At 40.3% G+C, this 116746-nt stretch overlaps 9 protein-coding genes across 18 annotated transcripts; 5 read left to right on the top strand and 4 right to left on the bottom strand.

Annotated features, from left to right (window-relative positions):
- Window positions 1-1103: 1103 nt before the first annotated feature.
- nt5dc2 (5'-nucleotidase domain containing 2) lies at window positions 1104-10632 on the bottom strand. Its single transcript, XM_085443603.1, has 14 exons — window positions 10168-10632; window positions 8046-8230; window positions 7878-7952; window positions 7719-7774; window positions 7542-7635; window positions 4898-5026; window positions 4417-4477; window positions 4221-4323; window positions 4008-4109; window positions 3806-3887; window positions 3572-3658; window positions 2498-2638; window positions 2055-2119; window positions 1104-1705 (listed from the first exon to the last, which is right to left on the bottom strand). The coding sequence occupies exons 1-14, from the start codon at window positions 10541-10543 to the stop codon at window positions 1444-1446; spliced, it is 1818 nt and encodes a 605-aa protein (XP_085299729.1). The 5' UTR covers window positions 10544-10632; the 3' UTR covers window positions 1104-1443.
- Window positions 10633-14659: 4027 nt separating this feature from the next.
- On the bottom strand, window positions 14660-37580 carry LOC146684596 (protein bicaudal D homolog 2). Of its 3 annotated transcripts, XM_085444314.1 has the most exons (11): window positions 37378-37578; window positions 36158-36568; window positions 34031-34366; window positions 31519-31731; window positions 31189-31341; window positions 27996-28508; window positions 26190-27056; window positions 25408-25587; window positions 21707-21858; window positions 19101-19440; window positions 14660-17166 (listed from the first exon to the last, which is right to left on the bottom strand). In XM_085444314.1, exons 3-11 carry the CDS (start codon window positions 34280-34282, stop codon window positions 17161-17163), a joined length of 2676 nt encoding a protein of 891 aa, XP_085300440.1. In that variant the 5' UTR covers window positions 34283-34366; window positions 36158-36568; window positions 37378-37578; the 3' UTR covers window positions 14660-17160. The 3 variants fall into 3 exon arrangements, with proteins under 3 accessions (XP_085300440.1, XP_085300439.1, XP_085300441.1); XM_085444313.1 differs by lacking the exon at window positions 36158-36568; XM_085444315.1 differs by lacking the exons at window positions 19101-19440; window positions 36158-36568 and having other exon boundaries at window positions 37378-37580.
- A 226-nt stretch (window positions 37581-37806) lies between these two features.
- On the top strand, window positions 37807-42323 carry apex2 (APEX nuclease (apurinic/apyrimidinic endonuclease) 2). Its single transcript, XM_085444316.1, has 6 exons — window positions 37807-38006; window positions 38124-38207; window positions 38419-38599; window positions 38801-38944; window positions 39413-39482; window positions 41107-42323. Exons 1-6 carry the CDS (start codon window positions 37892-37894, stop codon window positions 42196-42198), a joined length of 1686 nt encoding a protein of 561 aa, XP_085300442.1. The 5' UTR covers window positions 37807-37891; the 3' UTR covers window positions 42199-42323.
- A 1031-nt stretch (window positions 42324-43354) lies between these two features.
- Window positions 43355-56521, top strand: LOC146684594 (sodium-coupled neutral amino acid transporter 3-like). 2 transcript variants are annotated; one of them, XM_085444318.1, is made up of 16 exons: window positions 43355-43704; window positions 47498-47564; window positions 47725-47809; window positions 47909-48024; window positions 49046-49119; window positions 49208-49300; window positions 49416-49497; window positions 49607-49689; window positions 49911-49969; window positions 50057-50191; window positions 50398-50477; window positions 50567-50667; window positions 50817-50941; window positions 53137-53281; window positions 54601-54704; window positions 54822-56521. In XM_085444318.1, exons 2-16 carry the CDS (start codon window positions 47524-47526, stop codon window positions 54924-54926), a joined length of 1428 nt encoding a protein of 475 aa, XP_085300444.1. In that variant the 5' UTR covers window positions 43355-43704; window positions 47498-47523; the 3' UTR covers window positions 54927-56521. The 2 variants fall into 2 exon arrangements, with proteins under 2 accessions (XP_085300444.1, XP_085300443.1); XM_085444317.1 differs by lacking the exon at window positions 43355-43704 and adding an exon at window positions 45375-45772.
- Window positions 56522-56709: 188 nt separating this feature from the next.
- Window positions 56710-61448, top strand: LOC146684593 (actin nucleation-promoting factor WAS-like). Of its 2 annotated transcripts, none has more exons than XM_085442785.1 (11): window positions 56710-56940; window positions 57682-57822; window positions 57914-58000; window positions 58138-58234; window positions 58589-58618; window positions 58708-58743; window positions 58852-59050; window positions 59167-59345; window positions 59471-60066; window positions 60203-60314; window positions 61159-61448. In XM_085442785.1, exons 1-11 carry the CDS (start codon window positions 56839-56841, stop codon window positions 61215-61217), a joined length of 1638 nt encoding a protein of 545 aa, XP_085298911.1. In that variant the 5' UTR covers window positions 56710-56838; the 3' UTR covers window positions 61218-61448. The 2 variants fall into 2 exon arrangements, with proteins under 2 accessions (XP_085298911.1, XP_085298912.1); XM_085442786.1 differs by having other exon boundaries at window positions 56881-56933.
- Window positions 61449-71559, bottom strand: LOC146684592 (semaphorin-3F-like). Of its 3 annotated transcripts, none has more exons than XM_085442783.1 (19): window positions 71416-71559; window positions 69736-69834; window positions 69492-69628; window positions 66452-66612; window positions 66267-66329; window positions 66046-66165; window positions 65770-65863; window positions 65543-65662; window positions 65279-65424; window positions 65073-65187; window positions 64911-64980; window positions 64601-64745; window positions 64252-64474; window positions 64059-64147; window positions 63917-63958; window positions 63649-63806; window positions 63487-63554; window positions 63267-63394; window positions 61449-62870 (listed from the first exon to the last, which is right to left on the bottom strand). In XM_085442783.1, the coding sequence occupies exons 3-19, from the start codon at window positions 69589-69591 to the stop codon at window positions 62493-62495; spliced, it is 2220 nt and encodes a 739-aa protein (XP_085298909.1). In that variant the 5' UTR covers window positions 69592-69628; window positions 69736-69834; window positions 71416-71559; the 3' UTR covers window positions 61449-62492. The 3 variants fall into 3 exon arrangements, with proteins under 3 accessions (XP_085298909.1, XP_085298910.1, XP_085298908.1); XM_085442784.1 differs by having other exon boundaries at window positions 69736-69852; window positions 71416-71545; XM_085442782.1 differs by having other exon boundaries at window positions 69736-69829; window positions 71416-71479.
- Window positions 71560-79380: 7821 nt separating this feature from the next.
- On the bottom strand, window positions 79381-90561 carry tspy (testis specific protein Y-linked). 2 transcript variants are annotated; one of them, XM_085443559.1, is made up of 8 exons: window positions 88650-90561; window positions 88467-88544; window positions 88273-88384; window positions 85559-85713; window positions 82817-82893; window positions 82476-82654; window positions 82232-82279; window positions 79381-80960 (listed from the first exon to the last, which is right to left on the bottom strand). In XM_085443559.1, the coding sequence occupies exons 1-8, from the start codon at window positions 89616-89618 to the stop codon at window positions 80914-80916; spliced, it is 1665 nt and encodes a 554-aa protein (XP_085299685.1). In that variant the 5' UTR covers window positions 89619-90561; the 3' UTR covers window positions 79381-80913. The 2 variants fall into 2 exon arrangements, with proteins under 2 accessions (XP_085299685.1, XP_085299686.1); XM_085443560.1 differs by lacking the exon at window positions 82232-82279.
- A 1363-nt stretch (window positions 90562-91924) lies between these two features.
- On the top strand, window positions 91925-100992 carry LOC146684590 (uncharacterized). Of its 3 annotated transcripts, XM_085443734.1 has the most exons (5): window positions 91925-93098; window positions 95128-95168; window positions 96121-96209; window positions 99428-99521; window positions 99648-100992. In XM_085443734.1, exons 1-5 carry the CDS (start codon window positions 92233-92235, stop codon window positions 100373-100375), a joined length of 1818 nt encoding a protein of 605 aa, XP_085299860.1. In that variant the 5' UTR covers window positions 91925-92232; the 3' UTR covers window positions 100376-100992. The 3 variants fall into 3 exon arrangements, with proteins under 3 accessions (XP_085299860.1, XP_085299859.1, XP_085299857.1); XM_085443733.1 differs by having other exon boundaries at window positions 91926-93098; window positions 99431-100992; XM_085443731.1 differs by having other exon boundaries at window positions 91927-93098; window positions 99428-100992.
- A 6905-nt stretch (window positions 100993-107897) lies between these two features.
- Window positions 107898-110999, top strand: LOC146684589 (putative G protein-coupled receptor 173). The gene has a single exon (XM_085444153.1). It carries the CDS (start codon window positions 107964-107966, stop codon window positions 109161-109163), a length of 1200 nt encoding a protein of 399 aa, XP_085300279.1. The 5' UTR covers window positions 107898-107963; the 3' UTR covers window positions 109164-110999.
- Window positions 111000-116746: the final 5747 nt, after the last annotated feature.

The following is a 116746-nucleotide window of genomic DNA, read 5'->3' as shown; positions in this document are numbered from 1 at the left end:
TCAGCAGCTGCACTCAGGTAGGCTGTGTAATTCAAATGACACTCAGGGCCCAAAAAATGTGCAAAAAAATAAAAATAATAATCCCCCACACCACTAGCACCAGCTTGAACTTTTACAAGGGAGGATTGAGCCAAGTTTCATGTTTGTGTTTTTTTTTTATACCAAATTCTGATCCTAGCATCTAAATATTCTATTTCTTCTATTGTCCAATTTTGGTGAGCAGCTATAGCCTATTTTCTTCAAGGCTGGATACTTTAAGTGTTCAGAAATGCTTCTCTGCATACTTTGAGTGGAGTAAGTTGTTATCTGAGTTACTGTTACCTTTCGTTCGACGCAGTTTAGGATTTCTTCTCTGACGTCTGACATCAAAAAGCCTTCCTCTGTCAGAGACCTGCCGCTCACTGGATATTTTCCTCTATCGTTCTCTGCAAACCCTGGACATGGTTGTGTGGGAAATTCCTAGTAACAGTTTCTAAAATAATCAAACTTTTCTTTTCTGGCACCAACAATCATTCAACAGTCACTTAAATCGTTTTTCTTCCTTCTTCTGATGCTTGGTTTGAACTTCAGCGAGTCATCTCTTTTTAATAGCTATGCATTATTATTACAATATACAAATTGCACAAAAAGTTCAAAATCAGTAGTTCATTTTCCATGTCTACCTATTAAAAAAAGTAAATTCATGCAGTTGCAATAGAGTGGAATTTATGCGAGCATGATACATCAAAGGCGCAATGACGAGCTTAATAGAGAAAGAACTGTTACTTTCATATAGAGCCAACCACCACCGGGCAACCCAACCTTAATAAAACAGTAAAGAGTGCTGAACCTGCATCGGACACAGCAGGAGCATTTGTTGGATTATAGGAAAGTATCTGACAAAGTGAATGCAACAAGGAGCTTTTAAGTCCACACATGGTAAATGTGCTGTCAAAAGTGTTTTGTATGACAAAAGAGTGAAGAACAAGTCACATGACAGAGTGCTTTGTGTAGAGATAAATACAGGAGTGCTTTGAACTTCTGATTTGCCCCTTTGTGTCCGAAACAAAGCTCGAAACCCACTGGTAGAGAATACAAAGAGCTTAATAAAATAACACCATCAATAAAACTTGTAGTTCTTTATTTGTTTAAATTGTGCGGCGTAGCATTGTATTGAAAGACTTCCACAGTTAGCTACAGGAAGAAACCACAGTGTCTGTTGATCTTTTAACGCAAGGTATTTAAATGCTCTCTGGACATGAGCTACATACACGGCACCCTCCAGGGGATTTACGGGGAAAGTGCTCACTATTTTGAACAAAAGAACTGTGCCCTTCGGAGTGAGCTGTGCAGCCTCTCCTTAGATTAAAAGGAAACCCTGCTAGGTAAGACATCCTCAGGCTAAGTGTTTGCCAGGCTTTAAAAAACATAAAATCTTATCAGTCACTTATGAGATTCTGGCTCTCATCGGATGTGAGACATCTCCTCTAGGAAAGGGGTTTTCATGCAGCCTGTGCACAGCTGGTCCATCCACAGAGGAGCTTCATGCTGCAGAGGGGTGCGGCGGGGGTAGAAAGTGTACGAGAGGTCATAATTCAAAAGACAGCTCAGTGACGTCATGTAGAGGTCTGAGAAGCGACACAGGCGTCTGGAGAAGTAGGTGGGGTTGTGACACGTTCTGAAGATGCTGCCAAACTGAGGGTTGAACAGGTTCTTCGTCATCACCCTAGCATGTAAAAAAAGTGTGATAAAAGTTATGACATTGTACATGTATGAATATGTCAAAGTTGTGAAATAACAAGAAGTGGTAGAAGCAAGGAGAAGTGAAAACTCCTCAAAAAAGTAACTCTAGCTCAAGCGCTGTCATATCAAATGTTATTATCATATCTGTTCACATTTAAGGTAGGTAGAACTAATATACTTGGATGCTTTAACTGAGATATATAGTACAGCAAAAACTGAAATTTTCCATTTGAGCCAGTGTTTGTACTGTGCAGACTTGTTAAACAACATCACTGGGAACACTGGGAGGTGCTTTTAAAGATTAAGACCGTGATTAAGATGATAAGACTCACCTGAGTTCCTCTCTTTCCTTCTGCCATTCCAGAAAAACTTGTTTAGACACGGGATCTCTGTGTGTCTAGGACATTAAAGAACAATATGAATAAATTTAGCTCTTCAAAAACATAAATATGGAGAAGAAACAATAAATTTTGTCCCTTAGATAAGTTGAGTCTGAGTTCAACAGTAGGGACAAACAACAACTAAAGTTCAAAAGTTGTCTTAACTGCAGTTTTTTTGTCTCGTTTAAGCTCATACAAAGAATCCAATAACACGTTAACAGGATTGTAAGCACGTGGACTCTCACGCTGGAATCTGAACAGTTTGGGTTTTTTTCTTTTAACATTGTGTTCTGTCAACATGTTATCATGTGTTATCATTTCAGGTATGTGAGTGTTTGCCATGCGTGAGTGCAAGCAGAATATAATGTCCCAACAGCTCAAGGATTAACTCTCACCTGCAGGCGCTCCATCAAGCCAGTTAAAGCCTGCATCCAGGTGAGGTTCATTCCATACCGGTCTGTGCTCACCACTTTGGTTTCCTGCTCCAGTTCAGGTACGATGGCTGCTGTGCGCCAGCCATGTCTCAACATGAGGTCCTGCAACAAAAGACAAAAGCGTATTGAGAAAATATGCAGCAATTTATTCTTTTTTTTTCTTCCCCTTAGAAAAACATTTGATATTTAGCGGGATGCTCAACAACTGTGAGCCAACACCAACATAATTAAAGGACTTTATAACTGAAACAACAACAGCGTTTTAAAGTGTCCTGAGCATGGCAGCGCCACCCACCCACTGGTAAAACCTGCTGTTTGTGAGAGGCTGCCTATCAAAAAGACAACTGGCCAAAAGAAAGAAGCTAAAATTGCTCATTTTAAATGGAAAAGGGAACAAGAGCCCCAGATATTATAAATATTATAAATATTATAAATAAGCATTGTTGTAAACTATGAACAGGCAGAATAAATGTGTGGAGCTGGAAATGAGCACAATAACTCTCTTTTAATCACTTTGACTGTCTTCTGTTTGGAAGATCCAACAAATGTTGCCATGTTTTACTCTCTTATTTATTAGGTACATGATTACAGACATTTTCGCTGTTAATATGTTTATACAGTGTGCCTTTACTTTGCACAGTAACACAAAACAGTCCTCAATTTCTGACGAAAAATTGTGGCGCTCATACTGCCATCTAGTGTTTCAGATTTTCACTGCACAGTCTGCTCTGACCCCACCCAAATGCTCTCAGGACTTTCAGAGTCGTGCAATACGTGGAGACAGATGGCATCTGGCACCGTGCGCATCTCTGCACATACTCTGTACTTGTGTATCTTTCAAATGATGTGAACCATCAAAGCTAAAAAAAAAAAAAAAAAAAAAAAATCTCACTTTGCTAAATCGCACACCAAGGACGTCAAATGAAGCCACACAGGAAAATTCCTGCTGATCCCTATACCACAAAAGGTTAGTCACCATGCAGAACACTGACTCGGCAATTCATCATGATGAGATCACCGTGCTCGGATACTCACAGCCAAGTCGCTATAAAGATGATCTCCAAAGTACAGAACTTTTGATCCTCGCCACCCTGTCAGTCTGAGGAAGTCAAATAGGTTTCCCTGAAACAATAAAATCAACCACATACACTCATTAGACACTCAGAACACAACAAGTAAAAACATGCAGACTTTTCAATGTGTAAAAACCACAGCAGTTAAATAAATCAAATGCCACAAAGGCCAATGAACATTTTTTTCATTACAGACCTGTTTGTAAATCTGTCCTTTGTCCAAACTCTTGATTTTTTCCCACCGAAGGTCACCGTTACCATCCAAGCGCCTGAAAGGTCTGTAAGAGCAACAGTTTTGGAGATTGTTAAACAGGAGCACTGAAATGACTGCGCCTCATCTCATGAGAAGGATGCCGGCGCACATTCGCCACACTGAAAGACTACAAGGAGTTACTCACTTGATACAGTCGGTGAAGAAGTGAGGTTTGTCTGCCTGCACGATGACCACATCAAAAAAGTCTCTCCAGTTTTTCCCCACCATGTGCGTCATTCCTCTATCGCTGCACACAGACAAGAAGCATAAATGTAACAGAGCTCCGAGGTGTTTATCTTTGCATTAGGACAGAGTGCACTACTGCAGACGTGGACTCCATCAAGTCGCTCACACTTACACAAAGCTGAAGGGACTGTTGGTTATGAGGAAAAGTTTCTTTCCGTTGCTGGCCAATCGATGCAAAACAGCATCCGTCTCGTCCCCTCTGAGAATGAATTTATCTGTAAAGCGAAGAAAAACAAAAATTAATTGAACTGCTGGTGTTTTTGTAGCAGGGCGCAGACAAAACCGAAAGACGTGAAAGGAAGTCTTACCGAGATCTTCCATAATCCATTTGTACATGTATCCTTTGAGGTGAACCATGCCGACTGCTTCCTGTGGATTAAACGCCAATGAATGTTTTTCACAATATGTTCAGAACATTTCTTTGATCCCTACTATGAGATAAGTTTGAATTACAGTCACTTGGGAAGAAAGACCCCAATTATTTGGAAATGATTAATGACCTGTCAGTTTGCTTATTTTCAGAGGAGAAATTATGATGAAGTAGTGGGCGTGCTGTATAATTGAAAACCTTCCACCCCAGAACCAAGAGGAAAAGCTGTTATTGTTCTTCGCTCTACCAGAGAGAGTCCATTGCAAACGTTTCCGGAGCTCAGCAAATTCCTGAGCGTGCAGCCGATGAAGCACGCAACACAGATATAGTCAAAAATCCAATCTCCCTATGCTCCCTTGGTATGAGCTACAGAGTGAGGCCAGACTTTGAAACGGACATTAAAACATATCATAACTCACAGAGACGTCTTTGAAGAGGTGAACGGGATCATACTCGATGTCGTTTGTGATGAAGAAGTCATTTGCTACAGCCAAGAGAGTCATCTCAGGAATGGAGAAGATATCCATGAACTGCTTCACCTTTGGTCCCTGTGGGGGGGAAAAAAAAAAAAAAATGCAAGTTAATGTTTGATTCTCACAAGATGACATTTTAACTTTATTTTGTTTAAAACAAAGCTAACAAACATTTCATGTGCCTTTTACTGTGTTTTGAACAACTTAAAAACTAAATTAAGAGCAGTTTTCAATACGAGCACTACCCAATGATGCTAAATTTATCGTCCTGTGTTTGTGTCCATTTGCGCAAGAGTTTGGCAATGCAGCAGAGTCACACAGCTAGCAGCAAGAAACCCACCAGCAATGACAATGCAGAGAGAATACTGATTGTTGAGAGGCTGGCTTACACAGGAAAGGGAAGAACAGCAGAGTCTCTCAAAAAGAGGAAGACACACACACACAAAAAAAGTATGCATAAGAAGAACACAATGTCTGTACAGGACAATTTGCACTGTTTAATGCTCTGTTTCACTTCATTGCAGAGTTCTTCCTCATTATGACGTCTGTCCTAAGCTATTGTACGATTAACATAACAAATGAGTACAGCCCATGTTACTGGTTGTCCCACATTTTTGACACTGTCCCTAAGCGACAAACATCTACTCATTTCAGTCAATCTATAAATCTCATAAACGCACATTTCATTCACAGGAGAACGCAGAAAACATAGCCAAAAATTGCCATTAAAAGAAAGCAAAAGATTTAGTTCATTTTGAATTTGATGACACCAAACGTCTCAAAAATGTCAAGACAGGGCTGTGTTTACTTCTGCGTAACATCTGGGAACTGACAAGACCAGTTGCTGGATTTTTGCTGTTTCATTCTTGTCTGATATAGATATAAATATAAATATCTGATATAAAGTCCTGGGTCTGTGGTGTTTTATTTTTCTTATGATGGTAAGTCAAATGTTTTCAGATGGTAAAAAGTCTGGACTGCAGGTAGGCCAGTTCAGCTCCCAGAGTCTTCTACTACAAAGCCATGCTGGTAAATTGATGCAGTATACATCTTGCTGAATAATGCAAGAATTCAAAATTTTGATTCATCTGACCCCAGAACAGTTTGGCCCGGAAAGGACAGCAATGATTCTGGATCATGTTCACATATGGCTTCTTTTCTTTGCATGACAAAGCTTTAACCTGCATTTGTGGATGGTACAGTGAACTTTGTTAACCGACAATGATTTCTGGAAGTGTTCACGAGTCCATGCACTGATTTCCAATTATAGAATCATGCCTGTTTTTAATGCAGTGCCGCCTGAGGCTGAACATCATGGGCATCCAATATTGATTTTTAGCCTCGTCCCTCATGCACAAAGACGTATCCATATTCTTTGAATCTTTGGTTGTCATGCACTGTAGATGAAATTGTTACCGACCTGTTGAAAGTTAACCTAATTAACTGCAAAACACTCCTCTAGCTGTTCCTCCTCTAGTTTTTCAGCTTTTTGAGATGTGGTGCTGCTATTAAATTCAAAAGGAGACAATTTTTATTTCTTAAAATGGTACATTTTATCAGTTTAAACACTGGATATCATTCTATATTGAAACAAATATGGGTTTAAAAGTCCTGTGTAGGACCAACTAACTTAGTAACAAGCTGGTACCTTAAGAGAGTCCAGCTGCACCAAATGAGATTAGAGACCTACTTTGGACAGGATTGTTACAGATGGAAAGAGGCACCGTTCCTGCTGCAGGAGACCACTTAAAAGGTTCAATCGGGCGAAAATGATTCGAGTCTGATTCAAAACATTCAGAGCCCAAATTGCTCCTAATGGGCAAACATGTCAGTTTAAAGCTTGGTGACTCCCAGACCCAGCAGAGCTTTCTAATTTCCCTGACTTAACGAGTACAGAACTAAAAAAACAAAAAGTGCTGACACAGAGTTCTCATAATCAGCTCTTTTGGGACTGGAACATTGCCTTCCAACCGATTCATGACAACAAAGGAAGAAATGAGATTACAAAATTCACCATTTGGTTCTTATGTAATGCTAAAGCCGTACAAAACCCCAACATTTGGTAAATCTGTGTACAGCAACAGATTAAATCCCAAATTCCTTGTTTGAGGAGGTCCAAATAAAACTGTAATATTTTGCTGATCCGGCAGTACTTAGGCTTTCACGTCTGTGCCGAAACAAACCCATGTTCCACAGAGAGTAAATGTACAAAAACAAATCTGGAGGCAAAGTGCAAGAACTGTGGTAAATGTAAAACAGTTCTCCACTAAACTCTGATTTAAAGTTATTGGACTACTGAACTAATGTGATTAATAGGGAGTGTCTAGTTGGAGTGTTTTAACTTTAAAATCAATATATCTTCCTTAATCTCCTGAAACCCAAGCTGTTGTTTTGAGTGCTTTTTAAATTCTCCTAGCTATTTCGGATTAGTTTGACATGATAAGGATCAAAAATAAGCATCAACTTTGAACAGAAAGTCACCAAAAAAAAAAAAAAAAACATGTCCTGATTTGGCTTCATTTTACATTTTTTTAGGTTTCTTCTGCAAATTAAAATTTAAAAAAAAAAAAGAAGAAGAAGAAATTTTTACCTTTCCATAGAAGCCACTGTCCTGCTGCAGGGGGACATGATAGGTCCCACCAAAGAGCTGAAGGACCTCCTCATCTGGCACTGGGCTCAGACCCCTGGGAACATCAAACACAAATGAATGTACTGGGGTCTAATAACACTATCCCGCAATTCACTTAAACCATCTTTCATTTCTTACCGGTACACTGTCCCCGGCTCAATGTAATGGAAGGCGTCTATCTTCATTAAAAGACCCTACAGAGGAGCAAAAATAACTGAGTTTCACTTCATGAGCTGCACAGAGAAAATGCACAATTGTGCTCCTGCAATGGTTAAAGTGTAGTTTAAAAGATTTTACCTTCTGGATGTCATAGTGAAGGCCCCGAACAGCAAAGTTAGAAAGGTAGTCGTACTTGCGAATGCCCTCGGGGTACTGTCAAACAGGACAACCAGCAGGTTAAATAAGCCTGTGTTTAAAAATCAGTTTCAAAGCAAACACGTTTGACACAACTGATGCAAAGCACACCTTGAAGTGTTCAATTAGGAATTCTCTGGCTTTGTTGTAGATCATTGCGTTGAGCACATTGGAATACTGCGCCAGAGTGTAGTCATAATCGAAGCCATAGATGTCCACTTCAGCCAAGTCGACCTCGTTGTTCGCGTAAATGGTGGAGGAGTTGAGGAGGTTGCACGCACCCGGCGGGATCAGGTCTGGTGCAGGAAAGACAAACGGGGAAAGACTCATTTAAATTTGAGAATCACAGATCAAATTAACCAAACAACAATGAATAAGCAAGATTTAAGAGCGCGATATGACGGCTCATTACAGCTGACTCATGTTTTAATTTAAAGGGAATGTGTAAACGACCCTTTCTGTAATGAAACTTGATGATTGTGCGCTTCTGCAGAGGAGAAAGAAGTAACTGCTGTTTTCGGTCCAGTTTAGCTGGCAAGCTCACGAGGTTGTGCAACGTGCATTTCTAAGACTAGCCCTTTACTTGACTGAGCTCAGGCCGTCCCAAAAGCACATTTTGTACAATTATACCTTCTGCCAACTTAACCTGGAAAACATAACGGGCAGCACAGCATTCACTGCGCCTTTGAAAATATTCCCATATTATCTGCACACTATCTCGAGTACGGTCACACAGCGCACAGATTAAACACACAGTTTACATTTTGTTGCAGAGACGGACTCCAGCGCAGCCAGCGCTGGAGTCCGTCTCTGCAGGAGCAGGAGCCAGCAGCAGGAGCACAGGACTGAGTCACACATGACCTAAAAGTGGGGCATGGCCCCTCTGTAGTGACAGAGTTCAATGAGGGCTGCTGCTGGGAGCAGACAAAATACCTTTCTTTCTATGCCGAGTCACATTTCAAAAGACTGCATCTGACAAATTGCATTTCCAATTGAGAATGCGTGACCAGCTTTAATTAAAACCCACCATGTGGAGAACAAAAAATGTGGTTTAAACAGAGTATGTTAGAAAAAACTTATATATACACACACATGTATATAAAAAGGCTCCTGGTCTTAAACACTTTTGAGTGTTTTCATTTTACACTACTTCATGTTTCTACTCCAGAACACTTCAGAGGGAGATGCTGTGTTTTGTTATTACACTACAATTATTTGGCAGCTATACTTACTTTGTAAATCAAGATAACATTTGCAGTTAAATCGTGACGCATATTTATAGAATAAACACTCGAGAAATATAGAAAAGTACTTTAAATAAACCAAACTGTGCCCACACGCAGCATTACATTGCTGTTTACATCGCTATAACAAGGCTGCATAAGAGTTCCTTTACTTTTAATACTTTATTTTGCTCATGTACTCTCCCTTCAAATGCACAGCTTCCAGGTTTGCTGCAGACTGACAGTTATTCTGATTATTATTATTATGTTCTGCACATGCAAAGCAGGGCTGGCCCACGTGAACTAAATAAACAAAAACCAAAAAGCAATAATATGGAGCTAACGTGCATGTCAGTGCATTTGATAACATCACAACAACTTGTACCGACCCTAAATCCCCAAGTTCGTTTTCTCTGTTTCTTTCTTTTTTTTCCATAAAGTATTTTTCCATGCCTCATTTGCAGGGACCTGTTTAAACGCCCACTTGTGCCTCCTGCATGCCAAAACCGCTAATATAAATAGGACATAGATCATTTACAGAATGCATCCGATGACATACAATCAAGCTAAGAATTGTGGTTAACCGGCCCTAACCCTAAATAATGGTGAGTGCACATTTGGCTGGATAGCGGGATGCTTAGCGCAAACACATGTTTCAGAAGGACACACAAACGCACAGTGTACGTGCAGCGTTCACCAACAGCCGCTTGAGTTGTTTTCAAGAACAAATCTTGCCAAACAGAGGAACTGACGCGTGAGCACAAATGCATCTTAAACAGGTTGCTGTGCAAAACTTTCTCCTGCATGCGTGTTACACATGGCATTAATGTGCCATCTGTGGCTAAATTGGAAAGAGGATGAACGAAATCCCTAAAAGAACAAAATGTCTTCGGCGTCAACAGAGAACCATAGCGGCTGCCACGGTGACGTGCGGGATAACCGCGATATGGGGGGCCCAAGTTAGGACAAATAAAAGGAGGGGTGGTGGGCTGGGGGGGGCCTCTGCTTACCGTGAACCAGCCGTTTCATGTCATTGTAGCGAGTCCACAGGTACGAGATCTGATCCATTGGAGCTGCGGTGGACGTGAAAGAGCGTCTCCTCACACCACAGACACCAGGAGCACCCAGCGGCTCCTTGGCTCGCTTCTTGTCCCCAGCCGTGCATCTGTGAAGTGGATCGCTGGGTGACGGAGCGTTGCCAGTTGGTCTGTCCGAATCTGAGCCGCAACTTTCCTCTTTTGTCCCGTCGCGGCCCTGCTTTTTTCCTCCAGAGATCCTGCATGTGGTACAAAGTCTGTTCACTCTGGGGGATCTGGCCAGAGGAGGGGTCTTGTTTCCTCTTGCCCATAATGTACGTGTTAATGTGCCCACTGTTTTAAAAGACATTTTTACGACGCGTTATAATTACCATTCCTAAAAACCTCTGCCAGCTTGCCACTGGAAGCTGAAGCTAGCAAACAGATAAACATATACCCTCGTTTTCACTGTGGCCACGCCCCGGGGCGAGAGGCCCTCCATTTAAAGGGGAGGTACTCCGATTCCTGCAGCCAATCAGAAGCGCGGAACTCTCTGTATCTGTGATCAAATTCACATGAGAAAACATGTCGTCAGCGTGACTTATGTGTGTTTTCTTTAAATTGCAGTCGCATCTTGTTCTTTCGTTTGTGCTTTGCATATATGAGGTAAATGGGTGTTCTGCCACATCCGCCCTGAGAGCTGGGTATTGTTTTTGGACAGTGTGCATTTTAAACTAAACGAGGTTTTGTTGTCTTGGCGGAAATTTTTACAAAAAAACAACTAAGTAAAAACCCTGCAGGACAACGTTTTTCCGCACAAGCGTGCAGCTCTATGAGTATTTGGTGTATTTTAGTTTCGTGGTGTGCGGGGATATGCGTCAATTGCATGTGCAAATGCCTCATTTATGCTCTTCGAGGGAAGAAAATGTGAGAAACTTTAGTAAAACAAACACAAAAAAATTGCAATACATAGTGTTGGATAAATGCGGCATTTATATGTTTTCTTGAAGTTTCCCCCGGACAGTCAACTGCAAAAACAAAATGCATATTTGATTTTTAAAATGCAAACTTTCTCTTCAAAACCAGAGCATTATAACTAATTTTTTCCAAAGTCTTACATTTTAAAGAAACTTCCAACTGAAGCAATAGGATAAACATGGATACGTGTGAATATTTCCTTCTGTTCTGTTCTAGAGTTCACAGAGACTTTTAGTGGAGCACAAAAAAGGGAAAAAAAAAGAGGGGGAGGCCCCTCTTGTGCTTGGACTATGATGAGTCACTCTTGGACAAGTATACAGAGGCCTGCTGTAGCTTCTGTAAAGAGTGCTGTAGACCAAAAGGCACAAACGTGAGTTAAACAGTGATGCAGAGCTGATGCAGATGGTTCAGAGCTAAGCCGGAAAAGAAAAAAGAAAAAAGGTTGGTGAGGAGCCTTAAGGAAAATTACAGGTTTAGCGAGATAGCGAGAGAGGTTTAGTGAATGTAGATGACAGCTTCTGTCATCAACTTCAAACATAAAGACCTCAAGTACACTGACAACTTGCCAAATGACCTTAATGTGTTCTGTTATTAGTTTGAAAAACCAAAAAGGCAGTCTTGGCACCACCCTCTGTGACACCCACCATTCTCTCAAGCCCGGCTGCCGTTAATCTGCGCAACTCAGAGGCCCTTCCTCCCCTATCACAATAAAGACTTTCTTCATTCTTATGAGTGACAAGAGCCAGTTCAAAAGGTTAGAACCCCTGTAAATACCATAAAGAGACAAGCAGTCTCTGCCTCCAGCTTATGTTGACCTGAACACTACGGTGTAGAGTCATGTGCAATACCTCACCAGCGCAAGGCCTCTACTATCAACCCCAATCCCCAAAAAACAAAGATCACAAGACTACACCCTGACATCTGGATCAGGGTGTAACTGGAGACCTGCATATCCTTGGCTGTGTTGAGAAGGTGATAGGCTGCAATCTGCCACCGCTGCTTGACCTGTGAGCGCCCAGGACCCCGAGGCAAACAGGAAGGATTGCTGTTTTCCACTCCCACCTTAACATACACTTTCTAAAGACTTCTGCATTCCATCCAGATAAAAACGGCACACTGTTCACACATAAGCTGATTTACTGTGCTCATTACTTTTTACTTTAATGCAAAATGGTAACTGAACACCACAAAAACCAGAACGCAACCCAAAAAACAGTTCATGTGTAGTTTAAAGACACTGTTGTTCCAAAACCAGAGGAATTTCAAAAAAGGGCCACAAAAATGAAGAGAAGCAAAAGCCATTTTGACAACAAGAGAAATCTTGGGAAGCACTTGGATTAAGCAAGTGCAGAAAGTGACAGGATTAAATTTGCGTTCTCTCATTCCTCTATTACATAACCTCTGTGTGTGAGCTTAAGTACTGACATCCTGGACCCTGTTTATCATTTAATCTCTATATTTATTTGTCTTATTTCTCTCTCAGAACACATGCGCTGCCTGCTTTCCTGTATAGATTTTCTATATAAACAGCCTCTTTATTTGTCCTAACTTCTCACACAGAGTTCTGGAAACTTGTTCTGTGGGTGGGCCTTGAATACACACTCCAGCTGAAAATACTGGAAAGTCTGCTGCCAAATATGCATCTCCATCCTTGAGGAAATCATCTGTAAGAGCTTAGGAAACTTAATTGTCTGTTGTTTCTAATTAGTTCTGATGAGTTCTAGATTTAAATCTGACTTACGTAACTACAGGACTACAGGTTATTCGAGTCCAAGATACATATAGTTAACTAAAACTAACTTGAGGAGAAGAAACAACATTGTATACTTACAAAACTAATCAAAATATAATGGAAGCATAAATGGAAAATGTGTTTAGGTTTTGTCTTTTTCAGTTTGGTCAAATTTGTCAATATGACAAATATATTTGTGCTGTAATTTCTCTTCAGAACCTCTTAAATCTTACCCTATATATTATGATCCCCCCCCCACACTTACTTATCTACTTTACAGTCTAAGGGGCGCTGGAGCCTATCGTAGATCTCACAGGGTGAGAGGAAGGGTAGGCACAGAGTGAACAAATCACCAGTCTGTCGCAGGGCTAACACAGAAAGGCAATCATTTACACCTACTGAAGAATCACCAATTAATCTAACATGCATGTCCTCATGTCTGTGGAGAAATCCTGAGTACCTGAAGGGATGGGCTCTCTCCAGGTGCAGGTACACGGAGAACACGCAAACTCCACACATGAAGGTACCTCATATATGCAAAGCTTGCCGATGGATTGAAACTCACGGCTTTCTCTCTGTGAGGAAACCGTGCAAACCACTAGATAATCAAACCTATAGAAAAATAGCTACAATAGCTGTGGGTGAGATATATTAAGTTAAATGTGTACATTTTAATTCTTTGCTTTAGTTTTAATATAATTTATGTACTATTGTGTTTTTTTAATTGCTCTTTTCTTGAAGATGGCTTTCACTCTAATATCTTGCTATTTTTATTAGTTTGTGTTTTCATGAAGTTGGTGTGTTTGTACTGTGGAGTTTCTGAACAAGCTGCAGAAAAAATCTGCACAAAAGAATCATGTCCAGACCAATCCCACCACCCCCTCCTTTCTAGTCAAACTAGCCAGAAGAGCTTTGTGACTCTATGACCAAACTTTATTGCGCAGCATGCTGCATTATTCAGCTGTCTAGGCTTAGATTTTCAAATGAGAACTTACTGGGAATACCACCTACAAAACCACAAAAATTAACCACAAACCAGTATCCTGCTGTATTTACAATGTAATAAACTGACAGGATATACGTGCATGCAGGCATGTGAAAAAGAACACTTTTACAAGACTATGGAAAGTCCTGTGAAAAGCTATGTGGGGCATGCTCCTGTTTCCATAGGAATTGAAAGACTTGAATTAAAAGAAAGAATTGAAAACAGCTGCAAGGCACTGTTAATGAGATACACACAATTAATCACCAACAAGTGTGACCATCTCTATAAAAGCAGAAGTTATGGCAGTTTGCAGGACTGAGCATTACACAGATCATCAGACTGTGCACTGCAAAACTGCAAAAAAAACCCAAGAGCGACAGCTTTGACCCTACAGAGTGTTAGCAATGACTTACTGCATGACAGCTTAATTAGGGAAAGACTGAACAGGTATGACTTGTTTGGAAGGACTGCCAAAAGAATGCATCTTCTCTCTAATTAGAACAAAGCAGTATGGGTTAGGTTTGTAAAGTTACATCTGAAAAAAACAAGACTTTTGGAGCAATCTACTGTAGATGGACACCAAAATGGAGACATCTGGCCACAATGCCCAGCATCACATATCAGCACAAACATCTCATACCATGACATGGTAGTGTCAATTCACAATTCAACTACAAACTATTGAATTGTGGGGTGTACTTCGTTTTTCACAGGACTGCACAGACTCCTTTTCCCCATAAGTGCAGTATAAGAAAAATACCAAAGTCACTCACTCAAAACCACGAGCACTATACGGTGTTGGCTTGTTTTTATTCTTCATGACAAAAGTGGATAGAAGGTCAATGAAAGGTCAACTTTGCATACACAAAAAGTTGAGGACCTCAAATGTGTTATGTGGAGTGTGTGCTTGTCAACAATTTACACAGAATGCAGACCACATAAATACAGTTAAAATATTATACAAGAGTGGCAATTAAATTATACACACATCTGCACAGAGTGACTTAAATCAATGTACAACCTTCAGTGTGAAAATGACATTATGTTAAAGTATTTTCACTTTTTAGCCAGAGTGTGTGGACATAACTTCAATAAATAAATGGAGGAGCTAACCCGGCAGTCTACAATCTTTGATACATTAGGTCCAAATGTATTCAGAATATTAAAAGAAAGTTCAGTAGTTGTAACAGTTGTCTAAAATATCAATCAGCTAATTTTGATTCATTTAAGTTATTACTTAATCCTTAATGAGGTAACATGATTAATAAATACAAGGCATGCCAGCTAAAAAGTGAAAATATTTTACCAAAATGAGATATCACTTTTTTCAGTACTAACACTGCTCAGTGAGTTTATTTAAAATAATTAAAACATTAAAAAAAAAATACAACTACAGTGTTGAACTTTAGCCTCTATTTAGAAAATGTGACTTTCTGAAACAGCAGACAAGACCAAAATCAAGGCACAAAAAACCAAAACAAAACACCAGCTAACCAAAAATAAAACCTCATCAGCAGGATGCGGCTTCTTCTAGTAAAGAGGAAAGTTGAGTTTTAGTAAGTGTCAACATTTTCTAGTATTAATTTCTCCGTTTTCAAACAGCTTTTCCCAAATGCAATTGAAAGGACCACGATTGGTCGTGTTAAGTCAGTTTAATACATTGTAAGTTGCCTTCAGTGAAAAAAAAAGGTGAGGTTACAGTGCCAATGTCAACCTGTGCAATGCTGTCTTCAAGTCAAAGTCCATATATCATACTGCTCTTTAAGCAGTCCCTTTAGAGGTATCAAGTGACACATGTACATTTACATGCTATTCTTCATTGCAAACCTTTAGCAAAGCAGTGTCATGTCTGAGTTCCCACACACTTTAAATGAAGCAGCTTTTTCAGATTTATTTATTCTTGATTCTAAGCCATAATGTGCAAATAGATGCAAACTTCAATGTAATGCTTTTTAAATGATCAGGTATCAGTATTTATTTCTACTTTCTATAAGCAGCAACCCCAGCAATACCTGGTATTAGCATTTCAAACTGAAAACAACACATGCTGTAGAGAAGCAGCCTGCTTGCTGTGGATGATACTAGGTTATTACTATTCATTTATTTTGGTGGCACAAAAAGCATGATGACATTATGCTATGAAATACAAAACACGAATATTGTTGATTAGCTGTTCAAAGGAGCAAAGAGAAAGCAGATATCGAATGGAAAATGTTGTCACAGTAATGAAGAGAAATGACAATGGAGGATTTTACTAAAAGGTTTAGGGGAAACCAGGCCACTTTGTTCTAATGATGTAAGACAGTGACTTCCAAAATCTTCTTATATTAAGAGATGCAAATATCTGTTGTAAAATAGCTGCAGCCAGCCATTGGTAACGGAAAATGAGGCTAGGTTTCAAAGCCCAAAGCCTTAAACAGTAGATTGTATACAGGCACTGTCCTGACTTGGTCTGCATAGTTTGCGAAGATGCACATTACAGATTTCCCAAATCATGCATCTCACCACTCAGTGTCTGAACTGAGGTGATGAATGTATGGCTGATATTTTCCATATGAAATGTCATGTTTACTGACCTCTCTTTAAAGGGTGTGCCTGAAATCTAAGAACCAGAAATGGCGTAATAGAAAGAGCATGTAACTGCACCACCAGTAAAAGGAAGAATCTCAAGACAACAATAAGCTCTACTTTTAAGGTAAGACTATTGGTAAGGCTGCAGTGTTCTATAAAAAACTACCTGGGAGAGCTACCACAGATCATCTAATGGTTTACCAACACTAAAGACGCCAGATGGGCCTGATACATCAAGCCAGACTAAAGGCAAGAATGTAAGACATAGAGCCTTCAGAGAACAGATCATAGCCTTGAATCAAAGTCTGAGGACAGTAAATATTGTACAAGGAGAGTCTCTGAAATAAATACTGCCAATGGTTCAGTACAACACAAAGCCTTGAACAGGACCAGATGGAAGTTGGAACCACTTTGGACAACACAGGTAATGACTTCACAAAGAAATGAGCAGCACATTTGTCTCTTCATCCTTCTTCGGGCTGCATGCAGGCTTCTCCACTCCAAGCAGAGAAGACCAAAAGGGTGGGATGAGAGTTTTTTTTTTTTTTTTTTAATACTTTTTTTTCCTGTCCATGGTTCTGTTAGGTAGAGTGGGGAATGTAGCATCATATCTGGGATGGACAGGATGTCTCAGGTCAGGGAAGGAGGAGGGAGCCAAGGAGTCAACATGAAGACAGGTCCTTATGGAGAAGAAGGGTTTTGGAGTAATGGGAGGAGTGTTTCAGCGCTACAAAGACAAGGTGAGACAGAGACAAAAAGGAAAAAAATATTTAGTCTGACTTAAGAACTTTAAAAAGTTTAGTGGAAAATGGTAAGGGTAAATTATAAGGATAAACAGATCAATACAACATAGAGCACAAAAGGTTAGCAATTTAGGGGTGATCAGTTAAAATAAGCAAAAATCTTAACCAAACTAAACACTAACCCTAAACTAAAGCTGTGCAAAAACAAGATTGTTCAAGATAAAAGCAAGCACTGAGAAGGTATTTGATCAAAGTTGTTTGTTTGGTCTGTTATGCAAACAGCATAACAATTCACATGTTAGGAAATATGAAGATGAAGTCTTGGCACTGTAAGTACGCTTTCAATTTTGGAAAAGCCTTTTTAAAAACTGCTAACGTTGAAGCATGTGTTCTTTCAGTGCCCTCTAGTTCATTACTAGCACTGTCAGTGCGCCCCAGGGTGGCTGTGGCTACAATGTAGCTTGCCATCACCAGTGTGTGAATGTGTGTGTGAATGGGTGGATGACTGGATATGTAAAGCGCTTTGGGGTCCTTAGGGACTAGTAAAGCGCTATATAAATACAGGCCATTTACCATTTCATTGATATCAATGATAGTTTATTAGTCTCTTATTTAAAACTTGTTATAGAGAAACACTATATGGACAAAAGAACTGGGCTCTGCACACACTGGACTTACAGGAGCTGCTCAGTAATGGAAACCATTGGCATGATGATCCCAGTACACAGTTATTTTGCTGAGGTTAATGCCAGAAGAGGTTTGGAGCTCGTCAGTTACTGAGTCAACAGAGCATTGGTGACTTTTGTATGCTGTGCTGCTCAGCACTCAGTGACACCACATTTACGTGGTCAACCACTTTGTGACTGAGTTGCTTTGGTTCCTAAAAACTTCCACTTTGCAAAAATACCACTTACAGCTAATTGTGGAATATTTAGGAGAAAGGAAATTCCATGAACTCACTTGTTCCAACAGTAGCAACTCATCACAGTTTCTCAAATGTTTGAAAAGGCAGACTGCATGGTTGGGCTGGAATTTACACTCCTGTGGCAATGGGACTGAAAACACCTGAATTCAGTGTGGGTCCAATACTTTTGTCAATATAGTGTGTAAACCAGTTCGATAGCTTAGATCTGCTGGCTAATTTACGTTTATTTTTTTATTGTCTCCTTGATGATTTAGAGTGTGAGCTCCGAGCCCTAGAAGATGTAGCTTTATTACCAGAGCTCTTACTGGCATTAGTGTACAACTCCTCTGTGTTTCTACTTGTAGATGTAAATGATCTTTGTCTAGACTCTCTACAGATTCCGGTCATCCTGGTTCTACTTGCTGAATTGTTAACAGAGTGTGATGTGACTGCCTGGGCCCTTGACGGACTTGAATTGAACTGTGCAGAGTCTGACAGATACGTGTTATGGCATGCTGCTGCTGCTTGTACAGAATTAGACCTGCGACCTGACTGCTTTCTCCTCACAGAAACATCTGATTTAGGGTTTAGAGCATGATTTTGTTGGCTTTCACCCCATGCTTCACTGGTGTTAGCATACACACACACCGTTTTAGAAGAGGTTAGTTTATCTATAGAAGAAGAAAACAAAGAAGACTTCAGTCTGGCAGAAGAGGCAGGTACAACGCGAGTTGTGATGAAAGTGTCCTGACGTAAAGGGACAGAAGCTCTCCGGACTGATGCTCCCTTTTTTGATTCACTTACAGGATACATTTTAGAGCTTAAATCACTGTTCACAGAACTGGTGGAGCCTTTATAGGTCAGGGAAAAACCACGATTCAACTCTGTGTTACAAACATCACTGACACTATGACTTCTAATAAAAGTGGCATCTCTTTGGAGACCCTTGCTTCCGCGTGAGCGGCTGCTGGTTTGGCTGGAGTTGTCAGGATAAAGAGAAAGAGGGGTTCTTACAGGGCTTGTGTGGAGGCTTCTAGTTAGAGATCGCAGGTGGTGAGTAGCAGGAACGGGGCTAGACCGTGGACTGCTCCTCAATGGAGGCCGGGCGGGACTGCTTCTGGGGCTCCGAGGGGCACGGCCTGACTTGGTAGCAAGCTCTTTGGCCCGAGAGCGACGGGGGCTGCTGTTTAAGCTGTGTGGAGACATAGGGGCCTCCAGGTCCTCCAAACGTTGAGTAAGAGCCAGCTTCTGCTGGATGGCCATACGCAGAAGAGAATTCAGTGTCTTCTTCTCATCCTCAGCAGCAGCTAGCTGCCTCTGCATCTCATCCAGCTGGGTCACATACTGATCACACCTGAGAGATGCAACATGCAGCAAGAAATAAAGACAGAGGCATAGAAATACATGCTTCACACTAGGGCTGCTTGATTATGGCAAAAATGATAATCACGATTATTTTCACTGAAATTGAGATCACGATTATTTGACGATATTTATTTAACCCTTTAAGACCTACTATAGAACCAAGTCCACCAGAGCTTATATTATTTTTTTTACATGCTGTAGTGCCATTTGTGGGAGCACTTCAAGTTGCTATACATCAATACAACTGTTATAGCCCATATTTTAATAATATGTATGCATTAAGTCCATAGTAATTACATAAATTGCAAAAAAGTGCAATAAACTACAAAAAAAATTGAAAATTGCTTTTGTTTTGTTTACATATATTTCTACTTGGAGAAATTTAAGAGGTTTATCCCTCAAAACTTTAAATACAATAAAGTTGCAAAAAATAGTTTCCCACCACAGGAAATTTATTTTGAGTGTCTTCATAGTTTTATTTTGGAGATACAGCAATTTTTATATACTGCAGGAAAAACAAAAAACAATCCTATGATGCAAATTTGCAAAGAAAACAGCAGGTGCATCATTTCACTGTGGGAAGTGTTACGAACAGCTGATAGGAACGGCGAAGCGTGTTTCTGGAATATTATGTTTTTGTTCCTGCAAGCGCTTTTTATGCAATTTTTGCAAAGCTATATGTGGAACGAAACCGTGACCGAGGACAAGCTGATGGCATCAGATGTAAGTACAACTCCTCCGGTTTCATATGCAAAACAAATTATTGCGCTAGCTTACATGGTTCAGGTTCTACAGGGATTTAAAAATAGTTACGCAAAACGGAGCGTGCTGCTCTGACCGGCTTTAAAGGGTTAACAATGACTTTTAAAAAATAATATAAAATAGTGTGCAACACCACTGAAGTTTTTTTTTTTTAAACTCTCTTTTCAACCAACGGCAGTCACTCTCCAAATAACTTCTGCTTAGCTTTCCGAGCTTCCCTCGGGTCCTCTTAATCAGTGGTCTCCAACCTTTTTTGCGCCACGGACGGTTTATGCCCGACAATATTTTCACGGACCGGCCTTTAAGGTGTCGCGGATAAATGAGGGAGGGGCTAATAATCGGCTCAGTCATTTTTAATGATCGTTGAAAGCCCAGATCGTAATCGTGATTAAAATTCGATTAATTGAGCAGCCCTACTTCACACGACTTATAGTGTGTTAAATGCAAACATCAAACACCAGCAGGGATTGCAACTGAAGATTATTGTTATTATTGGTTAATTTTACAGGCTAACAAATCATTAAAAATATCACAAGCTATCACAAGTTACAAAAGCAAAACTTTTTTCCCACGGATTATTTTTTGTAGTTAAAATAAATAAATTAACATTGATATCAAACTGAGATAAATAATGTTGGAAAAGCTTCAATTCATTCATTCACTGGCAACCGGGAACGATGCTAACTGGAAAATGTAAGTAAAAATATGTTTAAAATGAGTACGGTAATACACCCTTATTTTCATATATTGTAGAGATGCACTCATACTAGCTATCCACATGATGGCTCCACTGAACCTGATTCTAAGCAAATATCTTTTTATAAAGCTGTAATCTCTATCCTATTGGAACAGACAGTAGCAGCCCTTCATTACTGGCTCTTCTTCAATCCTTCTTAGGGATAACAACTGTCTGGAAAGGGCCTAGACGGTCTAATACATGGCCAAGAACCTTCTCAGGGCACTTTGGCAACACATAACACAATCACCAAAAACAGAAAAATAATCATTAGTGCACTCATACAAATCCCAAATAAAAACACCGCAAAGAAGAGGTTAGTGAGTCAAGTGTTATGATCTGTATGTTTAACTCTTAACATCTTCCCCTTGATAGCATGGTGGTGTTTATAGTCAAACCCATGTCCTACAAACGTTAAAAGTCTTTCTTAAAGGTGACCTTGCTTGATCACCCATCAGCACAGGGCAAAGCATGTGGTTTGTAATCTTCACGTGAACTAGTGGATTGCCCATAGGTGTAATAAGCATGGTAAGCTCATTACACGAGTGAAAGCAAAAGCTGTACCTTAGCAAGAGCACAACTAATAAGCCTTAAAACTACTAGTACAGAGCCAAATACAATCCAGTTTTAAGACATTTTAAAGCAGTTTTTTAAATGTTTGTTTCTTCTAACTTTATTAAATATATGATTGTGTTATATTTGTCCTCCCTGAGTCAGTAATATGTTTTGCTTCAAATCACATGAAATGAAAGCTTACCGGCTGGCGAACATGACTCGAAGAGAAGAGAAGGTGGCAGCGTCCTCCTTCAGGGCTTTGAGCTCATTTCGGAGCTTCATCATGGTCTCTGACACCATACTCTTCTCCGTCTCATACTTTGTTTTCAAATTGGATAAGGCCAACTCTGCAGTCTGCAATAACAAAAATATTATTTAGTATCAAAATGGGGTTTTAAAAACACATTATGATCTGTTGCTGGTATGAAAACACATTATTTAAAATTATGCACTTCTTTCAAAACTAGGAATACTCTGGAGACACTTGCATGCGATAATAAATGCCGGCCAAGAATTTAGGGTCAAATTCCTTAGATTTGAGTAGCTTCAGTGACAGCTCAACTGTTCCTGTCCTATGTGACTACAAAATTTCCTGTTAAACAGCAATCTCGGTCAGAGTTTTAAAGATCAATGAAAAGAAAAATCACTATTATGAAGAAGGCACAAAATCAACAATATGACTCTATAGTTTAAACACGCTGTATCTTAAGCAAATAGTTTGTTCTAAATCACGTTTGCCCCACTAATGGGATTGCTTTTTACTTATCTGTTCTCCAAATACAAATATCAGTGTAACAATCTCATGTGTAAATGGTTTGATTACATCAGAGGCACCAGTGGACAGCTAACGTCAACAGACTTGAGAAGGAAAACTATTGTCAGTGACCACTGGCCCATCAAACAGATTACCTTAAGTGTGCGTATGTGTATACAGGACTGACTGTTCAGGTAATGACAGAAACAGGTCATGCAATGCTGAACATAGCACATCAGAGGAGAGGTTGAACTCTCTTTCCCTCTTCCCTTTGTGCTATGTCACATCAGAGGAGAGGCTGATGTACTCAAGGTGCACAATCATGTGGGTCCAGGGGACTGTCTAGACAAGACATTGATGAGACAGGTCACCCATACTGCTTATGTGAGATTATGGATGGATAATACTCCTGCAAAGTGAGTTATATAACAAGCACGTATGGCGTCTCCAGTTGGACTGGTCAGTGCTTTCAGCAACATGCTCTCTCACTTGACCTAATTCTCAGTGAGCAGACAATTTCCTGAAGTACTTTTATATGGGGAAATGCACAACATCAATATAGTTACAGGATTATTTTATTATTGTTGGCTGTATCTGTGAATAGCAATTGTTTTCCCAACTTTTTTACTTACTCAACCTAACGGGAAGTGCTATGTCAAACATTTTTTAATGTTATGTTTGCTTTAAATTTACTTGGAGTTGGCACCAAAGTAACAGACAAAAGTAAAAGCAATAGTTACTGCGGCTGTGTGTTATTATAAACGAGGATAAAAATAGTGCGCATGAACTTTGCAAAAAGCAGCTTGCACATCAAAGCTCAGCAATCAACTCAATACTGAAATCTTTTCACAGCAAACTTTTACTTTAAGTGTCATGTTTACTGTCATGTTTACTGTCATGTTTACTGTCACCAGCAACTTTGAAGTTGCTGGTGACAGTAAACACAAAACCAGCAGCTTTGTCATAATAAGAAAATGGTGTGTTAGAATGAATTTATTTTGCATAATCAATGATAGCAGCAATGCTTGTCTGGCTGCTTACTGATACTTAAGTGATGGTGTGTCTGGTACGGTTATTGGGATTTACTGCCAGTCTCCGGTACCAATCCCTGCTTATTATAATAAGGCTAAGCAGAATGCACTCAGTGGACTGTGGCCAGTTTTAGTTAATCTAAGGATTTGTTGAAAAGCAGATAAAATTTCACTCAAGATTTTCATTGGTTGACTAGAGGCCTATTAAGGGCTCCAACATACTTCTATGGTGATCCTACACATAACGTATAATTGCATTCCAGAATTTCCAGTTGAAGTCAGAAATCTGAATTCCTGAGTTCCCAGTCACAATTTTTCAAAGTCTGAGCATCCCCACCAAGCTTGACTGAACAATCCAAGATGACAGCAATAAATGTAAAGTTAAAAGGTAAAATTGTATAACTTGCAATTTGTTCTGTCACTGCTGTGTATTCATGACTTGCTAATGAAGCCATATGCATAGCTCTGACACAGCACAGCGCAAAGAAAAAAAAAAAAGTTAGTGATGCATGAATGACTCGATCTTGCTAAGAAGCAAAACAAATTCAGCAAAGCAATGAGAAACACCGAGTATTACTGGAACACACTTGACTAGGGAGTTACGTCATCCCCAGCTTTGACGTCTGACTTCTGAGATAAACAGAACACAGCATTAGGACAGCTGTGCAGACCAAGCCCTACATGTCGTAACTCTTTACTGTCACCAGGGGGCAGTGTCAGAAACAACTAAGTGAATTTATAAAATATAAAGAGTTGAAGCAAAACAAAGTGTTAAAAAAACAAACAAAAACAAAAAAATGTGTCCACTGCAGTCACTGTCTCTGATTCTTGAGCTGAATTTGTTGATCACAAATTTTTTGTCCTCTCACACTTCTCTTGCTTGTGGCGAAAGCAACTCTCAGACACATAACTAGTTGTACCATAAATTACCCCTAACAAGAGATGACAACTCTTTTATCTTATAACTTATATCTAACACAGACTAATGGTTAAATATTAGCAAGGTTAATTTTCAGACAATCTGTGTAAACCAAGGTAGCTATTCTCAAAATTATGTTCATATAACAAAACAAAAACAATGAAGCCTGCCTTCTATGAGTGAAAGTGGGAAAGTATAGGAAAGCTTGATTTTAATATCAAGCAGCAAAACTACAAACACTGACCTTAGACACAAAAGAATTAAAGATCAAATGACATTAGTTGGCCTCAATTCTAAACAAGGCACATTCCAAGAGACCTTTAAGCCCTTTTTCCTTTAGTACTTATTTGGATCGGCTCAACTTGGCTTGATTTGTTTTCATTACAATCGAGTACCACCTAATATGTGTGGGGTCATTATACCAACATAGCCAATGTCCTGTGATGCCACTGACTAACAAATTGGTGGCATGCAGTCTGTTGACGTCACATTTTAGAAATGACTCTGATCTCTTGGAACCCCAGCCAAGTAGATAGTAAAAAAAAGTCCCTGGAAACACTTACTATGACCTAATGGAAAACCCTAAAAACTGCATCAAGCCGTGACAATCAACCCGAATAGGTACTAACTGATAGGGGCCATTACTTATTCATAAATGGGACATACGACTTGTTTCGGACAGTGAATGAGCTACGGTGTATATCAAGGTGCTTTACAGGTGAGGTTAGTATAACTGTCAGTGGTGACAATCCTGCTAAATGAGTTTTTCTTCTGTTAAACAAATAAATTATTTAAATTATTTCTTTTAACATGTATCAACAACCTGACATACACAGGGAGGATGAGATGAAGGCGAAAAAACAGAAAGAAAATGCTTATACAAATGGCATTTGTGTAGATTTAAAGACAAATAGTTTTTCAATATTTGGCATGGTGTTTGTAAAAACAGGTTTGTCAGAGTAACAGTGGTAAGTGTGGAAGTTATGTCAATGCTGTACATGAGAATAAACATGACTGGTGACATAACACCATCTACATATATATGAATGGGGCAGTAATTGTAAAGACTGTAGCAAAGGGCTGGTGCCAAACAGCCGATACACTCACAACTTCAGCTCCTTCTGAAGTAACACTATACTTCCCTTCACTGAAGATAAAGACAAACATTACAACACAGATACTTGCTTACTGTGACCTACCTGTTTGTTAGCCTTGAGAACAGTCCTGAGGGTAGCAATCTGTTCTCTCTTGGTACTCAGAAGAGACTTGAGTTTTAACACTTCCTCCAAGAGGTTTTCATTGTCCCGCTCTGCCTCTCCACTGCTGCTTAGCCCTGAGTAGGGCACTGCACCCCTCTGACGACAAAGGTCCACTGCCACCTGAGAGAACAGAGACAGATATTTATAAGGGTTAGCACAGTTAGTCTGGCAAATAACATTTCTTATATAACGGGAACAACATTTTGATTTAAAAAAAAAAAAAAAAAAAAAAAAAAAAAAAATCTTTATCACGAAATGATCACATTTCTTAACAATAACACTGAAGTGGCAGGAATAAATCTTCAAACATGTAAAAGAGGATTTATTTTTTGTTTGAGAATATGCACTTCTCTAGTTAATGAACTTGTTACCACCCTGTCTTTTCTTTCGGTGTAATGGAGGTTACAGTTCTACTCTGACCCCTGATAAGCCGCTACATTCACGCCCACACGTGTCACTGTAGCCCATGCCAGGCACTGGATTTGTGCAGACATGGGACCAGCTGAACTCTGTTAACAGGCTGAGCAGATTATTAGGTTCAGTGAAACATTTGTAAAGGAGTTAAGGATTTTACCCAGAATAAAAGTTTGTTTTTCAGCATTAGGGTTACAGCAAAAAAGTTTGAGAATTTGCACTGGTTACAAGTTTTAGTTCACAAAGAACTAAGTAGTGTTGGAGTACTACATTAATAAATGTCACAAGAACTACACTTTTTGTCTTACCCGAAGATGTTTTATCTGGCAACGGATGACTGCTACTAAGTTGCGAACATTGGAAGGGTCCCTGAAATCTAGGGTGGGGGATCCAGGGCAGGTAGGAGAGTCTCCACTGGTTACAGCACTGTCAACTTCTCCCATAAACTGCAACGCTGCAGCTTTCGAAATGAACATGTCATTGGCTCGAGTCTTCTTTTGGACGCTGTGCTGGGAATAGAGGTGTGATCTTCTGGCGCTGCCTCCTGACCTGGCACCATCACGATAATAGTCCAGGGTGACCCGTTTGGGAGTAAGGTTGTTGCATACACAGATGTGGTGATACAGGTTGGACAGCTCCTCAGAGAAGGCCAGCAGCTCTTCCTGAGCAACACTTAAGTGCCCTTCAGAATCACTTGCCACTTTCCGTGTTGCTCCAATCTCCTTCTCCAGCTCACTGATGCGCTCTTGATCTTGCTTGCTGGACTTGATACACTGACGGATTTTGTCAGCCAGCTCCTGGGCCTCAGCCCTCCAACGCTCCTTCTCTTGCTTGTATCTCTGCTCCAGGGTGTTATAACGTGTTCCTGCCTGAGACAGTTCATCTCGCAGCTTTAGAAGCTCTTCGCTAGCCGCGCGCATACGCGCTTCCAGCACCTCCTTGCTCTTGGTGTCTACCTCATAGTCAAATACAGCATTGCCACCATCTTTTTCTGTCTCATTATCTCCTTTGTCATCCACCTCTTGGCTTTGTTGTCGACTACTCTGCACAGCTTCCAGCTGCTGGGTGAGAGAGCCAACCTTGTCTTCTTGCTGACTGAGTGCCTGTCTGGACATTACCAGCTGCATCTGCAGTTCCTCCACCTTGCTAGTCAAGCTGGACTTCTCTCGCTCTGCCTGGATGTACACACAAACATAACATGAGAAGTCTGTAATTATTAACATCAGTTCACAGAACAAGAACAATACTGAATGTTGATTAATTTCAAAACAAAAAGGGAGGTTATAAATGTCTGTGACACACATTTCTCCCCCACCACCTTTACTCATAAATTTTTAATGTCAAATAGCGACATCTGTTCAGTAGGAACTTTCAAACCCAGCCTCCTGATTTAAGTGCACCATGAATAATATATTTACATTACATAGAGAGCAATGACAGCTCAAGACATTCTTCATTTCCTGAAGTACCCTTTGGTTTATGAAGCTTTATCAGGTGGGAGCTGGAGAAAGTGCTTGATGGAATACACAATATATATTAATGCTCCTCCTCCATCACAAAACGGATGTGGTCTAGAGCAGGAAGTGGCAGAGAGCCCTGCTAACAGCTTAGCGCACAGACTAAATTGTATATCCTCCTTACTTAGCCAAGCCAGATAACAGCTTTCTATTTTACATATCTACAGTAAATAAACTGTCTAAACCTTTTAAAGGCTTTTAAATTCATATATAAAAGGTCATAAGAAAGCAACATAGGGTAAATGCTTAAGTAATTATCAAATTATTGTGTGTTATTTTTCTTAACTCTGTTAAGACTATTAATGGGCACCCAAGCATCTGAGAAACAATGATACCCTAAACCCTAATTCTACTTTTAGTGATACTTGAAACTGACTGTGATGGCTATAGAATTACCACACTAAACTAATGATACTTCCATACCCAAACGTTTGCAAATTCTCGTTACCTCTGTACACAATCCATAAAATGACTTCATTCTCTTAATAACATGTAGGATTGAAGTTACTTTTTTTTAGTTCCTTTTAATCATTTGTCCTCAGTGGGATACCACAAAGAAGCATTTGAAAAAAAGGTAAGTGTTTTTCTGTTGCTCACCTGTAGGAGCTGCTGCTTTAGTTTCTGACTGTCTGAAAAGTGTAGCTCACTCAGCAGGTCTGCGACCAGTCCAGAAGCAGGAGCACGAAGTACATCACTGTGGCGTGGGGTGGAGTAGCGATGGATGAGGCCGTTACTTTTGGAGCCACCCAAGTGAGGAGGGTTAGCAGAACTGGAAGAAGATCCAGGACCGTTATTAAAACCGCTGTCCTGATTCTCATCCCCATCCTCCCCTTCACCCTCTCCACCCTGGCCCTCTTCCTGGCTGTCATCCAGCTGCTCCAAGTGGAGCTCCAGGTTCCCCACAGAATCAAAGGGGTTAAGGGTCAAGGCAGAGAGCTCCCGCCGCAGACTGTTTTTCTGCTCCCTTTCCTCCTTCAGTGCTTCAAGGGCCTCATCCAGCTGCCTCTCTGCAATCTCCCTCAGTCTTCCAGCTTCCTCCAGCTGTCCTCGCAGCTCCTCCTGCTCCTCGTTCTTCTGGGTCAGCTCCAGCTTAATTGATTCAAACTCAACCTGAAATAAGATTAGAAGCAGGACAAGAAGACTTTCTTTGTTACTTTATTCAGCTCATTTAGTATGAATGGAAATTGTATCCCTAACATGCAAATACACTTATCACTGCATTTAGCAAAGTTACACTCACAACCAGACAGCTTCAGTAGGCAAATGAAAACTACACTGTCTGACTTCATAGTCACCCAAACCAATAATTTTATTATTGCTATAGCATAGTTTCTTCCCCTCTGCTGTTGGACACATGAACAATAACCATATGACTGTTCCCGCTACTAACACATGACCCTACGCTGTGTTCACTGCATCATTCCATGTTTGGCACTGATCACCACCTGCACTCATGTATATATCTTTCAACGTAGCACTCTTAATTCTTATTCTCATGTATATATCTCATGTATAGCTCATGCACATATCTTTCTATGTAGCACTTTTAATTCTTATCCCTACTTTTATTTTTTTTCATGTCTATTTAAGTGCTATTTATGACACAATTTAAGTGCTATTTATTACACTATGTTTGCACTGAAGCACCGCAGCAATTTCCTAATGTTGTAAACCTGCTCAACATTTGGCAATAAACCCCTTTCTGATTCTGATTCTGATTCATAAATGAACAGTCAAAATAAAGTGGATAAAAATGTATCCATTTAGGAATTCTAATAACAATGTTTGCTGGGCTCTTGCTAGAAACACAGTAGCTTTTAGAAGCTTAAGCTTAATTTATAACAGTATTTATAACAGTATGTTTGCACTGAAGCACCACAGCAATTTCCTAATGTTGTAAACCCGCTCAACATTTGGCAATAAAACCCTTTCTGATTCTGATTCTTTCTGATTCTGACATAAAGTACACATAAAATAATGCATGTTTCTTATAAATAGCTATAATATAACATTGAAATTGTCCTTCTATGATTGACAGGCTAAAGATCAGTTAGGGTACATGTGTTAACATCAAAGGGCCAAATCTGTACAGTCATGGACAATTTTTAGTCTGGCATGGATATCATTTTAGGTTATTGAGAAATTCTGGTCTGCCAGGCTGTAGCTGTGGTCTCTGCAGGTTAAAAGCTTGCTAACACAGAATGCAACAAAATGAAAGAAGAAAAAAAAAAGAAAAGTTTATACTGAGGGCAGACAATTTCAACCAAAGCAAGAAACTGGACAGCTTATGCTTTTACCAAGTGTAAAGAAAGGCCAGTGTATCTTTCTCAAGAGACATAAAATGTCTCTTGAGAAAAAACATAATTTGCAGCATTGCACTAATGTTTGAATTAAAATGAATTATTAAAAGCCAAGCTAACACTAGTTCTCAAGTTCAGGCTGTTAAAAAAGGTACTTATTTGGCTATATGGTAGCTTACTACAATAGTAAGACTAATAATTGGCTAGCTTTTATGTGGACCACATTATGTGTGAAAAGGCCAAATGAGACATACATTTTGGACTCAAAGCATGTCCATCTGTCCCTTCATGTGATTCTCATTTTCCAGTGTGTCCCTCAAATGAAAATGAATGTGGTTTCATTTAAAAATTATATTCCAGACAGAGAGATACAGATGACAAAATATTTTCTTTCAAAGTCAACTCACAGGTCACATACATTTTTCCCAAATCTAGTACTGACAGAGATGTGTATGCACATCAAGCAGACTTGGAATAACTGCTTAATACAACAACCAACATGAAAAATTTACATATAAGTACAGTGTCTATGGAGCATTTTCCAAAGCTGTGCTTATATTTACAAAATATTCTCACATAAAATTATTAAAACAAAAATATCTAAATTCTCAGAGCACATAATGTCCTCTAGAATGTGAAAAAATAAATAAAAAACACAACATCCCGAAATATCTTGAGAAACATGAAATAGTTACACTGAAACATGGTTGCCATGGTGCAACACACAGCTATAATTACACACTTTCAATCACACTGCATTACAAATGTTAAACTGGCTTTGGTATTCGGCTTTCAGTGGAAGCAGGTTTTATGGGAATATACTGTCTAATGAAAAACACAGGTAGTTATGAGATGAATAGCATGTCCTCTGCTGTGGGAGCTGCTTCATTTGGTGAAAAGAACAACACTATTCACCCGGCAACTAGACTGTCCAGTCTGTTCACCAGCAGCTTTTTTGTTACCGTCCTTTGAAGTTTTGACAACAAACATGTTGTGTGGTATAGTGTATTTGTTTACCTTCCTCCTCATGTGTGAAGGTGGAGGAACAAAACCTTACTGAATTATTTCTCTTCATTTCTCCATACGGTTGGAGATTAGGGTTATTGATAGAGGAGAGAGATGGGCAGAGCAAGCGAGCTCTGGCTTTGGGCATTATCAGGTTTAGCTAAAACCCTCGCAGTTACCCCACCACACTAGTCTACTTCAGGTAATTCAGAAACTCTGTAACAAAGGTAACCTGCTTTTCTGTGTCACCATGCTCTCTGGCCCTAGAAATTCTGAACACTACTGTTTCACACATCCATGTCTCCTCGTCAGCCCCTTGCCAATTTTTTAAAAAAATGTTTCAAATTTATGCAGCAGATGGGACTCAGGACATATAGAGTGGAGATGGGGGTTGTTTATCGATTTATTTCATATTCTTTCAATAATAAAATCAATAAATATAATGTTATACAAAAATGATTGTGTGAAGGAAGGTGACAACTGACCTGGTTTTCCTTGAGCACAGACACCTGCTTTTGCAGAGATATGTTCTCTTCCTCTAGCTCCCCATTGTCCTGCAACTGGCGCAGCTCACGCACTTTATATTCCTTTATTTCATCCCTCAGGTGGCCTTTCTCTGCCTCAAGACACTCACACTCCTGTGGAAGAAAATCCACAGTAAAATCAGTACAAAGCACAGCTTAACATGCTTAACTGTCAATTACATATCATATACTGTTAATTCTAGGCTAGAGAACTAATATTTTCTCCAAAGGGATTTAATTTTTATTTGCATTTATCACGAGAAGAGGGAGTACTGAATGAGTACACCATACCTTCTTCAGCTGGGTGGAGAGCCCCCCAAGTCTATCAATCTCTGCGTGGGCATTGCCCAGAGCAAGGCGTGCTTGCTTCAGCTCTGTCTGAACTTCCTCTATGCGCGTTGCCATGGCAGCCTCTTTACTGGCAGTCTCCTGTAGCAGGCTCTCCTCCCGGCACTCTCCATCAGCAGCTGCACGTTTCTGGCTGCTCACAGAATCTGCAAATGCCTTAACACAAACAAAAACTGATAAGGACAGCTCTAAAACACTATTTGACACACTATTGTGTTACACATAAGGGGGGAAACAATAACATTTGACCCATATCATTATAAAGATAAGAAATGTAAACAATGTAAACAAAGGAGAGGAAATTGCACTTCTCTGTCAGTTTTCAGTGGACATTAATCACCTGAGACCTGACTGCAATGAGGAAATAGCTGATATGGTTCTGTAACCTTGGACCTTAACAGCAATTTCCACATCATTTTTGCAGTTCTGTTTGTCTTGCCTTATACTATGACCCTAATAGATTACAGTTATCTAGCAATAACATGCATTTTTTCACAGCGTGCCACAACCACAGACCTTGACACACACTATGCACCAATAAGTGCTAATGAAAGAAAGATCACATAAGGGTTTTAATGAAACAAACAAGCTACTAAACATGCCTAAATGATCACTAATAATATGGTTACATAATGACCAGCACAGGAGCTCAACCCTGCCAAAACCTAAATGGGTAAATAGCCAAAAATAAAAAAGGAGGTTTACACTGATTTTAAAAATAGCTGAAATCAGAAACAGTACAGCACTTAAATTTATATGGCATTATAAAGCATCCCAGCTGACCACTTTTACTGTTATTCTTACAGATAAATTGATTAATATCAGTAACTACCCGTAAGAAGGATTTTTTTTTTTTTTTAATTTCTCCCCTTTTAATTTGAACAGGCAGATGGAATAACTGCAAAATCAGAAATCTGCCCACATGACCGGACTTAGTTTTATAGGATTAATTTCTTACATAAATCAGTATTTAAAAACCTGTTCCAGTAATACCAAATACCTTTGTGGGTCTATAAGTATTTGTGACAAAATTTACATTAGGAAACACTTGTTAAAACATTCTTAATGTGCTAATTATTCTTCAGTTTTCTGTATGGAAACAACACTGCATTAATCAGTTATTTTAGCAGAAATTCAGTGGCAATATGAAAACGGAGTCTAATACAGTTTTTGTACCTTTAAAATTGAGATTCAAACGATCTAGTAAATATGGTCAAGTCAGTGTTACTATACAATGGTTATTTACTTAACACCCCCCCCCCCCCCCCCCCACAATGGTGGAAAGTGCATTGTTTATAATATGAAAAGCCTATGCATTATTTCAATGTATCTATGAAAGGCATGGTTTAAACATAATCAGAGCTTTGCTGTATTGGCCTGATCTTTTATCTTGAATATCCTGCTCTGACCATATTAAATCCTTAATGCTTTAACATAACGAATCAAAATCAGCTAAATTTAGACATCCAAATTAACATATGTTAATAGCAACATGCTGACTAACTGGATGCAAAAACGTCATAATCAGTTAACACTCTTCTCCTGCCAACATCAAATGACATGTGAGGCAAACCTGACTCAACATGATCACAAGACAAGACATTCAAAGTATAATATTAGGTCACAACTGTAACAGAGCTGTTATTGTTTTATCAGAAAGTGAGAGCTACAAAAAGACAATGACGGAATGAACAGGCAAATTCATGACATAGTCCACTGGCACGTGTAAAAAAAACAAAACAAAAAAAACTCTCAACCATGGTATCTTTAAAGGACTGCAAGACCGCAAGGCAGCTCCTCAACTATGAACTATAAAATGAATAAACTTAGAGAGATTGTGCTTATATATAATAGCAGCAATTATGGTGTTGATGGCATTTAAATTATGCCTACCAATAATGTAAACCCGTTAAACCTGATAATTATAAAATACAATTTTTGTATGGTGTCCATTGTTTCATGATTTTAATACCCTGCAAAATACAAGAGTTCTGTTTATTAGACCATTACTGTGAAAGCTTACAACGGGAAATGCATTTCATTGCGCACATTTTATTATATAAACAAAAGATCACACAGCAAGTATGTGATATAGGAAAACTACCTGGAAACCAGTGGAATGATGACCTCACAAGCTTACAAGGTAAATATGGTAAATGGACTGGTGTTTTTTTAGTGCTTTTCCCAATCACACAAGCACTTTTTTCTATGCTTTCCCTATGTAAGTGCTTTCTATCTAACGTTCACACAGATTCATACTCTGATGAATGCATCAGAGAGCGAGTTGGAGTTAGTATCTTGCCCAAGGATATTTGGCATGCAGACTAGAGAAGATGAGGATCGAACCACCAACCTTCCAATTAGTACGTGACCTGCTCTACATCCTGACCTACAGCCACCCCAAATATATAAATAAACAATCTAAAAAAATAACATATGCCTTAGGTGCTCCTACCTCTTTGAGCTGTTGTAGCTCCAGTTTGAGAGATTCATGCTCTTCTTCCAGCTGTGTGTGTTTCATCTTGAGGGAAGCACTTTCCTCCAGCACCACCAGACCGTAGCGGGCTGCCTGTAGCTTTTCCTCTGTGGCCTCTTGAAGCTCGAGAGTCAGCCGCATCACTTCAGCCTTCAAATCCCTGCTCCCCATCTCCGCTTCCTCTTCTCCCTCGGCCATTGCACCTGCTGGGTCTGCACCCGCCTCCAGCATCCTTACTTAGTCTCCTGCTTGTCTGCAAATGTTTTACTGAGACAATTGCCTCCTTCACTCCTCTGCTTTCATTACGCCACACCACTACGGCAAAAGACAAAGAACATGGTTACATAAAATACTTGGAGATAGAGGTTTTTGCATAAATTGTAGTGTGACACTAATGGAGTAAACTGTAAGGTTTAACTTTGGGATTAGTTTAATGGGATAAAAGTTTTACTAAAGCTTTAAAGACCAGGAGAAAAATCTAAGAGATTAAATTAAGATCTAGTGCTGAAAGGGCTGCATTATCAGCTAGAGTGCTTTCTGATTTTTATTTTATTTTTTTGCATGATTGTCATACGTGATGTTTCAGATCATCAGTTTCTAATACTAAGAAAGATAACACAATAAAAATAAAATGCCCCTTTTGGTAAATCATATGTATTATTATTAAAATAATAATACATAAAATAATCACTTGAACAGAACATGTCTGACAAAGTGAATTAGGAAAAGAGATCTGGTGAACCTTCCCCCAGGAGTGGTCATCCTACCAAAATTACTCCAAGAGTGCATCAAGAACAACATCTGAAGAACAGCAGGTCTGGAGGGGGGGGGGGGGGGGGGCAGTTTTCAACAATAAGAAAGAGGCTGGGCAAAGCTGGCATCCACAGGAGGGTTCCAGGATAAAAAAAAAACTCATCACTGACTAAAAAGAACACAATGGTTCATTTTCAATTTGATCGAACCATGAATTCTGCTTACTACCACAAAATTCTGAAGGACAATATCTGACCATTAGTTCATAATAGTCCACTTAAGTATGGGAAGGTTTTTGAGTGGCCAAAGTCCAGTCTTAAATCTGATTAAGATGTTTTGGCATAACTTTAAACAGGCCACTCATGCTTGAAAATTACTCATTGTAGCTGAATTAAACGATTTCTGCAAAGAAGAATGACCCAAAATCCCTCCACAATGATGTGAAAGACTCATTGCCAGTTACTGCAAATGCCTGATTGCAGTTCTTGCTGCTAAGTGTGGCACAACCAGTTATTAGGTTTAGGGGGCAATTACTTTTTCACACAGGGACAGATAGGTTTGGATAGCTTTTCATAGCTACTGGTCCTTAATAAGCTAAATCATCATTTAAGAACTCCACTTTACATTTGCTCAGATTTTTTTTTTTTTTTTTGGGGGGGGGGGGGGGGGGGGGGGGGGTCTAATACTAAAATGTGTTTGATCTGAAACATATAAGTCTGACAAATATGCAAAAACATAAATCAAGAAACCGTTTTTCACCGTCTAAGAAATGATTTAGACCTAAAACAAACAAATTGATTACTGAGGTTTCCTCACATCCCCATAATTAACAAAAACAGGCTTAAACTTAAATGCAAGAGGATGCTGATGCTATTTAGTATTTTTTAGTATTTATTTATTTATTGTCATTGTCAAGAACAATGAAATTGCGTTTGGGGCTTCCATACAACCCAAAAAAAAGAAGAAAATAATAAATACCCCTTAAAACCCAAGTGTACATATTTAACCCAGTGTGACTCCAATGCAATAAGACAATCCTTAGCAATAATGTTCGTAGAAATTCAGACAAAGACCTGAGAAACATGACAAAATACAACAATGCAACCCATTCAATATTATTGTACTGTGAGATATGATATCAGATATGATAGTTATCTATTTAAGAAAGGGGGGGGGGGGCAGGAGGGGGAAGAGAATAAAGATATGATGCACCAATGCAGACCAGTTCATTGCTATTAAGAAGTTGGATATGGTTATTGTCCGTGAGAGGGGGGCAGAGAGTTCAGGAGCCTCACAGCCTGTGGATACAGGCTGTTGGCCAGTCTGGATGTTCTGGCCTGTATAGACCTGTACCTTCTCCCTGAGGGCAGCAGATGGAAAAGGTGGCGCGCAGGGTGATGTTGGTCCCGCAGGATACTGTGCACCCTCCTCAGACAGCGAGTGGGGAAGATATTACTGATCTCTGGCAGACTTGTTCCAATAATTCTGCCAGCTTCTTTCACCACCCGCTGGAGTGCTTGCTGATCGGCCTTGGTGCAGCTGGGGAACCACACTAGAAATCCATACGTCAGAACGCTGCTGATGGCACAGTTGTAGAAGTTCAACATCAGAGATCTGGGAATGTGTGCGCTCCGCAGTCTCCTCAGGTAGTAGAGGCGCTGTTGGGCCTTCCGTACAACTGAGGTGATATGGTTGCCCCAGGACAGGTCCTCGGTCACAGTTACCCCCAAGAATTTAAAACTGCTCACCCTCTCCACCGCCTCACTGCCAATGAAGAGAGGCAGATGGTTGTTATGGCCCCTCTTCCGGAAATCTACAATGACCTCCTTGGTCTTTTTGGTGTTTAAGACCAAGTTATTGTCGTGGCACCATGACTCTAGTTGTTGCACCTAGAATCATGGTGCCACGACAATAACTTGGTCTTAAACACCAAGAGTAGCATCGACCAGTCTTCATCTTTCACACTACGCAAATTACTACTAAACACTTGAAACAGCTGCTACACGACCAAGGCGCGGAAACAACATATGTTTACTTCGACCGGCCTGGGTGGGGCAGATTCCCACGATTTCCTCGTGTCCTCTTGTCTGACCGAAGATGGAAACACCAGCCGCTGGTCGTCCCGTGCCAAAGGATGTAGCTGCGAGTTAGTCATGAAACAAGCATCTGCTTCCTCTACGCCAAGAAACCGGTTCTCCGTGAACATGCACTAAGAGCTTGCAATTGAGAATATTCGCTATGTTTAAAAGCAAGAGGCTATTAATCAGATAAAACACATATTGACAGTAGTCAAAGACCACAGTGGAGTAACGTGGAAATATGACACAACTAGAGACAGCTAGCAGCACCAGGTTTAATCTAACGCTGATGCAGATAGCGAAACGGACTTTCGCTAGCTAGATAGCTTCTTAGCTTTGCAATTTCACCTTCCTACATAGCCTTAACCGAACGGACGCCAACAGTCTAACCGATTAACTAACTAACGGGGCTTGAACACTGTTGTAACAAGAGCCGGATCCTATCAGGCAAGCTAATTAGCCGGACAGCCATCATTAGCCTACCTACATACTCACCCTATGGCTTTATCCCAAAGATGGCACTCGGTGGCTGCTCGCAAACGTTAGCCTTGCACGTCCAAATGGAGCTGTCTCTCTTAAAAGCAACGGTTGCTAATTACGAAACAACAGCCAAGGATACCAACAGCGGCGGCAGCAGCAGTTTCCCTTCCTCCCACCAGTTCCTCCACCCGTTTCTCCTCCCGAGGTCGGGTGTCAAACGCGCGCCGAAACCGCCAAGGCACGAGGACCCCCTCTAGCTTAGCAACGAGGCAATACAACCTCACTAAGAACCTTATTTTTTATTATATGGCTAGTTTGGGCCAGTTGTTTCTAACAGGGCGTGTGAGTTAAACATTAAACCCTGAAATTAAAAAAATGTAAATTAATTAATTAATTAAAAAAAGAAAAATCAGTGAGTGAAAACACTTCCGGTCGTACCGTTCTTGCCTTCCGCTTTTCTTCCGGATGTGCACATTATTGTGGCTGTTTGGAGCGGTGTGTCCGCTCCAGCCAGTTGCAGTGCTACAAAATGAAGGTCGTTACTTGGAACATAAACGGCATTAGGGCCTTCAGAGGCGGCATAAAAAAGGCTCTTGATTCCCTGGACGCAGATGTTATTTGTATTCAGGAGACAAAAGTGACGCGTAAGTGATTAGCAATAGCTGGTTTGAAAACGCGGGAGCTGTCATCGTGCAAGGCGCCACAGTTAGAATGAAACTGTATGAAAATAAAAACGTTAACCCCTACTTTCTCCTCCACAGGAGACTTGCTAGATGAAAGGATTGCTATTGTTGACGGATACAACTCCTATTTCAGCTACAGCCGAGGGCGCAGTGGCTACTCAGGTTCAATACAAAGTTATATAACAGTTCATTTTGCGTCTGTGAGCCTTGAAAGTGTTTTTTTTTTTCGTGTATTATCATCCAGTTATATTAAGTGCCAACATTCAAGAAAGTGCAGTCTTCTAAAATATAATGCCACATTTATACTTTACTGAAAAATTTCCTCGTAAAACTGCATTACACCCAATTCACCTCACATTGCCGCTGTGCACAGGTGTTGCCACCTACTGTAAGGACAGGGCCACTCCATTTGCTGCTGAGGAGGGCCTCACAGGTCTGCTGGTCAACCACAAAGATGCTGTTGGATGCTATGGTGACCATACTGAGTTTTCAAGTGAGGAGTTGCAGCTGTTGGACAATGAAGGCCGTGCTGTAATCACACAACACAAAATAAAGTGAGAGGAAATATCATATGTTAAGGCTCCTGTTTTAAGTGTGCTGCATGGCATATTTATCTGTTTACATGTGGCACTTGAAAACAAATAATCAGCAATTTTTATGTTTCTCTCCTCAAAATTCTCAATTCTTCTCAGTTAGTGGGGGAATCCCACTTTGTGCTTGCCTTTTATTGACTGAGTTTTATTTTATCCCAACAGATGTCAGGATAAAGAGAAAACCCTTACTGTTATTAACGTATACTGTCCGAGGGCTGACCCAGAAAAGCCAGAGCGAAAGCGGTTCAAACTACAGTTCTACAACTTACTTCAGAGTCGAGCTGAAGCTGTGCTGAAAGATGGAAGGTGAGAAATTCATAATGTTTCACTGGCTGAGCAAAACATTGTCGTTACAAGAGATGCAGGTGTATCCTGGTTTCGCCACAGATGTTTTTCTAAGGCACTGTGCTAATTTTGAACAACGCAGCTCTTCCAGTAAATCATTACGTCTTTGAGTTTTGGCAGTGGGCCACATGTTTTGCTGTATGTAAAATGAGGCTAAACACTATCTGGTGTTTACAATTTTATTGAATTGTAAGTTAGTACAAATAAAACAGTATATTAGAAAATAGCTGCTTCTGTGTTCATGGTTACATAGCTTTAATTTAATAACATTTATATATATTCTGATAAAATCTCAATTCTTGGACAGCAATGATGATGATGAGAAATATTTTATTTATCACACATTTGAGAAATTATTTAAAATTGTTCTTTAAATTCTACAAATGTATATAGATAATGAGTTAAGCTTTTTTATGTTCTGTTTTCCAGCCATGTGATTGTTTTAGGAGACATAAATACATCTCATAGACCAATAGATCACTGTGACCCTAGTGAAATTGTAAGTAAAATACCAATATAACATATATGTGTATGTGTATATATATGTGCGTGTGTATATGTATGTATATATATGTGCGTGTGTATATGTATATATATGTGTGTGTGTGTGTGTGTGTGTGTGTATAGATATGTGTGTGTATATATGTATGTGTGTGTATATATATATATATATATATATATATATATATATATATATATATATATATACATACATACACACACATATAATATGTATATATGAGCGACACCGCACACTCTACATGCATGTATATAGTAGTATATAGACTTTTTAAATATCTAGAATCCTGTGAAAAACTAAGAACAGCCTTACTGCTTCCATAGGATTTAAGAGGGGGAATAGCAGCCAGCTTCTTGAACAATGATTAATCAGAAGGTTCGTCCTGCTCTATCAAAGCACATATTGTGGAAAATTGTTTCGTCTGGGGCCTTCAGGTGTTTACACAATGGCTCAGGTTTCCCAGGAATGGCCATTCCAGTAAATTCAATCGCTTGTAAAGCTCAAAGAATTTGTAAAAACCCATGAGCGACACTCTACAGGCTTTAGTTGGGTTGTTAAAATTCTTGACAATAGAATTAGAAGAAGACTGAACAAGTGTGTCTTTTTTGGAAGAGTTTACAAGAGAAATCCTATTCTCTCTCTAAAAAAAACCAACTTAACAGCATAACATGGGTTTATGTAATAGTTCTGAACAAAGTATAAGGCTTCTGAAACGTGTCCTTCAGCACCATATGTGGAGAAAACCAAATACAGCATATCAGCAAAAACACCTCACGCCAGCTGTCATCAGTGTGGTGGTGGAGGGGTGATGATTTGGGCTTTTTAGCAGCCATAGAATCTGTGCACCTGTCATTGAGTTGCCATGAACTCCCCTCTATACCAGTGTATGCCAGAGTCAAATGCAAGGCCACACATCTGACAGCGAAAGCTTGGCAGAAATTGGGGCATGTAACAGGGCTGTGATCCCAAGCATAGCAACAAATTTACAACATAATGGCTGAAAAAGAAAGAAAATTGAGCCATTTCAGTGGCCCAAAGTCCAGATCTCAACCTAATTTAATTGCTGTGGTGTGATTTTTAACACAGCTCTGCATGAATGAATCCTCACAAACCTCAATGAATTAAAGCAATACTGTAAATATGAGTGGGCCAAAATTCCTCTACAGCAATGTGAGAGACTAATAAAGCCATACATGAAAGGATTATTTCAAGTTACTGCTGCCAAAGGTGGTTCTGTTGCTATTATTTCATGGGGTTTACATTTTCATTACTGTATTAAATTACACAAAAACAGGAAGTGGGGAAACCCCTCCCCCAAACCTTATATGCTACATGAAAAATGACTTCTACCTACAGCTTCCTATTTAATGAACAGACACAGGAGTGGAATCTGTCTCAGCAAGAAAGCAATGATCAACAAGTGACCTTAATGTAGAGGATTGAAATAATATTACATAAAATGACAGATGTTCCTACATTATTATCCATAATAATGGCCAGGACTCCCTTGCAAAAGAGGTTTTTAATCTCAATGGGACTTTTCCTGGTTAAATAAAGGTTAATAAATAAATAAATAAATAATAATGAAACTTTCATTATTTAGGATGATTTTGGCGAAAACCCTGGGAGGAAATGGCTGAATGGCTTTTTGTACAGTGACAAACAGGAAGAAGGGAGCGATGAGGAGGAACATGACAAAGAATGCGAAGAAACAGATCCACTCCACAGTGGGAAATTTGTGGATACCTTTCGCTTTTTCCACCCAACTCGCATCAACGCCTTTACATGCTGGTCTACTCTCACTGGAGCTCGGCAGACCAACTATGGAACACGCATTGACTACATATTTGCTGACTGCCAGCTTGCCAAGGAGCAGTTCGTGGGAGCCGACATCATGCCAGAGGTGGAGGGTTCAGACCACTGCCCTGTCTGGGGGCAGCTGAGCTGTTCACTCATTTCTAGCCCAAAGCCTCCCCCCTTCTGTACTCGCTACCTGCCAGAGTTTGCAGGTAAACAGCAGAAACTCTCACGCTTCCTCGTTAAGGTGGACCAAAAATCAGCCCAATCTGAGCAGAAAAATACTTTGCCTGGTTCTCAAGAAGAGGAGGAAAGGAGAGAAAATTTAAATCCTTCTGGAGCTGCAAACATCTCTGTTAAAAAACGTTCATTGACATCTGACTTGGTTGCCCCAAAGGGAAAAAAGACTAAGACGGTAAATGCTTCTTCAAAGCCTAAGGGCAACCTCCTTGCCTTTTTTAAAACCAAAAACGTTAACCAGTGTGAAAAACCACTAAATCTGGATGAAGCTGCCAAACCACCCATAACTGAAGAAGTGTTCTCTGTCGCAGACACCAAATCTGAAGGTCCTGAGCTTATCTCTGACGGTTCATCACAGCAGTGCTCCACAGCTGATACTGACCAACATATGAACACAGAACATTCAATCCCTCAGCCCACTGTGACGCAGTCAGATGCAAAGAAAGGGACATCGTCAGTGTTTTGGAAGTCGGTGCTTCGTGGACCACCTGCCCCACCGTGCTGTAAGGTCCACGAAGAACCATGTGTTCTTCGTACTGTAAAAAAGGAGGGGCCAAACATGGGCAAACAGTTTTTTGTGTGTGCACGTCCTCAGGGACATGCGTCCAACCCTGAGGCTCGATGCAATTTCTTTGCATGGGTTGACAAAGCAAAGTGACATGTTTACATTAAGGTCCATCAGTTTCAGCAACAATTGTTTTAACATTTGTCATAGTTGTATGTTGTGGTTGTTGTATTTTTCTTTTTCATATCAAAATAATAAAACACAGTAGTTTTATATTACTTTGAATTTGGTTCCATTTGTTCTAAACGCTGAAATAAGTGAGCAGATTAGATTTGTTGATTAAAGGTTCTGCTTATTCACATTCACTTGGTTAGTGAAACATTTGGGGTAATTAGATGTTTTCTTCCTTTTAGGCTGGGTCTTTTGCCTCCATCTCACCCTATTCCTAACAAGCTCTTCTAACACCACAGTCCTATGTCTCTCTTGCTATCTCTGAACACTCCTTCCCCCACACTCTTCTATCTTTGGCCATTGGCACCCGCTGGTCAACAGCACTGTTATGGTAATGTTGTGGAAGTCTTATTGATGATCCACATCTTGGGTATGGCAAAACTCTTACGCTGGATGCCCTTCCTGACGCAGCCCTTCCCACTTATCCAGGCTTGGGACTGGCACGATGGGTGTGCTGACTCTGGCTTATGGCTTCTCATGGCTGGGTTTGTTGCTTTTTTTTAAGCTTCAGCTTCAACAATTTCAGGATTATTAACTTTCCTTCTTTATATATTATTACAAAAATAGTTCTGCTACTGCTTTTTGTTTTGTTTTTTTGTTTTTTACAGTTTGTTGCACCAAACAAACTATTAGAGCACATTACCTTTGGGCTAAAGGACCTTTTACCTTTTTGTATTAATTAATGAAAGATGAAAGTCGTAGTCCGACAGGCCTGTGTATAAACACCATTTTAGTTTCTGTGTCACATAATATGTATGCGTTTTTAAGATGTTAGTTATAATTTTTTTGTGCACTTAGGTTGGTGGTTAGCACTGTTACCTCACAGCAAGAAGGTCCTGGATTCAAATTTCTTCTGTGTGAAGTTTGCATGTTCTCCAGATCTCTTTACTTTCCCCTGACTCTTGACTCTCCTAACATTAAAAAATATGTTTTTACCCACTAGATGGCAACAGTAGTGAGTAGATGCATTGCTGAAATGAAATGTAACTTTCCACAGAAGCACGTGTTATTCACACTACCAGCTGCATGACCGTATTACAACAACTGTTATGCAGGCCAGGAAGTGGAGCATTTAAATTGGTATCAGATGTATTTTTACCAATCAGTTTTAGGGTTCACAGTAGAAATATTACTTCAAAAAAGAAGTAGAACAGAAAGTATCAATGTCCAAATGCTCCATAAAGTAACAGCACATACCCTGATCAGTGTGGGAGTGCCTTGGCTCCTGAGAAGAGGAAATTTCTTTACGCGCGCATTTGCAATGTTGCTCCTTCCCCCATTTTTTTCCCCCCTCTGCTCTTAGAGCCAAAGAGGAGCTCATGACCTTGTGAAAAGCTGCTTTTGGACTTGAACCAAGGAAGTTTGAACTTTTATCCTGTTACTTTTTTCTGGACAGAATACATTCATCTTCCTTCTAACTGTAATTAGGTGAGTACAAAGACTGGAGACATGAGCTGCACGACTTCCCATTCCAAGACGGCAAAAGATGTCTAGCAAATTGCTGTTATAGCTACTGGTGACTATTAGTATTCATTACAGAAACAAGAAAACAAATAACATTTGCACATTTCTGCTTTAACCCTTATAGGTTGTATCTCTATTGTCATCTGCGCACATGTTGGTCGTTGTCACAGCACAGAGGAAATTTAAATGACTAGATGAAATGAGAGATCATCTCGGCTGCAGATGCTTGCTTGACTTTTTGTCCCAAGAAACAAAGTTAAATGGTCAGGGCATGATTTTACCAGCACAGAATGTCACCTCACGGAGCATTTTCTACATCAAATATAGTAGTTGCTCTGTTCACTACAAAGATAACACTCACTGTATTTGTACGCAAATTCATTGCTTTCGTTTACTGTTCTGATCTTCTAACCCGCTCTTTACTCTAAAAAGTAGTGACCTTGTCTGTTTTATCCAGCTTTCTTAATATGCAAAAAACAAGTCATTCAGAGATGTTAAAACAAAGCAGTGTGCATCATCAGAAGATATGAACTTATATAACAGATATGTTCCAACATGTGTGTGTGTCATGGTGAGATAAAGAAATGTGGGTGTTTCTTCGTGTAAAGCTTATATGCCAGTTACATTGAATCTTATCAACCAACTGAAACAGTTCTTAGGAGATGACATTTCTAACACCTAGACCACATTCAAAATATGTTTACATTTCTTCATTTAGGTGACATAGAGTGCTTAACAAATGTATTAGACTGCCTGTCATAAAAACATTTTTTAGAAATCTCTCAAAAATCTCCTTAAAACTAAGAAGTTATAGTGCTATTTATCAAGAATATAACAAACTGAATTCACATTTTTATACCCAAATTTGAGCCGGCACATTGGACTTCTCTGAAAAGTCTGAAATTAATCAACCAAGCAAGCAATATTAAACCACATAATTTTATCTCTTCGGGAATGTGAATAAATAACTGCAGTTTGGCATTTTTACTAAAATAAAAAATAAAAATCAACAAAAAAAAGCATACTACTTTTCAGCTTGAAAATTCACTAATAACAGCAATAATGGAATTTTAGCATTAAATATATGATTTAGATCTTAGAGCTTGTGCATACAGGTGGATTAACACATTACAGAAACACATTTATCTTTACGTTTTAGTTTAGGTAAGCTTTCTTATGAACCTTCCATTTGGTGGTGATCCAGTAAATTTGCTGATCACTGCATACATGTATAAATGACAGGGATGTCTTCTGTTATTGATCAAAATGAAAATATTCGCCTTTCTGAGGTGTTTGAAGTGTGTGAGAACCTTTGAAAGATCTGTAAATGTGTCATGTTTTAATGACGTGCTCTTTTCCGGTAACGCTTGAATTCAGGTCTCAGGGTTTGTTTTCAATCAAGCGCACACACAACAAATCCACTCTTAAGCACCGCCACATGTGATCAGTCTTAAATAAGCACTTATCTCCTAAGCTAATTACAATCTGCATGACTTCCAGAGGGGAGGAAAACTGTTAGTGAATATCTATTAAAGCTATAATAAAACCCATCAGAGATGACACCCACCTTTCTGCTTGCATACTCTGCAATAACACGGCTGAGCTTTTGTTTAAAGACCAGAAGCCCTTCTGAATAATGAGTATGTGGGATTAGTGGAAGGTTTGAAGTACTGACTTTCTGTGAAATTCACATGTGATTTATTGCCTTGCTATACCCACTATTGTTCACACCTTTCCACTGCAACCACCTGGTGAGAGGATCCCTACAAAGCCTCTCCAACGTCAGCAGTACCTGTGTTGCTGGTTTAACAAAGGGTTAAGTATGGGTGTTCCCATTTCCTGCAGCTCTCCCTCCCAGCCTGACTAATCTCTCTCACTCTCTCCTCTCCTTACTATCAAGAAGATTTGGTGAGACTCCTAAGAACAAAGCTACATAGAACCACTAGAAGTCTGAAAATTGAATGAATCTACACAAGGATTTATTCTGTTAATATTCAGAAAAGAAACCTAGCTTTCTGTGGGAATCGCAAGGGTGAGTTGGAGCACAAATGCGTGTCCTTTAAGTGAGTTCCTTGTACAAAAGGGAAGGGCTAACTGTCAATAGTGAGCTGGTCTTGCATCAGACAAAAGCCATGTGGTAGCACTGCTGGATACTAAGATACAGTAATATATATGTATGATCATGTTTAACCTGATATGTTTTGATTTTTCTCATCATAAAGGTTGTCCATAGATGGGTTCATGTATCAGTTAAACATATTTAGTAATTACTAAAAGATGAACTCCCTGCAGAGGAGAAGCTTGGGTGTAAAATAAAAATTAGGACAAAAAACTCAGAAGTATTTTTTTCTTGTTATAAGCTTTTTCCCCACTCTGTGGAAAAGCTGCTCTGAGGGCCAGTGAAAACTAAAATGTTGAACAAGCAGCTGGTGCGCTGGGTTTCACACACTCTTTTGCAACAAGGCTTGTTGCAACTTAAAAAAAAAGTCTTTAAATTTTGAGTTAAAAATGTATTTTTGTGGTAAGTCATGAACTAATTTAGACAAATTTTTGTTAAGGGAAGATACCAGAAATTGAACAGCTGGTTTCCCCCACCATTTGAAAGCCTGTCCCTGACATTTAGTCGTTGGTTTGTTGGTTGTGTGTGTTGGCTATGGGCCATGGGAAAGTTAGTGGGTATGTGGCTAAAGAAAGTTGCTCAAACCAAAGCTGACTTGAGGCCAATGAGCAGGGAAAGAGCTACTCTGTATATAGACTAAAAAGCGCCATTTACACAGCAGTCCTTTGTTTATCTCAGTTGCCCACTGCTATCAAGCTCAGAGGTGTATGGTTTATTACACGTTTACAGGCCTTTTCAGTGCAGAGCGTAGGACATGTGAAATTCCAGTTTTGTGTGAAACTCTTAAGGAATGGCAAAATGTAGCGCAAGACTGACCTTAGGGGTCAGATGTGAAAACCCTGAGGGCAGTTTGGCTGAAAGAGAGGAGAAGTATCTCATGACCCTGTGGCAGGAGCACAGACCTACGCTAATTTCCAGTGCAGTGTCTCCATGCCAGCTTTGTGTGGCTCATGGCAGATTAGAGCAACATAAGTCCTACAACAACATTTGTTATTTACAGCCTTTAATTACACACAAGGATAAAATTGAATGGCGCCCTACGTGAAACCGCCAGTTTCCCGGGAATTTTATTTTGTGAATCAACTTAGCTGTCATTTATTTATCTTTATCTATATATATTATGTAGGAAGGAGAACTTCAAATTAAGAGTTTACAAGGATTTTTGTTAAGTTTTTCTTGTCCTTTGCAAGAACAACAATCTAGTCGTTTCTCTTTAAAAGTACATTCCCAAGCAACTCCTTCATTCTCAGTTATTTTTGGGGGTTTTTTGGGGTTTTTTTAAGGAACCATATCTTCCCTCCAGAAAACGACCATACAATTAAACAACACCAACAAAGTCTGCTTTAGGAAGCCAGAATTAAATCTAACAACTTCAACATATATCATAGAAAATGTATAAGGCGCAATGTACAAAAGCACACGACGAGGTCAACCTGCACATTTTTGTTTTTTCATAAATAATGGAAAGTTGAGAAGCCTGGTGCATGGACCATGTTGGAATGTTATGTATGCAGAGTAAAAACAACTAGAGTTGTCATCATACCCTCTGCTAGCATGAATATTTCCAAATTTAGGCAAATACTTTTTATGTGAATATGTCTATTTAAAAGTCTGAAAACTGCTCTTTTTTTATTTCAGCAATTACATCAACCAACCCAACCAAAATGGAGCTTCAGAAGATGAACGGACACAGCAAAGACGATGGGTAAGACTTAGGGACTGATTGGGTGTATCTTATCACACCAATTGGGTCAAAATTAAACTCAGGGACGTTCTAAATTTCGTCTACCAAATGTGAGTGTTTTACAGCTTTTTAAGCTCATTCTACTTCCTAGTTTTAGCTCACTTTTAATCTTTGGTTGCAGGTTTGATCCAATCGATGCCTTGGCCGAGCAGGAGGAGTTTCTCCCACATAAACCTGGTGCAAAGAAAGAAACCCACTTTACAGATGTGAGTGCTTCTTTGTTTTAGTAAACTGAAATACAGTAAATACTATGTAATTTCTGTCTGTGAACTCAAATGGCATCCTCTGTTGTCCTCTTGCTGCAGTTCGAGGGAAAGACTTCGTTTGGCATGTCCATCTTTAACCTCAGTAATGCCATAATGGGCAGTGGGATCCTGGGACTGGCTTATGCAATGTCCAACACAGGGATCTTGCTTTTTATGTGAGTCTCCAAGCCAAACAGAAAACCCCAGTTTTCGCTGAACTTTGTGCCCTTTGTCACTATGCATGTGCGTGTGTGTGTGTGCGTGTGTGTGTGTGTGTGTGTGTGTATGTTTCCACTCATATAGGAGAATGTATTTGCTCACACTGATGTGCTGAAATTGTGTCTTTTTTTTTTTGCAAACTGAATTACAGCAGATTGATTTCAGCTTCTTGTGATTTATATTTAGTAACTGGGTAAAGTAGAATGTGTGCTCTCCTAGAGGCTACAGCAGGGCTGTTTATCATGTGAGCATTTGGGCATATAAACTATAGACTGACACAGCTAAGGTTTCTGCAAACTGAAGTCGTTTTGTTTAGGACTGAGAGTTAATAGTTTTTCTTAGAAGCTAACGGTCTTTGCTTTTCTCTTATTTTAAAGATCATTTTAGTTCCTTTTCTCTAGAGAATGGTTTCTTTGTTTTCTATTTAAACTGTGTTTGTCTTTCACTGTAAGGTCACAGTTTGCAATAGTAGATACAGATGGGATATATTTAATAGAGGGTCCTTATAAGGCCAGAAGTAGAGCCTCACCAGTGTGTATCATCTTGTTCTTTGTGTTTATTTGTGTTTGGGCAGGTTTGTGTGATGGCAAGGGGATAACTGATGTTTCTGTCCGTGACCTATCGGTGTACATCAACAGCTACATACAACTTCTAATGTGCAAACTGTGATCTGTCAGATTGTGCATTAGAGCTCATGCACATGCGGCTTCTCTAAATCAGACTTGAGTGGTTAAATATAGACCCCACTGATCAGATCCAAGACACGCCTGGTTGGATCAGACCTGTGCTATGTGGCAGGGGGAAGGGAGGTAACGGCTGACTGGAGAGTCAGTCTCTCAAAGCCAAACTCTCTTGTGTGAGTGGGAAAAAACAACAACTAAAAAACAAAATGACAACAATCACAAGAACTTCAGAGTAACAGAATAGTTTTGTGAATATGTTTTTTTTAAAAGAATGTAAATGTCTTATGTGTTTCAGAATCCTGTTGGTCTGCATTGCTCTTCTGTCCGCATATTCAATTCATCTTCTGCTAAAAAGTGCTGGAGTTGTGGGTAAGGCAGAGAATTACCAAGCATGTAGCCACAGAGCAATTTGTATGTTGATAGCTTGAACGCATACACAGAGTTTATGTGTTTTCAGGCATCCGGGCTTATGAGCAGCTTGGAAATCGGGCTTTTGGCCACCCAGGGAAAATGCTGGCTGCTGTCATCATAACAGTACATAACATTGGAGGTAATGTCGTAAATTTTCCTTCCATTTCCTTTACCTCTGACGCCGGTCATAAAACTATATATACCGGTAAATATAAATATGAACGCAAAATACGTTTGTTTTGGTTTCTTTTCAGCTATGTCAAGCTATCTCTTCATCGTAAAGTCTGAGCTCCCACTGGTTATTCAAGCTTTCTTCGGTAAACAGGCGAACACGGGGTGAGTGTGAAAGCAATTTTCTAACTTAGAGTCACATAAATCAGTTTCATTTTTGTTTAGGAACACACTAATTTTTTTTTTGACATCTGTTCTTTTGGCTGTCTCTTAGAGAGTGGTTCTTGAATGGAAACTACTTGATCATCATAGTTAGTGTTCTCATCATCTTTCCTCTAGCACTCATGAAACACCTTGGTATGTTTTTCATTCTGTTGCACATTTTCTTTTTCTTTTTTTGCAATTATTAGTATTACTACTCATCTTCCCCTACTTGCATCATGTTTACACTATCCTTTGTTCTGCCTTGTTTTCATATCCTGCATTGATTAAATTAAAGTGACATTATTGCCTCCTTTTCTCTCTCTACTGTCTAAGACCATGAATAACGTTAACATTGTGCTGTTATTGCGATCCAGGTTACCTTGGCTATACCAGCGGTTTCTCGCTCTCCTGTATGGTGTTTTTTCTCATTTCGGTGAGACATTAAAGATACATACAATATAACCCACCGCGCTTCTGTTAAATATTTATCTTTGATTAAGCTATGAGCATGTCTCCCCAGGTGATATACAAGAAATTCAACATCCCATGTCCACTGGCAGATGATCATCATAACAAAACTGCTGCTGAGCATTACAGTGTTGATTCTACAGCAGATGGCTTCTGTGATTCCAAGCTATTTACCATGAACCCACAGGTTAGTGAACAAACATTTCCACGGTGCCTGAGCCTAGTTTCCTGCTGTGTCATGTGTATTTTTATTTAATGATTTGCACAGCACGTTATATTTTTTGCACCGGAGTGTATTAAGTCGACGAAACTAAGGTGTGTTATGTCAACAGCAGCGTTAAGAATATAGCAACCATAACTGTGTTACTGACCTTTGCTGTGTTTTGGCTGTAGACGGCATACACCATCCCAATTTTGGCTTTTGCCTTTGTCTGCCACCCAGAAGTGCTACCAATCTACACTGAGCTCCGAAAGTAAGTTTTGATTTTTTATTTTTTTACTGCTTCACACTGTAAGTTTTCAAGACAAATTATTGTAATTTATCGGTTTTGCTTTACTCTAGTGCCACCAAGAAACGCATGCAGAATGTTGCTAACATCTCCATCCTGGCCATGTTTGTCATGTATCTGCTGACAGCTCTTTTTGGTTACCTCACTTTTTATGGTAAGATGTGACCTTTCATGGCTATACAAGTGAATGGTCACTTTGTTATTCTGCTTTGAAGTGTTGTGAGATTTAACTTACAGTATTGTGAAAGAAGGAAACCACGCAAGATACTGTATATAAAAGGCTGTCTGCTTCTCTGTGTCTAGGCGCTGTGGAGTCAGAGCTGTTACACACCTATATTCGCGTGGACCCACTGGATGTCTTGATCCTCTGTGTACGGCTGGCTGTGCTTGTAGCTGTAACTCTGACTGTTCCTGTGGTTCTCTTCCCGGTAAGACATCAGTGATATTAGTTTAAGATAATAATTGCATAAAAGAGAAGAAGAATGTTTATACAAGATGTTGTTTAAGGGCACATGTACTATGAGAGCAAAAGGCTTAACTTTCCATATTCTTTCCATATGCTTTCATATGATGCTATAGGGACATTAAAGTGGGTGTGACTGTGGGTCCACATATAAAAATGTGTAATGGCATGATTGACAAATTTTTAGCCAATGATTGTACAACTTCACAGATAAATAGATAATCCTCCATTTTGAAACCCTGTCTGAATAAGATTTACTTTTTTTTAAATTCAATATGACCATAATGAGTGACTGAGCCCAAAAAGTGAACCAGGAAGTTTTTACACAGGTCAAGATAGAAGTTTTCCCATAGACTACTATAGGACTAAGTCTTTTGCAGCCACATATATCGCCATCTGGTGGCATTCAGATCAGAAATTGGCTTAAAGCACTTCTGCAAAATATGCTTCTTTTTTTTATCCTAGAAGCTACATCCGTATTTTATACTATCTATATATGTGGCTAGGTAGTTGCTAGGTAACATGATAAGTTTTACCTGTAAGTCAGGTTTGGCTGTTCAGCTCTTGATCGTGTCAGATTAGGTGGTGACCAAAAAAACACAGACATATGCACATGCACACACAGAGAGATAGTTTTTGAGTTTTTGTGTATTATACAAAGAAAAATGCAGTAATATAGATTTTAAAAAATTGAATAAAACTAACAGAAGGGTAGCAATTAGTCTGGTAATTGACTATTTTCTACATTAGTTAATTGTTAAAGAAATATACAGACCATTGGCTAAGTAAAAACAAACAACAAACATAATCACCCTTGACATCTGAACGAACCTAAAGATACTGTAGCTATTTATTAAATCGGTTTTCAAGTCTGTTGTCTATGTAACAGTTATAACTGGCATCATGTGAGTGAGGCAGAAGTGATTCATGATTCCTTGTGTGAGTAAATTATACTGACCTGAATATACTGGGCCCAGTATTGAGCCCAGTGGCACTCCAAGGCAACAGTTATTTTGAAGAATTTCATTTTTAAACTTATCTGTTAGATAGGCCTGAGAAAACTTTAATATTTTTGGACAATTTTTACCCAGGTTCACACAGGTTAGAATTATGCTGCAAGTTCATAGTAAACACAAGGACACATAGCATTAAGCAGTCTATAGTCCCAACTTCTGTAATGCTTCCTAACAGTGTTCCTATCTCAGCCATAAAATCCTAACATCACAAATCAATAACTGCTAATGTGGACTCTGCATCACATAACTGGCTCTGCCAAATGAAAATAATTAATGTACTGAAAAAGTTTGACTCTTTCAGTGCTGTGCCACAGTAGAACGATGAAACCCAAAACAACTCTTTCACTTTCAGGAGTGTATTGACTATAAGGACTTTTTTTTAACTTAACCTTCTTTAACTAATTTAAGAAATATTAATAGTTGACTGTTTGACAGACAATTTTTTAATGGAATAAAACATTTTAGTAGGAATTTTAAGAATGCGCAGTCTAAGCCCTTTAGAGTTAAATTATAGAGACTGACATAGTAGCGAGCTAAATGAAGGGAGGGTGACATCTTTGAAGCCTTTGCTTAAGGATTGTGACCAGGATCAGCTACTGTACAGCTACAGCTTGCTAGTTAACACGTTGTATTATTATTTCTTAACTACGTAAAAACCATACTGCAAAAATGATAAGTTGTGGTTTAAACAGGGAACTACTGTGACCAACGAGCCTGCTTTTGTTGTGAGCTCTAAAGGTAATGCCAAGTTTTTTCACAAAAACATGCTAGCTGGTTCTAGTTTAAAGGTTAAGCTAGCTTAATACTAAATATACAAATATGAAAGTAGTATCCAGCTGAGCATATTTCACCCACCCTTTAACTATTTGTTAAAGAGGTAGAAAAATGCTTCTGAATGTCCCTCTTTAACCTGAAACTTTAAACTATGTTAAGGTCTAGATTTTCAACATAATAAACTATTTTTTTTAGCAAATGTGAGAAAACACCCATTAAAAGATTTGGATAAAGTTGACTTTACCCAACAGCTTCTTAATAGCTGTTCATTTAATACTACTTAAAGCAATGAACCTAAATCAGGTTTAAAAGATAATCAGTCTTAATATTTGTCATCTGATCTTATTCTTCATTTTCTTACTGTCTGCAGATCCGCAAGGCCGTGCTTCAGATCTTCTTCGCTGACAAGCCTTTCCACTGGGTTAGACACATTGGCATTGCCTTTTGTCTCCTGGTCGTGGTCAATCTTCTTGTTATCCTGGTGCCCTCCATCCGTGACATCTTTGGCATTATTGGTATGTTTACACAGCAAAAATGCAGCTGCTCAGTTCCGAAATTGGGGCTATTCTTGACTCTATATGGGATTTTTTTTACAAGCTTCGGTTAAAGTCATAAATCTCTAAGTTCATGATAGTACAAATAGAAAAAATATGTATATATGGATCATTTGGAAGAATTGCGAGAAGAAAGCTTCTTCTTTCTAAAGAACATAACAACATGACATGCGTCGGAACAAATGACTCCTGGAACAATGTCCTTTGGATGGATGAGATTAAAATGGAGCTATCTGGCCATAATGCACAGTGCCGTATTTGAAAAACAAAAAAAAAACCACAGCATATTAGCACAAATACCTCATACCAACTATCAAGCATGGTGGTGGAGGGGTGATGATTTGGGCTTGCAGCCATAGGACCTGTGCACCTTCCAGTCACTGAGCCAACCATGAACTTCTCTGTATGCCAGAGAATTCTGGAATCAAATATGAGGCCATCTGTCTGACAAATAAGGCTTGGCCCAAATTGGCTCATGCAACACGACAGTGATTCCAAACACACCAGGAAATCTACAGCCGAAATAACTAAAATGGCCCAGTCAAAATGCAGACCTCAACCCATCTAAAATATGGATGCATAAATAAATGCCTACTAACCTCAGTGAAATTAAACAACATAGTGTACATAGAGTATAATTTTTTTTTTACAGGACTTCATAGTCTACATTCAAACTGACTTTTTCATATAACTGTAACAGATGTCATTTTCCTTTTATTCTTGGCTGTTTTATGAACAAAAATGTGTTTTATGGTTGAGTATAAAAAGGTTTAGTAAAATATTTTTATTATACTGACTAGATCATCTGTAAATCATGCTATGAATTATTTCTACACAGCAAAATCTCCAGTGTTAAATTAACACTGGAGAGTGTCTATATGGGTCCACACCTCTGAGTGTTAAATACAACACTGTTGAGTGTTAAATTAACACTTTTGACAGTGTTATATGTTTAAAAGTAACCTAGTCAGTTTTGAAGATTAACAAAGACTAACACTGAGCAGTGCTGATTTTCTAACACTGGAAAATAACTGAAAATGTTAGAAATATTCCAGTGTTAGAAAATCAGCACTGCTGAGTGTTAGTCTTTGTTAATCTTCAAAACTGACTAGGTTACTTTTAAACATATAACACTGTCAAAAGTGTTAATTTAAAACAGTGTTGTATTTAACACTCAGAGGTGTGGACCCATATAGACACTCTCTAGTGTTAATTTAACACTGGAGATTTTGCTGTGTAATAAATAAACTCACTTATTTATTCTGTGCTATCATCTACAGGAGCCACATCTGCCCCCAGCCTCATTTTCATCCTACCCGCAATTTTCTATATCCGAATTGTTCCTGAAGACCAGGAACCCCTGCGGTCAAGATCTAAGATTCAGGTATATCCTTCCTCTATCAAAGATGGTATTAACTGTTCTTGGTCATGTTAATCTCCATATATTAGCTTTTATCTGTTCTTAATACACATGTTGTTTTCTTATCCTTTATTACTGCAGGCCATATGCTTCGCTGCATTGGGATTTGTCTTCATGGTCATGAGTTTGTCATTTATTATCATTGACTGGGTGACTGGAGAGAGTCAAAGTGTAGGTGGGCACTAGCTGCTATAACTGAACAGAGGTACTGCACACAGAACGTCAACCAAAGCCCTCTTTTTCATTAAATTAGCCCCATCTTCTCATCCAAAGCCAAACTAGAAAGTTTGACTACACAAGATGAAGGATAACGTGAAGAGCCTTCGCCTACATCAAAAAAAACAGGAAAGTGTTTTTACATGTGATGGAGCAGGCGATATGTCCTGTACCGGAGGAGAGAACACAAATGTATGAAAATACAAAGCAAAGTGTTCTGCCTCGATCAGTCCTGTCACAGCTCAAACTAAGGATTTTGTTTGGGGTCATATATAGATTTGCAGCAAATGCTTTGAATGAGAAAAAAAGTGGAAATTCCGTTTTTGGATGTGGACAGTTCCTTGGAATTGCTCAGTCAATGTCTACATTTCACAAATCTACTTCCCTACCATGTCAGATTTTACAGAACTTACATGTATTAGTTTTGTAAGGCAATATTTTCTTTGCCTGAGACATTTGTCAGCTATGGTTTACTTTTACTTTTATGACTGACAAATCTGCCATTTCCCCAAACTTTACCGTTTCAGCTAATTATGGCCTTCGAGGGTTAGTCTGCAGTTCCACACAAACAACTGCTTATGATCAAAAATGTTTTCAGTGAATTTAACATGGATTCTAATCAATGCGTTTAATGTGATATTTCATCCATTTAAAAAAAAATTACTGTCACAATTATGGTCATCGTGAAGTTTCCCAGTGACCTGGCAAAATACGGTGCAATTTATGGGATTTCTTTTTTTGTTTTTTGCTGCTGTTCATGAAGGTCAAACAGACAGTCATGTGTGAGAGGTTTGTGAAAACCGAAACAAAGTTTTTATGTGAGCCTGAACATCCATAATTGAAAACCAAAGAATCTATTTATTATGTCACATTGTGAAAGTGTTTCTTTTTCTTTCTTTTTTTTAACATGCTTGGCAAAGACCAGTTAAAGTTGTACATGAATTCATCCAGTGTTATAAATGCTGCATATGTTTAATCAGTACCAGAAACTTTTCATTGTGTTCAATAATGGCTTCAAAGTGGACCTGTTATGCTTTCACTGTTTTTATCTCAGTCATATACATAACTCTTACAAGGGGTGTGCTCATCTTAAACAAGTTTGAAGTACTGAGGTTAGCAAGTCCAAGTAATCCTGAGAGCAGAAAGCTCAGACTTCAGACTGCTCTAAATGCTCATTTCCTTATTTGTGACAGTTTTTAGCTGCTGCTGCATAAGATCTTTATTTGCTGTTTGAACCATCTGCTGTTCAAAACCTCTGTTTGCAAAGGACAGTTGGTCAGAAAGAAGTCTGTTGAAAGGACTTTGGGTGCTCTGGACCATCTGAGGGCTTGCAGTAAAGTCCACTAAGCATTATTTCAAATGAAGCATGCAAAGCTGTTCTAATAGACTGAAATACTCAAAATACGAAGCACAGTGGGTCCTCTTTAAGCAAGAATTAGTGAAGTCCTTTTTTTGTTTTTAAAATGTGACTAAGAGACCTGTTAACATTGTAATTCATCCTGTACATTTTTAAATTAATTTGAATGTTGTTAACTGTCAATAAAATGTGTTTTATTTGTACATAATCGTCTCTTTTTTTAAAAATGTGTATAAGAGGTCGCATAAACTCAGCGTATCTAAAAGAACGTTACTTGAGGAGGAGAGATATAACATTGCACTTCCTCCTTCTGAAAATGGAAGTAACACGTTTGTGCTCTGGGTCTGAGCGAGAGAAGAAAAAATGTGGTCGTTCATTTCCGGCTTTGAGTTGATGTGTGCAAAGAAGGGAGAAGAGAAACTTCCTTGACTGTAGAGCTAACTATAGAGAGTATTCTGTTGCAAGGGCGCTTGTTCAAATGCCGTGCATACAGTAGTTTAGGATAACCGGTTTTATCACAGGACTATGAGTCGTGGATCTAAAACTAAAACAGAGAGCACTCAAAGCTTTCTGCTGAGCCCACAGGAGAATGACAAGCTGGAGGAGCTGCTGGGCAGAAGGTGTGCTGTAAGTTCTTAGCTGACCCGGGAGGGGATTACCAACTGAAAGAATGTCGCTCTGCTTTATCTGTCTTGACTTGTATCCTTTTCGTTAAAAGCGTTTACCTTAAAAGAAGGCGGCGTACACTGGAGTACACATCATTCTAATTGATGCACAGTTTAACAATGGGTTGGGGACTGTTATACTTTTAACACAGCATTGTTGTACCATCATTTTCTCAACTCTCTTTTGGCAGATTATTTTCTTAATGCTTTTAGTCGCTTTATTTTTGGTCCATTTGAAGGCCTGTCTTATTTTACTCTATATTTTTGAAATCTGTTGATAGTTTTTGTGAATTCAAGCATTATTTGCTGACATTAGGTCATCAAAAAGTAGGTAGCTGTAACAGGAAATGGTGGCTGAACCAATTCTTCCTCTGCTGTCAGAATTAGTCACTATGCTCAGCTTTGGCCTTGTTCAGTTCTTGCTTTTGGCCTCTGAGGTAAACAATAGCGTTTACAGTTGTGACCCCACCATAATAACAAAACACTAGATGTGCACAAGCTACACATTTTAATTACGTAGAAGGCTGCATTGAAAAACTAGGAGCATCACAAACTTTAAGCCTTATCTGAACAAATGAAAGCAGATGAGGAAGTTTATTCTCACTGCAAAGCTGCAAATTTACATATGAACTGTAATAAAGAGCTCTCAAGTTTCCTATCAGCTCTGAGCTCTTTTCATTGTCTGTCTTGTCTATGTGTTCAGTCCATGGCCACCGCAGTCGCACAGCTGTTCATGGCTCTACCTAACAGTTCATCCATGTGGAGCTTGCAGCACACTGGGGTGGCCTGTTTCGTCAAAGACAACCCTCAGCGCTCCTATTTCATACGGATGTTTGATTTAAAGGTAACCCCCTACATAATGGGTCCCGTATTAGATAGCTTAGATTAAGTTTCTAATCTCACAAGACCGACATATTAATTCACTCTTTTTACAGGTCGGGAGTGTGGTTTGGGAGCAGGAGCTCTACAACCAAATTGTGTACTCAGCCCCAAAGCCATTCTTTCATACCTTTCCTGCTGATGTAAGCACACCCCTTGTTTTAGCTCATCTTAAAGCTGTAATTATGATGTGATGTGGTGCAATTACTTCTGGTGTAATCATCACTATGGGTCAAAAATCATCAATCTTGATTCTGTGTGCGTTTGTTATACACTGTAGGACTGCCAGGTCGGACTGAACTTCTGTGATCTGCAGGAAGCAGACATATTCCAAACTGCTGTTCAGGAAAAAATCAACCAAAGAAACACCCGTCAAGGTCAGTGAGGCCACAGCCTTTCACTGCTTTGATGTCTCATTTTAGAATGGGAAAGCAAAGAATACATTTGAAATATTATGGTTACCACTTACTCACAATTTATTTGTGTATAGATGGTTTGAGATTAATATATATGTTTGAGAAAGCACTGTGGGGGAAAAACAAACAAACATTAAAATCACATTAAATGAGGAAGTTTTTTTTTTTTTTTATCAAGTACCCTATTCTAGTACTCTTAGAAAAAAATCGCTTCCAGGCTGATACGTGGTTATATATGAAACAACAAGTCGTTCATTTGTTTCAACGGCTGTGTGTGGGGTTTATGCAAAATGGTTTCTCTCACCTCTCTCACAGATAAGAAACAGCGCCCCCCGCACACTAGTGGTAAGATGGCAAAAACTTCAAAACAGTATGCTGTGTAAACGTGGCAAACTGTAGTGCTACATATAATTTTCTGTTTTCTTTCACTGCAGACAGAAGTTCCCTGCCTCCACTCCCACCTGAAAAAGGTGTGCAACTGCTGTCTTTGCTGTGTACCTTTTACTATTGATACATAAAATGAAACATACTAGGAACATATTAACCAGTGTGCTAATCTGGACGTCTTCCAAAAACAGGACCTAGTGGCCCTCCTTCTTTTCACATGGCCACAGTGGACATTCAAAACCCAGATATCCAGTCTTCACGCTATCGCTCGGTGCCTACACCTGCTGCTGCCTCTGCTGCGACAGGCAAAGGAAAGAAGGACAAGAAGAAGAAGCAGAAAAAAGGCCCCAAGCTCTCCAAAGCAGACATAGGAGCACCTAGTGGATTTAAGTAAGTGTATGACTCGCTGAAAATGAAGTTTTATCAGAGGTTTTAGAGCAATGTTCATATTTTGTTGTTTAAATTTAACTTCAATAAACTGTTTCCTTCTTCTTTCCTTCCGTCAGGCATGTAAGTCATGTGGGGTGGGACCCTAACAACCTGGACCCTGACCTGATGCGGCTGCTGTCTCAAGCTGGCATTAGTGAAGCTGAAATGAGGGATGAAAGAACCTCTCAGCTCATCTATAATGTAATTGAACAGTCAGGAGGGATGGAGGCAGTCAAAAGGGAGGTGAACAGATCAGGTTAGACTCTCACTGCCTCGTTTTTGACTCAGTTAACTATCTCACTGTTCCAAACAGGCTGATCTCGTTGTTAAACCGTGGATGAGTTGTAATATATGTTTATACCTTCTTCCACTCAATTGTAGCTACAGGACCTCCACCTCCTCCACCTGGCAGACAGGGGCCCCTCCCTCCGCTACCAGGCTCTAGCCCCTCTGCTCCAACCCCTCCACCCCAGCGAGGCCGTTCTGGCCCCCTGCCTCCCATTCCAGGTCATTCACAGCGAGCAGGCCCGCCTCCCCAGCCACCTCCTTCTCGTGGATCTTTACCACCCCCTCCTCCATCAAGCCGAAGCGGCCCTCCGCCACCCCCGCCATCACATGCTCCACCTCCTCCATCTTCAAGGTCTCCTCATGCCCCACCTCCCATGTCTTCCCACGGCGCTCCTCCTCCTCCACCACCAAGCCAGCGCTCCGCAGGTTTTCCACCTCCTCCTGTCCCGTCTACACCCAGCAGAGGGGTTGGTGGTGGAGGAGGAGGAGGAGGAGGAGGGGGAGGGGGCCCACCTCCTCCTCCTCCACCACCACCACCGCCACCTCCCCAAACTTCAGTTTCTTCAGATTTCCCTCCTCCTCCTCCCATATCTGGCGGTGCAGCACGACCTACTTCCGCTTCCGTTGGTGGAGGAGACAGCAGAGGAGCTTTGCTGGATCAGATCCGACTCGGGAAAAAACTGAGAAATGTAAAGAAACTCGGCTTTCTCAAGAACATCTGTTACATAAGTCAAACGTCTTGATTTTCATGCTGCAACATGCCGAGATATTTGTAGAGCGTACTGACGTTTACATTTTGTCCTCCTGTGGTGTTGTGTATTACAGGTAATAGACGACCCTAATCCAGCTCCACCTGCATCAGCAGAGTCAGGTGAAGGCATTGTCGGTGCTCTCATGATGGTCATGCAGAAGAGAAGCAAAGTCATCCATTCCTCTGGTAAATATTACACTACCAGTAACATCTTTTTATGTACACTCTGGTCTCTTTATTAGGTACACCTGTTCAGCTGCTTATTAATGCAAATATCTAATCATCCAATCTCATAGCACTAAATCAGTACATTTAGGCATGTAGGCAAGACCACCTACTGAAGCTCAAACTGAGCATCAGGATAATGAAGAAAGGTGATTTAAGTAAGCGGATATGACATGTTTTGGTGTTGGTGCCGAATGGGCTGGTCAGAGTGTTGCATAAACCGCTGATATACTGATGTTTTCCTGCACAATCATCTCTGGTTCACGTACAAAATATCAGGAAGTTATTTGGATGAACTGCTGGGTAGCAGGAGCAAACCTCTGGGGCAAACATGTCTCGTTAAAGTTAGAGGAGAATGGCCAGACTGCTTTGAGCTGTTAGGAAGGCAGCAGTAACAGAAATACTCACTAGCTGCAATCAAGGTAGGAGCATCTCTGAACACATCCAAACTCCAATCTTGAAGAAGATGAGCTGCAGCAGCAGAAGACCACACTAGGCGTCACTTCCCAAGCTCTGATCTCATTCCAATAGCTCACCTTTGTAATGTGGTGGAACAGGAGATTTGCGTCATGGATGTGAAGCTGACAAATCTGCAGGAACTGTATGATGCTATCATGCAAATATGGATCAAAATCTCTGTGAAATCTTTCCAGTAACTTGCTGAAAAACTAAAGCAGTTCTGAAGGAAAAAGGGGGTCCAAACCAGTGCGAGCTAGGTGTACCTAATAAAGTGGTGCGTGAGTGTATGCATGCATGAGTTAAACCATCAGAGCTACAAACACTTTATATTTGTTCTGTCTTTCAGATGAAAGTGAAGATGACGGTGGGGATGACGATGATGATGACGATGAATGGGATGACTGATCTAGCTGTTCTTGTTTTTTGTGAATTTTCCACTTGCTTGAGTTCTGATGTTTGTTTTAACCCCATGAACTGTTACACTGTTACATGCGATGATCTGTTACAGATTTGTTAACTGCAAACTGGAGTATAGCTTGGATATGTGATAAAGTACTGTTTGTAGGGGATTCGTAAAAAAAATGAAATAAAATGAAAGAAATATTTCAATATGAAAGATTGAAAGGAACAAATTGATGAGAATTCTGAAATGCTTATATTTTTTTCTAACACTTCCAGTGTAGGATTCATCAGCATCACAACACATAGCAGAGGTGAAAAGCGGCTCCGAGTGGAAAATATGCTTAAAGAGCCATTTAAAAAAGACACAAACCCAAAAACCAACCTGTGACTACAGCTTATGACAGAACACCAACAATACTAAATCTGAGCCAGTTTCGTTCCCATTTTTATAACATACTATACATAAAAAAAAGTAGGTTCCTGTATCATATTCTCAAACATCTGTGCAAAAATCCCCAGTTCCCTCAAATACCACCACCTACAAAGTGCATGACTGGAAGAACACTGTACGCTATACATAGCCTCAATACTCACATACTGTAGGTCACTAATGCACAGGACAGTAAGGGAGTCATTGTATGACAAAATCCAATGGAATTAGCTTAACATAAAACAATACACCTTACAAACATCGTAACACACCAGAAAACAGAACAGTTAAATGTACAACTTGCAACAAACAACAACAGTACGCATGCAAAATATGCATTCTTGTCATCGTTATGCAAGAGCAATCCAATGACTGCATCACGACCTTATATATTATATTCACAATCAATATATTACATTTCTGTTTCAAGATACTTAAAAGAGAACATACTTGTGTTTTTGCGTGTTGGAGCCCGTTAGCTATATCTTACATATACTTTACATCACAGTCATTCTTTGTCCAAATCAACACCAAAGTGTGTGTGAAATATGTGATCAACCCCAATGTGCAGTCTGTTATTCATTCATTTTTTTTAACCACATTGGTAATACAGCTGTGTTTTGGAGAATAGAAATGTATGCTACAACTTAGAATGTGGTCATCAGTAGTGTAAAATATATTTCATATGTATTTACTGGGCTGGCGTTTGCAAAACCACCAATACACGTTAAGGACAGAAAGACAGCATCGCCTGCCTAATGAATAGAAGTGACACCCAAAGATGTGTCAAATGAAAGTCCACCATAAAGTCTATACAGGCCAGTGCCGGACAGTGTTGGTCCCGTCTCCTAGCCGAGCCCTTGGTCCTGGCTTTCTGTGTGCCTGCGGCTGGTGCGCTTACGCTGCTGCTGCTGTTTGGGACTGATTTGTTCCCAGTAGGACTGACAGTACTGGTTGATCAGTCTAATCTCAGGCGGGAATGGTGTAGAGGCGAGGGAGGACTGCGAGTATGGCCGTGTCTGATGGGTTTTTGGCTCTTCGTCCTCGTCTTGAGCGGTGAGAGCTAAAACGATGTCTCGGTCAAGGATGCGCAGCGCAATGCGGGTCACCGTGTGTTTAAAGTTGTTTTCAGTGGCGAGGCAGTGGTAGAGCCCAGCGTCTGTTTGGTTGAGAGACTTCAGAAGGATGCCGTGGTTGGTCTTAACAACCCCTCCGGCACGGTTGAGCTGAAGGAAAAAGGGTGAAACAGCAGATAAGTCAAAGAAAGGGAACAAGTTTAAATAATAATTTTAAATAATAGGGCAAATAATTGTCCTGTGGAAACACAGAAACAGCCTCTTATATAAAAGGTAGCAAAATGCATGTGTTCTTATTTTAATATGTAAAATTATTTTGCTTTATATACACAGGGTCTGCTGTTGCTTACAGCATTGTGTGGCTATTTCTAAGCTGGAAGAAGGGACTTTTTTTCTTTGTTGCCAGTGATCACAAACCTCGATACTTACTGGAAAAAAATAAACTCTCAGCAATAAAAGCAATAAAGATAGTTACCAAAAAGTGAAGTGATTCCTTTTGCATCTTTAAAAAAAAAAGGAAAAAGAAAAAAGATTGCTCTTCCTCACCACTTTCCTCTTTCCTTCTCTCTGGAAGAGCCACTTTACTGTGGCCTGGGGAGAACGAGGCTGACACTCCAAGAAGGTGCTGCTGCCCTCTACTCCAAACTGCACTGTCTCTCTCAGACGTTTCTCAACTGGACATTTAAATGGTAAAAAAAAATTAAGTTAAAAAAAATGCTAAATTTTGAAGTTTACATCATTTTAAAAACACATAAAATTGCCACACCTTTGGCGTTAAAGCCTCTGCACTGCCTCAGCGGGTCGCCGTGTTTAACGTCCTGTCTTCTGCTTCTCCTGAGACAGAATTCAAATTCAAATTCATTGAAATTTGACGTTATATTGTCACATCCTTACTTTATAGTATAGAGGTTTGTGAGACGTCCCTAACCTTTTGGTTGATGGCGTGAAAGCAGAGCAACTCTCTCCATCCCAGGCACAGTAGGGGTCCCGAGCCAGACAGCAGTCAGAGCAGGCCCTGCCGTACACCCCGCAGCGGTGAAGCGACACTTGGGTCAGCCCTGCGTCTGATGACACGTACAGCTGTTGCTGTGGCAACACAAGCAAAAAAAACAAACAAAAAACTCAGCAAGTGTCTGTGGGGCATTTGTTTTAATACATGCAAAGAAATGTATATGACCAGGTTAGATTTGTCTTACTCTTTTAGATGATATTTTCATAGTCTTGACTGGTGCTCTGGTCTAAAAACGTATTAAAAAAAGAAAAATGTAAAAATAAATGACCCCTTTTCTTAGACCACACTGCACTGTGTACTTTTTAGGACCACACATTTAGACATACCCGAAAAACCTCCACTTCCTCTAGTGTCAACTCCTCCATGCTTGTTGGGTCCTTAGGCAAAACTATTACCTTTTGCACAGTGCCTCGATCTAGAAGTATGAATGAATTATGATCAAAAACAACATTTGCATGAAAAAAAAGAAAGAAATCAACTTCAACCGAGCATGTGCAATCATCCCTGAAGTTGTCTCACCTGTCCCCAGGAAGAGCACTTCATAGCGCCCATCAACAGCATCCACCTGATCCACCACCAGGGCAGTGTACCTATAGTCCACACCAGTTCTCACCACCAGGGGGCGGCGATGGATAGGGTAAACTGAATGAAACATGAGGGGATGGGCTCTGATGAAATTCACAGCCTCATCTGAAAAGTTCTTTGAGGATCGGATACCAGGAGTGAAGGTTCCTCCCGGACACTGGGTGGAAAAAAAAAGGAGGGGAGATTTCGTGTGCATCATCTGGTGACTTCCTTTTGATTTAAATTTCAGCATCTGGGTTTTATTCCATTGTGTCATTTTGGACATTACGTGACAGAAACCTACCGTTCCAGGCCTTGGGTAGGGAATCTTGCCAGTGTACTCTGTCCATTGATAATTATGGCCATGTTTGTGGGCAAACGGTCCGTTGAATACGTTGCGGATATCAGCCATCGAGTAAACACAGACTGCTGATCCCTTGAACACAGAGCTTGAGCACAAACAGACAATTAAGGTAATAAGTAGAGGTAGGAGACAGCTTGCACCCTACCCATGAAATTAAGTTATGTCCACAAAAATGTGTGAAAATAAAAACTGAGTTAATGAGATTGAATGAGAAGTGAATTCATTGGGCGAGTCTCCAAATATGTCTCACCCTGCTGTAGTGAAGAGAACGTACACCATAGGGTTTCGTTCATCCTGCGTTGGCTGTATAAACACATCCCCTATTAAAAGAATGACATGCAAATCAATAACGCTATAGGCAAGTTATAATGCAACCAGTTTAAACACAGTGCTTATTTTATTATGACTTTACGTAGTTCGTCAAATCGTGTCTCCACTCCGTCTTCTCCTATCACCGAACAGATAAGACGAGCCTTCAGGAACGTCGTCCAGCGGTTCACCAGGGACTTCTGTCCTCCTTCGTCATTCTAGACAGGAAAGAAATTAGGTCAATGCATTTTATATTAAAAAGGTGAGCTGCTTATAGTTTCACAACTTGCGCAGTGTGCTTTGGCTCACCAGACACACTCTTCCCACCCTGGCTAAAACAGTGGGACTCGCCCCGCCGCTGGAGTCTAGACTCTTCTCTCGGAAAAAGAAGTACAGTTTGTCGTCATTCTTTTCTGCACTGTCAGGGATCTGCTGGATTCGAATAAACACAGGCTCTGGAGGATAAAAACAGATAAGCAGAGAGAGGATTGAGGCAAGTGGTTGTCAAAAAAATGAACGGAGCAATAACCTGTAATCAGTAATATTTACCTACTCAGACCCACACTTACTCACCGTTGAGCCATCTGGAGTCATACTGCTCTGTCCTGATTGCCGTTCTTCCTCCCATGGTCCTAAACACAGCAGCATCTGTACTCATGAAGTCGATATGTACCCCTGCATATAGATTACCATCTGCACAGGTGGGACAGTAAAAAAACAGGGTGGTAAAACAGTAGCTTAAGGAGTTTGAGAAGGAATTTAGTGGGTTTTTTTCTGGCTATAAATCAGTCATGTCTTACTGATCAAAACTGCAACATTCTCCTGTTTGGGATCATAGGAACATTTTCCCTTCCCCGAATCCACATACCCAGGGACCAGCCTAAACAGGTAGTCCTGCAGAGGCAGATTAGATAGTCAGTATGCATGAAAATAGACCGCTAAGACATCACAAGGGAGCATGGGAAATCATAAACAAATCAGCGCCCCGGGTGGTAGCTGTGAAATATTTAGCGAGGACAAAGCTGGAGGGGTTTTGCTGTAAATGCCTCTAAGGGAACGGTAATCGTCTTGTTCACCTCTGCCCTCCAGCCTCTGTTGATGAATGTGCAGATGGGTTGGTACGCTCCTGTTCCACAAGTGTAGAGGTGGGTGCGGTTCCACGGCTCTATCAACCGCACAAAGTTGGCACATTCACCCTGACAAAGGAGAGTAAGACAAATGGAATCCAAACACTGTATCTTGAAAGCAGGAGCCTCCAACTTTTTTGAAAGAACAGGATGTAAATACTTGACGCTACCTGTTTTCCCTTTCCTGTCATCTGACATTCTCCCTTTCTCTTAGCAGATGCTGGCCAGTGGATCTGTTGTTCCAAAAGCACAAATAGCCCCAAACAGTGAATTATTAAGGATCAATGCACTCTGAGACTAAATACCACATACCAAATGGCAGAGCGGATTGAGGAAGAAAGGAATTTATACACACTATGAGTGGCTCCTTGTTAACATTGTGCATGTCCAGAGCCACCAGGTACTCCCGGCTGCCCAAGTACAGACGTCCCTGGTCCTGATCCATCAGAAGTACACGGTAATCGCTGGTATTGAAGGTGAAGCTGAAGGGTCGTGCCGCTCTTGTGTCCATCAGTTCTGTTTGGAAAGTGTTGCCAGTTTGTTAAAAAATAATTACAACTTCGCCACTCGGAAAAACCAGCGTCATGTGGAGAAAATCCAGTCATATTATTCCTTTTATGCTTTTACCATGTTTCATTACAGACTTGGATGAACTTATGGTCCCTTAAACAGCATACTTCTCACTTGTGTGCAGGAAAATGTGTGTCACAGATTAAATATAACTCAACTTAGAGCATTTTAGGAAACATTTTCGCTTTTAAGATCTTAATATTTTATGCGTCCTGGCTGTCTGATTGAGTTTAAGGCACCGCGTGCCCTGTGGAGTTAGACGAAAAAGCGAGTCCCTTAGGAAACACGGTCAGTGGAACTCACGGCTAATTCTTAAGATCAGATTTGTGTTCAGCAGAGCGTAACCTGTTAAGACATGCAGTGAAAAATGTTTCCCCCTTTTTTGTTCTCCTGAAAACCCCGATTAGGCTATTTTCATCTGCTGCAAGACAAATGGACTCTACTGTGGAGGACTTTACTTCTGAAAGTTTCCATTCTTTCATCTAACAACTAGTTTAAACACATACAAAGTAAGACTCGCTCATACATCTGTGTCATGTGCAAAATTCTGACCACCATATGTGCACACTGTGACATGGCACACTCATGGTAAAGACAGCAGGATTATATATTGACAAATGTTCACAGAGACCCTTAGAAGTGGGCTTACAGGGAATCAAGAGGAAGCACAATCTCTATTTACATCAAAGCACCTTCCATTTTCCTTTTGAGGCCCGTGTTAACAGGATGCAGTCAAGGTGCAACAAAAATAAGCTATGCAATCGGATCTCCGGGCAACATGGGATGGAGTCTCAGAGGTGGGATGAGGTCTGGTTCTGTTCCCAAGAGGTGAACACAGGATAACAAGCTTCTGGACAAGCGCCACATCACTGGGTCATAGTGGATTCACTGAACAGGCTAAATGTAGAAACACCACACCCCTATACATGTCTCCATTCTCCAAAAATAGCAAACAATGTACTGCCATCATCTGGTAAACATTCAGCAAACACTTACCCCCTGACAACATTCTGACACTGACAGGGAAACACTGGGAAGGACACACAATTCAAGTATGAAGCCACAGCTGGGCCACTATGAGCTCTCGTGTTACAGCTTGACAACATATTGTCACTAAGGCACTAATGACTGCTGCCATTTACTGTAGTCCCAGACGTCTCTCGAGTATGAGCTAACTGCTGACAGCACTGCGAGGGCATAAGATTCTAAAACATGGCTTCAGTTACACTGCCGATTCTGCTCTCTAGCAACACTAATTCAACCGATTTACAGTTATTCCCATTTCGGCGCTTATGACTGATACAACTTCCCAGCAGCAGGGAAGTCAGTGTAGTGTTCCTTTCCTCTCCAGGCCTCCTGTACCCCCAGAGTGTCACTCAGCCCGGCTCATTCGTTCAGAAGAGTCACATGTCCTCCAGCCTCCTCAAAAACCTCCTCCACAGGCGCCTCAAGGGAACAAAGAGACTCGCTGTCACAAACAATGAACAATAAATCCTTGGAGTCGCAGAAAAGAATTGCAGAGTAAATCCAACTTTTTTCTTTTCCTTTTTTTGTTTGGTATTAGGGGGAAGGGTGACTTAAGTCTGCGAACGTACTCTTACGAACAATCTAGCGTTCACCTTTCAGCTCCTACAAACATCCTCCTGAAAGTGAAATTGTCAAGGACAGCTCCTGACAGATGTGAATTCCTTTTTCTGAGAGGAACACGATCAAGTTCAAGACCGAGCTTGCGCAACTGGTCAGACTTCTACTTTGTTCAAACTGCTGCAAAAACTCACTGGTATGTATAAGCTGTTTACCAAAAGGGGATTAGCGTTAAAAGTCACGCAAAAATGCACAGCAATTACTTTCTCGAGCCCCAAATGGAAAGTGTCTCCGTATGCAAGAGCTGTCAACAGCCTGTCTTTGGTGTTACAAAATCAGCTGAATTCAAAACAGCACTGGCTATAAAGCACAGATCCCGTGATTAGTTCACCTCTAATCTGCCTCAGGTGGCTTTTCTTGAAATTGTACCAAATCATAAATGTTTCCCATTAAATCGCTGCACTAGAAGAACGTAATGAAGCAAGCATGTCAGCACTGCCTAGACCTGACCTGCAAACAGAAGGTTCTGACTCAACTCCACATGAAAGCGCTCGGGAACGTTATAAATCTCACTCACACCTCTAATTCTCACTTACACGAAGTTCAGGTGTGATGCCCGCATGTGTGTGTTTGTGTGTCTTTCTGCGAGTTTAAGTGACAACATGATAGGGATGCAGAAAATACCTGTAATCATCCGACATTGTTTGGATCAAAGGTGTCTTCCACATATTTGTAACACGAATCTCTGCTATTATAGTTAATGACGACAGGGAACAGACAACACGGGAAAATCCCAAACACCTGCGAAAAAAAGCTTCAAAGAAAACACTATCTGCCCCATCTCAAATCTACTCTGGCTTTCAAAAAGGTCATGATCAAATTTCAGCTGTTTCCTTCTTGTGTCAGACCGTCAGACGTCAAAAAACAAAGAACTGACAGGCCACACTGTAGTGCGTGTGGATTTCAGGGTGTGGGGACAAATTGTTGAAGGGCACTACCAGTATCCACACGTAATATCCACCTTTTGTTTTCAGCGTTGCACAGTTTGACGTGTGGCAGGAAATACGCTCTTTACATATGCATGAAAAGGAAATAGAACCGCTAGTTCGGATGCGCGCGTGGGTGTATGGGTGAGTTTTTGCGCAAGCGAGTGGCTTTGCGGGAGAAACCAAAAAAGTACAATAAACTATTACGATAATCCCCGCTGACAGAAGAGTTCTAGTTAATCTGAACGAACTCACCTTTAAAGGAGAGGCGAACCCGAGGAGCAGACTGCTGCACGCCCAAGCTTCTGCAAACACAGAGGGCCAAAAGGAGGAGCTGGGCTCCAGATGCTGTCATGGTAACAGTCACGCAGGTAGCCCACAGAGATCTAAATCTGGACGAAAAGAAGAAAGACGAATGAACTATTATTATAGAGTGCCCCATGAGAAATGGGAGACATAAAAAGAAAGAAGGGAGGACAGGCAAGCTAGTCTCTCTCACTTTCTCTGATCTCTCTGATCAGAAGTTTGGCCTGCAGCCTTCCAAGGCAAGACGTCTCGTTTGGCAGGAGAGAACAACGTCCAAATCTTCGCACCTGCGCTGGAAAATATGACAGGCCTATTATTTATTTAAAGTGTAAGCGTAGTGAGTTATGTGTCAAGACTGTATAATAATACTTGTAAGTATACAGTCAGTTGGAAAAAGAAGACTAATGCCTTGTGGTCTTCATCTTGTACACATTACAGTTTGTTTTGCATAAATTTTGCCCATGTTTCTTTTAGAAAACTGTATCAAAAAGATGATGAAGATGCCCATCAATGAGTCCCTCTGGTTTTCCCTCAGTCTTTTCAACAAAGCATGTCAGTGTACTTTCAGGAGCTGAGAAATGAAATATATGACAGTTCAAAGACACAGGTAGTCCTGGCCGAAACAATTTCTGACAGTTTAGGGGTGTTGAAACGTAGCCTAACTGTTAGACCTTAACTCAGACATTTATTATGCATCTGCACTTTGCTTTGAGAGGATCCCATATAAATTATGAATACTAAAAGCTGAGTCCATAACATCCATTAAATTGTCTCCCTGAAGGTGTGCCTTGCTCGGGCTATAAGCTATCCCTCGGGCTTTTTCACCCCCTCCTTATGACATATGTGTAGCCGAGGCCTCCAGTGCACATGGTACAAGCCTGGAAATGAGTTATTCATGGTCAAAAATGGGGTGGGATTTCACAAAAGGTTTTGTTGTTTTTTTTTTTCACAATAAGCCACTCATTTATCTGACACACATAATACAAAAAAATATGCAGCCATAAAAAAGCTGATGAAACTGAAATGACTGACATGGTAAGAATTTAGAAATTTAAAACAGAAGCTGCTGGGAATACCTCACAGTCTTCTTGGCATATTCACACAATTGCTATATTTACGCACCATGGGAGCTTGATTCCTATTCGCTTTTATCAAACCTCGTATATTACTTGCTAATAACCCGTCATGCACCGTGAGATATTTGAAATGAGGTAGAGACCAATGAAAATACAATGGTGTGAGATTTTTTTTTGTAGTCAGCCCATGTAACATTAACATTATGACTTTATAAATAAAAACATGATATACAAAATATTAATAATAAACTGATACTGACAAATAATTAGAAAACATATTTGACCCTAATTTGAATACATAATGGCTATGACCTGCTGACTCTGAAGGCTACATTTAACCTACCAATATTTAGATGAAGATGGAAAAAATAATTAAAGGGTGAGTCTACTTGAAATGCCTTAAAAATATCGTTACAAATGCAATTAGTGGGTGTTACTAAACCATTATATTGAGCCCGAGGGACTACATGTTCGAGATGGCCTGATTTTCGTGGTATTTGTACAAGTGGCGGCACTCCTGCTGGTTTTCTGTGCTTGGGTGGGATCAGCAGTAGAGATTAAAGTTCTGCTGTGTTATTATATGGTTTCCATTTAAAGAAAAATAATAATAATTACAGGATTTCTATAACCTTGTTCTTTTTTCGGGAGGAGTGCGCGCTTACCTGTGAACTCAACATCCAGAAATAGGAGCCGTGGGCTACAAATGCGTGCACTCCAGTCATCTGCCATCCAGACCACGCTACAGAGTAACCAAACCTGAGTTAAAAGTTAAACCAGAGAGAAGTTAAATGTCCTACCTTTGATACCGGGCTTTCAGATCCCAAACTTGCGGGATGTTACCGCTGCACTCCTCGCGTTTTGCGCCTCGGAGCTGAGCTGGAAAATCTCTGTCAGCAGCTCTGCGCAGGCATAAAACAATCCGATAGGTTTGCTAATTCCTCTTCTGAGGAAAAACCGAAGGCTAATCGGTCGCCATTGACCAAAGGCATTCACTCAACATATTTTTTTAAAAAAGGAGGAGGAGAAGGAGGAGGGGGAAACAACTAATCCTTTAACGCCTTTTCCACTCTTTCCAAAAAAAAAAAAAAAAAAAAAAAAGAGAGAGAGAAAAAAGTTTAAACCTGGATGGCAACAACCATCACCGTGATGTGATCGAGATGTTGGTCCGCTGATCCGTAAAAGTGAGTTTGGAGGTGACTGAGTGAGATTCAAGTGACCAGGTGCAGGTGTTGGGAGAGTGTATGCCCCGCTGTCCTCTCCCTTCTGTTCTTTCCCCACCCAGCCTTCGCTCTCCTGTTGGCCCACAGCAGCATTGGACCAAACCTCTTGGTACACCATATGGGTATGTTAACCCTATCACTGCTGCTGAGTTAAACTCACTGCTCCACTCTGCTGTAAACTGCAACTAATCTATATCAGTCTAATTATTTTAGAATGCTTAAATTATTGCGTATTTTATGGAAACTGTGAAGGGCATACAGTCACTGTTGAATGTTTTTTTCTTTTTCATTTTTAGTTTCTTTGAGGCACCAGAAGGGCCACAGACTATTCTTACACATGATGCAGGGACTGAAATTTACTATTAAGCATCTAGGAGTCGGGTCTGCTACTAGGACAATGTCACCATTACTTTTCAGAGCCAGGTCAGCCAAAAAAGATTCCAGGGATTCCTCTCTGGCTGGCTCCAGCGCTCATGACAACAGTGACAAAGCAACCAGAAAGGGGGGGAGGACTGAATGTAAAGGACATCCATCCTTTTAACGGAGCCTTGAGCTTGAAATTAAAACAGCTTTTAGGGCGCCTCTCATCATTGCCGGCTTTATGGAGAGCCCTGACGCAGTGTGGCGCACTAAAGACACAAAAGCAGACATTGAGTGTATTCTGAGCAACAGCCCTGTAAGACCCATGAGGTGATGTGGTGTGCCAGTGTGTAAAAGGTCACATGGTGGGGGCAGTTCTTGGCAAAGCCTCAGAACACTCTAATCTTCAACGCTTAAATCTATCTTTAATGCACGTTTTCTGGTTTGATTCCTCATCACACCAGCAGAGTATGTGAAATCACTGACCTTATCAGAAGCTGGGTATCAGCCACATGTGATCTACAGGCGGCAAAGTGTGTCAAAATGTATCCAGGAGAGCGCCTTTGTTTCCTGCCCCACTGGAGGCATCCTTCTGTTTCCAGTTGCGGAAATGACTCATGACTGTGTGCCGGGTTCAAGTTTCCATGTGCTCTCAACTTTGGCCATGGACACCAATAAACTGACCAGCTCCACCCTTCACAAGCACTCATTAACGTCATTTGTACAGTATCTTTCACTGCATCATCCTGTGTTCTTATCTCCCCAGCATTCATACACTGCTGCCTCAACTTGCTAAAGTCATAGCAACAGCCCCTCACTGAGTGTTGCGGTTGGTATTTTTGCTCTGTGTACGTGAGTCTATCCCTGTTAACTCCAGCATGATGGATGATTTTGTTGGAGACAGACTGTAGGATTAGGAAACAACATTGGCTGGTTTTCTGGTCCACAAAAAGCCCCCCCTCAAGTGGCTCTTCTTCCCTAATGGATAGGTAATGTGAAATGTGAGGTAGACATTGATCCCTGTAGGCCAACCAAAAACTCCTGGTGAATCCTGGGACCTCAGACCCATCAATCATTTCCAGAGCCAGGGTATTGTCCCCGCAAGGAAAGACAACCTATTATTTTAACCCCCTGATGGGTTTTCATGCAGTGTATTGATGAACTGAAGAGTGTCTGAACATGCCAGCGGCTCTGGGGCATGTCCAGGGCATCACCATTACATGAAATCACCTTAAGAAGAAATTATAGGGTAGAGAAAATAAGACTATAAGACATTCACAAGAATTGTTTGCCCTGTGTTCAGTGACAAAGCTTTCCACGCAGATTAACAAGCCTTGCAATTATTATCTTACAGGTCCGAAAAAATGTAAACATCACAATGGATGAAAAGAGAGCAGGTGCTGTGCGACACTCACGAACTTCACACACCAGTGATTATCAAAGGAGAACAACTTTGGAAAACATCTTTGACATGAAGGGTGCATACGTGGCGCACATTCCAGACACAGCCTGCTCACCACACAGCGGATTGGGAATGAGGTGAGTGCAGACTTTTAGTGCAAACACTCTACAAACATAATGTAGCTTCGGCTTCTTTGAGATGGAGCACCGTCTGCAGTCGTCCAACATGCCACGTGTCTACAGGGCCAGCCAGCCCGCCATCTGCCTTGAAGACAAGACTGGCACTTTCCCTTGTAATAAAACGCAGCTGGGAGATTCAACAGCTGCTGAAGAAGAGCTCTTTCCAAATAACAAGGGGTATGTGCGTGCGTGTGTGGTTGGCAGGGAGGGTAGCTGTATTTCAAAAGAGGATAGTGAGGATGTAAGCAGATGAGTGCAAGCACAGTCCCCGTGTCTTAAAAGGTAGACCTGTCAGCACTCTTTGAAAAGTCTTTGGTAATAGCTGGTTAATGGTTAAGTGTCCCAGTGGGAGAAAAACAGTTCAAAATGTTATTTGTTTTGAGTATTTATGACTCGAGCTCTATCTTAACCTGTGCCACAGACATTGTTTGCGCTAAGAGAATTAGTGAAAAATGTGGCAAGCTGAACAAAGTGAGAATACAGTGCATGCGGGTCTTTCTTTGACAGATAAATTTGTATGCCGGCGCACATGCATACAGTGTGTGCATGTCGGCACGGAGACACAAACTCGCGCGCGTTCGCGTCTGCTGCTCGGATTGAAATTAAATTGATTTCTCTTATCTCCGTCCACACCCTTGCTCCCTGCTCTCTTCGCACATATCCTTGAGACACCAGACTCCAGGTGAATTTCAATGTCAAAGACACAAAAGGTAACGCAGAAGCTGCAATCTGTTCATTCTGTCAAGAAGTTGTGTGTGTGTGTAGGTGTGCGCGTGCACTTGTGTGTGTGTGTCTACAGTACGTGCAGTGTGATTGGTTGGGGATAGGCCTATTCATCTGTCTGGTGTGATCGTGGCTCTGTAACTGGGCCTAGGCGTGAGTATGCACTCTGTGATCTCCCAGATAAGAGTCATCCATCTGCTGTGTGTATCTGTCAGGGCCCGGGCAGCCCTGCTTATCACTGCACTCATCCATTTCCCTCAGTCATACTCACTCCATTCTCTTCTCATTTTAGCTGTTCTCTCTGCTGCACTACTGAAATGCTGTGCTTCATCTTGATTATCTGACGAGCAGTGGATCCCGCTCGCGTTAAAAACCCGAAGGCGTGTTTATGTGACGCGCGGCTCCTGCAAGCGTGCGTGCACCCCGAAGCGTGCACATCGAACGCAAGCTTCGCAAACAGCACTACAAGACCTACATTTGCAGACACACACTCACACACAGGTAGTTGTTATTCAAGGAGGCCTATCTCACACCGTCAGATTATCCACTATTGATGAGCCTCAGAGAGCAGCTCATGCCCCTTTTTTGTACACATTGCAGGAGAAAAAATAACCTCCCCCACTTTAATCACAGATGAGGAATTAGCTCCCGTGTGTTGTTCTTTCATTTTTTTTGTCACCGTTAATCGGCCTGAGATTCTTAAGATGCACTGAAAAAAAAAGCGAAGAACATGAAGCAGCATGACAAGATGATTTGTGTACAGTATCAACAAGAGCTCAACCCAGGGTAGTGTAGTTTACGCCGGAGAATCCATTTAGGATTTTGCCACCCCACACATAACAAAGGCTTCACAGACTACCCTCAGACCACAAAGCAGCCTGAGGATGGTTTTACCCTCCCAGCAATCTGTACTTAGTTTGTCACAATCAATATTGTAGGAACCAACCTCATTATTAATTCATAGTCATGAAAACATGTGGTGCTCTGAGATAGGCCAAAAAAAACTACTTCAAAGATGAGACAAACACTGTTTCACATGGGATCACTTCATGTGGCCATAATGTGTTTCATCATCAGTATTAATAGTATAGGCCCATCCTAGACCGCATACCCCGGGTGCTGCTACAACAGGACAGGTTTTCGCTAGTGGAATATTTATAGCTGTGCATTAAAAGTGGAATCAGGGGTTTAAGTGTACCATTGCAACAGCACTGCTGGTCCTTTGTCTGGGCCTGTCCAAAAATGTCTTGCCCGTGGCTATTTGCAGTGCTACATTTGAAATGTCAGTGATAACAAACACTGCCGTCAAATCAAAGTTGGAATACAATAAAGAACAGCTGTATCTCAGCGGGTCTTCTTTGATTCTTCCCGTCAAGATGCAAGTGCTGCAGCCAAACATATCTGAGATCACTTTAATAAGTCACACATCTATAACTTATTAGAAGCGGTTCGTGTTCGTGTGAGACAGCTGAGGGAAGACTTAATCATTTCTCATTTCTACACACCTAATAGCCTAAATGCTGCTGTCAAATTTGGCTGTTTATGAGATATTAGATTCACTCATTAAAAACAAAAAAATTGACAGCTATTCTAACAATAGATTGGCTTAACCACACTGCCATCTTGTGGCTATTTTATTATCATTATGAAATCCTTTGTTTAACTCTTTCCACCTTGGAAACTTACTAGAGGGCAAGCCTTGTTTCTATGAACTGAGTGATTTCTGTCTTGTTTTAATGCTACTTAAAGAACAAAGAGGCTGAGTATGCATCAGAAGGTAGTGAGGGTGATCCCTGTCTATGCAGTTTATTGGGACTACTCTTGGAAAAACCCAGAACCTATTCTAATGGTTATAAAACCACTTTTTTATTAATGAATACTGAGTTGTAAAAGCTCATCTTTAAAGGTACAGGAGAGGTGATCAAATGTTGTCTTTATGGAAAGAAGAGCTAAACAGTCTTATTGAGATCTGGAACCTTTTTTTAAAGGCAGACTGATATACAATAACCTCAGTAATGTGCAAAAGTTTTGGACCACTCATCATTTCTTTACACTTTGTTTCTAAGCAGCCAGGCGTGCTTGTCATTTCTAAGTTGGCCTTGAGCAATAACACCACAATTTCTGAAGGTCTCTCACAGTTTTTCTTTAATAGTATTTTGCACCACCAAGGTGTTTCTCAAAGAGCTGTTAGCTGAACACTTGAGGAAACTGGACAAGCGATCAAATCAATGATGAATCCAAATGAGATATTTTTGGTTCACTATGTACAGAAGAGATCAAGAGGGAGAAACAACAGTGAATGTCTCCATCAATCTGTAAACATGGTGGAGGCTCCGTCATGGTTTGGGGCTGCATTTCAGCCAGTAGTGTTGAGGATCTCTTCAAACTTGATGGAATTATAAATACAGAAAAGTACTTATTGGGAAAGTGTCAGTGGCTTCAGTCGTGGATTGGCCTCCCTAGAGCCAGTATCGAAATAGTGTGGAATCAGACTGAAAACAAAAGACAAGCCAGCTAACATCCAAGGAAGAGCTTTGGGAGAATTTTCCTTTTTGTACTGTATTTGCATGTACATTTGCACATTTTCTTGGCAAAATGCAAAGAGGGCAATTTAAATCTTTTTCTCAGAAGTGTACTTGCACAACAATACAGGCACACAAACACAAAGAAACACATTATACATGGTCAGAATTAAAAGCAGGTGCAAGTGTGTCACCGAGTGCATTTGTATGCATCAGAGGATCTGAACCCAGATGTTCCAGGCTCGATGTGAATAAGAGGAAGAGAGATATCCAGTGACTAGATGTTGTAAATATTACATATTTATGTTTTTAAGATTTTTTTTTATTGCGTAGTGGGGCAGTGAAGAGGAACAGGTAAGTGAGGGGTAAGAAAATATTTAAGAAGCCAAACACATAGCAGCAATTAAATACATTTAGGTATATAGATATGATCAAGACGAGGATCAGAATGGTGATTTAACCCTTGTATGGTGTTCGGGTCTGTGAGACCCGTGTTCATTTTTCTTCAAAAGAAAAATCAAACAATTAATTATTTTTTCACGTGTAAATGTGTTGTGTCTTTCCACTCACTCCACTTGATTATAACTGATTTATTTATAACATTTTATATAAAAGAAAAACGAGAAGCACATTAATTCATAAATGTGATCTAACAAAGGTAAAGGGAAAAAATTAACCATGTTTGCTGTTCATATGTCTTGTAATTGGGATGAAGTAAACATCTGTTGAGTAATTTAACATAAAATTGTTTGATAGTGTTAATTTGGAAAGCCAAAACTCTAGCGGGTCCACCAGACCCATGAACACTGGCTGAGTAACAAAAATACGAACACCACACAAGGGTTAAGTGATTCAAGTGAGTTGTTAGTGGCAGATGGGCTGGTCTGATATCTGAAATTGCACATCAACTGGGAGTTTCCCACACAACCATCTCTAGGGTTTACAAAGAATGGTCTGAAAAAGAGAAACGATCCAGTGAGTGGCATCTTCCACTGGTGAAAAACTGGTCAGACAAGAATGGCTAAACTAATTTGAGATAAGTGCAACTCCTGTCAGCAGAAACAGAGAAGTGGGTGCTACAAGTGCTACAATTCACACAGAGGTTCACCATAAATTGCTGAATAGAAGACTAGAAAATGTTGCCTGGTCTCATGAGCCTCAATTTCTGCTGCAACATTTGGACGGTGGGGTCAAAATTTGGAGTAAACAACATTCACCCCGCCTTATATCAGAGGCTCAGGCTAGTGGTGGTAGTGTCATGATGTGAGGGGTGTTTTCTTGCCAGACTTTGAGCCCCTTAGTAACAACCGAATACTGTGTAAACACCACAGCATACCAGGATATTTTTGCTGAAAAAGTCCATCCCATTTTGACCAAAGTGTACCCATCTTCTGATGAGTCGCACCAAGTAAAAAGATCTCAAACTGGGATCTTGAACACGATAAAGAGCTCAATGTACTCAAACGTCCTCCAGAGTCGACAGATCTGAAGCCATAAAGAGCACCTATGGAATGTGGTGGAACGGCAGATTCAGATCACGATGTGCAGCCGATAAATCCACAGCAACCGTGTGATGCTATCGTGTCGATACAAATCAAAACCTCTGGGAAATCTTTCCTGCACCTTATTGAATCTGTGCATGAAGAATTAAGCCAGCTTTTAATGCAAACAGGGGTAAAACCGGGTACTAACCAGGTATACCTAAAGAAGTGGCCAGTGAGTGTATATTTGGGCATAAACTCCACAATAGATAACAAAAATTTTCTCTAGCACAGCGGTCCCCAACCGTTTTTGCGCCACGGACCGGTTTATGTCCGACAATATTTTCACAGACTTTCCTTTAAGGCAGGGATCTCCAACTCCAGGCCTCGAGGGCCGGTGTCCTGAAGATTTTAGATATCACCCTGGGTCAACACACCTGAATCAAATGATTAGTTCATTACCAGGCCTCTGGAGAACTACAAGACATATTGAGGAGGTAATTTAGCCATTTGAATCAGCTGTGTTGGATCAAGGACAAATCTAAAACCTGCAGGACATCGGCCCTCGAGGCCTGGAGTTGGAGACACCTGCTTTAAGGTGTTGCAGGAAAACACAACAAAATAAAACCGGTACCGGTACCAAAAAAAAAGATGATTTATTCATAACACACGGAAAAAGACCCAGGGAAACAGAGTTAATGATAAAAACAATGAAAAATAACGATAAAAACCAATAAAACCCCTGAAAACCATCCATGTCACACCCAAGCCTCAACTCTCGCGGCCCGGTACCAAACGACTCACACATCGGTACTGGTCCGTGGCCCGGGTGTTGGGGACTGGGGATCTAGCATATGTCAACCACACAGACAAAGTGAAACAACTGTCTATTTTATTAGGTCTGAGCAAAAACTTGACATTTATCTTTAAAACAAAAAAAGAAAAAAAATTACCCAAAACAACAAACAAGTAGGTATCTGTAACTACAGTGTTCTATAAAACACAGCACACAAAATATAACCTTCTGATCATGTTTATGAAAAACCCTCCAGATTATTTGATAAATTTATCCATGGATTAAACATGTTTTGCCTTATCCAAAAGACAACACAGAAGTATTATTTACAGGTTCCTTGCTAAGAAAAGTAAGCAATACAAATACTAGCTTTGTTACAGTGCACCCCATCTGTTGCTGTGAATTTAACATTTACTAACACTGTGCGCAGAAAATTACTCCCCCCCCACATGGCCTTGTAAGGAATATAATCACTTCATCTTATATTTCGTGCTCACAGGCATGCCATAATTTGGATTTGTAGAAAAACAAAGTAATAAATACCATCATTTTAAGCAGATAACACAAACCTTAAACACGTTACATTAGATTAAACCTTCAATGATTTAGAAAGTAAATTTCAAATTAAGTTAAAATCTAAAAGAAAATCAAATATCAAAACTCTTCTTACTCAAGGAGTGCTTTACAAAAATCCACAAAAACGTCAAACTACGCAATGATTTTAAACACCAGAGATGGTTTACAGACTGCTGATGGAGGCTGGTGTGTAGCAAGACAGGACACGTAGAGTAGGGGAGAAAGAAAAACCCGAAACAAAACACAGGTAGTCTATTAAAACAATAATTGTTCCTACTTACTACAGTAGAGTACACGTTTCTTTATACACAACCGACAATAACCAGAGTGTGTAAATGTCTGAAAAGTCAGCACGGTTCTTTCAACGCGACTACCGCCATGATCATCCCTGAGAACAAATTTTGGTTCAGTACTCAGTGCATCTAAAATGTACTGTAACTATATCAAATTTAAACTGTGACATATTTGCTTTGTCACATGTCGATTCCTAAAAAGCCCAGAAAACAAACAAACAAAAGAAAAGCCCAAATGTGACAAGATTGCTAATAAAGCCTCTGAAGGCTTCACTGTTATTTGAAGAATATGCAATGCAAAGTTTTATGCCACCAAATAGGGGCAATCAGAAAACTCACCTACACGCGTACAGGTTGTAGTACAATGCTCTTTAAATCGAAAAACAGTAGAAGAACCAGGAGGCATAATATGCCCAAGAATCTGCTTAGAAAAAAAAAAAAAAAAACAACAACTGCAAAAAGTGTATCAGAGTACATCAGAAGACACAGTACCAACTGTATAAAACAGAGGGGAAACGCGCTGCCTTGGCTTTGTTGTTACAGTTAAACCTGATTTAAAATGCTTCTGTGTGTTTATTTGTTATAAAAAACAAAACAAAACTGGATATTCTGTGCATAAAAATGACTAACATCAGGAAGAAGGGTTTAATGTTTGCTGTTAGTCTTCACAAACCAAGCATTCTCTTCATCCTCTCGGTCTCTGGTCCCTGCGGTGACTCCTTCAAGCTCACGTCTTCTTCTTCTTATGCTCCCTCTTCCTCTTCTTCCTCCTGATCGCTGTCATCGGAGCCTACAGGACAAAAATCAGACGTCTATCGTTTCAATGGGTCACTTTAATTATCCCACAAAGCAAACTTTAAAATAAAAAGGGTGAATAAAAATAAAAAAAAATACCATAATTTAAAAGAGTAGGAAAGAGGAAAAAGATTATGAATTGAATCCATGTATTGTTCATTCTTTGATTTATTTGTGTTTGGTTTTAAATATAGATTTGGGGAAAATGAATTTTCTTATTTTGTTTCTTTTCTGTTTTGAAACCTAAATTGAAAGGAAAGAAATAGTGATGTTTTTTTATTTTTACTTAAAAAAAAAAAAAAAAAAAAAAAACCGCAGGTAAGCATGCAGTGAAAAAGATTTAGTTTTGCTGTAGTAATTATGGCTCTAATTAAATCCTATGAGAAATGTATTAATGAGCCTTTTAAAATTGGGAAAGCACTTAAGAAAATCACAGCTGGTATGGCTCAAGAATGTTTTATAACACTGAAATAGACCTTATATTGCCTTATTATCCCATCGCTTGTGGTTTCCAAAAGTAGGATGGGAGACAGAGCCTTCAGCTCTCAGGCCCCTTTCCTGTGGATCCAGCTCCCAGTTTGGGTTTAGGAGACAGACACCCTTCCTGCTTTCTAGATGAGGCTTAAACTGTTGTGGTTTGATAAAACTTACAGTTACGGCTGGATCAGAGGACCCTGAATTTTCCCTTAGTTATTCTCCTATAGGCTCAGGCTGTTGGGGGACTTCCCAAATTCTCCACTCCCCATGTGTTTATAACCCTCTACTCAAGTCAATAATGTGTCCTGTAGTTTCTTGTACCACCTGCTGTTCATCATATCCCTATGCTCCTCTTTTCTATCTTCTCCATCTGTGGATGCCTGCACTCTTCCTGAGCCTGGTTTTGCTGGAGACTAAAAGGGAGTTCATCCTCCCCACTGTCACCGTCCTTGCTCACATCATATTACTGTAGAGTCTTGACATCACAATATAAAGTGCCTTGAGATGAAAGTTACAGTGGAAAAAAACTGAGAAAAACTGAATTGTGTTGAAATTGCGCTCTTATTTTCATTATAACACTATAACAAAGTAAATACAAATATTTTTTCAGTCATGGTTTAAAAACTCAAATAAAACAAGATGTTTTCGTTGCTTTTCTGATTCAGCTTAAATAAATCAAAGAATGAAGGATACGCAGACTGAAATGCCACCCGCAGATTCAACAGCCTCCCACTGATTATTTGTGACAATGGTGAATTTGTAGCGCTGCTGTTAAGAGTGATGTCTTACCGTCGATCACAATCTCTCCACCATCCTCCTCCTCCCCTGGGCTCTCATCTGAGGAGGAGATATTTCTTGTCTATTCAGTTTAACCCGCATTACTCATACATTTAAATTTCAGCTACAACACAGCCCAGCGAGCTCAACACTAAATGGACGCAGACATCCATTTTCAAAATAAGCTAGAAGTGAGAATGAGCTTCTGTATAATGCGGGATTTGAACCGTTTTATCCATCCCGTCTTGGCACTGACCTGCACTTTGCCCTCTTTCCTCCTCTTCTTCGCCTTCCTCCTCCTCCTCCTCTTCCTCATCCCTACTGTTGCCTTGTTCAGCTTCACCAGCCTCCTCACCGGGTTCATCATCCGAGTCAGAGATCACAACACAGTCGTCTCCGTTGCCGTTGTCAGCCGTTCTAGCCCCCGTGCCACTACTGCAAAATTAAAAAAAATAAACCTTCACATTAACAGTAAACACGCTCTTTGTTTTGATGTGCAGCCCACTCAGCTACTGAGAATACTTCTGTATTTTACGGCTTACGATGTGTGTTTCTCCCACTGACTGTTAGTTGGTAGGATCTGTAAGTTTATTTTACCTGCCGTTCTCCCTCGGTTCCCAGAGAGGAGTGAGGTAGTATCTCAGAGGGTCTCGGTACAGGTCGTCCTTAAGAATCTGAAGAACAGCACAAATTTCATTTCAGTACATTTCAATATGTTGAGATGCACATGTTCAGTTTCACACACCATGTGCATTCCTGCCAGAGGCAAATGTTTGAATAGAAAACACACAATGCACCCCCACAGACACACACAAACACGTTTTCCTGATGGCATTGTTTAAGAATTTTCCTATTATAGGGCTTCCATCAGAAAATGTAACCCTGGCGGCTTTGGTCAGGTGGGCAATTTAATGTCGCGCTCAATTAATATGGAACTATTAATTCAATCTTTTGAGGCAGAGAAAAAAAACGCATTAACTATTAACTGAAGAGGGAGCAGCATTTGGGCCTCAGTGCGTCCCTGCACACACAGCGGGTGATGAGAGAGAGAGAAAAACAACAGGGCATTCATTTCCCAATTTACAGCTTATACCAGCGAAAGCCCACTGAAGCACATCACTAACAAAGGGCAAAGCCTGAGCCAGCCATAAGTGAACAAATATGGACTTAGAAATGGTAAATCGACTGGTATTTTTACAGTGATTTCTACTCTTACTGAGCTCTGAAAGCACTTTTTCACAACACGTCACTTGGATCGGATCAGCTGCCAGTTGTGCTTGGCATGCAAAACATTTATTAATAATCGTTCATCTCTCAATAGTTAAAAACCCTCAAATCGCCAGTAATGGCAGATCAATATATTGATCCGCTTCTGCTCCATACTTACAGTGGCTTATACATTTGTAGAACATGTGAAAAAGCCGGTGTTTAAGACCGAGAGGAGATACAAGGCATCCGGCTTCAAAATCTAGCAAATATCCTGGCGCCATCCGCTGTGGCGACCCCATGTGAATAACGGAGCAGCCAAAAGAAGCTTAATCTGTCACACTCACAAGCTGATTGATGCTTCAGATTAAATTTGGGGTTGCTCAAGGACACTTTGACATGGTGGGAATCAAACCACAGAGCTTCAGATTTGTAGATGGCCCACTGTGCCCATAAGGCCCCTTTCCATTAGTACCTACTTGGATCGACGGGTTTTCTGTTACAATTGAGTACCACCCAATGTGCGAGATCGTTGTCATAGCAACGTGGCTGAACTTCCAGCGATGTAATTAGTATGCGACATGAACGCTACAATCAAGGTGGACGTCGAGCGGTCTGAGGCTTTTCATCAGACTCTGAGACCACCGTGTTGTTTTTGTAGCCATTTCCTTGTTTTCGGGGTTTTAAAAATGTTGGTTTGATTTTCGCGAACGAGACCCTCTCATAGCTCATTGATTGATGCCACTTACCAGCCAATCGGTGGCATGCAGTCTGTTGAAATTACCTTGGGTTGCTTGGAACCCCTTGATGGAAAACCCTGAAAACCGTGGCAAGCCGACCAGAGTAGGTATTAATGGAAAAGGGGCTTTAGTGACCTCATCAACTAAACAGGTAAAAGAGTATTTAGCTATAACGTATGGGTTGGCTCTTTATTTATTTTTAAAATGTCTTTATAGTCTTTTTAAACTGTTAATTTACCATTGAAGCTTTTGTATAAAAATAAATAAATAAATGAACGCACACATTTGCCCAGTGGTGGTCCACTTGATAGACACCCTGATTTTTATATCTGTTAAAAACAAACCAAAACAAAAAAGGAAGTGTCCTTATTGGGGCTGCGCAATTATTTAACATTTATTTTCAACCTCAATTTTGGAAATCAAGATTAAACTGTGTCACATTCTCATTTTACCCCTCTCTTTTCTTTACTTGTGCTCCATCCTTAAAGTCCAACTTTACTCTCAACCAGACTGTGGAAGCTTCAGTTCACTTCACATTTATCTAGTTCAAAAATGCAATTACGGTAACTGAAAGAGGAATTTCTTCTATTTTTAAAGGGTAATAAAGTCGCCATTTTTCCAAAGTCTGACTGTAATCATGTTAACTAAATGTGACATAATTGCTTCAAGCATTTGAACTCTGACCCTTTCAGCACACAGCTGGCACACCATGCTTGCAAATAATGATTGTCTAGCAAAATCTAATAATAGGTTAACAAAATACCTCTGAAACTGTTGCAGCCTAGTGGGTCTGAAAGCTTTCGAATACAGCAACACACATTTAAAACCAGGAGATCCTGTTAATCAAAGCTTCAAATAGAAAATGTTTTACCAAGTGAAAACAGAAACTGGAGCTCCTACAACACCGTTACTAAGTCTCCAGGTCTTGATCCAGGTTGATCAGACACAAACATGTTAAAATCTGCACAGTAAATTCTAGTAAATCTGTTTTTATTTTTCTGTTTCGATCTAACCTGCCTGAAATTCTTTACAAGGCAAGGTTACTGTTTCTATTATTTGTTGCTGCTTACTGTTTCTGTTGTATTATTGTATTAAATGTTTGTGGTGGCTGCCGCTTGTCTTTATATTATATTAGGAGTACATTTTTTGCTCTTTCCTCTTGTCTTGAATAGTGAGTGTAATTGTCTGTCCAATTATTGTGTTTATTCTATTATTTGAATCATTTTTAAAAACATCTTGCCAAAGAACTGCACTTGAAAATTAGCCAGCTGACTAACGCTGCCATACTCACACAAATGTTGATCAATGTGTTGTCCTTATAAACAAATAAATAAAATTATACTTATCGATTTATTTTCGCTACAATCCAATATGTGGGTGTACTCTTTTGTACCTGTGCTACATCATCTTGTCCTGGGCTGCTGTGGTCACTGAACCAACTGAAAAACGTCTCATAAACACCACGTGAAGACTTCCTGGGTTCACTGTGGGCTGTCAGGTTGTGTCCACGATGCCATAGAATGGGGTTGGAGAACGACATGGGAGATCCTGAAAACATGAGCAGCCAGGATTAGAACATGATACTGAGGATATAAGCTTCCTGCTTGACATCACAAATGATTCTTTCTATTCATGTGCATGACGACAAAGAGTAAAACAGTTAAAGTAATCTCAGCCAATCCTCCATTTCATAATGCAACTGTGCTGTCTGAATACGGTGTGTGCCCTTCTAAAAGCAAGTTTCGCCACTCACCAGCCGTATTGTAACTGGGCTTTTATTTACATGAGTCCCCTAAATCAGTGGTCCTCACTTTATCTTGAGTGCCCCAGAAGCTGAAGTTCACTCTCGCATTCCTTTTTTTTTTTTTTTTTTTAAATCAAACAGTAAAAAGGAACCCAAACTGAAATGTATTACTTAAAGGTGCAATAACATCAGCAAACCATAAAGATAAGAAACACAATACTTTACTTATCCCAAAGTTAGGAAGAAAAACATTAACAAACATTGACCTTAGTTTCATTTAGTTTATTCCACCTGGCTCACCTGCAGTGAACCTGTATCCTATAGTTTGAAAACCACTGATTTAAATTAACTTTCAATTTAAAAACATAAAACCTGAATGTACAGAATCACTGGTAAGATTGTGGTAAAACAAACAACAAAAAACACATTTGTTGTAACTTCTGCTGCCCTTTTGGCCAGGTCGCTCCTGGAAATGAGATTTAAATCTCAATGAGACTTTCACCTGGATAAATAAACAATAATATAATAATAATGCTTCACAATGTGACACTGACAAATTTGTCAAGTTGTTTGGTTTACTTGCAACTTCTCATTCCCATATATTTTATAGGCAGCTGTAGGGCTGTGCGATATGACCAAAACCTCATATCCCGATATAAGAATTCTATCATCCCAATAACGATATAAATCACAAAAATGTAACATTTTCTGTAAATTCTGTGAATCTCGGGCAGCTCGAATTGCGGGAAGCGTTTCCAGCTGGGCGTCGTGTACCTGGAGTCGAGTGTTTTAACAGATGCATGAAACGATACATTTTTAGACATAAGTTGTCACGGCCGCCGTTTTCTTTGTGAGTATTTATTACACGGCGTGCTGCGGGGAAAAGCCTGTTCTAATGTTTGAGTCTAAGGTGTATTTTTTTTTTGCACCTGGCGGTTCTTTTTTGCTTCTCATCCGTAAATACTGCACACTCTTTCATGCGATTCAGTTTATTTTGAAAAGTTTCAACAGGATCTTGAGCTTTATCGTGAAAGGTTTATGTGGAAAATAAACAAGCAGACACGCGATGATTTTACCGTCGTTGTTGCTAACGACAATGCATAAAAACAGTCGCTTGTCTGTCCATAGTGTGGTTATATTAAATATAAGAGAAAGAGAGAACTTTAAGAAATTAATATAGCCACTACAGGGACCATCAAAACGATCAAAAAAATATTGCCGTAAACAGTTTATTTTGCGACACCACGAAACAAACGATAGCGTAAAATGAAACGATAGACGTTTTTATATCATCATCCGATATATATCGTTATATCGAACAGCCCTAGGCAGCTGTTAATGAAAATTTCCCATTTAGTTGTCATTTTCCCTTCCAAAATATGACCGAATTGGGGGGGAAAAAAGCAAAATTGATAACTCTCCTTTTTAAGATTATCCTTATATGCTAGGGCTGTACTGAACCTCATTTTTCACAATACCAGTGTAAATTTTTAAATGATATTAAAATGTCATATCAATATATTATTGACACACCAATGGCATGCATTTACTTTCCTTAGCACACACTACAATGACTCAAGCCCAGACACATCTGAGAGCAAGAACTGCATGTTAGCCTCCATTAACCACTTTGTACCTAATAAGGGAGCTACCATATCAAGCTCCGACAAAGCACAGTGCTTTCCAAAACATGCAAGAAAATTGATCCCAGTAAAGGTGGAAACGACAAACTTGTTCCACCAGTTGACGCAAAAACACACCGTTCTACACAAACAGGCTATTAAGGCACATGAGGAGGAGATACTAGGAGCTGGTGATGTGTGACCTAAAGTAAACAAATGCCTCACGTAAGCACTGCAGGAGCACTTCCTAGCTGCACATAATGCAACTAGGGAGTAACCCTTTCCTATCATAAGTTCCTATGTGATAGGAAAATCAAATGGTGGATGCAAAATTACTCATGTAGTGGCACGGTGGTAAAAAGAGGGCTTTAAGCAGTCGGTTAAAAAGGTCGACCCAATATACAACATCCCAGGTTGAAAATGTGTTTTAATTATATTTTATTATGTGACAATACTGTGCATATGGTTAAGTAGTAGCTGTCCAACTAAAGTGTGGCAGTTATTTTATGCTTTTTTGGAGAAAACATTTGACTTATGTGGGATGAAAAATGCCCTTCATTTTGATCACACTAATAAATGCTGCAGCCTGCAAGCAGCAACCACTAAAAAAACGTTTTGTGTTTTTTTGTGCACTGTCAAAAATCGTATTACTGTATTCTCCAAAAGACTGATATAATTTTGAGGCTACACTATGCTTTACCTAATATCACTTGATTTTATAATCACATGTTTATTTTTTACCTCCCATTCCGAGGTGCAGCTCTTTCATGATGATGTTGTTCTGAAAGTAAGGGTTTCGTCTGAAGTGGAAGCGAATTCTGTAGCCCAATTTGTTATTCTTGAAAGACTCAATCTGAGGAAAAAGGTAGGAAAACGTGTTTTCTTCCATTCGACAAATATGCATCAGCTGAGATTGTGAGAATAAAATGTCCTACCTCAAGATCAGTCATGTAACTAAGAGCGTCTTCATCGGTCTCATCAATGTGAGCTGAGAGATGAGGATGGTTCAACAGCTGGCACATCGAAGTTACGAAAAAACAACATGACAAATTCACTTTAAATACTCAAACACAGCATGGCAATCGGTCGAGCGTTACACTTTCATATTTTAAGGATACAGCTGTCACCCAAAACCCAGGGATCGTTTTCGTGATAGAACTTCTCTGATCCAGATGCGGGCGCCGCTGACGACTAATCTTCAACTCCAGCCTCTGGTGAAGCCGGGCACTTTTCTTCTCAAGGGCTTCCAGCCTCATCTGTACTTGTGCCAGGAGAGCCACCGACTGCCTCAACTCTGGAGCCATCTTTACAGACACAATGGCACATTCGCCATCATCGTTTTCCTCATTCTCTGATGGGAAAGAGGAGCTCGGTGTGGAGGAAGAGCCAGATACCGATTCATCGCCCTCATCTGCTTCAGGCACATCATCTGTATCCTCTCTGTCAGTGCTATGCACAGATGTGGAGCTATCTGCTGCCGCTGCTTGTGTTTTGGAGCCAACTTTTGAGGACTGGTGTCCCCCGCGCTGTTTAAATTTACTCCCTTGTTTCACCTGCTTGGCCTTTTCAGATGAACAAGGAGTCTCTTGGCTGTCTTCTCCGTCCCCCCCTGTGAGACTGGCCAGCGCTTCAGCAGCTGCTATGGCAGCTGAGTCGGATTTGTCCAGAGGAGCTGTGGGACGCCGCTCTGTTTCTACTGTTTTCTCTACTTTGTCTTTTGCATGAGCCGACTCCTGCTGATCCGAGGACTGCGGCTTGTCGGTGCTACTGCTGGTGTGGTGGCTGTCAGCGCTGGAGCTGTTGACAGGCTGTGAACTGGTGCCACCAGCGCCCTCTGAACCCTGATCTGCTTTCACAGCGGCTTGTTCCTCTTTGCCATCTTTCGACTGGCCCTCGCTCCCGGCTGCTTCTTTACTCTCGGCTTCACTGTCTTTGCAACTTTCAGAACTAACCCTCGTTTCATCTGGCTGGTCACTAAGTTTTGCGGACTTGCTGGGAATCAGGCTGCCTTCATCCTTATCGGGTGATGGACACCGTTTCCTCGATGCAGAGTCAGCGGACTGTTTGCAGTCCATCACTTCACTCATGCTAGCTAGCTAACAAGCTAGGTAGCTCGCAAGCTCGTATAAAATAAACTGAAGTCCAAATAACTGCACGACTGCGCTCGTTTCCGAGATAACACTTTTGGGGTTGACGTTGTGATCGTAGCTCAGCCTACATTCTCAATAAAGCAACAACAGGAAGCAGTGCTCGTATTTCTCTGCGGCCTTGCGGAACGCTGAAAATTAGCACGCTGCTGCTAAAGCTGGTTAGCTCGGCTTACCCAATTCTTGCGTCCTCGCAGTCACGGCCGTACCACATGCTCACAAATAAAATCCTAACAAGAAACACTCGTTCCAGATAATCAAGCCCTGCCACGCTATATCGCCGTTAAGCCGCAATCCGCCTTCTTTATAATAGTTTGTTTTTGCATTATCCGTTAGCTTACTATCCGTGCACCGACGTGATAGAAAAACAATCCTGTGATTGGCTGTGGTACGTCGCGCTAAAATGTCTCGACCAATCACATACAAGGGTGTGTTTACACGGTAATCTGTAGCGGAGCCGCCGCGGGTTTACTGCGCAGCAAGCGCAGGGTCTCGAAAATCATTGCGACAATACTGGGAAACATATTTAAGTGTTTACACGACAGCAGTAAAAAGAGACACTTTACACCACGCTGAACAAATTATGTTAAAATGAAAATATGCATATTAGCCCACAAAAAACCCGCCAGATGTAAGCAAGGACTTGGCTTTGTTTGCATATGAAATCATCTGCGGTGCCCACAGTGGCTTGTGTGGTGGTTAACTGAGTATTGCAGAACGGATGCAGCTTGGGCCTATTCCAAGAGACGATTTCACACATATAGCCATGCATCATAGCCTATTGTGTATATAGGTTGCGTAGCTTCTCCCCCTCGTCAAGTTGCTGAAGGTTATACAGAAGAATCACAAACCAGAGGTCATCTGATCCAAGATAATCAAATCCAAGCAAGAGTCATCTACAGCCAGGGCAACCCCCCGCAAAAAAAGATTCGGAATTATAAGATTATCTTGTAGCATTTCATAATGCAGCCCACAACTAACGGTGTGATTACACTAGAATTAAATGAGATTGCTATGTATTTTATCTGAATTACAATGTAATCAGAATCAGAATCAGAATCAGAATACTTTATTGATCCCTGGGGGAAATTATTATAAATTATTATTATGTAATTACAATTACCTAGCAATACTTGGCAGTAGATGTATTAAAATAAGGAGGTAACAATTCAAGTTTTTACAGAGAAGAAGCAATTAAAAGTAATATTAAGTAATGCTCAGCTTCCAGGTATTATAGCAGAACCCCCCCCCCCCAAAGTTTCCCATCTTACACTATAAATATAGCATGCCATAATGTTCATCATGGATGCTCCACTATTGAGTTCTCCATTTGTATTATATATAAAATGTGATAAGGACTGTTCTCCCTTTGCTACACCGGCAAATATCACAGGGCACAGGTCCATACGGTCTTATCATTACAGAGGCCATAGTCTGCATTGCGTGCTGGTGTTTGTTGTTTCTGCTATATGCACGCCAATACAAGGTATAATTGAAATTTATACCTTGCATTACCAAGTTAAGCCACAAAAAGTGCAGTGATTTTAGAGTGTAAGCTGGAAAATTTGTGTTTTTCTGCTAAAATACCTGGAAATAATACATTTCTTAAAATTATTGGCAGTGTAATTTTTTTCCTGTGAAAACCTGAATTGTATCAACTACAAAGTGTTCCTAGGTAAATATATCACCCCCCTAGATACCCTTGCACTTTGAGAATTTTGTTCTTGGCAAGCTCTCAAATCTTACTTACTTAGGCTCCGTATTTCACGGCCTGTACAATAAAATACGGGCGGTATTATGAAGTCCAATCAATAATCTTTGCATAATTTCATATTTTTATCACAATGGGTTATACTTTAGATTTTCTTACCATCTCAACCACTGCTACAACTGGACTGGTATTAAATTACACTGACAGCTGTTCATACTGAATGGCAAAACTTTCCCCAGTGTGGTGGAATTAAAATGGCCTAAACTCTAACGAACATAATGTATCACAGACTGAGTCTTCGATGAATTCAGGCTTGGAGAGAGGGAATTTGGAGACGCCATCTTGAAATAATAATTCCCACCTGATTGTCTCTAAAGATGTTTCAATAAATACGCATGCAGCCTGTCTTTCCAACGCTGGCATTTATGACATTAATATGCTATTTCCAGCAGCAGGCGCAGAGCCAGGCCGAACCAAATAGAACAAGGGGGGGCCGCAGGATTATACCAACTTATCAACAAATTTAGGGCATGGAAACCCGGTAGGTCAGTGCTAAAATTAGGGGCTGGTGCTTCAACGACAGCAGTCAAACTGCCGTGCATAAAGTCATGTAAAACCAGGGGATACACTATCACAAGGGCTGGCAGTAAAGACAAGGTTTCCATGGGTGACATTTAACGCCACACGTTGACTGAAGAGGCACTGTGCGTTACGCAGCGACAGCGCTGGATCATCACTGACCACAGCTGCGCAAATCATGAGTGTTTGGTAGCTCTTTAGAGACGCCATATGTAGTCTTCGGCTCCTTTGAGTTTTTACGTCTGTAAAAATAATTTTAAAAAAATGTCTTTTTTGACTATACCAAGCCAAGAGGGTCTTTTTAAAACGATAAAAACAGGCAAATCAGGCGAGGACGCAGATAGTAGGTCACCAATGGACGCCGAAGATAACCAGAATGATGACGACGATGATGATGATGACACCGAGGACGTCCGCTTCATCCCAAGATGCTCCCCGGTGCCCAGAAAGCGAGGTGCGTCAATTTTCGATGAGACCGCTGAGTATATGCGGATCCACTTGGCGCTGTCCGCCGGGAAGAGAGTGTCATTTGCCGACACAACAGGTGGGGATTTGGTGGATGTGAAGGAATTTGTTGCCTTTGATTCGGACGATGAAGACTCTATTGCAAAGTGGGACGAAGAGGAGGCAAAGTATCGGAAGCCTGAGCTAGAGCCGATCTATCATGTGCTCCCAGAGTTTCATGCACCCACCGGTAATGCTCTGCTGCAGGCTGTGCGCACCAATAAAGTGGAGGTTGAGCAGATGTCTCCAGCTGAGAACGATCCTCTCGCCTTCACAGGGGTAATACGAGTGCTGAACATTTCCTTCCACAAAGCAGTTTATGTCAGATCGACAATGGACAATTGGGCCACTTACTTTGATCACCCAGCAGAGTATGTCCCGGGATCTCACGATGGAGAAACTGACAAGTTCTCCTTCAAGCTGTCTTTTGCGCCACCTTATACCACACATGGCTCTCGCATTGAGTTCGTTGTACGCTATGAAACCTCTGATGGTGATTACTGGGCTAATAACTCCTCTATGAACTATGTGGTGACTCTGCTCCTGACCTATGAAGATGATTCAGCTCATACAAACATCAACACACAGGAAATGAAAAGTATCCTGAAACCTCCAAAAGCTTACAGGTACATTTCCTGTCACACTTGTCAGTTAGACACCCCAGAGGACAAAGACTTAGAAGGGTATTTGTGTAATATTTTGCCCAGTCTCTGCCTCCCATGCCTTTTATCCGAAACATCCACAGAATTATAAGGTCACCATCAAGCCTCAGTCAGTTTAAGGTCCTCAAAAGCTGTCCATCCTATTAATCAGAAGAGAAATGCGGAGGCTCATAGACCAAAAAGGTTTTACTGAAAAAAAGGGATAATTTCTATATTAGTTATGTAATTATAAAAAGAGATACGGATGCCACAAAGGTAGGGGCTGTGCAACAGCTACAAAACTATACCTGCTTACTAATTCACTGAGAGGTTTATGCCTGGAATGAGTATTCAGCTCAATGTAGTGGTTCTGCCCAGAGAGTGCATCTAGCCCAGAAAGAACTCAAACAGAGCAGGCTGTTCATAAGAAAAGTGGTTCGGTCTGTTGCATAATCAAAGTACAAGGACAACAGGAAAGCTACCTAGATGAGTTCACAAAGTTTTCCCATTACTAGTTTTACCTTTTATAATTACAGCCTGTAGCAAGGTACAGGAAGAGATTTTTGGAAGAACACTCCCTGCTCAGTGTATCAATCACCCAGCGGTGTCTGAGGCATTCAGAATAGGAAAAGGGCAGGTGTCGTTTTCAGCCGTGGCGTTTCCCTGCACTAAAATTTACCTCTGACCTTTTCTATTGGAGTCATCAGGGGAGCAAAACCATTTCAAAGGAACGGATTGGCTCCTCTCCTTTTTGTAATTAAAGGCTGGCACACAGACCCTTTTTGCTTCATTCGCTACTCCATTAAACTCAGCTAATCCCCTGATTTACTGTAATATCAACATGAAAGTTTGTGATAAATCTCACAATGTTCAAGCTTGGGCAGCACAAGCAATAGTTGCTTGTGTTGCCCAAGCTTGTGAGGACGTGTAAAAGCAGTAAGCTGAATATAAAGTGATGTAGTTGTCATGTAGGTATCCACTGCAGCTGTTTGGAGGGAGGAAGGAAGGCACCAGATGGGTTGTTAGGGATGGATGAGTCACTGATTGAAAAGAAGTTGGTTTGGGAGCAGAATCTGTATCAATCTCCCACCATAACAGCCACTACAGGTTGATTAAGTGCTTTGAAGTCAGCTGATAATTGGATTTTTAACATATTAACAAGGCAGCCAGTAAGATGAAAGGTTATTATGGGATAAAACAAGTCTAGACATGCAAATTTATTACATACTATTGAAATTAACTACATTTAGCCAAAACATTTCCACTTGAAGTAACAGATATCAAATATTAAACACCTGTGTGGAGTAGTGATGTCCTTTTGATTCAGTGTCATCTGCCTTGAGCACTACGAGTTGCTGAGTTTTGCTCGAGTTTTACTTGAGTTTTGGGGCTGAATTAGTCGAGCTTTCGTCTTGACCCGAGTCAAAAAATGTCATATCTGAAGATCGGCCCTTAAGTAGTGCTAACAGAATCAGCTCTATTACTTTATCTACATAAGTCTTTAATGTACAACACCTACCCACACAAAAAGATCAAGCACTATTTATTCTGTTAGGTTAAGATCGGGGTTTGGACTAGACACGTGACTGAGGTGTCTTCTTGGGCCAGATGAATCTCTCAGAGTTACTTCTCAAATCTTGAAAAGGGATAATGGAAAGATTAAAGGGAAATATTTTCCTTATTTTTGCTCATATCACTGTTTTTGTTTTTTTTTTTCAAAATGATCTTTAAATATTAATAACACAAAAATAGTAAGTCCTGACCCACCATATGGAATCTACTCAGGCTTCAGTCAGAATAAAAATGACTGCATACTCCTTCTTACACTACATATTTTTACTATGTACAATTACGTTGTTTGTGTCTTGGCAGACAAAGCCTCTGTGCAGTGTCGCTTTGTGCGTGTATACAATAATAAACACATTTACATTTGCATCTAAAGTGTGCACTACTCAATGGTTTTGTCACATCTTCATGTATTTCTTATAACCCAAATTTCTCTCATCTCTTTCAGTATGAACAATGATTCAGAGGATGAACTGGAAAAGGAAGAAGGTACAGAAGGGCGCAAGGACTATTAAAATGGGTTAAAATGGATATAAGACTATCCTGTTTCATAGTGGGGATATCACAAGTTCACTCCAGCTCAGATTTGAACTGTTTATTTATATAGATTGCTTTGGCAGTTATTGCCCACATTTGGAGATATGGGTTGATAAAATGTTTACCTTCTCTTAGATAAAATAGGACTAAAGGGAAAATGCTTTCTGCTACAAAAAAATGAAATTGAATCCACAAACCTTTTGTGAGCAGTTTCATGCCAGAAATATTTTCTTTCAACAGTCTAAATCCACCAATCAATAGAAGTGTGCAGCTAGTTAACACTTGGGACACCATCAATGTTTCCATGCTGTCACAAGCATGAGACTGTTCAGTTCAGTTCAGTTATTATTTTTATTGTGCCAAATCCCAACAACAGTTGCCTCACGGCACTTATTATTGTAAGGTTAAAGCCCCGCAATAATACAGAGAAAGCACCAACAATCAGATGACTCCCTATGTGCAAATATTTGGCGGCAGTGGGAAGGAAAACCTCCCCTTTAAACAGAACGAAACTGAATGAACCAGGCTCGGTGAGGGGCAGCCATCTGCTATGACTGGTTGGGTGTGAGGGGAGGAAGATTCAGAAACAGACCCTTCTATTGTGATTTTCACACATAACGTTCTGAAGATGAGTTTCATTTAATTCCCTTAGATTATTGATTATATAAGTGGGCACACTATAATATAAATTGCACTAGAGAGCAGAGGAAAAAGTCACATTTGCCACAATCCAGCTCAGTGGCAACATATATCATTATTAGGTAAATATTCCTACCGCCAGGTAGACTTACCCAAGAGTCACAGAGGTATTTACCCAGGCTAAAAAAATACATATTTTATTTTTTGATTAACATAACTTACTAAACACATTCTCATAACTTCTTCATCTGGTTTACAATTACAGAAGAAGCAGGGACCTCTGAGGCTCGTCCGGGACTTCTGCGGCCTACGCCTGTGTGTCCCATCATTGTAAAGCCGGAGATTGATGTAGAGGTAAGAGTAAAGTAAAAGAATGGGGATTGTAAGCCACCAGGAGGAGTACTGATTCATCCTTCAAAAGTTTAAAACAATCCGTTTTGATTGGAACTTGCTCCTATGTTGGCTCACCTGCCAAGAGAGGACACACATTCAGTAAATTACTTGTTGGACTGGTTAAAATGATCTTTATCTGCATGCAATTTTTGACAAATTCACATTTAACAGGTTACCAGGCTAAGTGCTTTATCCCTCTAGACAAGCCATGTATCTAATAAAACATAACAAACATGTTTGATCAACTTTTGAACCTTATCACCATTGGCTTGGTTATTTGTGTTGTTCACAGCTCATTGAAGCTTCAGCAACAACTTAGGTAACGTCTCGCTTCTTACTGCTGTATGTCTCTTTTTCAGTTTCTCATCACATTCATGACGCATGCTGTTCAAGTTTGTGCACACTTTAATTTGAATTCACATCTCTTGTACTTTTACGTAACTCAGGACACTAATATTTTTTTTACCCACATGTGATCACATCTAATATCTTCTATGCTTCCATTGTTTGAAACAGTACTGATGTCCACTGTTGTGCTGCGATGTATTGTTAGCTTTCTTTATGTGGAAATGGTGCTAATATTTGTGCTAGATTGCACACAGTGGTGCACAAAAAAGGAAAACTGAACCACTGAAAACTGAACCACTGTAACCATGCTGATATCTTCAAAGGAAGCGATTAAAAAATAAAATAAAATAAAGAAAATTCAGGAATATAAAGAAAAGCATATTGTGTATATTGCGCATTCATGTGGGATAATAATAATAAAAAAGATTTCCCCCAGTGGGAAGTCATTCTTCTGAGATTGTAGTGCTCCTGTGCCTTTAAGTCTGAATACGGAACCAATATGGATGATACAAAAATGTGTTTTATTTCATTGCTTGGAGTTTTTAAACATGTTCATGAAATCTTCAAGTATCTTATCATTAAAACCCGCTTTATGAGGTATACTTTCTGCAAATATCTAATCAGTTAATCACATAGCAGCAACACAACTTAGGCATGTACACAAGATGGTCAAGATGTTCTGCTTAAGCATCAGAATGGGGAGGGGGGAGCCACCCTGAATGTAGCATGGTTGTTGATGGTATTTCAGAGAACTGCTGATTTTCATGGATTTTCCAACATAACCATTTCTAGGGATTTTAGAGATTGATCAGAAAAAGAGAAACTATCCAGTGATAATGCAAATAACCACTCTTTACAACCAAGGCATGCACAAAACACCTGAATGGACAGTGCATTGAATCTTGAAGCAGATGGTCTACAGCAGCAGAAGACCGCACCAGGTGCCGCATATGTCAGCTAACAATGACAGAAACAGGAAACTGAGAGAAACCTGGACAAATGTTGTCAGGTCTACTGTTGTTGTTTATGCCAAAATGTGCCATAAACAACATGAAAGCATCCTGCCCTGTATCATCAGCTCAGCTGGTGGTGATGGTCCTGCAGTGTTGTGGGGAACATTGTCTTGGGTCCTTTGACACCAATTATGCATCTTTTCTACACCACAGCCACAACTGGTTTCTTGAACACAACAACGAGTTCACTGTACTGTAATAGTCAACAGTCCAGCAGAGCACCTTTGGGATGTGGTGGAACAGCAAGATTCATGTAATGGATCTGTGATGCTATCGTGTCAATATGGATGAAAATTTCCGAGGAATGTTTCCAGCACCTTTTTGAATATATGGCATGAAGAATTAGGGTAGTTCTAAAGGCAAAAGGAGGTATACCTAATAAAGTGGTCAGTGGGTATATATTCATCTGACTTGCTGCACAATTAGCATGAAGACTGAAAACATGGCAATGGAGCAAAAATGCTTCTGTGGAAATCGATATACCAGCTTCCATAATAACTGTGTATTTTAGAAGGGAAAGTTTAATTAGTTCTGCATAACATAAAAAAATTCTCACACTCCACCTCCTAACAGAATAACATGATAACGTGTGATCTGATATTAATATCTCACAATACTACAAAAGTGTCTGTTACGCTGTCCTGGCTCATTCTCACGTTTCACCTCAGTGATCACATGCATGCTTTTTCCTTTTAGCAGAACATTAAAAAAAACCCACAAATAAATAAAGGTGAACATCATTTCCCATCATTCCTTGTATCATTCCGTAGGTTTTGAGAATCTGGGCTTTATAATTCCCAACAAACTCATACCCCAACTTTTGTATAATACATTAAAGTTACACAAAGGCATTAAAACACTGATCTCATTAGCACTCCTTTATTTGAATTGATGGTTTCCCTGAAGCTTTTTAGTCATAGATTGTTGGTCTACAAAGTGATCTTAAATGATTCAGCTGCACATTTTACAAAAAATCAACAATAAAATTCTTTTAAGTCAAATTAAAAACCTTCTTGGAAAGTAGAATCCATTTTTTGGATTAACTGAACAAATATTGCATTATACACAATTATATGATTTTTGTGAAATAGAAGAATCTAGCTACTTTCTGCTGACTAAAACCCACCTGCCCTATCTCAGCTGTTACCGTTTTCATATTTTATGTGTCCAGCTTTTGCATATGTTCTTCTTGGTGCTGTTTTTCTTGTCTGTCTTTTGGTTTTATATTGCAATGATTTCATCTCAATATGACCTTGAATGTTTGTCAGGGCAGCCTCATAGCAGGGAAAACTCCTTTTCCATTATTTGCTAATGGCTATTTTCCTTTTTTGAATAAAATCCTGTTAAAATGTAAATAAGTATTTTTAGGCATTACATTTGGTCCAGTCCCTGCTGTTCAAACAGCCACCCTCACTTCAGTATGTGTAAACGTGGGAAAACTTGAGGAGAAAATAATTAAGAAAATTGCACCGATCCAATTTTCTTCTCCTTTGGATTCACTTGTGCTGTGTGGAGTTCACTTAAAGGAAGGAATATTTAAACTACATTCGTTGTTTTGCCCTCCTGGGAGGGAAATTTGAGGGAAGGAGATTTTTTCCCCCATAATTTTAAAAAAAGATTCCTGTCCACCTCTTCATACTGCTCATGAATTGTTTGCATTTCCTCACAGCTAAAACTTCAGCATGAGTTACTTTTCACAGAAAAGCATTAGTATGCAGTATAATGCTTTTCTTCCCTCAGCGTGCAATGTTAATGTGGAATACAAATGTTCCTCCTTTGTCTCCTAGCTATCACTGTTGTCTTGCTGTTTTACTTCAGCAGATCGCAGCTCACCCGTCTGGTCCCTTTGTCCCACCCAACCAAGAGCTTCCATCTGACGATGGCACGCTGTCCGCTCACACTGTATTCCCAGGTGAACAGTTTCCTTCTATGTCTTCCCAAACCACACATCAAACTAATTCATCCTTTGTACTCTGTGCCAGCGAATCAGTCCAGCCAAATAAGTCACAGCCTTTACCCAGACTCCACTGTGAATTAGGCAACCAGACGTCTGAGGAGCGCGTAGACAGTAGTCCCTCTACGCCGCCGCCTGCCTCACATCCTTTTCTGCAACGAGACTCCAAACCCAGATCAGACATCTCCCAGACTGGCAGAGAGGAAATCCCTTTAGAAGCATCTTGCATGTGTCTTCCTGCCACAGAGACAACAACAGGAGAGGATGGAGCTGGAGAAAAACCAGCCAGTCATCCTTGCCTTGAACTGCCTGCTGAGCGTGCCTGTACTCCCAGTGTGACACAGGGCTTTGAGCGAGACGTTGCTGTGGGAATGAGCGAACCTGTTGAAGGATTATCAGAAAGTTCCAGCAGGTCTGCAGCAAATCATGAAGCCAGTACGCTTGCACTTTTGTCTCCCGTGGCTGAGACTCAGACATCTCTGAAAGCAGAAGGTGAAGCTCTACCATCACCCGAGCTTCCAGAGAACACCTCAGTGAGTACAGGTGTCACTGAGGTGAGTGAAAACGTAACTCAGTCTGTCTCAGCCTTGGAAGAGAAGGAAGAAGCTGCACATATTTCCCCCGATACGTCATTAGAGAATGAACCAAGCACAGCGTCAGAGTTTTCCGAGCCCCAGTCTGAGCATAACAGAAACAGGAATCTTCTGCCATCTGTCATATTTCTGAGTGGAGTTGTCTCCCTCTCGATAGTGTTGCAGGAACCCACTGCCCTCTTCCTAATTGGACTAATTTTCATTTTGTGCCGTTTGTGATTTTGCCCCAAATCTTCTGTCAAGCTAAGTGCCTTTTCATGGTTTTAAAATAAGCCATCAAGCTAAGCAACATGCACACAAAGTCCTCTTGAAGTTATGCTTATTTTATGCAAAGTCAAATAGAAGGAGAAAGTAATTATGGCGATATTTTCGTACACATTGTGTTTTCTATAGATATAATAATAATCACCCCATTTGTACAACATTGTGAACCTAGTACTAAAGCACAGTGTAGTATTAGAGCTGTTTTGTAAGTGATCACTAATCACTAACCTTTTCTTGTCATGTGGAGAGTCTCTGTGGTGTTATGTTCTAGTTTATTTAGTCACTATCACAATGCACTTTCACTGGTGTCAATGTAGCAAAGCCTGTTGTTTAAGGACTTTGACTTTTGTGAATTTCAAGTCGTTATCGCTTCAAAAACGAAACAAAAGAACAACAGAAAGATTACCCTAGTGGTAAATATAAGAGACTTACTATAAAAATGGGATTTTGTTTACAAAATGCAAAAGAAAAACATGGTCATGTGTGTGTGTTTTTGCCTTAATACTTAGTGAAAACAAGATGGAAATGGTAGCCGCTTGAGCGACAGCAAAACAAGTGGAAAACTTTTCATTTCACAGGTCTTCCTTCTTGCTCGTAAATGCATATTATTCTTGTTGTAGCGCAGCACTCAGCTCGTAACATAATAGACAATCTCACAGACAGATGGAGGCACTGATTGATACGTTTGGAGTGGTGAAAGTTTTTGCAGTGTATTGCCATTAAACATGGTCTCATATCCTGTACCACTTTGTGTCTTTGCTTATCTGTGTTTTTCTTTTCATGCAGTCTGCAGAACAAACACGAACAACACGACAGCTTTATGCACAGTAATGACACTGCGGTGCAGAACAGATCGCATTGAAGGCACTGACACACCTTTAAAATAACATCAGAGCCTTCAGCGCCTCCACAACTCGAGCGTGTTCAGCTTTGCTTGAAGTGGAAATACACAGACAGCAACATGAGCTGCGGATAGAAGCCAAAGGTCAGGCATTGCACTGAAGTCATGGCAGCTTAAGATGAGCTCAGTGTTTGAAGGCTGAAAATTCTCTGGAAATCTCCTCGGATGTTATACGATAAGACGGCACCTCTCGTCAGGTCTACCTCTTCTTATATTTAGGACTTAGTCTTAATATTTTATCTTCATTTTTGGCCAAATAAAGCTTTAATAACTTTAAACTTTTGATCCTTGGATGTTAGGCACTCTGTGGATTATATGCAGATTACGCATTAGCCTTAAAACAGACGTATTCATCCAAGCACATTTGTATTTTGCAGACTTTTGCAGGGAAAATAGCAGGAGTGACTAATTTGTGTGGTGGTCACACACATGCAGGGTGGAAAACATTAAAAATTTAGGCAATCTGAAAGCTGTCCCAAGCAGGATAACTGGTGTGAATTTTATAAGACCCACCCTTTGGAATAATTACTGTTTTTTTCAGGTAGTCCATGTTAAGCAGTGATTTCAAAAGGAGATCTGCGAGCGCTGTGGCAATATTAAGAAACAGCAGATAGAAGGGCATCGTTTTCCACCCAGGGTGTGGCGTCACCCTCAGCTTGTTTGAACAGAGGTATTTCATCACGAGAAGCAATTGCAACAGCAGGAGTACCAGCTTTTATTTAAATATTGTCTGTGACAGTGAAATCCTCCAAGACAAGACAAATCGGATTTTCCATAATACCCCTCCTTTAACTTGTCATTGTACTCCTCCAAGCGTGGCCTGTGAATGTTTATTGGTTTTATCAGGTCCATCACAGTTATCATTTCACACATATTTGCCCGTTTAGTCCTTTTTTAATTTTTTTTGTTCAGACGTTTCCATTTCCCAGATCCACAGATTTCGTTAAACCCCCTCAAAACATTTATTAAATGGAGGATAAAAACAAATGAAAAGAAATGCTTCGATGTTCAGTATTGTGCACTTATTTTTAGGCTGTACGCCTAAAGCTGTGAGCCTCTAATATATAGTTGTCATTATTATTGACTGTTGTCCTTCAGAAGGCTTTTTAATATCATGCATCAGTGTTGTGAAAACATTTGAGCTTCTTTTCAACCAAAGGATCCATGATCCTAACACTTATAATAACTGTATTTCATGTCACCTCTGTTTAATATCAAAGAAAGTTAATAAGCCTCATTAAATGGATACAAAAATTCTAATTTATCATTTTCATTCGGCTTTGGTTTACTTGTACACTGGTGTTCAAAGACCCAGAACTTTATTCTGTAACAGATGATGGCATCTTATGGCATCTGCCATTGCCAGAAAGAAACAGGAGGCCTTTTGTGACCTTCAGGTGGCCTTAATGTTTTACGTTTGGAAACACAAACTATCAGTTAAATATCTAACCTCAGCATTGCGCTGCTGTCAATGTTCAACTAAGCACTGTTTGTGCCTGGTGAACATTTAGTTCTGTTTATATGTTTGAAATGACAAACTGAAGCTTCTGATTACATTCATCTACATGCTGCGTTAGATTAAAGCTCATTATAATATTAGCTAGCTTTGCCTTCATAATTTAATTCCTATTTTGTTTTAGCTGATGCACTTTTCTTTAAACACTGGGGTATTTCACATGGTTTTAACCTGTTGATTTTGTTTGTTTTGTAATACAACTAAATAAAGTAATATAAATTAAAGGTTTTATGTCAAAAATATTTGACATGTATTTCACATTTAGTATAATCAGCTTACATAGTTTGGCTGGTTAGCGTGTTACCATTTTCAAAGGGCAGTTGATTTCACAATAAAATCTGGGACACTCATTGTGAGGCTAAAAACTCAAATTGTTGTATTAATGATAATCAAATTATTTATTTGTATATTTATATTCAAACAGTAATGCTAACAAGGTCCTAAAGACAGATAATTAGATTTCATGCAGTAACATGTAAAACTCTTTTTTTAAAACTTAAACCTAAGTAGCTCATCATTACCATGAATGATGTAGAAACAAAAAAGCAGAATATACATTAGTAAAACTAACTAACATGTTAAACTGTGCATCCCAGAGTGAGAACTCTTGTTAATAATAAAAAATAAATAAATAATGGTGAAACGTGTTTTTTCCCAGCCGTAGTCGAGCATATATTTTTAACTGCAGAGATTTCGTAAACAGAGGTGTATCCAGAAGGGGGTATGGGGTGGCACCAGCTATGACTGAAACTTCAGTTTAAAACCTTTCTCAGACATTTGAGTTAGTAAGTTGAACTTTTGCAATACCTGACTCAAAATTTTGACATAACAGCCAAAATTTTAACTCATGAGTGGCAATTTCAAGCTTCCATACAATAGAGCATGATTTTCAGCTCCTAAAAATAAAACTAGGAGCGCAAACAACCAGAAACCGCAGTAAAAGCCTGGCAGATCCAGGAGGATATGATGCATTAGGTGATATTCATGGATTCTGTACTTCAGACAGTTCTTGACTGGAAATTATTTTCCATCAATTATTAAAACAGTCCTTGTATTTAAAATTATGATAATTTGTCTAATTACTTTTGGTCCATTGTAAATGGAGGAAAATGCATTAAAATGGCTTTAATTACTAAACAGGGGCGACTGTGGCTCAGGGGTTTGGGAAGCGTATCTGTAACCGGATGGTCGCCGGTTCGATCCCAGGCTCTCTGCCCTGGTCGTTGTGTTCTTGGGCAAGACACTTTACCCTACTGGTGTGGGCCAGAGGGGCCGATGGCGCGATATGGCAGCCTCGTTTCTGTCAGTCTGCCCCAGGGCAGCTGTGGCTACAACCGTAGCTTGCCTCCACCAGTGTGTGAATGAATAGTGGCATTGTAAAGCGCTTTGGGTGCCTTGAAAAGCGCTATATAAATCCAATCTATTATTAGTTAACAGATATGTGAGGGGCAGGAGCATGGGGTGGATGAGCTGAAATATAATTTGCCTTGAAACATAGTACTAGTTACTGCTAATCTTACATCACCACTGGATGAGCGCATGGATAGGAACAGTAGAAATGTAACTAAATTCATTTCCTCAAGTACTTTACTAAGGTGTAGGTTTAATGTAAAGTATTAAATCTTTAGTTTAGAATTATTCTGCAGATTAACTGCATTATTATAGATCAACCTACCCTGCAATATATAAGTATTGAAAATAATCAACAGCTGGAACATTAAAGAGAAATATATGTACACACATACATGGATCAATAATAGTGATCATAGTGAGTATGCTTACTTTAGCCTACTCAGTATTTAGAATATATATATATTTTGATTAAAAAGCTTGCACGCTATAACCACTTAAGTAGGATTGCAGCATTTATTTAATAAAAAGTCTAAAGTCTTTTCCCCCCACTTTGATAAAAGAAATTATCAAACACAAAATTATATTTACAGTCTTGTGCAGCATCATGGGTCACATAACACAGTCTTGTTCATTCACATATTGTACACCTACCAGCATCAGCGTAACTTTGTGCTGAACATTGGGGGGGGGGGTCAAGATCTCTGTCTAAATAAATAAATAAATCTGGGTAAATTCCCAGATGATTAAACATGAAACTATTTTGCTGGTAATACCTGAAATGAGTAAAGAAAATCAACAGCCTATTTATGCAGAATAATTCATAATTTCATGGGGGGGTGGGGGGGCTTATTTTGATTGGGTCTGATTATTGGGGGGATCATAACCCCCCTAACCCCCCTGGAAATTATGCCCCTGGTGTCCATTGTTTTCACCCCAGATGGCAGATGGCTGTCCCTCCCTGAGTCTCGTTCTGCTGGAGGTTTCTTCTTATTAAAAGGGAGTTTTTCCTTCCCACTGTCGCCAAAGTGCTTGCTCAAAGGGGGTCATATGATTGCTGGAGTTTCATCTGTTTATTTTGTATTATTGTAGGATTTTTGCCTTAAAATATAAGGCACCTCGAATCAATTGTGTGTGCTCGTTCTGGTGATGTTTTTAGGTTCTTGCAGAACTTTAAATGAGATGTTTTTCCACTTTCAAAAAGGAGGCCCAATATTCTTCCAGAGCCCCCAGAATTCCTTGGACCCCGTCAGGCCCATGTGTTCCAGTCAACCCAGTTTGTCACCGAGGACAGGAGCACCAGTGTAAGACGTAGCTAGTTGACAGGTGGAGCTCCTCAGTGCACCCATACTGGACAAAACTGGCACGTCATTCAGAGAACATCACTTTCAAGTTATTGGGCCCACAGTACTGCACAGGTCCGCCTCTGTCTCCCTCCCTCCTTCCCTCCCTGCCTCCCTCCCCCTCTCTCTCTCTCCCTCCCGCTCTCTCTCTCTCCGAATAAAACCGACGGTTTCCGCGAATGTGCGAGCTGCCTCCTTGCAAGCAGCCATAATTGGGATTATTCAGGAATAATTCGCCTAATCCAGCCGTGCTGTTTTTGTTTTTGTTTTTCCTATTTTTTTTTCCATTTGATTTCGGCAGCGTCTGCGATGTGAAGCCCTCTGTGCCGTCGCTGGATTTGTCCAAAAATCATGTATTTGTTCTGCCACGGAGGCTTTTATTTTGGACCATTAAGATGTAGTCCACCTTCGCTGGACAGCAAAACAAAGACTGCATAATAACAGTTCAGGGTAAATACATCGCCTTTTACGCCGAAAGATGGGGAAAAGAGACGTATCGCGGCTGTTGTCTGTGTGGACTAATTGTCCTGGTGCCACTAGTCAATATAAACGCCAAGACGATTCATTTAGGGGATGCGCGATCTTTTTTTCCTCTCTAACGTTTGTGGGTGGGTTATTATAAGCATTGAAAATCTGACATCATTTGGATATATGAACAGAGCAAGATATGTTATTTTTCCACCGCGTGTGTTTCTAGGCTTCTGGAAACCCATCCTCGACGTGATGCAACATAAAATCTGTTTTCTCGGATGATATTCAGACACCAAATGAGCACCTTCTTCTCCATGAAAATGTAAAAGGGTGGCGGTGGATTTTTTTTGTGTGTGTGTGAGAGAGTGTTTTTTGTATGCATATCTTTTAAATGTGGCTTTACATCAGTCCTCATCCTGGATTTTTTTTTTTTTGATCAGCTGTTGATTATTAGGTAGCCTCTGCCCGTCTTATGTTTATTAAATGTTGCTCAGTTCGCTTTCCTCGCGATGGATTTATGCATAACAGGTGTTGTTTGAGCCTGAGATCACACAGCAAGACCATGCAGCTTTATTATGTGCTTTTCTCTCCATTTAACGAACACTGAAGCAAAGCGACTGGGATCCCTTTTTTGTTGTTTTTTTTTTTTTTTTTTTTTTTTTTACCGTGAGGAAAGAAAGGATGCAAAAATGAAGGGATGAAAGGTAGGTTATTATCTCTCTCCCCCTCTCTTTCCATCTCTTTATCGCTCTCTCTCTCTCAGTCACACACACACATACACCCACACACACACAAAAAAAAAAAAAAAATGATGGTGATTTTGACACCTGTTCATGTGTTTTTCACTCCACCCTGTGTTTCAGGCCTAGCTGCCATGGCAGCCATTTAATCAGGTGAAATGATATTTGTCAAGGTGGCAGAGAGCTGCTATGATTGAAAAAAGAATAAAGAAAAGAAAACAAGCTTACAGTTATGGCAAATCGTATTGGGTGTCATGGCCTACATAGACAAGGCCCACCCATACAAGCAGCACGACTGAGTATTGTTATCATCCTCTACCCACAAACGAGTTTGCAGGTCTCAGATTTGGTTTATATTTGATTTTTCATTCCCAGAATAAGGTTTACGTTTCCTTGCTTCAACACTGATGTCTGCCCGTGGTGATGGCAACAGTGGTTTTATCACCCTGTTGAGTAACATAACACATTTCACACACACACACACACACACACACACACACACACACACACACACACACACACACAGGCCTTCGGTAAAAACCCAAATGGCTCCGTGCTCTGCCATTATATTTGTTATGTGCTTTGAATGATACTGATTACACCCTCTGCTCTTTAACCGACTGTCACGCATACACGCATGCAGAGAGAAAGCAGAAAATGTTCTTTGCTCATTTACAACATCCCTGTTTGTTGGACATGCCCAGTGTCGGTTGTACTGTGTCTGCTCCAGCCCACCCCCCACCGTACACCCCCATGCATTCACTCAAACACCCACACTTGCACAAAGTATGTGAGCTGTTGTATCTTAGCAACGAGCAAGGTAATTACTGAGAGAGCCAAGGAGCTGGCATGCTGTAGAGCTGCTGATCTGATCCCAGCCTTAGAGAAACAGGAAGGCAGATATTTCCACTGTGTTGCCCAACACAGCACTTCTATATTCACTGTGTTTAAATGTAAGCTTTGCTTCAATTTAGTGGCGAGCGTGTTCGACCTAACGAGCAGGTCAGACGTGCTGTTTTTCGTTCCTCAAAATGTGTGTGTGTCTCTGTTCGCAGGTGGCGAGGTTGTGGACAAAGAGGAAAGATGATTCTGTCTTGTAGAAAAGATCCTTTCGGCCTCTCCTTGTAAAGACGAGAGAGCCGTGGGAGACGACGGCTGTAGGAGGATCTGTACTGTTTTTAAAGGGGCCCAAACCAGGCAGGCTCTTGTGGAAGGGGAAAGAATGGCTAACCAGAGCTTTGCCATCGACGGCCCTGGCAGTTTGCTGGCTGTGCTGGCCTCTCAGAGTGGACTAGCAAGGGGCGGCAGCAGCAGTGACAGCAGCAACAACAATGGAGGAATCTCTGCCACAGATGTGTCTGCCTACTTTAAGCTGGTCTTCTTGGGGTTGATCATCTGTGTCAGTCTTGTAGGCAACCTCTTGGTCTCCCTGCTGGTCCTGCGAGACAGGACGCTTCACAAGGCTCCCTATTTCTTTCTTCTGGACCTGTGCCTGGCCGATGCAGTTCGCTCTGCTGCCTGCTTCCCCTTTGTGCTGGTTTCCGTCCACAACAGCTCGGCCTGGACTTACAGTGCCTTGAGTTGTAAAGTTGTGGCTTTTATGGCTGTGCTGTTTTGCTTTCACGCTGCCTTCATGCTGTTTTGTGTGGCTGTCACTCGCTACCTTGCCATTGCCCACCACCGATTTTACGCCAAACGCATGACCATCTGGACCTGTGCCGCCATCATATGCATGGTGTGGACTCTGGCAGTCGCCATGGCGTTCCCACCCGTCTTTGACGTGGGGACTTATAAGTTCATTCGTGATGAGGATCAGTGCATTTTTGAACACCGCTACCTGAAGACCAATGACACCCTGGGTTTCATGCTCATGCTGGCTGTGGTGGTCCTGGCTACTCATGGCTTCTACGCCAAGCTGCTGCTGTTTGAATACAGGCACCGCAAGATGAAACCTGTCCAGCTGGTGCCCGCTATCAGCCAGAACTGGACCTTCCACGGTCCCGGGGCCACAGGTCAAGCTGCAGCTAACTGGATCGCAGGGTTCGGTCGTGGTCCCATGCCACCTACTCTGTTGGGCATCAGGCAAAATTTACACAATCAGCACCGGCGGCTGCTCGGGATGGAGGAGGTGCGATCAGAGAGGAGGCTGGGCAGGATGTTCTACACCATCACCCTGCTCTTTCTGGTCCTCTGGGCACCGTACATCGTGGCGTGCTTCTGGAGGGTGTTCGTAAAGTCCTGCACCATCCCTCATAGGTACCTTTCCATCACAGTGTGGATGAGCTTCGCCCAGGCCGGAGTGAACCCCATCTTCTGCCTCCTGCTGAACGAGGACCTGAGGAAAGTGCTGAGAGCTCATCTGCCTACTTACTGGAGGACTAAACAACACCTGCCCCAGGATGAGGCCTACTGCATCATGTGAGATTAAAAATGAGCCTAAAGAGGGGGATGTTTCACGTTTTAAGGGGGAATTTGGAGAGCAGAAGGGTTGCAATGCACCTTGCTTAAGTGTCAGTGTCTGTTTTGTTGTTTTGCACAACAAAATCCAAATTTTGCTAACAAATGCAGGCACAGTGCCGATATCTGAAGAATGTTTATATGTGAAAAAATGTGTGAGTTGCAAAGGTTTGGATAGGGCAGTAGAAACGCCCTGGTAACACTTTAAGGGTGTGCACCGCTGATGACGGACTATATAATTAATAAATTGGAAAGATCACAACAATCACCGCTCCAGCTAAGTGTGTCAGATGCCATTTTAAAATAACGTTGCCTTATTTCAGAGGGACACGCCCCAGAGCTTTCAGCTGAGAATGCGTTTCTGTGTCACATAAGGCACAAAACAGACACAGAGAGGCTTGAAATCCTTGAAGAAATGTGCCGTGGACTGTGAATAGAAAGTGTTGATCAGAGCGTTACTAACTCTGAAACACATCAAGGAACTCAAAGGGTCTAAATGGATTGATAGACCACCCTGGACGCCTTTTCATGTATTTCAAAAAGAGACTGCAGAATATCAAGTGGACTCAATAACCTTGGATACATTTAAATAGCTGTTGTGATCCCAGAAGCCCCTAACATGCTTGATTTTTTTGGACTTGATTTAGGGCGTGTCAGGTTTCTTTGTATCATAAAAAAAAAATTGCCTGTTTTCCTTTATTTGTAAACAATACATGTTAAGCAGATGACACTATTTTGAAATATGACTTGATTTCATATTGTATAGACCGTACAGGAATCTATATTCCTGTTTGTGTGTTTTTATAGAGCATTTGTGTGTATGTGTGTGAAAAAGAAAAAAAAAAAGGCAGAAAGAAAAAAAAATGCAGAGGGAAGTGGAAGGAGACAGAAAGAAATAATGATGATAGAAAAGGTTCCAGTAACACTGAGTCAATATGAAAGCAGCCTCATCTTGTGGTCTCAAAATCATGGAAAATTGAGCAATCTCATCATATGGAAATTTATCCTTCAAATGGATTTTTAAGCTGGATTTTTAATGCTAATGTGCAAGCAATTGTGAAATACAGATGGATAATGAAAAAAAGGGAGACAGAATAATTAGAAAACAACAGTTGTACATTGAAAACAGGCCATAGGATTTAATGACTTGAATGATGATGTATATTACGTTATTTGGAAAAAAAAAAAAAAACCATTAGGAAGTGTACATTTATTTGCAAATGACGATCTTGGGAATGTTTTAAAGTGCTGTTTTGCTCTCACCAGAATACAAAAAAAAAGAGAAAATGAAGTGGCACTTAATTTGAATGAAACTTGAATGTTACCGTGCCATCTTATATCCCCCCCCACCCCCGAACATTAAAGCCAGCACTTGAGTGTCTGGATCACAGTATGTTCAAAATCCAAACATCTTCAGGTTGTATACGACCCCCAATCTGTGTGGTGTATGAAAACTGGCAATGAATACAATGAATTGTCTCTCCAAATTACAATTCATGTGACACAAATGTCTGACCTACGATATGTTAGGCATAGATATACACGTGCAGTCAATTTTTTTTAAATGTGGACACTTGCACAGCATACTGTACTAAGCATGCATTCCACTGCATTTCATAGATTCAAAACTGGGGATTACAACTTGTACAGATGTTGTTATGGAAAGAAAAAGTGAAAAGTGAACAGAGGTCCATAATTTTTACGTCTGGCATTCCCTCGCGAGATGATATTCTGTAACTGTACAGTTTAACTGAGTTGGTTCTTTTGCCCACTCATCAATAAAGACTCTACTTTTGATGCATTCTGATTTATGACCTGTCTCGATTGCGACACGGGCCCAGTGGACAGCACTTTACACAAAATAGGCCACTTAACAGTTTGTGCAGCACAAATTGCACCCTGTGTCCATTGTTGTTCTCGAACACATACAAAAAAGCTGAATTTATGACACATCGGTCTATCATTGTACACTTCACTGGATGAAATGAAAAAGTCATCCCCTCCACTGAGCACTGATCAACAATCACTATACAGTCAAAAAATTTTGTGATTTTCTTCTCCAGTAGCATTTCAGACCTGTGGAGACAGGTGTCACACACAAAAAAGAACTGAAAACATAAAATATATGGACAAAAGTACCAGCCCACCTACACGTCACACCTGCAGGAGCTTCTCAGCCACGAAAACCAAAAACCATGAAGCTCCTGGTGCACAGTTTTAATGCCAGAGAGGGTTTGTAACTCAAAATGGGACTGAAAACACCTGATAGGCCCATAAAGTGCATCAGTGAATGATGATGTGGATGATGCTTCATAAAAAGGCAGCTTAAATGCTCATTTCCACCTCCATATGTTTATTCAAAGCCGCTTCTGGAGAAGCTTTGAATGATTTAGTGTTAGAAATAATCCCTATTTATCTTATACTTGGTTCATCATCTTGGTGACATCACAGAGAGCCAAAGGTAGCAGAAATGTAAGAAAGAGAGCATTTAGATCAGTTGAAGCCTGAGCTTTTGGATCACAGACATTACTTGCAAATATGCTACCCCTATCCTTGACGCTAATATGAGCGTCTTCTATTGTAACAGTGCATAAATGCAGAAAATAAGGAAAAACCTAACTGGCCTTTTTGAATATAATGAAACATTCCTGCAATAAAACCAAAGGTCACGTTATGCAACTCTAGGATGTTCATAAGGTCACAATAAACTATTGTTTATACCAGACGAAGCTAATCTTTAAGGTTCAAAGTGTACTCAACTGAATGAATGAAATGGATCCATTTGAAAGTGGAATACTGTGTTATTTTCTTTTATACTAATGGTCATGCACAGGAGTAACCTCTGGATATGATGGGTTGCAGTAATTTCATAATCATTAGTATTTCTGTATTGGTTAGATTGTATGGTGTATTCTAAGAGATAACAATTAATACAGCAGAAAACTGAAAAAACGGCCGCTGTATAAATTATGTAAATTAAAAGTAGCTTTTTCTTTCACCTACCGTTTTCAAGTGGCAGCTGTTGAATCTTTTGTGCAAACTGCAGAAAGGGTTTTAAGGGGTATCTAATCCCTCAAAAGATTTTATATTTTAAAATAGGCAGAATTAGTGCTCATGTTAAGATATTTGGATCAATATCTCTACAAGTATCAGGATCCTAAACGAATAGTAGACATACGATCATAGAAAATAATTTTGGATATACTTTATGGTTAACTCCTCTGCAGGATAAGAAACATCAATGTAGTGTAAAAAAACCCCCAGCTCATACAGATTCCACATGTACAGCAAGCCTTATGCAACAGAAGTGCTTCTGACATGTTAAAAGAAAATGGATGGCTTGGAAGAAAAATACTTCATTGTTGTAATTAGGACATGATTGAAATCCAGTCACTGTGTGGTTATGTAATGTCTTGATAAACAATTAGCCTATATTTTAAATTTGAATGAGAGATAATTTCCTTTGTCTTAATTGCTGTGCTCAAGCTGATGAAAAGGATGGTTCTATAGTGAGCAGCATCAATTGTGTGAACGCCCTCTAAATAGTCCAGGTTTAACAGGTTGCATCCAACTGTGCCTCTCTGTCTCCCCAGAACTGATGCTGAAGATTCATCTAAGCGCTTATTTTTAGTTTTATTCCCACTTCTCTCCAAGATTCACAACAACATAGGCGGTATTACTCATTTGTGAAAGCTCACCCCCGCCCGCTGTACGTTCTGAGGATGCAGAGTGCTGCATAGGCCTTGTTGCACTGTCCTATCAGAAAACATGTGGTCACGCGGGTGAAGTTTTGTGTTGACCTCATAGACAATTCTCTTTTTTTTTGTTTGTTTGTTTTTGATCAGCACCTATCATGGCTGCTTCAAACAAAGCCGGTGTTCCTTCCTTGCAGTGTATCCAAACTTGCATGTCGCAAACTCCTTACCAACCTTGAGAAGAATGTAATCGTGTGAAAGTGCTGTGCTGGAAATTTTGAAACTACAGGTTCCTTTGAACGCTGTGCTTTTCAATTACTTTAATTCAATCTCTTTTTCACTTGGTAATTTCTTTCTTTTCTCTGCACTGTGTAGAGACTGCAATGCAAACTGCAGTCACAATTTGTGAGCGCAGTGATTTCCAATGCAGGGGTGTGCAGTCATTTTAATATTATTTTTTCTAATAGTTCTTTTTACTGCAAATTCTATAATATTTTCACCCATTTAAATTTTAGAAACATTATCTAAATTAAAATAAAAGCAACTAATGTTTAGTTAAACTAGCCACACAAAAATAATCAACAAGCGTGACACCACCATGGCCAGTGAGGCCATTCTAACCAGTCCTCTGACCTCACACAACCAACAAAGGCCTGTAAGTGTTGCTACACTTCCTCAGAAAAGACGAGTTAACTCCACTAAACACTGTTTTCAGTGGAGCTTAAATATTATGAGTCTTCAAGTTGTACATCTAAAGAGGGGGAAATTATTATTTAATCTCGTGTTGAATTTGTAAGTTTGCTCACTTACAAAGAAATGAACAGACTCTAATTATATGGTTGTTTCATTTTAATGGAGTGAAACAGAACATCAACCAAAAATTCAGTTTAGAACTTTTTCCGTAATGAGGATTTTTGGTTGATTTCTTGTGACTCCCCCCAAAAATCAAAATCAAAATCAAGCTACCATGAAAACTGGAGTTCATTTCTTTGTAAGTGAGCAAATTTACAAATTCATCAGGGGATCAAATAATTATGTCCCACACCAAATATAGCCGTCGTGAGTGAGTGACTAAAAAAAAAGTATTTGGGATACAGATCAGTGTGATAAATGTTTCACAGGATGCTCAGAAGAATAACATCAGTTAAAGGATCAGAAAGAAAGAGGAAGTATTGACAAAAGCACTATATTGATAATGTGAGCAATTTGTGACAACTTACATAAAGGAACTTCCCTAATAACAGTACTCAGCAGTGCTTCAAATTCACTGCTAATATCAACATGCTAACATGGTGATCAGATTAAAAAGTGACAGCAGTTCTAGTGTTTAATTTGATGCCAAACTGGAACAAGATACACTCACTGGCCACTTGTTTGCTTATAGAACTGCCTTAATTCTTTGTAGCACAGATTCAACGAGATGCTGGAAGCTTTCCTCAGAGACTTTGGTCCACGTTGACATGATAGCATCACAGTGTAGATTTGTCAGCTGTGCATCCATGGTGTGAATCTCCTGTTCCACTACATGGCAGATGTCCTCTATTGGATTGAGATCTGGTGACTGTGAAACCAGTTTATGACAGTTTGAGCTTCGTGACATGGCGCTTTATGCTGCTGGAAGCAGTCGTCAGAAGATGAGTACAGCAGCAAAACTCGGTGTTGTCACGCTGTTTTGTTTAAACAATGCTCAGTTGTTGCTAAGAGGCCCAAAGTGTGCCAAGAAAATATTCCCCACACCAGACCACCACCTGCAGCAGCCTGAACCACTGACACAAGGCAGGGTGGATCCATGTTTTCATGCCGTTTACACCCAGTTCTGAGCCCAGTTGCAACAGCAATTGAGATTCATCAGACCAGGCAATGTTTTAGCAATCTTCTGTTACTCAATTTTGTTAATGCTATGCAAATTGTAGCCTCAGTTTCCCATTCTGAGCTGACAGGAGTGCCACCCAGTGTGGTCTTCTGCTATCTAGGCCATCTACTTCAAGGTTAGAAGTAGTGTGTGTTCAGCAGTGCTCTTCTACATACCTCAGTTGTAACGTGTTGTTATTTGAGTTACTGTTGCCTTTATCAACTCAAAGCAGGTTTTTTCACCCAGAGAACTGCCATTCACTGGATATTTTCTCTTTCTCACATGATTGTCTATAAAAGATGGCTGTGTGGGAAAAACCCAGCAGATCAGCAGTTTCTGAAATACCCAGACCAACCCATCTGGGACAAAAAACCACATTACGTCCAAAGTCGCTTGAATCATCTTTCTTCCCCATTTTGTTACACGTTTTGAACTTCAGCATGTCAGCTTGACTGTGTCTAAGTGTTACTGCCCTGTGATTGGCTGGTTAGAGATTTGCATTAACAATTAGTTGCCCAGGTGTATGTAATGGATTGGCTTATAAATATGGAACCATGGTTATCAAGAATCTGATTACATTTCTTATTAGATTAGCAAAAGAAAGAGGGCAATCACCAAAGTGAAAGTCATCCACAAGTGATACAAAATATTTAAGGTATAGAGATTTTTGAGATATTTCAATTCAATATCCAGTTTTATTTGTGTCAAATCACAACACCAGTCGCCTCAAGGCACTTCATATTGTAAAGTACAGTCCCCACAATAATACAAAGAAAACAGAAAACCCCAACAATGAAAAGAACACCGTTGGAGCAAGCACTTGGCGACAGTGAGAAGGGAAAAAAATCCCTTTTAACAGGAAGAAACCTCTGGCAGAACCAGCCGTCCCTCAGGGAGGGACAGCCACCTGCTGGGATCGATTTCACTCAGCATTAAGGCAGAATGCAAAATCAACCAAGATCAGAAAAGTCAAGATCACTGGATAGATTGCTATTCAGTAAAAAGGACTAGATGTTACAGTCCCCATGCATTATCAGGGACTGTAACATCTAGTCCTTTTTACTGAATAGCAATCTATCCAGTGCATTTTGCCACCAGATTGATGAACTATGTTATATTTTAGTCTTTAAGACCATGTTGGTAGGATGACCTTTATACCCAGAGAAGAATTTACCGCTCTCCATTAGGGCTGCCACAAACGGTTATTTTGATAGTCAACTAGTCACTGATTATTTTTGCGATTAGTCGACTAATCAGATCATCATCCATTGGAGGTAAAACGTACAGCTTATTGCACCAGCAGCATCTGCTCTTATATAACTATCATTAGCTTACAGCTTTAACTGTTTAAGGTATGTGCTAACTAAAAATAAAGACAAGATGATAGTTTATTAAATTTTAATGAAATTTGCAGATTGTTTCGGTGAAGTTTAATAAACTCCTTGCTATCTAAAATATAACAGGACACCGGAGTAAATTCTCCAGCATCTCACACTTCTGATGATCAGCTGTCTGCTTGACGTTTATTCAGCTGTGTAAAAACTATAACTTTAATCTCAGCCAAACCGATTTACTCAGGAACAAATGAAATACTAAAAAAAGCCAAACAATTACATTTTTAAGTTATCTAAGTGACTCATATATCATGTTTAACCTGAGTAGCGAAAGACGGCGGTGGGTTTGAAAACGATTTGCCGGGAGTCCGGTGTTCTCACGGCTCTAGTTAGCCTAGCCCCCGGCTAGCTATCGAGCTAGTGGGTAACAGACGTCTCCGAAAACGTCGGAGCGCTTTTGAAAATATGCGGTGTCTTGATAAACTGAGCAGATATTTGAGGTTTACACAGCTACATTCTCGCCTGAAAATATGTTAAATGTTTATTTTGTGACCCAGAAAGAATAATAAGAGCAATATTAAAACTAACTAGCTGCCACCATTGTTGGAAACTGCGCTGGGCTGCGCTATGAATTCTGGGACGCTGCTTCTTCTTCTTCGGGGTTTAA

Source organism: Copadichromis virginalis, linkage group LG20 (assembly GCF_057382275.1).
Source record: "Copadichromis virginalis isolate Kocher_CV1m ecotype Utaka linkage group LG20, C_Virginalis_male_GT1.1, whole genome shotgun sequence".
Lineage (NCBI taxonomy): Eukaryota > Metazoa > Chordata > Actinopteri > Cichliformes > Cichlidae > Copadichromis > Copadichromis virginalis.
The sequence above is the reverse complement of the archived record's forward strand: the minus strand, read 5'-3'. Positions and strand labels throughout refer to the sequence as shown.

Excerpts from the sequence above, each read along its gene's own strand:
- nt5dc2 (XM_085443603.1), bottom strand. The coding sequence starts at position 10,543 with ATGTCTTTTAAAACAGTGGGCACATTAACACGTACATTATGGGCAAGA. Across the intron at positions 7,953-8,045 it reads TCCTAATTGAACACTTCAAG|TACCCCGAGGGCATTCGCAA; the intron begins GTGTGCTTTGCA and ends CCTGTTTGACAG. Across the intron at positions 2,639-3,571 it reads ATCTTTATAGCGACTTGGCT|GACCTCATGTTGAGACATGG; the intron begins GTGAGTATCCGA and ends CTTTTGTTGCAG.
- LOC146684596 (XM_085444314.1), bottom strand. The coding sequence starts at position 34,282 with ATGCTGGAGGCGGGTGCAGACCCAGCAGGTGCAATGGCCGAGGGAGAA. Across the intron at positions 27,057-27,995 it reads TAAAGCAGCAGCTCCTACAG|GCAGAGCGAGAGAAGTCCAG; the intron begins GTGAGCAACAGA and ends GTGTACATCCAG. Across the intron at positions 25,588-26,189 it reads GCCAGATAAAACATCTTCGG|GTGGCAGTGGACCTTTGTCG; the intron begins GTAAGACAAAAA and ends CTGTTCTCTCAG.
- apex2 (XM_085444316.1), top strand. The coding sequence starts at position 37,892 with ATGAAGGTCGTTACTTGGAACATAAACGGCATTAGGGCCTTCAGAGGC. Across the intron at positions 38,600-38,800 it reads ATCACACAACACAAAATAAA|ATGTCAGGATAAAGAGAAAA; the intron begins GTGAGAGGAAAT and ends TTATCCCAACAG. Across the intron at positions 38,945-39,412 it reads GCTGTGCTGAAAGATGGAAG|CCATGTGATTGTTTTAGGAG; the intron begins GTGAGAAATTCA and ends TCTGTTTTCCAG.
- LOC146684594 (XM_085444318.1), top strand. The coding sequence starts at position 47,524 with ATGGAGCTTCAGAAGATGAACGGACACAGCAAAGACGATGG. Across the intron at positions 47,565-47,724 it reads GGACACAGCAAAGACGATGG|GTTTGATCCAATCGATGCCT; the intron begins GTAAGACTTAGG and ends CTTTGGTTGCAG. Across the intron at positions 50,668-50,816 it reads TGGTTACCTCACTTTTTATG|GCGCTGTGGAGTCAGAGCTG; the intron begins GTAAGATGTGAC and ends CTCTGTGTCTAG.
- LOC146684593 (XM_085442785.1), top strand. The coding sequence starts at position 56,839 with ATGAGTCGTGGATCTAAAACTAAAACAGAGAGCACTCAAAGCTTTCTG. Across the intron at positions 58,619-58,707 it reads GCGCCCCCCGCACACTAGTG|ACAGAAGTTCCCTGCCTCCA; the intron begins GTAAGATGGCAA and ends CTTTCACTGCAG. Across the intron at positions 60,315-61,158 it reads CAAAGTCATCCATTCCTCTG|ATGAAAGTGAAGATGACGGT; the intron begins GTAAATATTACA and ends TCTGTCTTTCAG.
- LOC146684592 (XM_085442783.1), bottom strand. The coding sequence starts at position 69,591 with ATGACAGCATCTGGAGCCCAGCTCCTCCTTTTGGCCCTCTGTGTTTGC. Across the intron at positions 64,746-64,910 it reads GTTCTCTTCACTACAGCAGG|CTCTGTGTTCAAGGGATCAG; the intron begins GTGAGACATATT and ends TTTGTGCTCAAG. Across the intron at positions 63,959-64,058 it reads AGGAAGTGGAGGTTTTTCGG|ACCAGAGCACCAGTCAAGAC; the intron begins GTATGTCTAAAT and ends ATACGTTTTTAG.
- tspy (XM_085443559.1), bottom strand. The coding sequence starts at position 89,618 with ATGAGTGAAGTGATGGACTGCAAACAGTCCGCTGACTCTGCATCGAGG. Across the intron at positions 82,280-82,475 it reads GGAAAGAGGGCAAAGTGCAG|ATGAGAGCCCAGGGGAGGAG; the intron begins GTCAGTGCCAAG and ends TCTCCTCCTCAG. Across the intron at positions 80,961-82,231 it reads TGGAGAGATTGTGATCGACG|GCTCCGATGACAGCGATCAG; the intron begins GTAAGACATCAC and ends TTTGTCCTGTAG.
- LOC146684590 (XM_085443731.1), top strand. The coding sequence starts at position 92,233 with ATGTCTTTTTTGACTATACCAAGCCAAGAGGGTCTTTTTAAAACGATA. Across the intron at positions 93,099-95,127 it reads AAACCTCCAAAAGCTTACAG|TATGAACAATGATTCAGAGG; the intron begins GTACATTTCCTG and ends CATCTCTTTCAG. Across the intron at positions 96,210-99,427 it reads AGCCGGAGATTGATGTAGAG|CAGATCGCAGCTCACCCGTC; the intron begins GTAAGAGTAAAG and ends GTTTTACTTCAG.
- LOC146684589 (XM_085444153.1), top strand. The coding sequence starts at position 107,964 with ATGGCTAACCAGAGCTTTGCCATCGACGGCCCTGGCAGTTTGCTGGCT.